Source organism: Elephas maximus, chromosome 1 (assembly GCF_024166365.1).
Source record: "Elephas maximus indicus isolate mEleMax1 chromosome 1, mEleMax1 primary haplotype, whole genome shotgun sequence".
Classification (NCBI taxonomy): domain Eukaryota; kingdom Metazoa; phylum Chordata; class Mammalia; order Proboscidea; family Elephantidae; genus Elephas; species Elephas maximus.
Window position 1 is genome coordinate 208,910,470 of NC_064819.1, and position 142,702 is coordinate 209,053,171.

The window sequence follows — 142,702 nt, forward strand, 5'->3', positions numbered from 1 at the left end:
TTCTCATCTGTGCCCATCATTCTCACTTCGGGTATTTTAATTTGTGGAGATTTAACATCCTCAGTTGTCTGGAGTTAGTGCCAACCACATAACTGTGGAAGCCTTTTCTATCACATACATGCACGGTTCGAGAAGCCTCTCTGTGTCTGTTGAGGAAGTTAGTCATGGTATAAAGAAACCGGTATGAAGAAGCTTCTGTGTAAAGAGGCTAGAAAATGCTACTTCTGCTTTCACACCTGGCTGAATACTGAAGAAAAACATTATCTTTATAAAACTAACCATAACTAGTAAACCAATTACTGTCAAGTCAATTCTAACTCATGGCGACCCCATGTGTGTCAGAATAGAACTGTGTTCCATTGGGTTTTCTATGGCTGTGATTTTTCGAAAATAGACCTCTACGACTTTACTTGTAAGGTGCCTCTGGGTGGACTTGAACCACCAATCTTTTGGTTAATAGCCAAGCTCTTAACCATTTTCGCTACCCATGGACTCCATAAACTAACCACAGGAACGTACTAAATTCTTTTTTTTTTTTCCCACTTCATGACAAATCTTGTTATCCCTATTTACTGAATGGACTAAAAATCTAAGGTGTTTTCTTTGACACCTGATATGTGAGTTATTTTATGTTTAGAGTTTCCTTTTCTTTGTTTACTCTTTATTTTTCTATTACTAGGTAGAAATTTAACTCTTGGCCATATCACTTTTTAAAATGCACTCCTACATGGAAACAGCTCTAGTCACAAAAGGACACCTATTGTTCTGTGGTCTTGAGTTGTCAGGGGACTACCTTAAACTCTGTATAACTCCAAACCATGTTATCAAAATACTTTGGGCATCCACCCATCAGGTGGGTAGAATATATTTTCGTATCTTATTATTTGTTGTATTAAAGGTGGATCAAGATATGTAAAGTGCAAAGAAAATGTGAATCTTTCAATTAAAGGTGTATTTTGATTATTTTTTTAATGTAATGTTTGCTATGATGAGAAAGCCTTTTGAATACAATATTCCACCTAAAATAAAAATTTGGGTTCTAAGGCACTGGGTTGGGTGTAAGGAAGTTAGGTATTTGAAACAAAACATTCGTATTTCTTTTGGAAATTGAATAGAAGTTCCCAGGACCTTACCTTGGTGATTTTTTTTTCCAATCTTGAATAATGAAACTCCAACTGCGTTCCCTCCGTTCTCCCACTGCACTTTATATGTATTTCTATTACTGTAATTATCACATTATAATGAAATTATCTGCTTAGGTGAACCCCTGTAAAATTGCTTTTACTGAACTGGACTTTGCTGATAAGCCATCAACATATACTGTGAGATGCTGTAAGAAATAGCCCTGCTACTTTTGCAGTAAGGATATTATTGAGTATATTCTTCATTACATTACATAACAGTGCCTTTGCAGGATAATTGAAGGAGTTTTTTATTTACTTATTTTAGGGGGGGAGCAGCTTATATCAGGAATAGTTATGTTTTTCCTATGCAATTTGTCTGTTCTTATCTGGTGGAACCTGTGGATTATTTAACTGGTCATGTTTCTCTCTTTACAGAGATTGCTAAAAAGCTTAGAACCAAATTCTAGGTAGATCCTTAGCAAATACACATAGGTCTTCATTGTATTTATTTTGTGTATTAGCTGGCTTTTATTGTATGACTCCATCATTGCTTTTCCTTTGCCTTATCTTTCTCATTTGCTTCTAATGTACTCTATTTTCCTGTGTTGTAGATCTCTTTGTTCCCCTTTGTAAGTCCTTTTGAAGAGAGGCAGGAAAATAAATAAAGACAAATCTGCAGAGCTCACAAACCAGCCTGTGAGCTCTTTGAGAGTGGGCTGGGATTCTTTCTTCATCATTTTGCACTTGGATCTGGCACTGAGCTTCATTATATGCTCAACAAATATTTTTGAAGGTAAACTAAAGGAAGTTGCCAATATAAAATAGAAAGGAGTATCTGTATATTTGAACAATGCCAGTTTTCTTTTCCATGGTAAGACAAAGGGAAAAGACTGAATCAAACCTACACGCAAGAAAGTGGAAGACATTCTTTTCATGAGGAACCTAGCCTAGGACACAGTAGAACTGCATCATAGGGTTTCCAAGACTGTGAATCTTTACAGAAGCAGACTGCCACACCTTTCTCCCAGAGTGGCTGGTGGGTTCGAACCACTAACCTTTTGGTTAGCAGCTAAGCGCTTGAACCGCTGGGCTACCTGGGCTCCCACAAGGATACTTAGGTGGACTAAATACAACCCCACCCCTTTTTTTAACCTGTTGATGTGTGATCACTTCACTTTCATTGCTTATAAAGCAAGGAAAATGACAGATGCTTCTTATCCATCCGTCACAGGACCTTGAACATAATCGGTACTAGATATATACACATTGAATTAAATCTAGGTGTAGTAGTTAAGAGCTATGACTGTTAACCAAAAACGCTGGCAGTTTGAATCCACCAGGTGTTCCTTGGAAACATTATGGGGCAATTATACGTGGTCCTATAGGGTTGCTGTGAGTCGGAAGCCACTCGACGGCAACAGGTTTTTGTTGTTGTGTTGTTTTGTTTTCCTACCTCTCTAGATAACCAAAACCAAACCAAACCCAGTGCCATCCAGTCGATTCCAACTCATAGTGACCCTATATACTAGGTAGGAAAACGGAGTCATCTAGAGTGTTTTGTAGGAAATGACTGGCACTTCTTTCTTCTTAGACTAAAGCCTAAAAAAATCTAGAGAAACCACAGAACTCAGGATTGCTGACTTAATCCAGTTGTTGCAGTTGTTGCTGGGTGCCATTGAGTCATTTCCAACTCATAGCGACCCTACGCACAACAGAAGGAAATACTGCCCAGTCCTGCACCATCCTTACTATCATTGCTATGCTTGAGCCCATTGTTGCAGCCACTGTGTCAATCTCCCTCGTTGAGGGTCTTCCTCTTTTGCGTTGACCCTGTATTTTGCTACGCATGATGTCCTTCTCCAGGGACTGATCCCTCCTGCCATGTCCAAAGTATGTAAGACACAGTTTCGCCATCCTTGCTTCTAAGGAGTACTCTGGTTGCACTTCTTCCAAGACAGATTTTTTCGTTCTTTTGGCAGTCAATGGTATAGTCAATATTCTTCGCCAACACCACAATTCAAAGGTGTCAATTCTTTGGTCTTCCTTATTCATTGTCCAGCTTTCACATACATATGATGTGATTGAAAATACCATGGCTTGGGTCGGGCGCACCTTAGTCTTCAAGATGACATATTCCCTTTTAATACTTTAAAGAGGTCTGTCTTCTGCAGCAGATTTACCCAATGCAATGTGGCATTCTATTTCTTGACGCTACTTCCATGGCTGTTGATTGTGGGTCCAAGTAAAACAAAATCCTTGACAACTTCACTCTTATCTTTGTTTATCGTGATGTTGCTTATTGGTCCAGTTGTGAGGATTTTTGTTTTCTTTATGTTAAGGTGCAATCCAGTTGAGGTGTCAGTTTGTCATACTGTGGGGGTTTGTGTGTTGTTGTGATGCTGGAAGTTATGCCACTGGTATTCAGATACCAGCAGGGTCACCCATGGAGGACAGGTTTCAGCTGAGCTTCCAGACTAAGACAGACTAGGAAGAAGGACCCGGCAGTCTACTTCTGAAAAGCATTAGCCAGTGAAAACCTTATGAATAGCAGCAGAACATTGTCTGATATAGTGCTGGAAGATGAGCCCCCCAGGTTGGAAGGCATTCAAAACATGACTGGGGAAGAGCTGCTTCCTCAAAGTAGAGTCGACCTTGATGACATGGACGATGTAAAGCTTTTGGGAACTTCAATTGCTGATGTGGCACAACATAAATGAGAAGAAACAGTTGCAAACATCCATTAATAATCGGAACTTGGAATGTACGAAGTATGAATCTAGGAAAAATGGAAATCGTCAAAAATGAAATGGAATGCATAAACATCGATATCCTAGGCATTAGTGAGCTGAAATGGACTGGTATTGGCCATTCTGAATCAGAAAATCATGTAGCCTACTATGCTGGGAATGACAACTTGAAGAGGAATGGTGTTGCATTCATCATCAAAAAGAACATTTCAAGATCTATCCTGATGTACAGCGCTGTCAGTGGTAGGATAACATCCATACGCCTACAAGGAAGACCAGTTAATACGACTATTATTCAAATTTACGCACCAACCACTAAGGCCAAAGATGAAGAAAAAGAAGATTTTTATCAGCGGCTGCAGTCTGAAATTGATAGAATGTGCATGCAGGATGCATTGATAATTACTGGTGATTGGAATGCGAAAGTTGGAAACAAAGAAGGATCAGTACTTGGAAAATATGGCCCTGGAGATCGAATGATAGAATTTTGCAAGGCCAATGACTTCTTCATTACAAATACCTTCTTTCACTAACATAAACGGTGACTATACACATGGACTTCTCCAGATGGAACATACAGGAATCAGATTGACTACATCTATGGAAAGAGACAATGGAAATCTCAATATCATCAGTCAGAACAAGGCCGGGGCTGACTGTGGAACAGACCATCAATTGCTCATATGCAAGTTCAAGCTGAAACTGAAGAAAATCAAAGCAACCCCACAAGAGACAAAATATAACCCTGAATGTATCCCACCTGAATTTAGAGACCATCTCAAGAATAGATTTGACACATTGAGCACTGGTGACCAAAGACCAGACTAGTTGTGGAATGACATCAAGGACACCACACATGAAGAAAACAAGAGGTCATTGAAAAGACAGGAAAGAAAGAAAAGACCAAGATGAATGTGAGAGGAGACTCTGAAACTTGCTCACAAACGTCTAGCAGCTAACGCAAAAGGAAGAATTGATAAAGTAAAAGAACTGAACAGAAGATTTCCAAAGGGCGGCTCGAGAAGACAAAGTAAAGTATTATAATGACATGTGCAAAGAGCTGGAGATAGAAAACCAAAAGGGAAGAACATGCTTGGCATTTCTCAAGTTGAGAGAACTGAGGAAAAAATTCAAGCCTCAAGTTACAATAGTGAAGGATTCTATGGGGAAAATATTAAAGGACGCAAGAAGCATCAAAAGAAGATGGAAGGAATACACAGAGTCATTATACCAAAAAGCATTAGTCGATGTTCAACCATTTCAAGAGGTAGCATATGATCAGGAACCAATGGTACTAAAGAAAGAAGTCCAAGCTGCACTGAAGGCATTGGTGAAAAGTAAAGCTCCAGGAATTGACGGAATATCAATTGAGATGTTTCAACAAACAGATGCAGCGCTAGAGGTGCTCACTTGTCTATGCCAAGAAATATGGAAGACAGCTTCCTGGCCAACTGACTGGAAGAGATTTACGCCTATTCCCAAGAAAGGTGACCAACCAAATGCGGAAATTATAGCACAATACCATTAATATCACATGCAAGCAAAATTTTGCTGAAGATCATTCAAAAATGTCAATAGGGAACTTCCAGAAATTCAGGCTCGTTTCAGAAGAGGACGTGGAACCAGGGATATCATTGCTGATGTCAGATGGATCCTGGCTGAAGGCAGAGAATACCAGAAGGATGTTTACCTGTGTTTTATTGACTACGCAAAGGCATTTGACTGTGTGGATCATAACAAATTATTGACAACATTGTGAAGAATGGGAATTCCAGAACACTTAATTGTGCTTTTGAGGAAACTTTACATAGATTAAGAGGCATTTGTTCAGACAGAACAAGGGGATAGTGATTGGTTTAAAGTCAGGAGAGGTGTGCGTCAGGGTTGTATCCTTTCCCCATACCTATTCAGTCTGTATGCTGAGCAAATAATCCAAGAAGCTGGACTATATGAAGAAGAATGGGGAATCAGGATTGGAGGAAGACTCCTTAACAACTTGCGTTAAGCAAAGGACACAACCTTGCGTGCTGAAAGTGGATAGGACTTGAATCACTTACTGATGAAGATCAGAGACCACAGCTTTCAGTATGGATTGTACAACGACTTAATCTAGAGTTAGTACAAAAGACATCTTGCTCAGAGGGCAAAGCCTCTTAATGACAAAAGGCCTGATTTCACCTCTAACTTTCACGTAGCTAATTAATTAATAACAGGCTAATTTTGTTCTTTAAAACCAGCACAGCAAATATATATATATATATATATATATATATACTTTTTTTTTTTTTTACCATTTTGGGCTTTACTAGACTGGAAAATGTTAACAAATTATTCTTGAGTGTTAAAATTTATGGAACCTGTCAAAACTGATAAGATGTTAATGGGATCACCTTTTCTTAAGATCAAAGATTTTTGTCTTAAGTCCTAACATTTCTTCCTTCAAAATGTTTGCCATATTCATCCTTTTCTTAGCTCCCCCGTCACTTCCCTAATCCCAAACTCCCACTATCTGTCCCAGGAATGGTACAGTAGGTTTTTAGTTGGTTTCCCTGTCACCAATCTTTCTACCAAATTCATCCTGAATTCCATTGTCAGATCATTCTTCCAAAAATTATATTTTTATTATATGTAATAACTTAACAATAACTTCTTATATCTGTACAAATCAACTTCAAACTCTTGGGCAAAGCATCTCCTCCCATTTTGGCTCCCAGCTGTGTACACCAGAGTGTGCTCTGTTGTAATGTTAGCATCCTGCGGCTATCCCTGGTTTGTTGTTACATGTTGTCGAGTTGGTTCCAACTCATAACAAGCCTATGCACAACAGAATGAAACATTGCTCAGTCCTGCACCATCCTCACAGTTGCTATGTTTGAGCCCATTGTAGCAGCCACTGTGTCAAGCCACCTCATTGAGGGTCTTCCTATCTTTTGCTGATCCTCTGCTCTAAACAAGCATGATGTCCTTCAACAGGGAGTGCTCCCTCCTGGTAATATACCCAAAAGTACATGAGATGAAGTCTCACCGTCCTCGCTTCTAAGGAGCATTCTGGCTACACTTCTTCCAAGACAGATTTGCTCATTCCTCTGGCCAGACCAAAACCCACTGCCATTGAGTCAATTCCAACGCATAGCGATGCTACAATTCTTCTGGCAGTCGACAGTATATTCAATATTCTTCAGCAACACCATAATTCAAAGACATCAATTCTTCTTTGGTCTTCCTTATTGACTCTTCAGCTTTTGTATGCATATGAGGCAATTGAAAATACTATGGCTTGGCCTGTGAGCAGCCATTTAGGATACTCCACTGGTCTCACCCCTTCTGGAGCAAGGAAGAATGGAGAAAACTAAAGATATAAGGGAAAGATTAGTTCAAAGGACTAATGGACTACATCTACCAAGGCCTCCACCAGACTGAGTCCAGTAAAACTAGATGGTGCCCGGTTAGCACCACTGAATGCTCTGATAGGGATCACAATACAGGGTATAAGACGGAGATGGATAAAAATGTAGAACAAAATTCTAACTCAAAAAGAAAGACCAGACTTGCTGGCTTGACAGAAACTAAGGAAATCCTGAGAGTATGGACCTTGGACACCCTTTCAGCTCAGTAATGAGGTCACTCCTGAGGTTTGCCCTTCAGCCAAAGATTGAACAGGCCCATGGAACAAACAAAACTAAAGGGGTGCACCAACCCTGGGGCAGGGACTGGAAGGCAGGAGGGAAGAACAGGAAAGCTGGTAATAGGGAACCCAGGGTTGAGAAGGGAGAATGTTGACATGTTGTGAGGTTGTTAACTAATGTCATAGAACAATGTGTACTAACTGATAAGAATCTAGTTTGTTGTGTAAAGTTCCATCTAAAGTACAATAAAAAGAAAAAAAAAATACCATGGCTTGGGTCAGGCACACGTAAGTCCTTAATGTGACATTTTTGCTTTGTAACATTTTAAAGAGGTCTTTTGTAGCAGTTTTGCCAAAGCAGTATGTCATTTGATTTCATGGGTCTTGATTGTGGATCTGAGTAAAATGAAATCCTTGACAATATCAATATTTCCTCCATTTATCATGATGTTGCTTACGGTCCAGTTGTGAGGATTTTTGTTTTCTTTATGTTGAGGTGTAATCCATACAGAAGGCTGTAGTCTTTGATCTTCATCAGTAAGTGCTTCAAGTCCTCTTTGCCTTCCGTGGTTTAGACTGGTTTAGAGTGTCCCTTTGAGGTATCTGTATTTGCATGCCCAGGAAGTAGGATGTGGTTTTTACTTGGATGTGACCAAAGTTTTATGCAGAAAACAGTTTATGCTTGACCTAGAACTGCTACTCCAAGCATCACTTTTGGAAAAATACCTGTTTACAGTTAAAAAAAAAAAAAAATGAAATTTAAGTAACAACAGGCAGTGAATATAAACTTGAAATGCTCCTGGTTATAATAATGACTACTATTTAATGACAGCTTACAATGTGCTAGGTGTTACAGAAATATTATCTATCTTAACTCTGAAATAGATACTGTTATTATCCTTATTTCACAAATATCTTGCCCAAAGTCACACAGCTAGTATGCCAAGACTGAAACCCAAGAAACGTGGCTCCACAAGTGGGTTCCTAACCACATGACTACAATAATTCTTCATAGACTCTAGATCCAGTGTCCACCATGAAATCTGAGACATGGGTGCTCTAGGAAATAACAAAGAAAGTTTTGGGTACATGTGCTAGAATTCTCTCTATCCTCAAGAAAAACATCAACAAAATTTTTTTCTCAACAAAATCTCCAATGTGACACAGCTGGAACTCTCACCGCCCCTGCTTCTACTATAGACCAGCTTCTTCAGCTATTGTTCAGATGTTTCATTTCACAAAGAAAACCCATATTTTAGCGGGGGCAATGTTTCATCTCAAATCAGATCATTCGCCTCAATATTACAAATTTGAGATTGCTGCGGGATTACTTAGTAGATCTGGTGGCCCAGTGGTTAAAGCACTTGGCTACTAAACAAAAGGTCACTATGGTTCGAACCTACCAGCTGATCCAAGGAAGGAAGATGTAGTAGTCTGCTTCCTTAAAGATTACAGCTTTGGAAACCTTATGGGGCAGTTCTACTTTGTCTTATAGGATCACAGCGAGTCAGAATTGACTTGGTGGCACTGGGTTTTGGTGGGATTATTTAGGAACGGCATCCGTGCTGTGGTCCTCTGTGGGAACCTCTTGACTAGACCAAATTTGATAATTTTAATGGTGCAAGAAATGGCCCAAGCCAGAGAGACCTGCAGAATCAGCATCTCAGCATTTAAAGGAAAAGTTTCCAACAAATATGTTCCCACAATATGCAAGTAGAAAGTCTCACTAGATAGTCAACAGAACCTAGGAAATGCCCATACCCGGAATTTCATACCTAGAAAGACACTGTACACTGGGTGCTGCTTCAGTTACTTACTGCAGAGTAACCAACTCCTACTGGTTTATGAGAGCCTATGGTGTGCACCTCTTTCTGACTTTGATTTCAGTGACATTGTGTTAGTAGCCTGAATGGCCCATGATAGAGGCATTTATACCAGGGGCCTGCACAAATGCTATGAATCAGAGCTTTCCCCACACCCTCTGTAGCTGGTTTAACAACAGCACAACACTGACACTATCCCCAAACTTAGTGGCTTAAGGCAGCAACTATTCACTATTTCTTACCACTCTGTAGGTTGCCTGGGCTCATCTGGGCAATCTGCTTCATGTTCTGAAGCTATGGTGATTCATGCAGCTTCATTCAGCTAGGACAGGACTTCTCAACCTTGGCATTGTTAATTCAGGGTTGGATAGTTCTTTGTAGTGGAAGGCTGTTCCGTGCATTGTAGGATGCTTAAGCAGCATCTTTAACCTATACCCACTAGATGCCAGTAGTGACAACAAAAAATGTCTTCAGACACTGCCAAATATCCCTTGGGGACAAAATTGCCCCAGATTGAGAATCACTGAACTGAAATTGGAATTTCCAAGATGACCTCTTATCCTCTAGGTATCCAGCACCGTTTCCCACATAGCCTCTCATCATTCCACGGTCTAGCTCAAGTTTCTTTACAGCACGGCAGTTGGCTTTTAAGAGAGCAGATGCAAAAGCTAGGGCTTGAATGGGAACAGCATTCTTTTTGCTGCACTTTAATTGGTTAAAGCAAGTACAAGACCAGATCAGATTCAAGGGCATGGAAAATAGACTCTATCTCTTGAAGAGAGAAGTAGCAAATTTGTGGCCATCATTAATCCATCACAGACGCATTCAAGGACTCAGAATGAATATTCTGCAGGAGGAAGGGAAATTTGGAGAGAGGATTCTATTCAAGATCAATCAAAATTAACTCCAGAAACAGGCATAACCAGTAAGCAGTTGCTGTCTAGTGGATTCTAACTCATGGTAATTCCATGTGTGTCAGAGTGGAGCTGTGCTCCACAGTATTTTCAATAGCTGATTTTTGAGAAGTAGATCTCCCAGCCTTTCTTTCAAGCCACTTCTGGTTGGACTTGATTCTCCAACCTTTCGCTTAGCAGATGAGAACATTACTTGCACTACCAAGGGGCTCCAGAAACAGGCATAGCAATCTTTGTTAGTGGACTAAAGGTGAAATTCATCATTCAGGCAAGAACTGTATCATATTCACAGAGAAGACAAATATTTCTAGATTCTATAGTATTTATTATATCAAAGTTCATGAACAAAAATTGGAAGTTGATTCTGGTTGTGATATTGATAAAGATGTCTTTTAGTTGTAATATTGGTAAAGATATCTTTCCATTTTTAAAAAAGTATTCCTTGCTAAATTGTTGAGGCTAATGTGTGTTCTTCAACATAACAATGACAGCACAATTGAAGTTTCTGAAGATGCGAGCAGTATCATGAATGTGCAGCTGTTTTACATCATTTAGAATTAGTACTTAACACATTTATATCATTATAACAATTGAAGTTAACAGAGTTTTAAAGATATTTCCCATGATGGTTTCTAAGGGACTGGCTGTTTATAAGAGGGACCCAATATCTGTCTTTCACTTGCATTTTCCCCACTGCATAAACTCACTTGATGCTAGAAGTAGGTATTGCTTGCTCTAAGGCACTGTTTTTTAAAAAAGTATTTAGCAAATCCAGAGTTCCACGGGATGTTAATGGGTATTACATGTAAAGGGATTTATAGGTTGTATAGATTTGGGGAATTCTGAGTTGTGAGTAAGCTGGAATTCTTAGGGCCTTTAATATCCTAGTGTGTATTGTGACTCACAAAGTATACAGTGTTTTCTAGACCTATTTGACTGCAAAAATTAGAGACACATCTTATATACCATATTTTTTATGCAAATAATGCACACCTTCTATGTTTGTTCCTTGGCCACGCCCTCCTTTCCCACACACAAGGCGCCCTCACAAGCACTGCCATGCCAATCCTCTTCCACGTGTTGCTGTAAAAAAAAAAAAAAAAAAAAGTGACATAGCTGTCTTAGTCATCTAGTGCTGCTATAACAGAAATACCACAAGTGGATGGCTTTTACAAAGAGAAATCTATTCTCTCACTGTCTAGTAGGTGTCAAGTTCAAATTCAGGGTGTCAGCTCCGGGGGAAGGCTTTCTCTCTCTGTTGGCTCTGGAGGAAGGTCCTTGTCATCAGTCTTCCCTGGGTCTGGGAACTTCTCAGCACAGGGACCTCAGGTCCAAAGGATGTGCTCTCCTCCCGGTACTCCCTTCTTGGTTGTATGAGGTCCCCAACTCTCTGCTAGCTTTCCTTTCCTTTAATCTCTTGAGATAAAAAGTGGTACAAGCCGCACCCCAGGGAAACTCTCTTTACGTTGATTAGGGACGTGACCTGGGTAAGGGTGGTGTTACTATCCCACCCTAATCCTCTTTAACATAAAATTACAATTGCAAAATGGAGGACCATTGTTTTAGTCATCTAGTGCTGATATAACAGCAATACCACAAGTGGATGGCTTTAACAAAGAGAAAGTTATTTCCTCACAGTAAAGTAGGCTAGCAGTCCAAATTCAGGGCGTCAGCTCCAGGGGAAGGCTTTCTCTCTGTGTGTGCTCTGGAGGAAGTTTCCTTGTCATCAATCTTCCGCTGGCAGAGGAGCTTCTCAGGCACAGGGATCCCAGGTCCAAACGACGTGTTCCGCTCCCCGTGCTGCTTTCTTGGTGGTATGAGGTCCCCCTGTCTCTCTGCTCACTTCTCTGTTTTATATCTCAAGAGATTGCCTCAAGACACAATCCAAACTTGTAGGTTGAGTCCTGCCTCACTAACACAACTGCCACTCATCCTCCCTCATTAACATCATAGAGGCAGGATTTACAACATACAGAAGATCACACAATACCGGGAATCATAGCCCAGCCAAATTGATAAACACAGTTTTGGGGGAGCATAATTCAAACCATGACAACCACCACAGAATACTAGGAATTGCGGCCTAACCAAGTTGACACATATTTTTGGGAGGACATAATTTAATCCACGACAATAGTGCATTTATGAAAATACCAGTGTTTCTCAGAATAATCTTGGTAGAACTTGCTGTAAGGGGGAAAAAGAAGGAAAGGAATCTTTTTTTTTAATTTAATTTTTTGCATTTTTTTATTGTGTGTGCTTCTGTGTTCTGTATGAATGTGTCCTCATAGAAATCTCTGTGCCAGGCTTCAGAGGTGAACATTATGTTAATGAGTTGGACATTGAGTCAGAGAAAGGAGAGAGACGTGACCAGCCATGGACCCTATCTCTGGTCCAGCTGCCGTGGTGATTGCTGTGATATTTTCCCAGGGTGGTTCTTGGATTGATGTCATCCCTCTCTGGGGCTGTCAAATTCCTGAACGTCCTTACTCTAGCCAGCTTGCCTTCTTTTGTATTAACTGGGATTCGAGGGAGAGGTGGTGAAAAACGTCAGTCTATGGAGGAGTCTAAGTTCTATGTTGCCAATATTTACCCCTGAACCAGTAGGAAAAGGAATCTTGAAAGAGAATTCTATTTAAGAACAATCAAAATCGATTCCAGAAGCAGCAATAGCAAGAGCTTAATCTCTTAAAGAAGATAGGTATCCTTGAGGGAGACCCTGAGATCTAAGGTGCTGCCCTGACCGTGCTCATTCTAAAAGTCAAAGACGTTTTAAATACAGACGACTGAAACAGTGTGAATGAAGATTGTTTTGCAAAACTTATTTTAAATTCATGAAATGTAATCATCAAAGACCATCATTACTAAACTGTAATTTAGAAGGGAAGAACCAGAATAAGTTATCTTTTTTCTTGCCTTACAAACTAACCTTGAAGCCCATGAGAATTAGAATTTGTGTCTTAGTTTCCTAGGATTGCCATAACAAAATTCCACAAACTGTGTGGCTTTAAAGAACGGAAATGTATTGTATCACACTTCTGGAGGCTAGAGCTCTGAATTCAGGGTGATGGCAGGTTACGCCCTCTGTCAGCTCTAGGGGAGGATCCTTCCTTTTCTCTTTCAGCTTGTGTCAGCCCTGTGTGTTTCTTGGCATTCCTTGGTTTTTAGAGGGGTCCTCAGATGCTGTCTTCCCCCTGTGTATGACTCTCCTCCCATGTCAGTTTGTCTCTTTTAAAAGAGACATGCAGGAGGGATTAGTATTAGGACCCATCCTACTCTGGTATGACTTCGGTAACTGATAATATTTGCAAAGAAAAACCCTATTTCCTCAAAGAAGGTCACATTCACAGGTGGAGGGATTAAGACTTCAACATATCTTTTTTGGGGGACACAATTCAATCCATAACAGATTGCAAGTAGTATGTTAATGTATTTGTGGTGGACAGCTTCTAAGATGATTCTCAAAGACCCTTTGCCTCCTGGTATTCATGCCCTTATGTAATCCCCTCCCCTTGAGTATGGACTGAACCCAGTGACTTGCTTCTAATATAGGTGGTATGTGTTACTTTGGAAACCCTCATTGCATAGTGGTTAAGTGCTACGGCTGCTAACCAAAAGGCTGGCAGTTTGAATCCACCAGGCATTCCTTGGAAACTCTATGGGGCAGTTCTACTCTGTCCTGTAGGGTTGCTATGAGTCGGAATTGACTTGATGGCAACAGGTTTGATTTTCTGGTTTTTCGTGTTATTTTTGAGATTGATTAAAAAAAGACTAGCCTCTGCCTCCCTTACTGTCTCCTACTTTCTTACTTGGACACACCAATGAAGCCAGCTGCCATGTTGTGACTGCCACATGAGGAAGCTCACGTGGCAAGGAAGAGTCCTGCCAACAACTATGCAAGTAATCTTGGAAGTGAATCTTCCCTTAGTCAAGATTTGAGATGACTACACCCTGGGACCTCGGTTGCAGCCTTGTGAGAGATTCTGAAGCCAGAGGACCCAGCTAAGCCATGCCTAGATTCCGGATTCACAGAAACTGGAATATAATTAATGTATATTTTATGAGGCTGCTAAATTCTGGGATAATTTGTTAGGCAGCAATATATAACTAATACAGTATTAAAAAGAGACATTTAGAGAAGGGCACTGCTATATTATCTAAGTCCAACATTCAAGACACTGTGACTAATGCATTGCTAGCTAAATCATGCTTTTGAATGGCAGCATAGAAAAATATTGATTAAATTGGAAGAAACAGGGGATCTTGAAGATGAAATCTAGGTGATAAAATCTTTGAATTTTCAGTGTCCCTTCCAGAGAAGACACCAGAAATACAAGACATAGAAATTGATAATTCTGTGACCACCGCAACTACTAAAGGAGATACTGCTCCTAGTCACATAAAGTAAACCTGGAATTGAGCAACCTCCTACTGGTTTAAACATTATGCTAGCAAATGGAGGGAGGGTGTTATGTCTGCCAAGAACACAGTCATGTAGCCTCAGAAGGCTCCTTTTCTTCCTGAGGTTTAGATTGGATTATTCTTTTTACGTGTTTCTCTATGTGTTCCTCTATTGCACAAATACGTATCGAGCCAGGCATATATGCCAGACACTGCTCTAGGCATTGAGAATTCAAAAGAAAAATATTTACCCTCTTGAAATTTACATTCTAGTGGGAAAAACAGACAATAAACAAAATAAATAACCATAAAAATAAAATACATAGTATAGTAATAAAAATAAAATGTATAGTATAGTAATTAAGAACTATCAGGAAAAAATAATGCAAGAAAGGGAAATAGGGAGAGTGTGTTGAATTCTAACTTTCCTTGCTGGTTATCAAGGTTTGGGCTACAACCAGCTCTGGGTCCACTGTTTCATTAGACCCACTGAGATTTGATCGTATCCACCTCTACCCAACAAACACCAAAGACTCTATGGCTTCCCCTCTCTTCTCTGTGTGCTCCATACTTATTCTTGCTGTCATGTCTTTTTAAAAGGCTGGCCTTTATGACTACAAGACATCTTTCTTGGGAAGCCTGCTTTCCCAATTCAAAGGAGAAGGAAACAAGACAAAACAAGATACAACCAACCCATCTCCCCCTTATCCCCTTTATTTTCAGGTTAGTAGTTGATTTTGATTTGTTTTACTTGTGTTTTGTTTTGTTACCCCAATGAGATATCAAGGTCTTTGAGTTTCATTTGTTTGTTTTTGCGTATCTTAGGAGTCCATGGGTGGTATAAAAAGTTAAGCAGTGGACCACTAGCTTAAAAGTTGGCCGTTTGAACTCACCCAGAGGTACCTCAGATGACAGGCCTGGCAAAAGGTCACAGCCTTAAAAATCCTATGGAGCAGTTCTACTCTGCACACATGGGGTCACCATGAGTTATAATTGACTTGATGGCGTTTCGCAATAACATGGAGTCCTGGTGGCAAAGTGGTTAAAGCACTTGGCTGCTAACCAAAAGGTCGGCAGTTCAAACCCACCAGCTGCTCTATGGGAGAAAGATGTGGCAGTTGTTTCCTTAAAGATTTACGGCCCTGGAAATCCTATGGGGGCAGTTCTACTCTGTTCTGTAGGGTTGCTAGGAGTCGGAATTGACTTGACAGCAATGGGTTATGTATATACATAGTTAGTCACAAAATAAACTGCATTTGTCATTGTGAATGAAAGCCACCCCCCCAAAAAATCTGAAAGCCACTTGCTGAATCATACTATCAAGTATTTGGTTACATATAGGATGTCTTTCCACTGTCCTGTCACCTCAGGGAGAACATTCTACTTCCCCAAATACATTTTAAGTTCTCCAACTGTCATCTTTTATATTTCTTCCCATCAACCCACCATTCAAGAGTGCTCTGTTTACAAGTTCCATGCTGTTGTCGTAGGGCAGAACTGCCCCACAGAGTTTCCAAGGTAGATTTGAACTGTTGACCTTTTTGGTTAGCAGCTGTATCTCTCTATATAAATAGAGAGAGAGAGAGTGAGCCCTGGTGGTGCAGTAGTTAAGAGCTCAGCTGCTAAGAAAAGGTCAGCAATTTGAATTCACTGGCCATTCCTTGAAAACCTGTGGAGCAGTTCTACTCTGTCTTGTAGGGTTGCTGTGAGTCAGAATCAACTCGACAGCAATGGGTTTGGTTTGGGTTGTATACTTATATGTATATTTATATATATGTTTGTATATATATATATTTTTTATATTTATATGTGTTTGTATATATCCTAATTTTTACAAGTCAATACTTACAGTTTACAAAACAAAATTTACTTTCTATATACAACGCACTCTGATATTTTCTATTCTATTTGTTTTCAAAATGCTAATAGAAACCCTATTAACTGATTCCACAAACCCCCAGGTAGAGGTGACCCACAGTCTGGAAAACATTGGTGTAGCCAGTTGGCAAGAACAGGAAGATATAAAGTAAGAGAATGTAGGCTGGGATAACTATGGTGATGTCTGTCATGGAAAAGATATTAAACTAGTTCCTGAAGAAAGAGTCCTGTTTAGATTAGTGGGGTCCAGAACAGTGTTGACTTTGTGTTGGGACAATAGAATGAGTAAAGAAGGCACAGAGATTGGAAAGCAGCAAGTATAAGGATCATTGAGAACAGAATTCTGGATCTTTTTTATACAACTCATTTTATACACAATAGAATTAATGTATGTCTTAACTAGAGGCCTGCAAAGAGGTTTTTGAGGGCAAATATTTGAAAAAATATTAATATTAAAAACTGGGAACAGTTTAATGGGAGAGCAGATCTATGGCATTTAATATCCACAATACTATTTGCATTAATATTTCATTTTTTGTTAAAGTTCTTTAAAATCACAAGTCATTTTCTCAGTGTAAACCTGTGGGCATGTTTTTGTTAGGTGCTGTTGAGCTGGTTCCAACTCATAGTGACCCTATGTACAACAGAATGAAACGTAGCCTGGTCCTGTGTCATCTTCGAAATTGTTGTTATATTTCAGCCCATTATTGCAGCCACTGTGTCAATCCAACTCATTGACAGTCTTCCTCTTTTTATCTGACCCTCTACTTTACCAAGCATGATGTCCTTCTCCAGGATAACGTAACCAAAGTAAATGAGATGAAGTCTCACCATTCTCGCTTTTAAGGAACATTCTGGCTATACTTCTTCCAAGACAGATTTGTTCATTTTTTTGGCTATCAATGGTATATTCAATATTCCTCTTAAACACCATAATTCAAATGGATCAATTTTTCCTCTGTCTTCCTTATTTATTCCACGCATGGAAACCCTGGTGGCATAGTGGTTAAGTGCTACGGCTGCTAACCAAAGGGTTGGCAGTTCGAATCCACCAGGCGTTCCTTGGAAACTCTATGGGGCGGTTCTACTCTGTCCTATAGGGTCGCTATGAGTCGGAATCGACTCGACGGCACTGGGTTCAGTTCAGTTTTCGGTTTCCATGCATATAAGGTGACTGAAAATACCATGGCTTGGATCAGGCGGACTTTAGTCCTCAACGTGACATCTTTGCTTTTTAACACTTTAAAGAGGTCTTTTGTAGTGGATTTGCCCAACATAATATGTCGTTTGATTTCTTGACTGCTATTTTTTTTTTACTTTCACGGGCATTGACTGAGGATGGAAGTAAAATGAAACCCTTGACAAATTCAGTCTTTTCTCAGTTTATCATGATGCTGCTTATTGGTCCAGTTGCGAGGATTTTTGTTTTCTTTATATTGAGGTGCAATCCATACTGAAGGCTGTAGTCTTTGATCTTCATCAGTGTTTCAAGTGCTCTTCTCTTTAGCAAGCAAAGTTGTGTCATCTCCGTGCGTATCGCAGGTTGTTGGTGAGTCTTTCTCCAATCCTGATCCTGAGTTCTTCATACAGTCCAGCTTCTTGGATTATTTGCTCAGCATACAGGTTGAGTAAGTATGGTGAAAGGATGCAACCCTGACACACTTCTTTCCTCATTTTAAACTATGCAATATTCCCTTGTTCTTTTCCAACAACTGCCTCTTGGCTCATTCTGCATGAGCACAATTAAGTGTTCTGGAACTTCTGTTCTTCACAATGTTATCCATAATTTGTTATGAGCCACACAGTCGAATGCCTTTGCATAGTCAATAAGACACAGGTAAACATCCTTTTGGTATTCTCTGCTTTCACCCAGGATCCATCTGACATCAGCAATGATATTACTTGTTCCATGTCCTCTTCTGAATCTGGCTTGAATTTCTGGCATAGGAGAGGATAATTCCGGAAGAAGAGATAATGTATATTATTTACTTGAAGTAACTTCTTAGCAGATTGGGCTTTAACACTTTTTAGTTTATGTTTCAGTTGAGGGACATACTCTTGAGTGCATTACTGTGTTATTTCTGGAATTCCTTGTGTGATTTTTCAATCAGTGGTATTTTACTATTGGTTTTCTGACTTCCTGTTTATTGTTTTCAAGTATCTTTAACACATATGACATATAGTATGTACCCTAATTGTTACAAATTGAATTATGTCCCCCAAAATATGTTATAAATCCTACTATACCTGTGGTTATAATCCCATTTGGGAATAAGGTTTTCTTTGTTATGTTAACAGACTGTATTAATGTAGGATGTATCGTAAATCAATCTCTTTAGAGATATAAAAGAGCAGATTAAGCAAGCAGCCAAAAAAGCACGGATGGGGGAAGACGGATGCCACGCTACATGAGACCTCCAAGGAACCAAGAAACAGAAACCGAAAAGAGACAAGGACCTTCCCCCAGAACCAACATTGAGAGAAAGCCTTCCCCTAGAGCCGGCGCCCTAGATTCAGAATTCTAGCCTCCTAAACTGTGAGAAAACTGTGAAAAAATAAATTTCTGTTTGTTAAAGCCACCCACTTGCGGTGTTTCTGTTATAGCAGCACTGGATAAACACTAGATAAAACACAAACCCTAGCCAAAATGATTTCGTTGACTCCAAGAGATCAGGCGATGGTTACAAAATTTCCAACAAACAAACAAAACTAGAGGATTGAAACAATGGGTACTTACTCCAATCCAGCCCTATGGATTGAGAAAATGTTCTTTTTCTCAAGGAAGTAAATTGTTTACCTTTTATGACCTTGATTTGTTACTGTGAGTTGAATTTATTCTGTTTTTGCAGAGAACTGGGGGATGGAGCAGATGAAGTAAGGGGGAAGGAAACTGTCATGGATGGAATTGTGTCCCCCCAAAATATGTGTCACCTTCGTTAGGCCATGATTCCCAGTACTATGTGGTTGTCTTCCATTTTGTGATCGTAATTTTATGTTAAAGGGTATTAGGGTGGGATTGTAACACCCTTATCCAGGTTACATCCCTGATCTAATGTAAAGGGAATTTCCCGAGGTGTGTCTCGCACTGCCTTTTATCTCTCAAGAGATAAAAAGGAAAGGGAAGCGAGCAGAGATGGGGGACCTCATACCACCAAGAAAGCTGTGTTGGGAGCAGAGTGCATCCTTTGGACCCAGGGTTTCTGCATGGAGAAGCTCCTAGTCTGGGGGAAGATTGATGAGAAGGCTGACAGAGAGAGAAAGCCTTCCCCTGGAGCCGACGCCCTGAATTTGGACTTTTAGCCTACTTTACTGTGAAGAAATACATTTCTCTTTGTTAAAGCCATCCACTTGTGTTATTTTGTTCTACTAGATGACTAAGAAACCTTGGATAGAGGTATAATTTTTTTTTTTTTTAAGTTTATTTCAGAGCATATATGAGCACAGCGGCTTGCAGTTTCTCAAAGCTCTTTATATTTCCTCCTGGAAATCTCTGGGAGTCCCCTGTGCTGCAAATGGTTAAGCACTCAACTAATAATTGAAAAGTTAGCACTTTGGACCTAACAAGAGGTACCTGGGAAATAAAGGCCTGGTGATCTGCAGCTGGAAGATCACAGCCTTGACAACCTTTTGGAGCACAGTTCTATTCTGCAACACATGTAGCTGCCATGAGTCGGAGTTGAGGGCACCTGGTTTGGTTTTGGTTTGGAAGCCCCGAGAGGAGGGCTCTCTCTCTCCACCCACCATCTTTTGATCCTTGTAGCGGGTTCTCTGTCTCTCCCTTGCTTGCGAACCTTAAAAAATGGTGGGGAAAAGAGAAAGATGAAAAAGTTAGAACAGCAGGATTCCCATGACATTCCATACTTGTTAGAGGGGAAGGAAGTCCTTTAACTGCACCTAAATTTTGTTTCTGACGTCTTGATTTGAGTATATTGTCTTTGTAGCAAGAGAAACGGAAGTATGGCCCCTGCTTCAAATTTGACTAAGACTAAAAATAGGTTATCAAGGTTGAGCATGGAAGAAGTGGCCCAGCTTCTTCTTCCTCCCTTTTCATTTTGTTTTAGATTGAATGAGGAGGTGGCTCACACAATTAGTAAAAACAGCAACTGGCTGGATGTCTGTGTGCATTGAACCAATTATATTTTTGTGGGAAAGTTTCCAATTCTTAAGTCTCAGTGATATAGAGGTGGGAGGCACGTGGTGTGAATGTCTGCAGGGTACATGCCCATTGACTCAGATCCAATATGGCATGACAGCAATATGGTAGTCAAGAAAAAAACTACCTCAATTTTCTTGTACTCTAACCTAACACTTCTTTCCCCTTGCTGCTTTAAAACACACACACATGGAAAAAAAAAAAAAGCCAAAGCCAAGATCACCAAAATGTTTAGAGATCTGTCAACCATCTCGAGTAAGGCATTACTGATACAGTAATGAAATTAAGCTAAGTCTGAATAGGCCACACAAAACTACCTTTCTCCACAACTGCAGTGCCCTCCATTTAATTAACAATTAGTTTTTCTGTCTTTAAAAGTTCTTGATGTCACCCTCTCCTACTTCCCTCATGCCCAAGTGGCCATCAAATCCTGTTGCTCCAAAGTATCTGTTTATTTATTCATCTATTTATCATGTATTTATTAAGTACCTAATATGGGCCAGGCACTGTGTTAAGCACTAAGGATACAATGATGAATAACATAGACAAAATTTTCACCATCAGAGCGCTCGTACTCTAGCAGGGACCCAGACAAATAAATAAGTGTTTTCAGCACTGTGCATTCAAGTTGTTGTGGTAGAAAAGGTACAGAGAGCACGTGGGAGTATGCCTAGCTTTGGGTTGTCAGGGGAGGCTTCTCAGAGTATTGATGATTTCACTGAGACGTTAAGGTCAGAAAAATGTAGCCAGAAGAAAAATGCCTTAGGCATCCTTCATTCAATGAATATTTATTGGACACTTACTCTGAGTCAGGCTTCATGCTAGGCTCTGCAGAGTTAGGTAGAAAGATAGATACAATCCCTGCTCTCCTCTTGCTTAGAGGAGGTTGGGGAAAGGGAGAAACAGACTTGAAAAGGTGGACACTAAATATGTAGGTAATGTACGTATCGATGTGGCCCTTTAAAGGGTCACTTGCTTATAATATAAATGGGGAGATTAAAAGGTTCATCTTTTTTCCTACTAAAAAGTCCAGCCAGTAATTATTCCAGAGTATCCAGGCCTTCTCCCTGCTGTGCTAAGGTGTCCTCTGGGCTTTGGGACTGGTAGTTGTCCCAGAGCTCCCAACTATAATCCCCCTACTAGGTGAGTATGGAAATCCTGGTGGCGTAGCGGCTAAGAGGGTACAGTTCTAATCCACCAGGCGCTCCTTGGAAACCACATGGGGCAGTTGTACTCTGTCCTATAGAGTTGCTATGAGTTGGAATCAACTGGATGGGAACAGGTTTGGTTTGGTTTGGTTTTTGGTTTCGGTCAGTGTGGGGAGGGTACTGCCTCTTGATGCTTCACAACACAGCCACAGAGCCCTTCACTGAAGAGCTAGGTTAATTAAAGAAGATTACACTAAAGGAGGGGAAAACTAAAACTGTTTTAAAGCTAAAATAGGTCTTTCCTCCATAGTTCATGGGAAAAGAACTCAATTTATACATTTAACAAATACACGCTAGGTCTTCCCTGAAGTGCCCAAGACAGATACTATCTCTTACGTTTAGAGCTTTCATTTGAATGAGGGGGAGACAGACAAGAAATAAGTAAACATACCCATTGTTATGAGTCCATTCTGATTCATGACCCCAGATGACAGAGTAGAACTTTACCAGACTGTCACATCTTTCTCCCAGAGCAGTGGTGGGTTCGAACCACTGACCTTTCTGTTTGCAGCCAAGCTCCTAACCACTGTACCACCAGAGCTCCTTTAAGTAAACATATACAGGGCCAGATAATTAGACATGGCTATAAGTGCTATGGAAACCCTGGTGGCTAGTGGTTAAGTGCTATCCAAAAGGTCAGCAGTTCAAATCCACCAGGTGCTCCTTGGAAACTCTATGGGGCAGTTCTATTCTGTCCTATAGGGTTACTTTGAGTCAGAAACGACTTGTGGGCAACCGGAAATAAACAGGAAGATACTTCTGATAGCACTTCCAGGAAAGTGTCTCTGAAGGAAGTGATATATTTGAGCTGAAAGCTGAGGGACAGGAAGGAGCTGGCCTGTGAAAACGCAAAATGAAATTGCACAGAAACTCTTCCCAGGGGTTCCCTGTCCTCAGGTCGTTGCTTCTCTTCACAGATGTCACCTTCTATTCTCCACCTGTTCACAACTTGGCCACCTCTATTTCAGGACAATTCTGTCCTTCTCACAGAGATTGATTTTTTTCCCCCAAGGCAGGGCCAGCCTTGAATAGTCCTCCCTGTTTGAATGAACTGTTTTCACCACTGGACTACGAGCGTTTTCACCACTGGACTACGAGCCTAGCCATAAAGGGGGACTGCTGTCCATCACGGTGTAAAGAACTCCACCCTGTATCTTTAATTACGGAATCTAAAACTATATGGTAAAGCCTTTTGATGGATTTCTACCTCAAATCCTTGTTTTCCATTCCTGAATTAAGGAACCCTGGTGGCACAGTGGTTAAGCGCTCAGCTGCTAACTGGGCTGTTAATTGAAAGGTTGGCAGTTCAAACTCACCAGCTGCTCCAGGGAAGAAGGATGTGGCAGTCTGCTTCCATAAGGATTTATAGCTTTGGAAGTCCTACAGGGCAGTTCTAGTCTGTCCTACAGGGTTGCTATGACTCCAGATTAAGTCCATGATGGCAGTGGGTTTGGTTTTAATCATCTGCCTGGAGCCCTGCTGGAGGAGCGGTTAAGAGCTCAGCTACTAACCAAAAAGTCTGCAGTTGGAATCCACCAGTGGCTGCTTGGAAACCCTATGGGGCATTTCTGCTCTGTCCTATAGTGTCACTGTGAGTCGAAATCCACTCCACTGCACCAGGTTTGGTTTTTTAGGTAAACATCTGCCTATTTTTCTGGACTATATTATTTTAACTCCTCAATAACATTAAGGTCAGCAGGCCACTGAATAGCTTCAGATGCCACTAGATTGGCGTTTTGGGGACCTGTCAGGAAAGGAGTGTTGGAAGACGTCCGGGACCAAGGAGGCAGGCTCGCGAAGAGCCCCAGGATGACGTCACTCCAAGGTAGGTCGGCCCAGCGCAAGGGCGTGACGTCACACGGGCGGGCCCGTCCGCCATGAGGTCACCTGGTGGGAGCGGCCAGGCCGAATCCCCAGTGTCGTCACGGACGGGGCGGGGCCGGAGCGTGTCAGCGAAGCCGAATCAAAACAAGCCGGAGACCCGCCTTTTCCCTCCGGTTCGGGAGCGGCTCGTTCGCGCCCCGAGCCCGCGGCGCCCCGAGCTCGGGTGGCCGCGCGCCGGCTCCAGGAAGCCGGGCAGGGCGCGGGGGCCGGGATGGCGCGGCGCGGGCCGCGCGGTTAGACGGGCGCCGAGGAGCCGCCGGCCCGCGCCCACCGTTCTCTCTCGGTGCCGGGACCGCGGGGGGCATGAGCTGCCGCCCCGCGGGGAGCCGCCTTCGCTGACTCGGGGCACCTGGACGCTCACGAGATGCCTAACCCCAAAAACAGCAAAGGCGGCCGCAAAAACAAGCGCGCCAACAGCAGCGGGGACGAGCAGGAAAATGGAGCCGGGGCCCTGGCAGCGGCGGGCGCGGCGGGCGCGGTGGCCGGGGGGGCCCTGGCGGCGGCGGCCGGCTGCGGAGCGGCGGCGGCGGGCGCGCCGGGCACCGGGGGCGCAACGGGCGCGGGAGGCGCGGGAGCTGGCGCTGCGAACGCCTTGGCCACCGCGGGGGCTGCGGCCGCGGGCGACGCCAAGAACGGTAAGACGGGGCTGGCGGGGCGAGCGCCAACTTCCTCCCCGACGGGGACCGCGCGGTGGCGGGGCCCTGGGTGGCGCGGGCGGTGCGTGGACAATGCGAGAGTCAGGAAGTGCTCACCCCGCCCCTCCGCCCCGCGGTGGGTGCCCCTTCCCGGTCCCCACGCCCGGCCGCGGGGGTGGCTGTGCGGCCCCTGGGTCCGTGCCGGACACCGGCCGCGCGCCCCGGGCAGCCAGCGGCCAGACTTCGAGGGCGACTGGGGTGACTGGCTGAGACAGCGCTACCCTCCGGCCCGGGCCACGATGCCCGCGCTGGCAAAGCTCGGTGTGTGCCCCAGGCCAGGCCGAAGGAAAGACGGAAGGAAAGAGCTGCCCAACTTGAGAAAAATGATCCGATTGAAAACTTAGGCACCAGTTCCTTCGGCCCTGTGCTGCCCACCCACCCGCTTTAGCCCCGAGCAGAGGAAAGAGCCTTAATTCCCAGCAGATCCAGGCTTGCTAGGCTGACTGCCACAGGTGAAGAGGCCCTGAGACTTTTTTACTGCAGGGCGTGAGTGTGTGTGTGGGGGGTGCTCTTCAATTCTCTTGCTTGCTTGAGGAAGGAAGAGAATCTCAACTTAACTTCCGTTCCCAGCCGGGAGTTGAAAAAATTCATCCTCTAGATAATTGTTTCACGTTTTAAGAAGGAAGCCTAATAATCTTAGGTAGTGCCTGAAGTCTTCTTTTGAGGGGCATTTAGGAAATAGCTAAGATGTGATGGGACTCAGTTCTTACTACTCAGACAAGATTTTAGTTCTAGTGTGCTGGCCAAACACTTTTTACTTATTTGGACAGTTCTTTGAATTCCTTTGGTCAGATAGGCTTTCGGGAAGGAACTGTAGGTATATTTTAATGAAGGGAGGTTAGGGTCCTTATGTCTCGCTTTGAACTTGTAGTTTTCAATTTAGGAAGCTGTTCTTTATGTAGATCAGTCACTTTTTTAAACAGGGTACCTGTTCTTAGAAGAATCCCACAGTGCTGTGAATATAGGAGACTGAAGTGTAGCTTGTTAACAACAAGCGTAAACTCCATTGGCTGTATGTCTGCTGTATTGAAATGGCACTAGGACGTTCACAGACTTACTCGTTTGTGAATTGTTTGATCATACAACTTTTGGCCAGACTATGCTCTCCAGTTTTTTGTCTTTTTGTAGCTCTAAACTTCATTTTGGTATTGATCTGGCAGAGGGGAAGCTGCCCAGACTCTAAAAAAAAAAAAAAAAAAAGACTCTAGGTAAGACAAATTGCTGGCTCAGCCATTTAAGCTTTGCCATCTGAAGCTCAGCTTCCTATCTGTAAAATGGAAACAAAACAAAACCTGTGAAAGCCAGAACCTATGTGATGTGGAAACCTGTCAGAGAAGGAAAACTCAAATATTTTCCACTAAAAGAGAGTGATAGAAAAGTGGTAAAATTGCACCCTGCACCCTGGCAAAGGCAGAAAATTTGTGAGACCTGGTAAAACAAGGCAGTCCTGCCGAGATCCACCTTTTACAAGTTTCACTCTAATCCGGGTCCCCAGATGCCCTTTCCCTATGTCCTCACCAGTCCCCTGTTTTTGTTATGTACGTAACAAGCTTAGGAAAGTTCGTCACTGTAGTAAGTGATCAGTAAATGATAGCCGTGGAAACCCTGATGGCTTAGTGGTTAAGAGCTTTGGCTGCTAACCAAAAGGTCAGCAGTTCGAATCCACCAGGCACTCCTTGGAAACTCTATGGGGCAGTTCTACTCCATCCTGTAGGGTCGCTCTGAGTTGGAATCGACTCCACAGCAACAAGTTTGATTTGGTTTTGGTATCATTCATTTGGCAACCCTGGTGGTATAGTGGCTAAGGGCTATAGCTGCTAACCAAAAGGTCGATAGGTCAAATCCACCAAGCACTCCTTGGAAACCCTCTGGGGCAGCTCTCCTCTGTCCTACGGGGTCGCTGTGAGTTGGAATCTACTCGACGGCAGTGGGTATCATTCATTTATTCATTCAGAAACTATTAAGCACCTACAGTGTTATAGGTGCTGTGCTAAAGGGACAGTGGTAGTTCGGATAGAGACCATCCTGCTTCTCATGGAGCTTGTGTTCCCATTCTGGTGGTGGATCTGGTTTACCCTGCTATCTTCTGCTTGACTACGTGGAAGCTTTCCTTTTTTTTGTTGCTCCAAAAGATTAGATAACTTTAAGGCGGTGCGAGAAATTTTTTTCTTAGACTCGTGGTATCCCCAGTTTCATAAACGTTGAACTGGTGATGTTGTATCTCATTGTATTGGTTCCGATTCACAGCTACCCTGTAGGACTGAGTAGAACCACCCCATAAGGTTTTCTAGGCTGTAATCTTTGTGGGAACAGATTGCCAGGTCTTTCTCCTGAGGACCTAGTGGCTGGGAAGTGGTCATGGGGCCTGTAATTACTTTCTTCAGAAGTGGCAGACTCAGGGATAATTTAACAGTGAGCCCTGGTGGTGTAGTGCTTAAGAGCCACGGCTGCTAACCAAAAGGTCGGCAGTTCCAATCTACCAGGTGCTCCTTGGAAATCCTATGGGACAGTTCTATTCTGTCCTGTAGGGTCGCTATGAGTTGGAATCGACTCGACGGCAACGGGTTTGGTTTTGGTTTGGTTGGCAAAATTGATTAATCAGGAAATTACAAATGCTTTTTTTTTGTGTGTGTGTGTGCTGTTTGAGGCTGTGCTTTACAAAGTAGTGGCATGAGAAGTGGCATTCGTGAATTTTTAAAGGAAGAGTCGAAACTTGTCAGACTCAACTGAAACAACCCAATTATTTTTAAATTTTAAAATGGCATTAATTGGACTATTTTAGTATTTTAAAATGTATGTCAATTTTTTAGTTAACTGACATTAGAGTTTTAAAAAATAATCATGATATGTAAAATACGTGTGAAAGACTGTGACATTAGATTTTGTGATTACGAATATTAAGAATTAAAACAATTATTTGAAGGAAATAGTAAATCTACAATCATGTTAAAGCTTCAAATGGTTTGTTCTTGTTGTTGAAGTCAGTTTTTACCTCCATTTGCAAGCATACAAGCTTAATGTGTTAACTTAAAATTAATAGTTTTTTTTTTTGCAGTTGTTTAGAGTTTAAAGAATGGTTTTATGTTTTGTAGCTCTTGGGCAGCGTGGCCACCAGGGAAGGGTAATATTACTCTTAGTGGTTCAGTGTTTGTCAGGAGGTATAAATAACCACTTATTCTATAAAAGAAGATTGCTGGCTATGGCAAGCTTGGGGAAGCTGTGGTGTGGTTGTAGATGAAGAAGTTGTACATCTTGGGTAAGCTGAATTTTAATTATAAGAGTGTTGTACCCCTGATAAGAAATTTATTGGTCATACATTTTTAAGTACTATGTTATGTAGCTTCTTATAGGGATTGGAGTTGTCATAAAAGATGAGGAAGAATGAGGAAGCACTACTCCATGGTAAACATCTGCCTGCACATATTGTAGTATTTTGTTTGTAGGTGGACAAGATTTGCCAACCATTATTTTTAGGATCTAGTAATCATGCAGAAGTTTATAACTATGTAGTTTCACTGTGAAATTCTGGTTCCATTAAGCCTCTGCTTTTTTGCTTCAGGCATAAGAATATCTGAAGCCTTAATTGTGGTATGTAGTTTCTGATAGGCCTGGATTCCAAGTATTTTTGTAAATTCCCGTTTTAGGGATGACCATTGTTCACCACTCCACTTATTCCTGACTGCAGGGAACCTGGGCTGCCTGTAGTTGTTGTGTGCCATTGAGTCGATTCTGACTCATAGTGAACCTATAGGACAGGGTAGAGCTGCCTCATAGGGTTTCCAAGGAGCAGCTGGTGGATTCGAACTGCTGACCTTTTGGTTAGCAGCCTGAGCTCTTAACCACTATGCCACCAGGGCGCCCTGGGTTGGGTTGCCTAGTTGGCCTTAATTCATTCAACACTTCTTTGTAGCAGATAGAGTTAGTTTATGTAGTGATTGTCTTTGGAGTCTGTAGTCAAATCCTGGCTCTCTAATTACTTGCCATAGGACCTTGGGCAAGCCATTTCACTTCTGAGCTTCAGTGTCTGCATGTGTAAAATGGAATTATATTCTATGTATCTGTCGATCTATCATCTATCTGTTTTCATTTATCTATCTAGTAAAATGTGCGGTAAGTGTTTTTGGTATCATTACTAGTGAGGGAGCAATGCAAGCAGGGTTGGGCAGAGGGAGTAGTTGAACTATGATGCAGTTAGAACAGAGACCTTAGCCGATTCTCCCAGTAGGGAGCTCTGGGGCTGGGATGGCACTTCTGAGTTATCTTACCTTGAGGCAAGAGGGCAGGGCCTTTATTCCCTGCACCCCCTCCACTGACTAATCATTTGGGCATGGCCTGCCCCTAGGAAGAGGGTATGATCAGCAGTAGGCGGGAAGGGGGGCGTGGGGGGGTGTTCTCTTCAGCTGGAGAGCTGTTCTGGAGATGGACTCAGCCGAGAGCCTTTGGCACTCAAGTAGTGAGGGAGGGATCTGGGCGGCACACCACAGTATCCACTACAGTGTTGTTATTATCAGAGTCCTTTGGGTGCAGATCCTTGGTTATGTTTCTTATTCCCCTACTGTTACTGATTTCTTCACTTAGACCACCAGTACCATTCACATAAAGCACAAGTGTGGGATAAATATTTCTCACTAATGACTAAATTCTACAGCACTTAACAACAATGACTAAATAGGCTTTGTGAACAATGCTGGGAGTTAACCACCATAACGTATAGCATTGTTTGGATGGGGAAATGTGTTCTTAATTCCATACATCTGTTTTGTAATAGATTTTTGGAACAGCTCCTGTTCTTATGAACAAGATGTGTATTTTGCTGCATACGTAGTCCGCCATACATACTTTTATAACCTCAGGTTTGTAGTATGTTTTGAATAGTTTCACTTTTTAGATGTTTAATTTCTACTACATTTAAATTGCCTGTTCCATCAGAAGGAAAATGGAGAGTGGTTGCTGTTTATATTCTAATTATGGTAAATTTATTGAGAGTCTAAAGTAAGTAGAGCACCATTGTGACTTCGGAAGACATTTCTTTGCCTTATCTAGAAGTCAGTTGTGTCAAGTTTTTAAAAATATCTGCTACTTTTGAATGTTGTCTTTTGAAATCCTTCTTTGTAAGGGGGGTTAGAAGAAAACATTACCTCACCCATCACATTCTTCCTCTGCACTTCGTATATAAGAGTGAAGACCTGTTCTGTGCTCTGCTAATGGTATTTTGTGCACAGTCCTATTCTTTCTCTATTCCCTTACTTGTTAGAGGGCCTGTGCTTAAGTTCTAGAAACTAAACCTTCAGTGTCAGCTTTCCTACAAATGCAAGAAGATGTATCCTTCTACAGAGAACTGAAAACAGGAGATGAAATTGGGAAACCTCTTGCAGCTTGATTTTCCTCTCAGTTTACTCTAGGCTCCTGGATGTGAGCAGTTTAAACAAGTTTAAGGTATCAGAGTGTGTTCTTTGTCTTCTCGAGCCACCCCTTGAAATCTTTTGTTCAGCTCTTTTACTTCATCGGAAGAATGAAGATCGAACAGAAGATTTCAAAGGGCTGCTTGAGAAGACAAAGTAAAGTGTATGATGACATGTGCAAAGAGCTGGAGATAGAAAACCAAAAGAGAAGAACACACTCAGCATTTCTCAAACTGAAAGAACTGAAGAAAAAATTCAAGCCTAGAGTTGCAATAATGAAGGATCCTATGGGGAAAATATTAAATGACACAGGAAGCATCAAAAGAAGATGGAAGGAATACACAGAGTCACTATACCAAAAAGAATTGGTCGATGTTCAACCATTTCAAGAGGTAGCATATGATCAGGAACCGATGGTACTGAAAGAAGAAGTCTAAGTTGCTCTGAAGGCTTTGGTGAAGAACAAGTCTTCAGGGGTTGATGGAATACCCGTTGAGATATTTCAGCAAACGGATGCATTGCTGGAAGTGCTTACTTGTCTATGCCAAGAAATTTGGATGACAGCTACCTGGCCAACCGACTGGAAGAGATCCATATTTATGTATATTTCCAAGAAAGGTGATCCAACCAAATGTGTAAATGGTTGAATAATATCATTAATATCACACACAAGTAAAATATTGCTGAAGATAATTCAAAAGCAGCTGCATCAGTATATCAACAGGGAACTGCCAGAAATTCAAGCCAGATTGAGATGAGGATGTGGAACCAGGGGTATTATTGCTGATGTCAGATGTATTCTGGCTAAAAGCAGAGAATACCAGAAAGGTGTTTACCTGTGTTTTATTGACTGTGCAAAGGCATTCAACTGTGGATCATAACAGATTATGGATAACATTGACAAGAATGGGAATTCCAGAGCACTTAATTGTGCTTATGAGATACCTGTACATGGATCAAGAGGCAGACGTTCGAATAGAACAAGGGGATACTGCATGGTTTAAAGTCAGAAAAAGTGTGAGTTAGGGTTGTATGTGTTCACCATGCCTATTCAATCTGTATGCTGAGCAAATAATTGGAGAAGCTGGACTCTATGAAGAAGAACGGGGCATCAAGATTAGAGGAAGACTCATTAACAACCTGCATTATGCAGATGACACAACCTTTCTGACTGAAAGGGAAGAGGACTTGAAGCACTTACTGATGAAGATAAAAGACCACGGCCTTCAGTATGGATTACACCTCAACATAAAACAAAAATCCTCACAACTGGACCAAGAAGCAACGTCATGATAAACACAGAAAAGATTGAAGTTGTCAAGGATTTTATTTTACTTGGATCCACAATCAACACCCATGGAAGCAGCAATCAAGAAATCAAAAGACGCATTGCATTGAGCAAATCTGCTGCAAAAAACCTCTTTAAAGTGTTGAAAAGTGGTGGTGTCATCTTGAAGACTAAGGTGTACCTAACCCAAGTTGTGTTTTCAGTCACCTCATATGCATGCAAAAGCTTGACGATGAATGAGGAAGACTGCAGAAGAATTGACACCTTTAAATTGTGGTGTTGATGAAGAATATTGAATATACCAGGGACTGCTGAAAGAGCTAACACACCTGCCTTGAAAGAAATACAGCCAGAATGTTCCTTGGAAGCAAGGATGGCAAGACTACATCTTACATATTTTGGACATGTTATCAGAAGGGATCAGTCCCTGGAGAAGAACATCATACTTGGTAAAGTAGAGGGTAAGCGAAAAAGAGGAAGACCCTTATAAGATGGATTGACACAGTGGCTGCAACAATGGGCTCAAACATAACAACGATTGTGAGGATGGCACAGGACCGGGCAGTGTTTCTTTCTGTCGTACATACAAACTTAACAACAGGGTATCAGAAAGGAGACTTTAGAGGGAAAAAAATTTGTGCTTAATGGTTTTTATTACCAACTTTTTGGCATTTTTCAGGGATTTAGTTAATTTAAAATGTTTTGCTGTTATTTTGCCAGTAATAAAATGGTTGTTGTAGAAAATCTACAAAAAAAAAAAAGATAAGCAAAGTTCTCTGATTTTGTACTCGGGCCCTTATAATCCCACCACTTAGAGATCCACCGTGGTTAACATTTTTGATGTATATTCTCGCAGCTTTTTAAACATTTTTCTTATAGACTTTTTAAAGTATATAGTACAGTTTTTGCAAAAAGAGGATCATTTATATACTTTATAATCTCTTTTTCCCACTTATAATTTTAGCAGTGCAGTAAATATTCAGGTGTATCACCATTTTTAAGGCTTTTACAATAAGTCATCGAATGTCTGTACCTTGGGTAATTTGATCATTCCTCTATTGTTTGACCTTTCTAGTCCTTATACCTTCATATCTGGGCATTCAGCCAGTTACTTTTTTAGAATACATTCTTACTTTCGACTCGCTCAGCCAAAGGATATGTATATTTTTATGACTTTTAATACATACTGACAGATGGCCCCATAGAAAGGTCGTACCATTTTGACACCACTGTGGTCAGAGTGCCCTTTTTCCATAGCGTCACCAGTCCCCGGTTCTTATTGTTTTAAAGACATGCTGGAGAATTGGTGAGACCCTGAAATGTCTCAGCAACAGAAGTGTCCTGTTTGCATCAAGAACCTGGAGTAGGTGCTGCCACACTTAGGAAGATTTTCTAAGGCTGGATTTATTCCTACTGGGAATTCTGTGGTCTTCAGTGGTTTGGTGGCTAAAAAGAATTGAATAAAATGTCTAATAATGGTGAATGATAGAGTTAGTGAAGATGACAACACAGGCCTTTGAAATTCTGTCTGTAACTGGACAGTGTTTGACACCGTTATTCTAATCTTATGAACAAGGCCTAGAGTTTTGAGGTTTCAGTCAAGAAGCATGGGGTTTGAACATACCTGGGTTTTAGTCTAGGCACCACAACTTACTAGCCTAGTGACTTCGGAGCCAGTTATTTAATCTTTCTCAGTCTCCATTTTCTAAATGCAACTCTGCAGTGTTATATGAAGATTAAGAAAAATAACATATGTGAAAGATCTTGGCACAGGGCCTGGCAGATATGAGCATTATCAGCGATAGCTTTCTAAGTTTTGTGGTTTGTTCAGTCTTATCCAGTTAAAAACTTGCTAAGCCATTATGCTATTGAGAAAGGGTACTGGGAGATAATAAGATAGTGGTAAAGGGCCTGTGATTATTAATGTAGAAAAAGACAGTGGTATCATACATGCTTTTAGGTAAGCACTGATTTGACTATAAATGATCTTCTGTTCTTCTCCCATCATTTCTCTCTCTGATCATAGTTTACCTGGAAAAAAAATCAGATGATTTAGCAAGAAAAAGAAAAAAGTGTGAAAATGGTCCTCCTTCCCACTTACTCCCTTCCTTCCCTCCCTTTACCTACCCTTTCATCCATCCATCCAACCATCCACCGATCCACCCATCCACACCCATCCACCCATCCACCCACCCATCCATCCATCCATCCATCTCCTATGTATTATCTGCTATTTGTCAGACATTGTGCTAGTTTCTAGGATTACAGAGACAAAAGACCTGGGCTCTAGGGGCTAATGATCAAGTTGGGAACCTTTATGGAAATACATACAAATAGGTTATTATGTGTACTATGCAAGCACAGCTATGAAATAAAAACCAGGGCTTCTCATAAGGGGTTAAAGTATGGGATTGGATTTGAAGATATGGAAAAGTGAAATGAGCATGTGAAGCTGGTGAGTGGCTGAGAGGACATGAGGAGCCCAGCATGTTCTTTGGGGATCAGCCAGGGCTTAATACTACTGAGAATTAAACAGAAGACCCTCCCCTGTCTTCAGGCAACAACTAGAGAGCTCACTGTTAGGTCATTTGTTCATTGCTTTGTTCATCTGTGTACTCATCCATTGGTTAAACATTTATTATGTGCCTACTGTCTTCTAGGACTGGAAGTATAGTGTTGAATTATACTCGGGGGCATCAGAATTCATACACTTAAGGTCTCATAGTGAAGCTTGGAGAGAGGCATGTAAAACTGGGAGCCATGATAATGTATTGTAGCTGCTCAATGGAAAAAATGGTTTCTTGGAGGAGACGTTTGAGCTGAGTCTTACAGGAAGAGAAGCAGTTGGTTCTGAAAGCAAAGGATGTCCCAAGCAGAGGGAGATGAGAAAGGGCCCTGAGTTCTGGTTGCTGAAGGAGTTCGATGTGGCTGGGTGAGAGTGCAGTGACAGGAGGCGAGGGTGGTAAGGGAGTGGGGCCAGACAGCCAAGTCTCAGTGCTTTGTAGCCAGTGGAGAACCATTATTAGGGACATGGTCAACTTTATTTGCAAAAGGGGGTAATCATAGGTTGTTGTTAATCTTGTAAAGTTATTAAATATTTTAACAGAATGGGTATCTTTTGACGTTTTTTCTTTTGATACAGTTAAGTCAGGGATCGGGAGTCCCTGGGTGGTGCATGGTTAAGTGCTTGACTACTAGCTGAAAGGTTGGTGGTTTGAACCCACCCAGAGGTGCCTCAGATGATCTGCTCCTGAAAGGTCAAACCAAAAAAAACCAAACCTGTTGCTGTTGAGTGGATTCCGACTCATAGTCCCAGCCGTTGAAAACCCTATGGAGCAGCTCTGCTCTGCACACATGGGGTTGCCATGAGTCAGAATCGACTCGATGGCAACTGGCAACAAGAAGTCAGGGATCAGAGGTTGAACCTGCTGCTGGCCCTTGATTGTGAGTTTCCAGTTAAAGCTGTGGGTGCACTGCAGGATGCTAATGTCACAGCACCCACCCGAGGATGCCTGTGGAAGGCCTGTCTTAATTGTGGGTCCCAGTATCCCCATGCTTTCCCAGCCCTGGTAGCTTAGCTAATTGAGGTTAGCTTCTGAGAACTAAATGCCAAGGGAAGGGGTTGAGGCCATCTGAGCAGAAAGGGTTTTTTTCTGGAGTCAGGGGGTGCTAACCCTATGCTTTATTTTTCATGCCTGGGTAGAAAGTGTATAGACTGCCAGGTTGGACTAATCATCTTGGTTTGCCATTTTATTTTTATCATTGTTTAATCAGTTTTAAAACAATAAACTCTGGTGAGGAGGGATGTCATTGTTTTATACAAAATGTCTGGATGTGTGTGTAATTGTGTATGTTTCAGAAAGCTCCCAATTCTCAATGGTTGTTTAAATAGTAACTGGCTTTGTTTAATCAACAGGATGTTTTAACTTGATTGTACTTGAGAGAGGAGCCCTGGTGGTGCAGTGGTTAAAACACTTGGCCGCTAATTGAAAGGGTGGCAGTTCAAAACCACCAGTTGCTCCGTGCGAGAAAGGTGAGGCAGTCAGTTCTGCCCCATCCCACAGGGTGGCCATGAGTCGGAATCAACTCGACGGCAGTGGGTTTGGTTTTGGTACTTGAGAGGTTTTTTATAAACTGGAAAAAGTGAATAGTGTTTCTAATACTTAAAAAATCATGCTTTCTGATTGATCAGAAATAAAAAGGGAAAACAAATTGTCTCTGGTAAATTGCATTCATGAGGCTAATATTTGAAAACAGTTTAAAAGTTAAAAGCAAGAAAGATATTAACAAGTTTAAAGAAAAGTGAGGAAAGAGGAAGACTTCAGGAAAAAGTGTTAAATGTTAATCATATAGTTGCTTAGACTGCAGTTAATAAGAAAGTTACCATGGTTCTCATATCTACTTATAATACAGTGTATCTTGTAGATTTAAATATACTGCAGCTCAAATCATATCACCCCAAAAAGAGCAATTACAGATATAGCCAGATAGCAAAAGATGGCCCAGATATCATAATTCAGAATACTGTTTGTATCAGTTTATTGGAAATTTATTAGAAATAGACTGCCTTAAGGTATATGCCTTTATAAAACTGATAAAGAGGGTAGATTTAGGCGAATATTAGCAGGGTATCACATTGCTCATAAAAGTTAGGGAAATGTTCCCCAAATTTAAAATGCATACTTTTCCCTAGGGGTAAACATAAGTTTGATGACTCTTTAGATCATGTCCTTTCAAGTTATAAAACATCCCAGGAGAGCCTTTCAACACTAATTCTAAAACAATCGCAAGCTCTGTTTTAGGTTTCTGAATGTGCACTCCTGAACATGACCATTTCAGTATAATATTTAGTGGAACCATGTTCTAACACAACTTCTTATTAAAGAGGCACACTCCTTGTTATGCCCCAAACAGTCCAGTATCTGGGCAGAAATGGAAGCTGGGGGGAATGTGTAGAGTCAGTTCTCGCTATTTTTGATTGGCGGCAGATGCAGTCTGTAGTAGTCTGATGGGCAGAGCTTGGGGTGGTTGGTGATGGGTGTTAATAAGTAGGCATGAGAGCCCAGATCAGTGCCTTCGGAAGCCACGGAGCGAGCCTGGTATTGACAAACAGCAGAAATGTGTGTCTCTAACACAGGAGGCATGCCGCTCAAAGAATTCTTCCAACTGGTTTCCAGCTCCTCAGATCTTTTCTTACACTGCAACGTTTACAGGTTGCAGGAACTTTGTTATTGTTGGTGTTGTGTGCAGTGGAGTTGATTCTTACTCGTAGCTCATAGCGACCCTATAGGACAGAGTAGAACTGCCCTATAATGTTTCCTAGGCTATAATCTTTGGGGAGCAGGTTGCCAGGTCTTTTTTCCAGCAGGGCAGCTGGTGAGTTCGAACTGCCGAACTCTGGGTTAGCAGCCAAGCGTGTAACCATTGTGTCACCAGGGCTCCTGCAGTAACTGTAACCCATTGCTGAGTTGAGTCTGACTGATAGAGACTTTTTCAGACAGAGTAGAATTGCCCTACGGGGTCTCCAAGGCTGTAATCTTTATGGAAGCAGACTGACACATCTTTCTCCCATGGAGTGGCTGGTGGGTTCGAACTACCAGCCTTTCAGTTAGTAGCCGAATGCTTAACTACTGTGCCACCAGGGCTCCTCTGCAGTGACTTTAGCCCTGTAATAATATGGTTCCACCAGGCTTAGGAGTGAAGATGGTGTGTTACAGTACAAAAGGATATCAGGTAAAATCCCTGAATGGTAGGTGTGCTGGGGCTGCAGAACCTACAGAACCCACAGAAAGGAGAAGTGTGCATTCCTGGCAATAGGGGCGAGGATGATAGTACAACTATCCATTATTATTTACTGGGAGGTGGGTAGGACACCAGCATTCCTTTAGTTAACATTGGAGGATGAGGACACCAAGCTTCAGAAACAGCCTCCTTCCCTTTTTTAGAAAAGGCATGTTTGGGCATAGGGAAATGTGCCCAACCCAGATGCCACAGTTGAATCCTCGTGACTAACACGTAAGCATGTGTGCAAATAATGAACAACTATATGAAGGCTTTTAAGTAGAGGACTTAAATTCAGTGTTAAAACTGCAAGGAAGCAATAAAAAAGCCAGTGGCTGTCGGGTTGATTCTAACGCATGACACCCCATGTGTCAGAATAGAACTGTGCTCCATAGGGTTTTCAAGTGGCTGACTTTTTGGAAGTAGATTGCTAGGACTTTCTTCCGATGCATCTGAGTGGACTTGAACCATCAACCTTTTGGTTAGTAGCCAGCATGGAATAGGGCCTTTTAAATTATTTTTTAAAAAAGGCCGCATGTGTATCATTCTGGTACTCGACCTGAAATTAAATTTGTAAAACAAGAGAATAACACTTAACCAAGGAAGCACTTTACTTTCACACGTTGTGTATTTATGTTGATCTGATTCCTTTCATTAGGAGAGAAGGATTTCCTGGTCTTCGCATTTTGGAGATTGTGAACACTCAAAATGATACTTCCTATTCTTAATGGGTTAAAATAAATTAATAAATAAATGGGTTAGAGTTCATAAATAGGATATGACTATCCTCTGTAGGGTAAATTCCTAGAAGTGGGATCACTGGTCACAAGATAATGTGGTTTTGAAAGGCTTTGGATAAATATTGCCAAATGCTCTCTAGAGAGGCGTTCCTTGTTTATACCACTGACAGTGCCTGGAGTGCTCGTTTCTTCCCATTCCTCAACATGGATTTTGATAACCATTTTAATCTTTGCCAGTCAGAGAGATGAAAAATCACATCTTTTTGTTATACAGTGAAAATGGTGAGAGCCAGAGCTCAATGGGACTGTCTTGTTTGTCCGGGTTTCGCAAGTTTTCGGCTTCTGACAGAGTGCAGTCTTAAGACTTTTCTGATACTCTCTCCACTCCTACCCGGAAAGTCAGCAGTTTGAATCCACTAGTCGCTCCTTGGAAACCCTATGGGGCAATTCTACTCTGGCTGTGAGTTGGAATCAACTCGATGGAACAGGTTTTTTGTTTTGTTTTATATTATTGGAAAATATTTGAGTTTTCCTTCTGTGACAGGTTTCTGCCTTACGTAGGTTCCAGCTTTCGTAGGTTTTACTGTATTTATAGGCAGTTCTAAAAAAAAAAAAAAAAAATTTTTTTTTTCCTCAGGTTACACATGTCCGACTTATGTATAACCCGTAATTACGAATCGTCATAAAGCCTATTACATTGTATACAATGGTTCGTAATAACAAACGGGCACTACTTTGTGATGTGCACCAAAACATTATTATTATTATTACTGTATTATGTTAAAGATATTTTAGGGCATCTGGAGGTGTTTCTTTAATGTCTTTTATGCATAGAAAGGTATACTGTATGCTATAATCTAAGACAAACATTTGACTGACGTTAAATATGAACCACACTTAGTTGTTCCAACTTGGGTACAAACTCAGCTTAGGGGTAGATTTAAAAACGGAACTTGTTCTTAATCCAGTGACTGCTTTTATTTGCATTTCTTGTGTCATCAGTGAGAAAATATCTTATACGTGTACTGGTCCTTTGTATTTTTTTTTTCCTATTTGTGCCATTTGCCCATTTTAATAATTGGGTATCCATGTTCTTGTTACTGATTGGCACGAAGACTGTACATTCAGAAAACTTTTTGACATATATTTTCCCTAGTTTATCACGTGTCTTTCATCCTTGTTTAAGGTAGTTCTTGTTGGTTAGAAAGGCTGCATTTTTGTATGATGACATAACACCCACATACAGCTAGAACCTCAAGAGAAAGGTGGGAGAGACTGGGGAGAGTTGTCTATGAAATTGCTTGTAGGAAAAGTGGTTTGGGCATGGGATAAGGCTGGTGACTTTGAGGTAATTTGGACACCAGCGTCCAGTAATGCTGTTCACATTTGTCAGGTTCTCTTTACTTTGGTATTTAATTTGGGAGGCTGTTACACAGGTTTGGTTTCAGCTGCTGCTGCCCTCTCTTATCTCCTTCCTGACCTCTCGCTTCCCTGCCCAGTACTCTTCAGTTGAGCCCCAGTGCCCAACACTTGTCACTTCTTGAACATTTCTAAAACCCCTGCAGTTTTTATTCCAGCTGTGTAGGACTTTGAAACATGTGAGATAAAGGTCCATTTTTTACTTGTTTATCTCCTCTTCTCAGGAACCAAGCTGCACACTGAGGCCTCTTAAGGCTAAATTGCCCATAGCTTGCTTGTGATAACAAACTTAAATGCTGAGTCATTTAAAAAAAAGAAAAAAAGTTTTCATTTCAGAAAGTTCATGTTTTTCTCATTCTGGCACTTGAAATTAAATTGTATGTCAATAAAAGGAGAACATAGTACTCAGTTGAACCAAGAATTTATCCACACCATGGATCATGCTGATTCAACCAGCTCTTTGCACCGTCTCCAATTCAGAAAGATTCCCAAACTCATTCTTGTTCTAAAGAGTATGAGGTTAGAGAGACAAGTCATAGCGTGAGAATTGGCTCTGCCATTTTTTTAGGGCCCTTGAACCTTTCTGAGCCTGAGTTTTCCGATCTGTAGAAAGTGAGGATAAGATGATACTGTTGGTGACGAATTCTTTGCATGCAAACTGTAGAGCTGTTTGAGAAGCAAGTAGCTGTGTCATGATTCGGAGTTTTTAGTGTTTTGTAGTTGTGGAGCTTCCTTCCATTCACTATTTGGGTTTTGGTTCTGAATCTCTGATGCGGTGGTGTGGCTGCCTCCCAGCTGGTGATGAATGTACACTCTGACTTGTTGGAAGAACCCAGGCAGACCTTGGCTTCCCACCAGGGAGTTTCCAGTAAATGCTAAACACCCAAAATCTGTATTTAGCTTCTTTGGAAGAGCCTTAGTTTCTCTGCAAATGTGCATCCAGGAGTTCCTGCTATATGGGTTTCCCCCCAGAGACTCTATAGTGGTGGCCTGCTGGCCTTGGGGCAAGCCCAGCAGCTCTTTGAGTGAGCCCTTTTGGAGTTGAGAGTGGATTCTACTTTTCTGACCCTGGTGGGGCAGGACTGATGGCTAAAGCTTTAGAGGAGGGTTCTTTAACCAGTGTGAGTTTAGGTAACTTGGGGGTTGTTTTGTGATCTGTGAATCATCCTTCCCCTAGGCTTTCCTGGATTCCTTGTAACAGCCAGATTTCCACTTTGATTCTAACCATTTGTTTTAACAGAGCCAGTTTTTGGCCTGTTGCACTGCGTGGTTTACTTGTGTGTGCCTGCATTTGTAATTACGCTGCACATAGTTTGCATCTTGATTCACTTCAGGCCTTTCTGCTTTCTGCTCTGTACTTACCTCTAGGGTTGTATGAAGTGGGAATTTAAGACAGCATTGGTGTCAAACCACTGGCGTGCTACTTTCATTTGTTTCTTTATCTCCCCTTTACATTTTGCATTTTAAGTTAAGTTATAAAATTGTGACTTTACTGAACTATATTATGAATTTCATCAAAACAATTTCCACGGACATGTGATACTTGGCATGGTGATATGTGTATTGAATCCTTGTTTTTTTCTCCTGGGAGTCAGCTGATTAAAAACCATTCGTAAGCTTCAGAGATATTTGAAAATTTTGACTTTGGAATAAGTCGGTTTTACTCATAACTTATTTTTTAATGTTCCATGAGATAGGTGGTGTAAAGATGACTTGGAAGAACTTTTAATGAATTAATTTGAAATGTATTTCTTTTGATGAATTTGAATGTACTATTTAGAATTCATTTGAAATGCAGGAAAATGTTTATATATTTACGTAATATTTTAGTATAATTATATTTAATATGACAAATTCTTTTATGACAAAAGAAGTTTCCAGATTTTTTTAAAAACTCTTTTACAAGTGACTTCTTTTTCCTCTGAGTTTTGGAGAGCGGTCACACTATAAAATTACATCTGTATTCCACAAAAGTTAGTAACTGGAAAAGGAATGAATGTCTAGTTACAATGACATCATTGGCTTAAAATATCAATGGGGTTTATAACTTTGACTTTCCTTAGCAGTGAGAAATTTCTCCTTTGAGAAATTTTTTGAGAGAGAAAATACTCTCTTGAAAACTACTTTCTTGAAAAGCAAGCTGAGTGTGCATGCGATAGGTGGTGAATACTGGGGCCAGGATGTAGTCATGACTGATTCTTGAGTCTAGGTTTCATTTTACTGAGGCATGTGTAAGACTTAGGCACACCCTCTCCTTTGACAAGCCTTTCCTTGTTGCAACAGATTCTGTAACTTGCTTGTTGGTTGCTGATGCAGCATTTCAGAAGTTGACTGTGCAGTGTGGCCCCCAGGTGAAAGCTTCGTCTTTTCTCCCCAGATCCCAGCAGAATGACTATCAGGGTGGGAGGCATCAGTACAAAGCAGTTTACCAGGTTTGTTTTGAAGGGATGGCAGGGGAAAGAAAGGGTGCATTTTTCAGAGAATTTAGCAGGGCAGAAAATGCACGTGGAGAACAAAGGAGTATAAGGATTTTGTTTAGTTTAGGGGATGGATAGGGCAGAGAATGCATTTAACTGCATTGTACTGGGATTTTGTTTATTTAAATACAGTTCAGTCTTCAGAACATCTTGGGAGTTAATATGTTGACCCAATCCATTGACCCAAGGCTAGCGGAGTTTGCTTCTCAATGTCAATGCTTTGTCTGCTGCCTAATCCAATAGTCTCCACACCGATAGTAGGGTGTTTCTCTACGTTTTCTTTCCAAGGAAATTGCTTCATTCTCATTGAATGACAAGAAGTGGCCTTTTGCTCATGCTTTTTTTTTTTTTTTTTCAGTTTAGCAGTTGTGCAGGTTTACTTCATTGTCTGTAGCTGTTTGCCTTTGTTTTTAAAGAGTGCAAAGATTTGGAATCAGGAAACCTTTGTAATTGAGTTTAAGAACTTGCTTTTTGCTTCTTTAACTAGGTTTACTTCATACATAATTTGTAAATCTAAGGATTAATCTGAATAATGAACATTTTGAGTAAGACACTGCCTTAGTTATTTAGTGCTAATATAACAGGTGGGTGGCTTTAACAAACAAATTTACTTTCTCACAGTTTAGGAGGCTTGAAGTCCAAATTCAGGGTGCTGGCTTAAGGGGAAGGCTTTCTCTCTTTTGGCTCTGGAGAGAGGTCCTTGTCTCTTCAACTTCTGCTTCTTGGTTCCTTGGAGATCTCCATGTGTCTTGGCATTTGTCTTACCCCATCAATCCTCTGCTTGCTTGTTTAATCTCTTTTATATTGCAAAAGAGATTGTCTCAAGGTACACCCTCTACTAATCCTGCCTTGGAGCCCTGGTGGCTCAGTGGTTAAGAGCTTGGTTGCTGCCCTCCTTGGAAGCCTTCCTTGGAAACCCTATGGGGCAGCTCTACTCTGTCTTATAGGGTCGCTATGAGTCAGAATCAACTCAACACCAGCAGGTTTTGGTTAATCCTGCCTCTTTTTTTTTTTTTTTTTAAGAGTGGGGCTGCTACCTAATAGGTCAGCAGTCTGAATCTACCAGCCACTCCTTGGAAACCCTGTGGGGCAGTCCTACTCTGCTATAGGGTCGCTATGAGTCTGAATCACCTCCATGGCAACAAGTTTGGTTTGTGTTTTTGGAATCCTGCTTCATTAATATCACAAAGACAACCCATTCCCAAATGGGATTATAACCACAGGTTTAAGGTTTACCACACATATTTTTTGAGGACACAATTCAATCCATAACAGACAATATTCTAAATTAGAAAAAGAAAAAGCAAAACCAAAGCCATTGCCATCAAGTTGATTTAGACTCATGGCAACCTCACGTGTTAGAAAGAAGAGCTGCACTATGGGGTTTTCTTGGTTGTAATCATTACAGAAGCAGATTGCCAGGCCTTTCTTCTGCAGTGTCACTAAATAGGTTCTAACTGCCAACCTTTAGGTTAGTAGACAAGTGCAAACTCTTCGTGCCACCCAGCAACCACATTCTAAAGTATAGAACTGCTTATTGTGGTCTAGTCTACAAACCTAGTGGTCCTTGCCTCTTCTTATAGGCCGGCTCTGCTCTCTATTGATCTGTGTGCAGCACTGTTGGGACTGGAAAAGGGAAGGCCCCTTGCTGCCTGAGTGACATTGGGCAGATCACTAGAGAAGCCTCAGTGTACTCAGGAAGTGTTTGTAGAATCTGAACCAAGGAATTGTCCTATTTCAGTTCCATGGAACTTTGGTATTTTAAAGCGAAACATTGAGAAAAAACTATGAAATCGTTATTTTCATCCTTATATCCAGCCTAACCAAGCATATTTTTGGTCTTTGTCATTTTGGGTCTTGACATGGCCATTGTTAGTCAAGGAGAATATGAAATTCCTACTTTATAGTCATTATTGATGTGGCCTTCTTACTGATACCAGAGTGTCTGAACCAGAATGGAAATAAATAGGTAAAATAGAAGCCTACAGCTTTCCACTTAGTTTGAACTTGAGGCTAGGTAAGCTTGTAGATTTTAACTGAAAATAAGAACAGAGTGGGTCTTGGAGAATAACTTGAATATACTGAGAGAATGTTAAAAATCCAAGTTGTTAAATATAGTTGAAGAACTTTTTTTTTTTTGGTATGTGGAGCATCCGTGTTTATTTGGATAGAGTGGTTTGCCTGTGTAAAAGCCTTGTGTTTAAACCCTACTCTAAGCATAAAAACATGTTTAACTGAATGTAATTGCCATGTACTCAATTTGCTGTCCATTTTGGAACAGTCTCATAACACTAAAATAACATAAGAGGGTTTAAATGAAATCAGAGGTTAAGACAGATATGCTTAAATGCCTTATTGTAGCCTCTGTAATGATTAAAACAGGTTGACAAAATATTTTTGTAAGTATTAGCTTCCCTTTACATACGGGGTTTAGTAGTCTATTTTTATTTTTAGTAGAGAAAAGGTCTCAAACATATTTGAGAAAGTTTTTATTAAAAGCCTTTTAGTTTTTGTTTTTTAAAAGAAAATTCACCAGTTAATCAAGAAATGATTCTTAAATGCATAGTGAACTTGAGATCTGGGGCATCAGTGGTCTGCAGTTCGCCTCCTAAATGGTCTTATTGTGTCCACTCAGCTCCTTTCAATCTGATTTTCCAGCCACAGGGAGAGGTCAAGGTTAAGGCAGAGGCTCTGCATGTGGGCCTGGTGGATGATCAAGTGGGAAGGTCATGCTGGGGCCTGATTGTGGAGTGCCTTGAACATATGCTAAGGACTTTAGTCTGTGAGTTTCTGAATCTGTTTGTGACATGATCATAGTATAGTTTTCAGAAGGCTGATATGAAGGTGATGTTCAAACTTTTGCCTGTGTATCCCCATCTTAGTCATCTAGAGCCGCTACAACAGAAATACTGCAAGTGGATGGCTTTAACTAAGAGAAGTTTATTTCTTCACAGTAAAGTAGGCTAAAAGTCCAAATTCAGGGCATCTGCTCCAGGGGAAGGCTTTCTCTGTCGGTTTTCTTATCACTCTTCCCCCAGACTAGGAGATTCTCTGTGCAGGAACCCTGGGTCCAAAGGACACACTCTGCTCCCAGCACTGCTTTCTTGGTGGTATGAGGTCCCTCACTCTCTGCTTGCTTCCCTTTAGTTTTATATTTTCTAAGATAAAAGGTGGTGCAGGCCACACCCCAGGGAAACTCCCTTTACATTGGATAGGGATGTGACCTTAGTAAGGGTGTTACAATCCCATCCTAATCCTCTTTCCCATAAAGTAACAATCACAAAATGGAGGACAACCACACAATACTGGGAATCATGGCCCGGCCAACTTAATGCACACATTTTTGGGGGAACATAATTCAATCCATGACAATCTCCTAAAAGAATTTGAAAAAACAATCCTGCTTGCACATTTTATATTTGTCGTACACAGTTTTTAAGGTTGAAATAGATGCAGTCTAGTTTCTAGCTTAATTGTAAGCGTTGTTCCTTTACGTGTATTCAGAGTTCAAATATCATAGGGATTTGATAGCCATTTATTATACATTTTCAAAATGAAATAGATGTTTTACACATTTTCCAATGTTTTATGTTGTAGTTGTTGTTGTTGAGAATATACACAGCAGAACATACACCAGTTCAACAATTTCTACACATATAATTCAGTGACATCGATTGCATTCTTCAAATTGTACAACCATTCTCACTTCTCTTTCCCACATTGCTCCTCTCCATTAACAGAAACTCGCTGCCACCTAAGTTTCATATCTGAACTTTAAAGTTGCTGTTGTCAGTTTGCTCCCATATAGATAATTCTTAAAAGAGCACAGTGCTCAAGGCAGACATTCTCTACTACTTAAGGTAAACTATTTTTTTTTTTTCACTGTGCTTTAGATGAAGGTTTACAGAGCAAATTAGTTTCTCGTTAAACAATACACATATGGTTTTGTGACATTGGTTGCCAGCCTCATGACATGTCAACATTCTCCACTTCTCGACCTTGGGTTCCTTATTATCAACTTTCCTGTCCCCTCCTACCTTGTCTTCCTTGCCCCTGGCCTGGTGTGCCCATTTAGTCTCGTCTTGTTTTATGGGCCTGTTTAATCTTTTGACTGAAGGGCGAACCTTAGGAGTGACTTCAGTACTGAGTTAAAAGGCTGTTTGGGGGCCACACTCTTGGAGTTTCTCCAGTCTCTGTCAGACTAGTAGGCCTAGTCTTTTTTGTGAGTTAGAATTTTTTTCTACATTTTTCTCCAGTTTTGTCCAGAACCCTCTATTGTGATCCTTGTCAGAGCAGTTGGCGGTGGTAGCTGGGCACCATCTAATTGTGCTGGACTCAGTCTGGAGGCAGTGGTAGTTGTGGCCCATTAGTCCTATGCTAAAATATTGTTTGGCTTCAAGACAACTTCAGGGAATATTTTTGGTTGAAGGCTTAAAGATAATCTCAGGGCAGTAGTTTCAGGGGTTATCCAGCCTCTGTGGCTCCAAAAAATCTGGTTTCCATGAGAATTTGAAATTCTGTTCTGAATTTCCTTTTTTTTGATCAGGATTCTTATATAGAATATTAGATCAAAATGTTCAGAAATGAAGCCAGGCACTATCCAGTTCTTCTGGACTCATGGCAAAGAAGGTAGTTGTTTATGTTCATGGAGGCAATTAGCCACACATTCCATTTCTTCCTCCTTTTCCTGACTCTTCTTCTTCCTCTGTTGCTCCAGGTGAATGGAAACCAATTGTTGTACCATGGGTGACCACTTGCAAGCTTTTAAGACCCCAGGCACTGTGCAATGAACTAAGAGACAGAAACAGAAGCACTAAACATGTTACTAATCCAGTTAACTGGGATGTCCCACGACCACAACCCTAAACCCTCCAAACCCAGAAACCAAATCCCATGAGGTATTTGGTTGTACAAGAGCCAGGGTACTTGTTCTTTTTTTTTTTTTGTAAGTGTATCTGTCACACAATTTTTGCCTATTCAACTTTTGACAGGTGTACAACTTATGGACAGCAGTCACATTAATCGGCTGTGCAACCCTTCTCTTAATGCGACTTTTCTATCAGCGTAAACTTTTTTCTTTTTTTGCATTTCATTCTTACCCAGAATTTGATCCTAAGACAGTGTATTGTCCTGCTTGAAAGACTTTTTTTTTAATTGAAAAAATTTTTTTTATTGTACTTTAGATGAAGGCTTACAGAACAAGTTTCTCATTAAATAATTAGTACACATACTGTTTAATGACATTGGTTAACAACCCCAGGACATGTCAACACTCTCCCTTCTCAACCTTGAGTTCCCTGTTACCAGCTTTCATGTCCCCTCCCGACTTCTCTTCCTTGCCCCTGGCCTGGTGTGCCTGTTTAGTCTCATTTTGTTTTTGGGCCTGTCCAGTCTTTGGCTGAAGGGTGACTTCGTTACTGAGCTGAAAGGGTGTCCAGTGACCATACTATCAGGGTTTCTCTAGTCTATGTCAGGCCGGCAAGTCTGGTCTTGAACTACTTGTTGATCATTCTATCATATATATATATATTTTTTATAACAAAATCTGTACATAAACTTAAGTTTTTGTTAAGAGGCACTTCTGGAATGGCAGAATAAGGACCTCTAGAAATCTGCTTCTCCATAAAAGTAATGAGCACACAGACAAAAATGATCAAAACCAACTTTTTAGAATTCTGGAAATCCTGGGAGTGTTTACTCAAGAAAAATGGCTGAATTTCAGTAAGAACAGCAGGCTTCGTGATGTTTTAATTTGTTTTATTCTCACCCCTTCTCCGTATCTCCATGGTAGCATTGAAAACCAGCAGCATAGCAGTCACTGGAAAGGGAAGAACATATTTATCACTGCCCCAAAAGCCCCAACTCCAGAGAATTGTCACTATTTGACCTGTCCAGAAGCTCCTCGGAAAACCTTCATTCATAGGGTTTGTCTTTATTTGACCTGATGCAGAAGGTTGCCCATTGCAAAAAGACCTATTCCTAGGGTGTTTGTCAAAAACAACTAGTGACAATTGTTTGACATTATAGCTGCCTGAGGCAATGATAACCAGTTGGGACAAATGAGGTAGGCCAAAAAACTTAAAAAAGAAAACACTGGAAATGAGATGTCCACAGGGGGCTTTGAAAAGCTTTAACATATTACTGGGGCTGTAGAAGACTGTGTGGAGCCCTGGTGGTGCAGTGGTTAAGAGCTCGGCTGTTAACCAAAAGATTGGCACTTTGAATCCACTAGCCACTCTTTGGAAACCCTATGGGTCAGTTCTACTCTGTCTTGTAGGGTTGGTATGAGTCGGAATTGACTCAGTGATAACGGGTTTGGTTTTGGAAGACCATGTGCATGGACAGGGCCTTGCATACGCCCAGAGAAGACCTGGAACGCTCTAATTCTCACTGTGGCTGACATGAGGCTCTGCATAAGCAGAAAGTGAAGGCTAAAGTAAGGTTGTTAACTACCATAGTGCATTGAAGGTGTGCTCTGGTGTACACACATAGAGCTCCTTGGCAAAGGGTGAGAGACTCACTCTTTTAAGGCATTTAAAGAAATATGTCTGGTTATTAGCTGACCACTAAGCTAACTGAGCAGAGACTTCAGTGGCTGCCCACAACAAAAAATACAGACTTTACAGAATTAATTGGAAAATCATGAAACAAACCAAAAGCAATAACAAGAAACAGCAACAACAGAAAATTCTTTGGTGGGAAGTGAATCTGTTTTTCAGAGTTACCACACTATATTATTTAAAATGTCCAGCTTCCAACAAAAAATTATAAGTCATACAAAGAAATAGAGAAGTATGGCCCATACACAAAAAAAAAATGCAGTCAATGGAGACTGTCCTTGAAAAGCCCAGATGTTGAATTTATTAGACAAGACCTTTAAATCAGCCATTATAAATATGTTCAAAGAACTAAAGGAAATCATATCCAGTAAATTAAAGAGAGGAGCAGAATTTGTGGTAGGCATCTTGAGTTTTGGTGAGGGTGAAGGGTGGGCATCCCATAGGCATTGGAAGTGTAATTCTGGATTGAGCTTGTGGTAGAGATTTTCTAGTCTTCACATAGGAAGGAGTATAGCAATTGCAGAAAACTCTGGGGTGAAAGAATACAGAGAGAATAGAGCCAAAAATGTTATTTTCTTTTGAAAGAATATTCCACTTTTCCAAAAGAGACATTTAAAACCATTTAAATAAAACCTGGGACAGTCTTTAAAAATCCATTTGGGCCTTTTAAAGGCTATTTAGAAAGAACAATGAGAGCCATGTTTATTTTACTGTAGCAATATATTTACTGTTCTTTAGAAGAAAATTGATTTCCTAGTGAGACATAACATCCTTAAAACACAGGGATATAAGTTACAATTCAGAATAAGTTTTATCTAGATGCTAAGTCAGCCATTGGCTGTGTAAACAATAAGTTTACTTTAAATAATCACTAATTTTGTATATTATGTCTGCTATACCAGATAAATATAAGGTCCATATTATATCAAATATTTTTAATTAACAATTTATTGTAATTAGATAATTAGGATCCCTCAAGTATTCCTTGTAAAGTTTGTTTTGTTTTCTGAAACCACACTAAGAGTTTTGTAAAGTGACATTTACAATATGAGAAGTGACTAAAATAATGTTCCTGTGTTCATAACCCACATATAATCCATTGTGGTGGAGGGAGCTTGGGGGAGAATCCCTGCCTCACCTCCAGGCCTTTGCACGTACCATGCCTCCTGCGTCCCCTTCACTTGGTGCACTCCTATTTTTCCTGCTACCTGCTCTGGGAAGCCTTCCCTGGCTTTTTTAAATCTGAGCTAAGCACAGCTTCTATGTGTGCCTCTAACAACTAACCAATGAAAACAGCAAATGTAGTGACTACACTCAAGGGCCAAGGAATGCCACCAATGGCTTAAAATTGTAAACACCCACTATGGAGTCCTTCAACAGGAATTCCAGCTCTGTGAATGACAGGGGAGCACAGTGGACAGGAAACAGGCTTTGGAGTTAAAAGACAGTTTTCAGTTTTGGCTCTGTCACTTTCTGGTTTGTGATCTTGGGCAAATCACTTCATGTTTCTAAGCTCCCGCTTTCTTACTTTACAAGTAGGAATAATAACACCTGTGTCATAGGTGAGGCCTAAATGATAGGGTGTGTTTTCAGATGCTTAGTGCCATATCAGGCAAGTAGTGTCTGATAAATGTCTACCAGGCACTCCTGGGAAACCATATGAGGCAGTTCTACTCTGTCCTATAAGGTCGCTATGAGTTGGAATCGATTCGATGGCAGAGGGTTTGGTTCACCTAAGTGAAAGTTTACAGATCAAGTTAGTCACTCATACAGAAAGTTATACCCACCTTGCTATGTACTCCTAGCTGCTCTCTCCCTAATGAGACAGCACATTCCACATCTCTACCCTGTAGTCCCGTGTCCACTCAACCAGCTCCTGTTCCCCCCTTCCTTCCCATTTCGCCTCCAGGCAGGAGTTGCCCACATAGTCTCATGTGTCTACATGAGCCAAGAAGCTCACTCCTCATCAGTGTCATTATCTGTCTTATAGTCCAGTCCAATCCCTGTCTGAAGAGTTGGCTTCGGGAATGGTTCCAGTCTTGGCCTAACAAAGAGTCTGGGGACCATGACCTCCAGGGTCCCTCTCCTTTTTTAGAATTATAGCTGTTTTATCTGTACAGTTAGTTGTCTCTTTCCCTCAGTGGACTATGGGTTCCACCAGGGCAGGAGACCACCATCTCTCTGTTACTCACCTTTTGCATTCTCTACACTAAACTCAGCACTGGGCACATAATAGGTGTTCAGAAACATCGGTTGAATCGACGATTGATTGATTGGCAGTTGGTCGTAATTGGCTTATTTTCAGAGACCTATATATTTTCTTTCTTATGCAGTAAGTGTTTAACCCTAAGGCGAACTCTGGGGCCTTTACTGTATTTCTTAGAACAGAGCCCTTATCAAATGATAGCTATAAAAATAAATCATACATCTGCCCAAAATGATTGGTTATTAGTCACCTCGAAATTTGAAAGCTCTTTCTGCTAAGAAAACTGACTTATTCAGAGACTGGAACACTTTGAAATGGTTTTCTATATGAAGTTTATCTTTATGGCTTCAGTTTTTAAAGTATTTTTGGAATATAACTATAATACTTTTGGCAGGTGTTGATACACAGTCAAGTACCCAGATTATCCTATATTTGAGTTCTTAATTGTATTGATTTCAGAGGGATTTTGTGTGTCAGACCTAGTAAATTGGTGTTGTCCACTTATCATCCCATGCTGATAAAAAAAAATTTGGCCTCAGATCTACAATATTTCCAGGTAACTAACTTTTATCGTTTTTATTATCATTTGTTATGATGGAAGAAATTCAGGGTTGTTGTGTCCTGTATTGATGCTTCCTGATTCATTCTAGAAGCAGAAAAGGGGAAACTAGAAATGCTGATGTCATCACATGTGTGCACAGAGTATTACCAATTTTTTTTGTTTCCAAATATTCATATATATATATATATTTCTATCGTTTTCTTTTGCTTCACTGTCTGATATGAAAAAGATGAAGTACACCTACTAGAGTGGCAAACTGTAAAATCTGGTTTTATACCAAAGGAGAAGGTACTCATTGAATTTGTCTTGATGCCAAGTAAGGAGGCAAGGAATGATTAGTATCTTAGAGACTGTGGCCAGAATTCAAAATGGTGGTGACAGATTCCTGCGTGGCCAACACTCAACTGGCTGACATTCAAAGAGTGACATGAGAAAGAACCAACCCAACCAACAAAGGAAAGCTGCATGGGAATAACACACGTTGGACAGAGCTGGCCATTTTTGAACAGACAAAAACAAGTGGGGTTCACAATGGACCATGAGGTTAAAATGTAACTGCTCAGAGAATTTGGCTAGCAGAACTGTAACTCCCATTCAAGTACTAGCTTGGGTTTATAATAAACTGAAGGCCCTTGTCTTTTCTACTTTTTGTTTTCATAGCTTTCTGTTTGCAAAAAATATATATAAGACTGTAACAATCAGTTTTCGTATTAAAGAGTATTTTGGGTTTTCTCCACTAGAGCAAGTGAAATTAAAACAGAAGAGTTTTGAAGAGCATTTTTGTTATTATTCTTCACTGTGGAAATAATACTTCATCTTGATAGACCTGTGTGTGCTCATACACACCTATATATGTCAGTTTGATAGAAAACCATAAGGGAAGAGCACACTGGGCATTCCTCAAGCTAAAAGAACTGAAGAAATAAGCCTCAAGTTGCAATAGAGAAAGATTCTCTGGGGAAAATACTAAATGATGCAGGAAGCATCAAAAGAAGATGGAAGGAATATACAGAATCATCATACCAAAAAGAATTGGTAGACGTTCAACCATTTCAAGAGGTAGAATATGATCAGGAATCGATGGTATTGAAGGAAGAAGTCCAAGCTGCACTGAGGGCATTGGTGAAAAACAAGGCTTCAGGCATTGATGGAATTGAGATGTTTCAGCAAATGGATGCAGTGCTGGAAGTGCTCACTCGTCTATGCCAAGAAATCTGGAAGACAGCTACCTGGCCAACTGACTGGAAGAGATCCATATATATGCCTATTCCCAAGAAAGGTGATCCAGCCGAATATAGAAATTATCAAACAATGTCATTAATATCACGTGTAAGCAAAATTTTGCTGAAGACCATTCAAAAGCCGGTGCAGCAGTGTATCGACAGGGAACTGCCAGAAATTCAGGCTGGAGTTAGAAGAGGACGTGGAACCAGGTATATATCATTGCTGGTGTTAGATGGATTCTGGCTGAAAGCAGAGAATATCAGAAAGATGTTTACCTGTGTTTTATTGACTATACTAAGGCATTAGACTGTGTGGATCACAATAAATTATAGATAAAATTGCGAAAAATGGATATTCCAGAACACGTAATTGTGCTTGTGAGGAACCTGTAAATAGATCAAGAGGCAGTTGTTCTACAGAACAAGGGGATACTGATTGGTTTAAAGTCAGGAAAGGTGTGCATCAGGATTGTATCCTTTCGCCGTACCTATTCAATCTGTCTGCTGAGCAGATAATCCAGGAAGCTGTACTATGTGAAGAACGGGACATCAGGATTGGAGGAAAAGTCATTAACAACCTGCATTATGCAGATGACACAACCTTGCTTGGTGAAAGTGAAGAGGACTTGAATCACTTACTGATGAAGATCAAAGACAACAGCCTTCAGTATGGATTACACCTCAACATGAAGAAAACAAAAATCATCACAACTGGACCAATGAACAACATCGTGATAAACGGAGAAAAGATTGAATTTGAAAAGGATTTCGTTTTAGTTGGATCCATAATCCACACCCATGGAAGCAGCAGTCAAGAAATCAAAAGACCCATTGCATTGGACAAATTTGCTGTAAAGGACCTCTTTAAAGTGTTGCAAAGCAAAGATGGCACCTTGAAGACTAAGATACGCCTGACCTAAGCCATGGTATTTTCAATCACATCATATGCGTACAAAAACTGGACAATGAATAAGGAAGACCGAAGAAGAATTGACGCATTTGAATTGTGGTGTTGGCGAAGAATATTGAATATACCATGGACTGCCGAAAGAACGAACAGATCTGCCTTGGAAGAAGTACAGCCAGAATGCTCCTTAGAAGCAAAGATGGCAGGACTGCATCTTACATACTTTGGACATGTTGTCAGGAGGATCAGTCCCTGGAGAATGATATCATGTTTGGTAAAGTACAGGGTCAATGGAAAAGAGGAAGATCCTCAATGAGATGGATTGACACAGTGGCTGCAACAGTGGGCTCAAGTATAACAATGATTGTGAGCATGATGCAGGACCCGGGCAGTGTTTCATTCTGTGGTACATAGGGTTGCTATAGGTTGGAACAGACTGGACAGCACCTGACGACAACAGCGTGTGCACATGTACATATGTATCCAATTACATGGATAAGGGTGTATTTATAGTTATTTATAGATAAGCTCATATACATGGATGTGTGTGTACCTTATTTCAATTGGTGCCTGTTATAAACTTATTTATTCTTTTAATTTACATAAAAGTACATGTATATGTACTGAATTGAATATGATTTTTTCTTATTAAAACAAGTTAACATTAAGATTGTTAGTGCCATTGATAAAGGCTATAAATATAACCTGTTGTTCTCATTATTAAATTATTACATTGATACTTTTTCGTTAGCCATCCTAAGAAGGTCGAATTGGACTCTGTAAATGTGAATGGTAATGTTATCTAGGAGTCAGTTTGGATTACATGGCCACATCTTTATTATTTGTCATTTCTTAGTTCCTTTCTGCTTTCTCTTTTCCCCATAGGTAAGGTCTCTGAGGCAACTATGGGACTCTTCATGTTTGTCAGAAATGAATTCCAAGGTTGATACATGAGGGAGGAGAAAGAGAGAAGGGGGCAGGAAGAGGGCGTTGCTGCGAAAAGCCAAGTGGAGACAAGACTGGGCCCACACGAGGATGACAGACCCTTAGAAGAGTCTAGACGTCGTGAGCTAGAGCCAAGGAGAGAGGATCCCTCAGAAGACAAGGCAGGGCAGAGTTGAAAGGAATCAGGGCCTACTCTAATGTGTTTGGGTTTCATCAGTGAGGTGGGGGAGGGGAGAGGGTGATCTTGGGGGGGCAGGAGACGTGCATGGACAGATGGAGGAAGGAAGACTGAGGAGGTTGGGTTGGTTGAGTGACAGGAGCCAGCCAAAAATATGTCTTGAGAGAATAACAGAGAGAGAAACCAGGAATGATGGGAATAGGCAGAGGCCATGTTATAACAGAAGGATGAATAGCAAATTCTGGAGCTGAGGTAGCTGAGACAGGGAAGGTGGAAGAGAAATGTGAAATGGGTAGAGTGAGCTGGCTTCAAGAACTGAGAGCCCTTGCTGCTTGTGCCTCTGAATACTTCTGTAAGGGGTGGAGCACAGGGTATGGTCTGGAGGGCAGCTGCTCCTGGAAGGTACTGAGCCTGTAGGGTTCCCAGGGTCGGTAGATCAGCACTCCCCTTACCTCTCACCTCCAGCCCATCTTTCCCAGACTTTGGAAAATGAAGAGGGAGGGAACCACTTTGACACCCATGGCATACAGACTTTAACGCATGTTGGGCAAAACTGATTTGAAAATTACCAGGTGGTAAATGAGTCTTTGTTTTGATTATTTATACCCTCCTTGTTTCAAAAATAATTTAAAGTGGCTTTCCAAATGACACGTAATACTATAAGATAAATAATAAATAAGTGAGGATATTAGTGATAGGGAAAATACTATTAGGAAAAAAAATCATGCATGTCTTGAGTCATGTACAAGAGGTAGATCACAAATTGGTCCTTCACATTTCTAGTATATATTGTGCTCTACAGTGTCCATCAGATCAAAACAAGCCAGTTGCTTAGCTATTTATAGACATTTTAAAATACTGAACAATGTCCACGACAATATCTTTTCATAGATAAAACAAATTTATGAGGCCTTCTGACGTCATTGAAAGCAATCTGTCCAGGGACTGAAACAATGTGATCAGGTATTCAGCTCACTGATGGTCTGGTTTAATTGAGGGATAGATTTTATCTAGCACAGGAGTCACACACCCACATGCCTACAGGACATAAGTGTATGAATGGGCCTGGGGTGAAGGTGTGGCTGCTAGGAGAGCGCATGCTACAGCTAAGCGGCATTCAGATTCACATTTCATAACACAAACCTTGTACTGACTTCATAGGACACAGTACAGGCCAAACTGCCCCGTTAAAATTCTGGTCTAGAGGAATGTGTAGATAGCATATCATCTAGGAGATCTTAAAAACTTTTTCTCACTTGAGCTTTTGGAAGATAATGAATAGCAGTGAGTTATGGGTTGTATTTTTTTGACAAGTACCTGGTCCGTAGATGCCCCACGCTGAGGTAAAATCATCAGATCGTTGAGATTGCAGAGATAAGGGGAGGTGGTCAACTCCAATATGGCCTTGGGCCTCCAGGCCCCATTTTGGGGTCCACCAGAAGAGAAGAAACAGGTCCAACGTTTTGGGACACCATGTTGTAACGTAGATGGTAAATGGAAATCACATATATAAAATGTGATTAAGAAGTTTTGATTATGGGCAGATTTTGAATATGTGTCCTCGCAAAGGAGGACATTGATGAGGATAATCAAAATTAAGCTCTATAGTGTTTTAGAGTAGTGGTGAGGTAGTTAAGGTCAGCAGTTTGAATCCACCAGGCGCTCCTTGGAAACTCTGGGGGGCAGTTCTATTCTGTCCTATAGGGTTGCTATGAGTCGAAATAGACTCGACGGCAGCTTTGGTTTTTGGATTTTCAGTGTTTTAGAAGAAGACCATTTCCTATCAAAAGATGATATCAGGTCTTCTCTGGAGCCTTAAATGGAATAGTTTTCTAGTTATTTATGTGCACACACCCATCATTCCATACATCCCTTCATCCATCCACACACACACATGCACAGATGCATGCATGCATATATAAAAACACCATATACTTAATCTGGAGTCCTGTTTCCATCTTGTGATATTATGATATTTGGTTCTAAGCATTCTGGAGCTTTCCTTCAGATTATGTAGCTGTCGTATGTGTAGATGCTAGGATATAGTGTAGTTTTCAGTGATCCAGCACCTCCAAGCAGGAGAAAAGGCAGCTTGCTAATTAATTTTCTAATACAGTGTGATCCTATTATATGCAAATTGAATTATGCAAATTCTAACTAATGAGACATAAAAAAAAAAATGAGACATAAGTAATATTAATAAAAGCCTCACAGTATATACGGAACTTCAAAGGACACGTTCCCCCAAATTATGCAGCAAGTCATCTCAGATTTTCAAAGCTGCCAGGCCAGTGGAATTGTAAAACTGCTTGGTTACCCAGCGGCACCACCTTTTATTATAAACAGAAATGTCTTCTACTAATCTTTGGCAATTTTACATGAACTCTGTGTAATGAACTTCTTCAAGGATTTTGGTGACATTTGTGTTTTTATTTTAGCTTCCTATAATTTAAAACCTTTATTATATCTTTCAAAATGTCACCCAGGTATGCTATTAAAAAAAAACAAAACCAAAACCAAACCCATTGCTGTTGAGTCGATTCCGACCCATAGCAACCCACAGGACAGGGTAGAACTGCCCCATACAGTTTCCAGGGAGCACCTGGTAGATTCGAACTGCCAGCCTTTTGGTTAGCAGCTGTACCACTTAATCACTGTGCCACCGGGGTTTCCAAGTATTTATAGCAGTGCTGAAAATCAGGAACTTTGAAACGGAAATTAGGCATGATAAAATACTATGATATGCCATGCCGTTATTTTATGAGGTAAGCTCAGAAATATGAGATGATGCCAGTAAAGTTAAAAAGAACCAGGAAAGCAAAAATATAACACCATGCCTACAGATTTATGTGTTCGGAAAGTGCACTCCCCACACTATCCCCCCCAGACTGTGGGAAGATTGGTCTTGAATTATGTCAGTTTTTCACGAATGCATCGCATGCGTAAAATGGAACCAGCTTTTGTGAGTCCCTGTTACCTAGGCTTGGCTAAGATGGCTTAGGTTGAAAAATACATAGAACAAGGTACTTATGTGTCTGACATTGAGGAGAAGAGAATCTGGAAGGTCACCTTTTCTTCTCCTTAAAACTAAAAAAAACTAGTCGGCATATATTTAATGAATTATATACGCCACGCTGCATTGCTTGTTGTGGGGGAGGAAGTACATTTCTTGTCCTCAATAAGTTTAAAGTCCACATAAGACATCACGATTGGCAAAAGTAAAAGTTCAGAGAGCAAGCCAGACATTAGACCTAAGATGATTTAACACACATACTCAGTGCTGTCAAGATGGTCTGGCAGGCATTCCCAGGTCAGAGGGGCAGGCAGCACATCTGAGCCCGGAGCGCGTTGATGGGATTTGCGGCTGGATGAAGATCAGCTCCAGGAGAGGCAGGAGGTGAGAGGAGGGTGTGCACCTGTGTGTGGTGAAGGGCTAGATGAGAAGGGTTTAATTTAACACGGTCTAAAGTGCCCAACTTCTGGTGGAATCCAGGTAAGCCTTCCTTGCACTTGATTTACATTTGGGGAAAGGAAGCTGGTCACCTCCCGGTTGTAACCACCATCTAAACACGTTCAGAGTCCCTTATTTTTACATCAAGTAATATAAAGTGATGGAGCTCTGGTGGCGCAGTGGTTAAGAGCTCAGGCTGCTAACCAAAAGATCTGCACTTCAGATCCTCCAGCCACTCATTGGAAACCCTATGGGGCAGTTCTGCTCTGTCCTGCAGGGTCACTAGGAGTCGAAATCGACTCGGTGACAATGGGTTACAGGTTAATATAAAATGATACGGCCTTTAATAATAACTGCTTATATTTAAATGGTGCTTACCGTGTGCCAGGCGCTGTTTGAACGACTTTGGTAACTTCTTTAATCCTCACAGCAGCCTTTTGAGGTAGCTGCTATTATTTCCTCCGTTTTACAGGTGAGGAAACAGAGGCACAGGGAGGTTAAATGACTTACCAAAGGTCTTAAAACTAATATGTGGCAGACCTGAGGGCCAGATTCAGGCAGGCTGGCTCCAGAGTCTGCTCCTCCAGCACCACGTTCTGTGTCCTCTCTCCGGAGCACCACGTTCTGTGTCCTCTCTCCGGAAGCTGGAGACAGGACCCACACTCTTGTCAGAAACTTCCTGCCTAGAGGAGAATGTGTTTCTAGATAAGAAAAATTACTGTATGAAAAAAAAAATCAGCAATATTTTATTAAGTAAATGTTCAGAAAATATTAAGTTAGATGCAGGAGGAGGGTAGAATAGATGTTGTTAAATCTGAGGAAGTGAAGGTGAGGGCCAGGCTCTGTGCTGGCAGAGAAGGCTTGGAGGAGCTTAATGTCTAGAAGACCTGACTAGGGGCAGTCTCCAGCAGTCATACTGACTCACCCCAAGGGTTCACCCCTTCCCTTCCTCCCTTCTCCGTCCTCCAGCCCCTCAGTCCCCAGGAGAGTACTGAATCTGATCAGGACATACTTTCCTTCAACAAAAACACTTATTAAACACCTAGTATGATTTTGAAAAGGAGTCTTGGTGGTGTGGCGGTTTGCACTCAGCTGCTATCCAAAAGGGTGGTGGTTTGGACTCACCAGCGGTTCCATGGGAGGAAGACCTGGCAATTGGCTTCCATAAAGATCACAGCCTAGAAAACTCTATGGGGGCAGTTCTACTCTGTCAGCATAGGGTTCCTATATGAGTCGAAATCCACTTGATGGCACCTAACAACAACATGATTTTGAAAGTACTGGGTTCACGAGGATGAATATGACCAAGTTCCTACCTTAGATTTTGTTTAGAAAGCCTCGTATGAATTCAGAAAATTCTGTGTTTCGCCTGACTCTCAGAACCCTCCTCCTACTTGTGAGTGAGGTTTGCACCTATTTGAAGAGGGGCGGAAATGTAATTTTACAGTTAAAAAGCTGTAAATGGCCATGCCTGTGGTTCTCCTCAGTCAGTATGAATGAATTTGTGAAGAGGTCAGAGTCTTCTGTCAGGCAGCCAAGTATAAATGGCTGCTGTCAGATTCCTCCCTTTTAGTAGTTGGGGAGGCAGAGACCCGAGACCAGCGTGGGAGGAGGGATACCAGTGAGAGGGCTGAGGAGAGAAGACAAACTTTGCTCAAGTGTCCTCAGCCTAGTTATCTGTTGTCCAGACTTGAAAATACTTGAGAGTTTTGCCCAGAGTGAGATGACCCCTGTTTATTTTCACCTGGGTAGGGAGAAATGGAAGCAGGGCACTGAGTATTGAATGATGAAGCTATAAAAACAGGCATTGGGATTTACATACCTGTTTTTGAACAGTGCTTTCCCATATTGCTTGTTCATTACCACAGCTCGTGCTGATGCCCCAAGGGAGGTGCCTGACACAAGTCCTCTCTGAATGTAGGTTTCCTCCCCTCGTCTGCCTTAAAGGGTTAGTTGTATCAGATGAATCTGTATTACATTTATTATACTTTTGTGGGACTGCTGTTCGTAAAGGAACTAGGGATTTTGTAGTTTTAGGTATCTCTTTCACAAAGCAGTCAAATGGGCTTCTGTAATATTGCTAATTTGCTATAGGTCTGAATTTAAATGCCACCAGTGCTGTTTTGAAGAGCTTTGAAATCGTTTCCTGTTTATTTTGGTTAATTATAAGGCTTGGGGAGTTGAAAAAGAGGCCTGGCATTATTCATATATTTACTTAATACCTAAACATTTACTGGGTGTCTGAAACATTAGATAGAAAATGCAGGAAATGGATCAGTTTGCATCCCAATGGGGAGCCAGATACACAGGTGAACAGTTATGGTAGAATAGTTATGAAGCAGCATAAAAGAGTAAACATTTTTATGGAACTTTACAAAGTGCTTCCACATGTATTTGAGGTGAGTGGGGCAGCATTCTGTCCTTGTTTTACAGGTGAGGAAACTCCTCAGCGTCAACTCTTAGTCCATGGCAGAAGTGGCCACGTAGCCCTCTCATTATTCCCAGCCGTCATCCCAGGGTGGACAATGGAAGGGTGAGGCTAGGAAGGGAGATGAGTTTGAGCTAAGCCTTGAAAGAAAAAATGTTCATGAGGTAGAGGCTGGCTTCCACCTGCTTCATCAGAAGGCTGTGTGAGATGTAAAAGCATTGTCAGAAGTCCTCAGACTGTTCCCAAGGCTCACCCTGTTCTGAATTGCCTACTTCCCTCTTAGGCTCTCTCTTGAGGTTGTAATGGGGTGAGGTATTTGATGCACATATTACTTGATATTAAACAACCTGTTGGCTTAGTATTTCTCTCTGAATCCTGGCCACACCAGCCACATCAAAGTGGCTGACATGTAAACAAGCAGGGCTGGCAAGCGGATCTGGGGCTCTTCCTTGTAGAGTCCTTGAAGGCAGCAAAGCAGGTGAGATTGGCTATGATGACTACAAACAACACTACAGAAACAGGGATGTGGGCAGAGCAGTGGGACCTCCTCCATGTTCCATGTACGTGTTCTGGTAGAGCTTTCAGCACGATTTGCTAGTCTTTCATCTCCAAAGACCTGGTACGTGGGAAGTGCTCAGCATTGGCTGAATGATACTTTTTCAACCTTTGTGCATAGATAAGTTGTTAGGTACTGTTGAGTCGGTTCCAACTCATAGCAACCCCATGTACAGCAGAATAAAATACTGCCTGGTCCTGCACCATCCTCACAATTGTTGATACGCTTAATGTAGCCACTGTGTCAGTCCATCTCTTTGAGAGCTTTACGATGTCCTTCTCTGGGGCCTGGTCCCTCCTGATAACGTGTCCAAAATATGTAAGACGAAGTTCCCCATCCTCCCTTCCCCTTCTAGCCTTCCTTTCTTTAATGTGAAAATACTTCGTAAAGAAATATCAAATTAGTCTCAGCATTAAAAAAATTTTTAATTTTGTATATTGTGACTATAAAAGTATAGTTATGTCATCCCTTGATTTGATTTCATTAGCCCTGGGTTAATATCATTTTGGTTACTGCCACTACATTCCAGAGACATTCCCTTCAAGGCTATTATTCCTCTGAAGGACTGAGGATAAAAGCAGCTGAACTTTAATTGACTAATTAACATTTTAAAGGACACAAAAGGTCACAGCACTGGGGACTGCGGTTAATTTACTCAGAGTTTACAAGCCATTCTTCCACTTCATTTCAGCACACTGCAGTACACTTAGGTCTTCCTGTCCGGGGCTACAGCTCTCTCGCTTCCTTCTGCTCTGCCTGTCCTGTGTGGGTTTGATCTGCTGGTGTGTTTTTGTTGCAGTTCTGTTCATTACCAGGTTTGTGTAAGGCCTGGGGCCTGTGGTGCCAGGAACACAAAGATGAGTGAGAGGTGTGCTCTCCTGAGCCAGGGAAGTACGATGAGGGACTTAACCCTTTGGGGGTTTGTGGGTCATATAATATTCCAACCACTTTTTATGCCTCTGGAGTTTTTTGGGAAAGAGGTAACCTGATTTTAACGTGTTTAGCCTCCATGTGGGAGCCTTTTGAAATGTGTGAAACTGAAAAATCCTGAATGGGAGCTTCATTTTTGTGTAGATTGAGTATTGTATTAGGTAAATGCCTCCCTAATGTGTGAATTTTCTAAACTTTTGACCGGTTTGCCTTTCTCCTCACTGTGTTTCCCAATTGCTATGTTCTCATGAGAATGTACTTATCACAAGAATAAACTCTTGCCAGTCTTCGTTTGTAGTAGCCATTTTCTGCTTTATGCCATTCATTGTTTCCAAGTGTTGCTGACATCCTCCTTTCTAGCTTCTGAATGGTAAATAATGCCTTTCCAATAAGAAATAATGCATTGCAGTGGTACTTTTCAAGAGACTCAAACTCTCACAAGTTATTTTTGCCATGCATTCATTGACTCATATCAGTAGGGCTTACTGTGTTTTGGCATCTGCTGGGGCGTATGTGATCCTAGACAATGGGGATCATGGAGTCCTCTGGAACATACGGAACTCCAGATAGTGTCAAAATCTATAACTCATAACAAAAATTCTGAAGTGGTTGTTTAATCAGCATACCTTTCGTTATTGAAAACACATGGGATCAACAAAAAATTCAAAGAAGAAAATAAGCGGGTCACTAAAGGATTTTAAGTCAGATTCAGACCTGACCGTGCTGAGGAGACTCAGGATAGAGGGAAACTGGAGTCCTGGAGAAATGGGTGTTTTTAGAGTTGGGCTTTAAAAGAGCAGGAGAGGAGGGAGAGGTTTACTAAGTGCTAGGCCTTGTTTTAAGGGCTACAAGTATATCAGGTACATTCTGCTACTATCTGCATTTCAAACTGAGGAAACTGCTGCAAAGAGAAGTAATTGTTCAAGAGGACACAGCTGAGAATTGGTGCTTCTGGGATCCTAATGCAGGCAGCAGAGTTCCGGAGTCTGTACTGTGAACTGCTACATACACTGAATGGGATTTTGATAAAAGAAGATTAATGATTGTGGACCGCCGGGGGTGGATGAGGAAGCTACAGTGATCAGGTGGTGATGACCAAATACATGGAAGTCGGAAAGTTGGCTTAGGGCCATTTTGCTACAGCCCTGGGATCCTACACTGAAGTGGATAATGGTAACATAGCCATAACTATGGATCACAAGAGAATATTGTCCAATATAGTGCTGAAAGATGAGCCCCCTGCATTGGAAGGCAGTACTCAATAGCTGCAAGAGTGGGCTCAAACATACCAATGATCATGAAGATGGTGCAGGACCTAGCAATGCTTTGAGTTGGAGACAACTCAGTGGCAAGTAACAACAAACACAGCCATAACCTATGCTTGTATAGGCTGTGTGGGTGCTATCACCTGTGCTCTCTCATTTGGTGGAATGTTGTATTTGTAATTCAGTGGGCAGTGGTGAGGTTGTAAAGTTTTTTGAGTAGGGGAATCATAATTTGTACCCTCTTCTGTATCTTTGAGGGGCAGTGGTAGGTAATTCAGTGGTAGAATTCTTGCCTTCCATGTGGGAGACCTGTGGACCTGTGTTCCACTCCCAGCCAACGGACCTTATGCACTGCTGCTACTCATCTGTTCTTGGAGGCTTGCGTGTTGCTGTGATGTTGAACAGGTTTCAGTGGTGCTTCTAGAATAAGACAGACTAGGAAGAAAGGCCTGGCGATCTATTTCCGAAAATCTGGCGATAAAAACTCTGTGGATCACAACAGTCTGATCCTATAGTGCGTAGGGTTGTCATGAGCCTGGGCCCGATTCTACTGCAGCTAACAATGACAACCTATCTCTTCAGCCTATCTTTTTTTTGGCCCAGTTGATCTCAGACCTTGTTGCCTTCTGTGCTGTGCCCTTTCTCTTCCTTCTCTCTACAGTTATATTTCCAGAAAGAGTTTTCCGAGGTGCCCTCTGTACTCACTGTTCCTGCTTCTTCACCTCCCCACTCATTCGTCACTGTCCACTGTGACCCCGAGCTCCATCATTCCACTGGACTGGCTCTCACAGGGATGTCACTGCTCATTCTGTTGAGGACATCTCAGTCTCTGTCTTATCCAGTGGTCATCACCTAGGAGAGATTTTGCCCCCAGAAGACACTTGGCAACGTCTGTAGACATTTTGGAGACTTAAAAGGTCCCCCCTGATAACTTTGAGAGAATTCTCTTTTTTGTCTTCACCGCCTGGTGGCATAATTCTCTAGACCAACATCTCTGCCATCCACCACCTATTGCCTTCGAGTCTGTTCCGACTCATAGTGACCTTACAGGACAGAGTAGAACTGCTTCGTAGGGTTTCCAAGGCTGTAATCTTTACGGGTGCAGACTGCCACATCTTTCTCCCACGGAACAGCTGGTAGGTTTGAACTGCCGACCTTTTGGTTAGCAGCTGAGCTCTTAAACCACTGCACCACGAGAGCTCCTTTCTTTGCTGTTAAAAAACAGAAAAACACATAAACCTGTTGCTGTCAAGCCGATTCCGACTCATAATTACCCTACCTTTAGGAATGAGAATTAGGGATGAGGTGAGGCTGTTTTCTAGCTTCTCTATAATATTCAGGACAAAATAAATACCCCAGCTAGTATTCTACTGGCATCTAGTGGATAGAGGCTAGGGTTGCTGCTAAATGTTTTACAATGCATAGTCGGTTCCCACAACAAAGAATTATCCAGCCCCAAATGTCAGTAGTTCTGAGGTTGAGAAACTGATCTTCGCTGTCACTCTACCACATTTCACACTCCTCCGTTCTTAAAACTCTTCCGAGTCCCTTGACATGATTCTTTCCTGACTTGTCCAGTAAATTCTCAGTTGATTGCTAATCAGTCTCCGTGGTTAACTCTTCTCATCCAGCCTTTTAATGTTGCTTCTTAGAATTTTTTTCCCAGTCCCTCATCTCTGCCCACTCCTCACAGTCTTCTCAGGCTGGCTCGCTCTCACCAGTTCCAGGCATTTAACCTCCATCTCTGGGTTAGTGACTCTACACCTGTATTCACAAATCTAGCTCTTTTTTTTTTTTTCCTTTTACCATTTTAAATGTACAATTCAGTGACATTAAGTACATCCATCCTATTGTACAACCATTACCACTATATATTTCTACAATGTTTATATCACCCCAAACAGAAACTCAGTACTCCTTCAACAATAACTCCCATTCCCTCCTCCTTCCACCACCTGTTGTTGTTGTTAGGTGCGGTTCCGACTCATAGCGATCCTATGTACAACAGAACAAAACACTGCCAGTCCTGCACTATCCTCACAATTGTTATGCTTTAGCCCATTGTTGCAGCCACCGTGGCAGTCTGTCTCGTTGAGGGTCTTTTTCTTTTTCACTGACTCGCTACTTTACCAAGCATGATGTTCTTCCCAGGGACTGGTCCCTCCTGATAACATATCCAAAGTATGTGAGAGAAGGTCTTGGCATCCTTGCTTCTAAGGAGCATTCTGGCTGTACTTCTTCCAAGACAGATTTATTTGTTCTTCTGTTAGTCCATGGTATATTCAGTATTCTTTGCTAACACCATAACTCAAAGGCATCAGTTCTTCCTCACTTTTCCTTATTCATTGGCCAGCTTTTGCATGCATCTCAGGAGATTGAAAATACCATGGCTTGGGTCAGGTGCACCTTAGTCCTCAAAGTGACATCATTGCCTTTTAACACTTTAAAGAAGTCTCTTGCAGCAGATTTGCCCCTGCAACATGTCGTTTGATTTCTCGGCTGCTGCTTCCATTGGCGTTGATTGTGCATCCAAGTAAAATGAAATCCTTGACAACTTCAGTCTTTTCTCTGTTTATCACGTGTTTCTTATTGGTCAGGTTGTGAGGATTTTTGTTTTCTTTATGTTGAGGTGTAATCCATACTGAAGGCTGTAGTCCTTGATCTTCATCAGTAAGTACTTCAAGTCCTCTTTGCTTTCAGCAAGCAAGGTTGTGTCATCTGCATACCGCAGGTTGTTAATAAGTCTTCCTTCAATCCCGATGCTTTGTTCTTCTTCATATAATCCAGCTTCTTGGATTATTTGCACAGCATATAGATTGAATAAGTATGGTGAAAGGATACAGCCTTGACGCACACCTTTCCTAATTTTAAACCACGTGGTATCCCGCTGTTCTTTCTGTTCAAATGACCCCCTCTTGGTCTGTGTACAGGCTCCTCATGAGCACAATTGAGTGTTCTGGAATTCCTATTCTTTGCAGTGTTAGTCCATAATTTGTTATGGTCTACACAATCAGATGCCTTTGCACAGTCAGTGAAACGTAGGTGAACATCTTTCTGGTATTCTCTGCTTTCAGCCAAGATCCATATCACATCAGCAATGATATCCCTCATTCCATGTCTTCTGAATCCAGCCTGAATTCCTGCTACAACAGCTTTTGAATAATCTTCAGCAAAAGCTTTCTTATGTGTGATATTAATGATACCCAGCCCCTAGTAACCACTAATCTACTTTGGTCTTTATGCATTTGCCTATTCTAAATATTTCATATACGTGGGATCACACAATGTTTGTCCTTTTGTGTCTGACATTATGATGATATTAGCATGATGTTTTCAAGGTTCATTCATGTTGTATCATGTATCAGTTTCTTTTGTCTTCATGGCTTCATAATATCCCATTGTATACATACACCACATTTTCTTTATTCATCTGTTTGCTTGGTAAAATAGAGGGTCAGCAGAAAAGAGGAAGACCCTCAATGAGATGGATTGACACAGTGGCTGCAACAATCGGCTCAGGCGTAGCAACAATTGTGAGGGTGGTGCAGGACTGGGCAGTGTTTCATTCTGTTGTGCATAGGGTCACTGAATCGGAACTATACTCGACAGCACCTAACAACAGCATTCATCTATTGATGAACACTTGGGTTGTTTCTGTCTTTGAGTATTGTGAATAATGCTGCAGTGAACATTGATGTATGCATATGTGTTTGAGTCTCTGCTTTCAAGTCTTTTGAGTATGTACTCAGGATTGGAATTGCTAGATCATATGGTAATTCTATGCTGAACTTTTTGAGGAAACCCCAAACTCTTCCATAGTGGCTGTACCATTTTATATTCCCACCACATCCTACCTCACTTGTTCGATAATAGTAGGTGTGAAGTAATATTTAATTGTGGTTTTGATTTGCATTTCCTTAATGACTAATGGCCTTGGCATCTGGGCTTATTGGCAATTTATGCATCTTCTTTGTGGAAATGTCTGTTTAAATCCTTTGCCCATTTTTTAATTGGGTTGTTTGTCTTTTTGTTGTAGGAATAGCTCTAGCTCTTTTTAGCTCCAGTTGTGTCTTTTTCCAACTTGGTGTTAGATAAATACTTGCAACTCAGCAGGTCCAAAACAGGGCCAGCTCAAAGTGTTCTTTCCTTCCAACCTGCCCCTCCTGTTATCAGCATTTATTTCGAGGAAACTTTAGTCACCTCACATTGCTTCAAAAGTTCAGTCGCTCATAATTTCTCACCTGTGTGATTACAGCTTCCTCTGCTTCATCCCCCAGCAGCCTCCAGTCTCATACCCCACTGCCACTAGGGTGAGCTTTCTGAAATAGAAGTCTCGACTTCAGGAGCCTACAGCTCAGTGTTCTCCTGTAGCTTCTTGTCTATAACATATAATGTCTAAACTCCTGAGTATGGCATATAGAACCTTCTTGATTAAGCCTAATGGTTCTCTACTGGGAGTAGCACTGTTCTCTAAAAGTGTGTGGGGGGAGGTGCTTGAAAACATACAAGCAATTGGAGCTACCACAGCGGGGAAGGTAGAGCAGGTGGGGAGCTACAGATATTTAGTGCCCAGGGTCCAGTGATGCTAAATTTCCTAAAATGCACTGGACTCTTGCACCCCACAAAGAATTGTCCAGATGTCAGTAATGCCCCCATTAAGAAATACTAAATTTAATTTTTAGCTCCTGCCTTGAGAAATAAAAGAGGGAAATGCTAAAGATCTAGCCCTGGGAAGTACTTATTTTGGGGAATGGAAGGTAAAAGAGGAGCCGGAGAAAAAGCTGGAAAAAAAAAGGATGATAATAATAAAATAACAGTGAAATGAAAGAGGAACTTTAAAGGAAATGGTCAGTTTTATTGAAAATTGTAGAAAAGCACAGAAGATACCAACTGCAGAAGGCGGTTAGTGGTGTTGCTCTTTGTGCTCCTCTCATCCCAGACCTGTTGGTTACACTGAACCCCCACTCCACACAACTGGTACCATGAGCTTGGGTCTCTGGCATTGCCTCGGATCTCCTTCCCTGGCTCTGTTCTATTGCTTTACTGCCTGCCTTTCAGTCTTCCAGTTCTGACCCCACCTTTGGTTCTTGGACTAGATCGGTTTTTCCATCTCTGATCTGGACCCACAATCACCTCATTACACAGTTTCTTTTACAAATGAAGATGTTCCAGGCTGTATTATAAAGTTTCAACTAACGAGAAGGATAACAGCTACAACGTTATTGTGCTGTGCTAGACTCAACAAACTTTTCTTATTTAATCCTCACAAAAATCTCTGTAAGGTAGCTACTATGATTATGTCCATTTTGCCATTGAGGAAATTGGAGATTAAATAAATAAAATAGCTTCTCCACTGTTAAACAGCTAGTGTTGCATGGGGCTAGGACTTAACCTTTTCGTTACCATTGACCTAACCCATCTGCGAGCCACTTTTTATGCCTCCGGACGCTAGGGGAAAGGCGTTATTTCAATTCTAATGTGTTTAGCGTCAGGGTGGGTCCCTTTTGAAATGAGTGAAGCTCAGCTGACCAGAATCGGAGGCTTGTTGTTGTATAGGTTGAGTATTCTATTAGGTGATGCTTCCTGGATATATTAGTTTTGTAAACTTTTGCCTTTTTTCCCCTTTATTTTGGTGAGATAAGGCTTGCAAGCATAATTGTGGCTTTCCTGGGTAATAGGGAGACCTGATGGGTTTATTTTAGTTTTTCTGTGTCATATTTGGAAAACCAGAGGTTCCTCATGTAACCTAATGGAAAGGCGCCAGGAGTAAATTACCTACCTAGTTCTCAGTAGCATACTGTCATGCCCAAGATTGGTGGCACCAAGGTGCCGCTCACCTCATTGATGATTGTATGGCCAGATCATATTTGTCAAATCCGTATTACCAGTCAAAAATTTAAACACCCTTAATTAGTAAGCGTGCATTCCAATACTAAAAACACATCCCATCAAAAAAAAAAAATTGTATTGAAAGGGTTTTTAACACATACCTGTTTGACAGATTTGTTCGTAAGTTTAAGCTTAGATGGTGAATCCCTGGTGGCATTGTGGTTAAGAGCTTGGCTGCTAACCAAGGTCAGCAGTTAGAATCCACCAGCTGCTCCTTGGAAAACCCTAGAAGGGAATTCTGCTCTATCCTATAGGGTTGTTATGAGTCAGAATCAACTTAGTGGCAATGAGTTAGTTAGGTTAAGCTCAGAAATTCAGTTGCCATTGAGAAGTTACAGGGACCCAGATTTACTTCTTAAGAAATGGGTTCTCCTTGTGTCACCATGCTTTCCTTTCCTTTCTGGGAACCTATGTGGCTGTTTGGACCCCTTGTGGGACATATGTTTGAGATAGGGTAGAAAGATCTCAGTGTTGCTGCTTTCTGTCCTGACGGTTTTGGGAGACTTCTTTTTTTTCTTCACAACCTAGCATATAATTCTGTGTGAACCAAAAGTTAATTTGATCTATCCCTGCCATCAGGTATCAAATAACTGTAGAAGAGAATTAGAGATGAGGCTGGCCTATTTTCTAGCCTCTGTGTGATATTTGGAAATCCTGGTGGTATAGTGGTTAAGAGCTATGGCTGCTAGCCAAAAGGTCAGCAACTCGAAATCCACCAGGTGCTCCTTGGAAACTCTATGTGAAGTTCTACTCTGACATACAGGGTTGGTATGAGTTGGAACCAACTCGACAGCAATGGGTTTAGTTTTTTTATTCGTTTTGTTTTATGTGATATTTAGCCATTGCTGTCGAGTCGATTCCGACTTACAGCGACCCTATAGGACAGAGTAGAACTTCCAAGGGTTCCCAAGGAGTGCCTGGTGGATTCGAACTGCCAGCCTTTTGGTTAGCAGCCACAGCACTTAGTTAACCACTACGCCACAAAGGTTTCCATATGGTATTTAGGACAACCTAAACCCTATGATATAGGGCTCTTTTGGAGATACCACCAGAATTGGTTGGTTAAGTAGCTTCATCATATTATTTTCTAGTTCACTGGAGTGACTCATTTCAGGGAGCCCTAGAACTGCCTGTCATTACACCCACATCTTAGGAAAACGTCATGGTATATCGTTGGAAGTACTGACACAGAGCTAAAGGTACTATGAAAGATTTGGACTTTTTGAAGCTCATTGGTATGTTTTTCAGCATTTAACAAATATCAGAAAATAAATGTCCTTGGCACAACATCGTAGCAGAAGAAAATGGTAAATATTTTCTCGCCCTGTCTGTGGTGGTAATGCCAGTGGTAGAACTCTTGACACCAGAAAGATTAGACTTTTGGCTTGATTGGGCTACTTTGGGATGATAGTCTTGATCTCTGATGTCACCTGGCCTCCCAATGTTCTGTATACTGAAGTTCTTTCTCCTTTTTTGTTCCTCCCCAGAAGCCCCTTGTGCCACACCCCTGATCTGCAGCTTCGGGCGGCCAGTTGACCTAGAGAAGGACGACTACCAGAAGGTGGTGTGTAACAACGAGCACTGCCCCTACAGCACCTGGATGCACCTGCAGTGTTTCTACGAGTGGGAGAGCAGCATCCTGGTCCAGTTCAACTGCATCGGCCGGGCGCGCAGCTGGAATGAGAAGCAGTGCCGCCAGAACATGTGGACAAAGAAGGGCTATGATCTGGCCTTCCGCTTCTGCTCCTGCCGCTGTGGACAAGGCCACTTAAAGAAGGACACAGACTGGTACCAGGTGAAGCGGATGCAGGACGAGAAAAAGAAAAAATCTGGGTTGGAGAAGAACACAGGGAAGCCCCCGAGTGAGGCTGTGGAGGAGGCAAAGAAGTGCAGGCCACAGAACAAGCCCCAAAAAGGCCTGAACCATGATCTCCCCCGACGCCATTCTATGGACCGGCAGAACTCCCAGGAAAAAGCAGTCAGTGCTGTGCCCTACGGTGCCCGCTCCCCCTGCGCCTCCCCTGGCCAGTCCCCACCCACAGGCTACTCCATCCTCTCCCCTGCCCACTTCAGCGGTCCCCGCTCCTCGAGATACCTTGGGGAATTCCTAAAGAATGCCATACATCTTGAGCCTCATAAAAAGGCCGTGGCGGGGGGCCACGTGTTCAGAAATGCCCACTTTGATTACAGTCCAGCCGGGTTATCGGTTCACAGGGGGGGACACTTTGATGCTCCCGTGCAGTTCCTGCGGCGGCTCGATCTCTCCGAGCTGCTCACGCACATCCCCCGGCATAAGTTGAACACTTTCCACGTGCGCATGGAAGACGATGCCCAAGTGGGCCAGGGCGAGGATCTGCGGAAGTTCATCCTCGCGGCCCTCAGTGCCAGCCATAGAAATGTTGTAAACTGTGCTCTGTGCCACCGAGCGCTCCCGGTGTTCGAACAGTTCCCACTGGTGGACGGAACTCTGTTCCTAAGCCCATCGAGACACGATGAGATTGAATATGATGTTCCTTGTCACCTTCAAGGTATAGGTGTTCATTCACCTTGCCTGCTTTTCGTTTGTTAGAAACCTAAAAGCAAACATGATGGAATCACTTTCCTCTGGCTTAATTTTAGCTGCTACTGCTGCTTTGTTCTAGGCACGTGCTAGGTAACCATTGCATATTTCAGAGTTACCAGTGATGGGGTGGCGGTACTGTTTTTTTTTTTTTTTTTAATCTGATGTCATTGTGCCAAGCACAGCTATCCTAGTGGGTAATTTTATGTTTTTGTTTTGCCATAATTTGAAGAGAGGATTGCTGGTGTGTAGTTTTTCATAACTGGGAGTATATTTAGAGAACAAATTGTACAGTTATGTCACTTGCTATAAAACAGTTGCCTTTGAAACTTAAAGTGTGCAGAAAGCTATGTGCCCTTTTGATCCAAGTAAACATAACAGAGTGGGAAGGAAAGTAGGGGTTAGAGAGGGCCATCATGTTTTTAGATGAGTAGAATTAATTTTGAAAGTTACAGATAATGAGACTCTATTGATAGCAGCAAAAGAAAATGGAGGGTTACTGAAAGCTGAGAAACTACCCTGCTGGTGGCGGGTGTGAGGCGGGGCAGGGTTCAGTGCTGCTTGCTAGTCCTCTGGATGATAAGCAAGGACTTCGGTTCATTTCAGCCATAAATTGAATGACAGGGAGTTGGTTAGGTAAGTGAAAAATCTGTCAATTCATATAAAACTATTGAGCTTACGTAAAGATGGGGTGCATGACATGTAGCATGTTGATACCCTTAAAAGTTAAATAGTGCTAACAAAAAGTCTGTAATAAAAATAATAGACCCCCCACTATTTTCTTCCTATTACCCCCTGTTGTCTGTCTCCAAATCCAAAGGGACTTTCAAATCTTAGTTGAGTTTTCAGATTTTTACTGTGATCGTTTAAGATACTGCTATCTTCATTCTCCAATTTTAGATACTATCTATTAATTTACTTTTAGGATGGATGACTGTGTAAGCTTTTTTTTTTTTTAACATCTTCCTCCTCTCTCCCAGGATAATATATCACAATTCTTGGTTAAATCCTTAAAGCTTTTAATATTATGAGTAAATAAATATTTAGTGCTGATCCAAGAAGTATAGGTGGATTTCCTGTAAGAAGTACTATATTTCCGTTCTAGGACAGCTTTTGTTTTTATTGGATCTAATAATTGCATCACATTTTCATTTGCTTTGCCTTCTTTGAAACTTTGGCTAATTGTTTTCACTCTTTGGCAGCTCTTCAACCCATCTCTCAAAAAACATTTCCACATACTTGTCATTTTTTTGTTTTTTTTTTTTTGTGTGTGTGTGCTTTAGGTGAAAATTTACATGGCAAATTAATCTCTCACACAACAATACATATATTGTTGTATGACATTGGTTGTCAACCCCGCCACCTGTCTACACTCTCCTTTTCTCGACCTTGGGTTCCCCATTTCCATCTGTCTAGCTTTCCTGTCCCCTCCTGCCTTCTTGTCCTTGCCCCTGGGCTGGTGTGCCCATTTAGTCTCGTATACATAATTGAACTACATGTGTTACTGTTTTTTAGGCCTGTCTAATCTTTGACTGAAGGGTAAACCTCAGGAGTGACTTCAGTACTCAGTTAAAAGGGTGTTGGGGTCCCTGTCAGACATTTTCTGAAATTTTTTCCCCTGAAATTTCTCTCGTAGAGACTTTCATCTTACTCTTGCCTATCCTGGTGCACTCATGACCTGCTATGCTACATGGTTGTCTTTCTAGGAATTTCTTCATTTATTTCCTTTTTTAAAATCTTCTGTTTCCTGGATCCCATGTTTTCTTTTTTCTTGAATTATTCTCTCAATTTGTTTGAGAGCATCCTCCAGGGGCTTTCTGAGAAAGGGTACATGGGAATAGATGTTTTGAGACTTTGAAAGTCTGAGAATATCTTGATTATATCTTCACACTTGATTGCCATTGCCTGGTACAGTCTTCCAAGTTAAATATTATTCCTGTGGAATTTTGAAGGCATTTCTTTCCTGTCTTCTGCTTCTGGTGTTGCTGTTGAGAATTCTAATATTATTCTTATACCTGATTCTTTAATTCTTCTTCTTCTCCTTACCTTGAAAGGTTTTAGTATCATTTCTTTATCCCGGTTATCCTAAAGTTTCACAGATACATATAAAGTCAGGAAAGGTATGCGTCAAGGTTGCATTCTTTCACCATACCTATTTAATCTGTATGCTGAACAAATAATACGAGAAGCTGGACTATATGAAGAAGAATGGGGCATCAGGATTGGAGGAAGACGAATTAACAACCTGCATTACGCAGGTGACGCAACCTTGCTTGCTGAAAGTGAAGAGGACTTGAAGCACTTACTAATGAAGATCAAAGACCACAGCCTTCAGTATGGGTTACACCTCAACATAAAGAAAGTAAAAATCCTCACAACTGGACCAATGAGCAACATCATGATAAACGGAGAATAGATTGAAGTTGTCAAGGATTTCATTTTACTTTGATCCACAATCAACAGCCATGGAAGCAGCAGTCAAGAAATGAAAAGACTCATTGCATTGGGCAAATCCGCTGCAAAGGACCTCTTCAAAGTGTTGAAGAGCAAAGACGTCACCCTGAAGACTAAGGTGCGCCTGATCCAAGCCATGGTATTTTCAATCGCATCATACGCATGTGCAAGCTGGACAATGAATAAGGAAGACCGAAGAATTGACGCCTTTGAATTGTGTTGGCGAAGAATATTGAATATACCATGGACTGCCAAAAGAACGAACAAATCTGTCTTAGAAGAAGTACAACCAGAATGCTCCTTAGAGGCAAGGATGGCGAGACTGTGTCTTACATACTTTGGACATGTTGTTAGGAGGGATCAGTCCCTGGAGAAGGGCATCATGCTTGACAGTACAGGGTCAGTGGAAAAGAGGAAGACCCTCAACTAGGTGGATTGACACAGTGGCTGCAACAATAAGCTCAAGCTTAACAACAATTGTTAAGGATGGCTCAGGATCAGGCACTGTTTCTTTCTGTTGTGCATAGGGTCGCTATGAGTCAGAACCGAATCGACGGCACCTAAGAACAACAACAACAAATATATATATATATATATATTTTTTTTTTCCACCTGTTCATTGTGCCAGACACTCTCTTGGTTCGTTGACTTTGTAAACTTATGTTCTTCAGTTTGGGGGAATTTTCTTTTGTATTATTTCCTTGATAGTCCCCTCCTCTCTATTTCCACCACGTGCCCCCCCCCCCCAACAACTCCTGTTAATCAGATATTGGACCTTGTAGTGTGATCCTTTTTGGAGGATCATTTTTAACATATGTTTTTAGCCCTGTTGTTCATATCTTTGTTCTGCTTTCTGAAAATTTCCTTGACTTTATTTTCCAGTATATTCAGTGAGTTTAAATTTTCTGTTTTCACATTTTTGATTTCTAAGGGTTCTTTTTAATATCCTATTTTTGTTTCATGGTACAATTTCTTGTTTTATCATTTTGAGTGGTGGAAGGGAGCTGGAGTTTCGGGGAGTAGTTTCATTATACATTTTGTAAAACTTAATCCCCTGTATCTAAAGCCTCTGTGATAAAGCAAACCACTCTAAAATTTAGTGGCTTAGTACAGTAGTGATTTCTCACAATTTTATGGGTTGGTTGTGTGATTCTTCTGACCCAGGCCATCACACCTGAGGCTGGACAGTTAGAATGGCCTTACACATGGCAAGCAGATGGCAGACTCGTTGTTAGGGGGCCTCAGTTGAAATGGCTTAGCTCTGCTCCGTATTATCTTTCATCTTCCAATAAACTAGCTCTGGCTCTTTCACACAGTGTTCTCAGGCCAGCATTCAGGAGGGTTAAAGTGGAAATTGCAAAGTCTCTAGAACCTTAAATGGGGAACTGCTAACATCACTTCTGTCACATTCTATTCATCAAAGTGAGCCCCAAGGCTAATCTGGACTCCAGACTCTGCTTCTTGATGGGAAGAGTTGCATAGAACTTATGGTTTTTGTAATTTATAGCACCTCACTGTTTCCCTTTTAGCCCCTCACCCTACTCTTCTCTGTGCTTATTGTCCAGTTTCAGATCTAAGCCATTACCATTCTTCCATGCACTTTCAGACCTCATGTATCTTGGTTCAGGGTTGTAGGTTCCTGATAAGTTCATGGAAGATGGAGTTTGTGTTTCTGTTTCTTGTTCTTCATGCTGCTTAAGGCAGGAGGAGTGGATAGTTTTGGAGAGAAAAAGTGGGTGGATGCACCTTTACTATCTTAAAACTGAATATTCTTTATGAAGATGAATGAGGGTACATGAGTACAGGGTACGTGGCAGTAATGTCCTTTTTCTTTTCATGATGGACAAATTACTTTTCATTTAACCCATCTACCCATCAAACTACACATGGACCTTGCCACATGGAATACACGGTAACCAAATCGACTACATCTGTGGAAAGAGACGATGGAAAACCTCGGTATCGTCAGTCAGAACAGGGTCAGGGGCAGACTGGAACAGGCCATCAGCTGCTCATCTGCAAGTTTGAGCTGAAACCGAAGAAAATCAGAGCAAGTCCACGGAGCCAAAATACAACCTTGAGTATATCCCACCTAAATTTAGAGACCATCACAAGAGTAGATTTGACCTGTTGAACACTAATGACCGAAGATCAGATGAGTTGTGGAATGACATCAAGAACATCATATATGAAGAAAGCAAGAGGTCACTGAAAAGACAGGAAAGAAAGAAAAGACCAAGATGGATGTCAGAGGAGACTCTGAAACTTGCTCTGGAATGTCGAGCAGCTAAAGCAAAAGGAAGAAATGATTAAGTAAAAGAACTGAACAGAAGATTTCAAAGGGTGCCTCGAGAAGACAAAGTAAAGTATTATAATGACATGTGCAAAGAGCTGGAGATGGAAAACCAAAAGGGAACAACATGCTCCGTGTTTCCCAAGCTCGAAAGAACTGAAGAAAAAATTGAAGCCTCAAGTTGCAATATCGAAGGATTCTATGGGGAAAATATTAAAGGACGCAGGAAGCATCAAAAGAAGATGGAAGGAATACACAGAGTCGTTATACCAAAAAGAATTAGTCCACGTTCAGCCATTTCAAGAGGTAGCACATGATCAGGAACCAATGGTACTGAAGGAAGAAGTCCAAGCTGCACTGAGGGCATTGGTGAAAAACAAGGCTCCAGAAATTGATGGACTATCAATTGAGATGTTTCAACGAACAGATGCAGCAGTGGAAGTGGTCACTCATTTATGCCAAGAAATTTGGAAGACAGCTTTCTGGCCAACTGACTGGAAGAGATCCATATTTATGCCTATTCCCAAGAAAGGTGATCCAACCAAATGGGGAAATTATAGGACAATATCATTAATATCACATGAAAGCAAAATTTTTCTGAAAATCTTTCAAAAGCGGCTGCAGCAGTGTATTGACAGGAAATTGCCAGAAATTCAGGCCAGATTCAGAAGAGGATGTGGAACCAGGGATATCATTGCTGGTGTCAGATGGATCCTGGCTAAAAGCAGAGAATACCAGAAGGATGCTTACGTGTGTTTTATTGACTATGCAAAGGCATTTGACTGTGTGGATCATAACAAATTATGGACAACATTGCGAAGAATGGGAATTCCAGAACACTTAATTGTGCTCATGAGGAACCTGTACACAGATCAAGATGCAGTTGTTTGGACAAAACAGGGGATACTGCTTGGTTTAAAGTCAGGAAAGGTGTGCATCAGGGTTGTATTCTTTTACCATACCTGTTTAATATGTATGCTGAGCAAATAACCCGAGAAGCTGGACAATATGAAGAAGCACAGGACATCAGGATTGGGGGAAGACTCATTAACAGCCTGTGTTATGCGGATGACACAACCTTGCTGAAAGTGAAGAAGACTTGAAGTACTTACTGTTGAAGATCAAAGGCCACAGCCTTCAGTATTGATTTCACCTCAGCATAAAACAAAAGTCCTCACAACTGGACCAATAAGCCACATCATGATAAACAGAAAAGATTGAAGTTGTCAGAGATTTCATTTTACTTCGATCCACAATTAACAGCCATGGAAGCAGCAGCCAAGAAATCAAAAGATGGATTGCATTGGGCAAATCTGCTGCAAAGGACCTTTTTAAAGTTTTGAAAAGCAAAGATGTCACCTTGAAGACTAAGGTGCGCCTGACCCAATTCATCGTATTTTCAGTTGCATCATAGGCATGTGAAAGATGGACAATGAATAAGGAAGACCGAAGAAGAATTGACACCTTCGAGTTGTGGTGTTGGTGAAGAATATTGAACATACCACGGACTGCCAAAAGAATGGAAGAAGTACAACCAGAATGCTCCTTAGAAGCAAGGATGGCGAGACTGCATCTTACATACTTTCGACATGTTAGCAGAAGAGATCAGTCCCTGGAAAAGGACATCATGCTTAGTAAAGTTAGAGGGACAGCGAAAAAAAGGAAGACCCTCAACGAAGTGGATTGACACACAGTGGCTGTAACAGTGTGGGCTCAAGCATAAGAGGAATTGTAAGGATGGCTCAGGACTGGGCACTGTTTTGTTCTGTGGTACATACAGTCGTTATGAGTCACAACTGACTCGATGGCACCTAACAATGGCACCATCAATATCCATCAAACAGTACTTAGGAATTTCCTGTGCTAGGTATTCTAGAGCTCATAGCAAGAAAAGGGTCAGTCTTTACTTTTCATTTATAGGCTTAGGATATAAAATACTTTTATATAAATGTAACTAACTGTACCAGGCTTCAGGAATTAGTACCATATACAGAACTAGTACCACGTGGATATTATGTATATCCTGTACTTTCCAAGAAGCAAGGGGCCACCTTGGCCTGGAGTATTCAAAGGAGGCAGATTTGATAGGCAGAGGGGTTAAGTCATGTCAGATGTCTGTTGATGAGAGGAGAGAGCAGCATGAGCAAAGGATTGGTGGCCAGAAAGGCCAGGTTGGGATCAGAAGACAGCAAGTGAACTGGCAAGAACTGCTGGGTGAGAGTGGGAAATGAGTCAGACAGGTGGGAGACAGATTGCGGGGGCCTTTCAAGCTGGAATAAAGAGCTTTTTCCCTGTCTTTTTTGAAGTGAAGGGTTTTAAAATTGTTTTTTTTTATGTACAACTTTTAATTTTAATTTTGGTGAAAATATACACAGCGAACATACACTCATTCGTCAATTTCTACATGTGTAATTCAATAACATTGGTTACATACTTCACATTGTGTCGCCATTTTTACTCTCTCTACCCATATTTTTTCACCACCGTTGATTTAGACTCACTGGCCCCCGAACTTCTCATGTTTGCTTTAGAGTCACTATTGACAATTTGGTCTCATATTGATAGTTCTTTAAAAGAATGCAGTTCTCATAGGAAACATCGTTTACTAATTTAGCTAAATAGTTTTTTAGTTTAGACAAGATTTCAGAGAATAATTTCAGTTCGTGGTGTGAAGATTTTCTCAAAGGAGTAGATATGGGGGTTCCTTCTGTTTCAATAGGTCCAGTAAATCTGGATTCTGTAAGAATTTGAAATTCTGTTTCACAATTTTTCTATTTTAATCAGGATTAATCTATTGAGTCCTTTGTCAAAACATTCAGTAATGGTAACCAGGCACCATCCAGCTCTGGTCTCATGGCTGAAGAGGTTGTTGCTCATGGAGGCAGTTAGAGCTGCAGTCTAGTTTCTTCTCAGGTTTCTGGGTCTCCTTCTTGCTCTGCTGCTTCAGGCGAATAGAGACCGATTGTTACATCTTGGATGGCAGCTGGTAAGCTTATAAATCTCCAGGCACTACTCACCAAACTAGGGAGTGGAGCATTAACTTTAAAAACAGTATTGGGGCAATTGATTGGATAGTCCCACGAAACCAGGACCCTGAACCTTCAGACCAATAGAACTAATCCTATGAAGTGCTTGGATGTGGTTAAGTAGAATCAGCAATTTAGCCTTTCTTTTTGGGGGAGGGGGTTGCTGCTCTTGTAAAATTATACATAACACAGTATTTGCCATTTTGCCCTTTTTCTGCTGTACAACTTAGTGGTATCAGTTACACTCATCAAGTTGTGCAACTATTAAAATTGTTTTTAAAGCAGAGGATCAAAATAGCTTGAAAGGGATGGACTCTAGAGACAGAGTTGAAACTTATTACTCTAGATGTGAGGAGATAAGAGACTGTTGGGGTGGTGACAGTGGGAATTGAGAGGGCAGGATATCTGCCAAATACTGTTTTAAAAGGAAAACTCTGGCTTTGGGGACAACTTCTGTGAAGGATGAAGAGTCATCATTGGCTCACTTTGGTTCTAGAGCAGATAAATGGTACTGTCACAGACGGGAGTAGAGAAAGCTGGGAAAGGGATTTTAGGATAAAGAAGATGGAGGGACTTCGTGTGTACACCTACTCCTCACTTATTAGCTGTCTTATTATCCGATATTTCACATTTATGACAATAATAATAATCCACTATCCAACTATTTTGCACATTAATGATGTACATCTGGCAGTAATGAATGCTGAGTTGTGAGGGAAGAGTAATGCTGGCTTTGATGGTTAAGGTTATGTGTCAACTTGCCTGAGCCGTGATTCTCAGTGGCTTGGCAGTTATGTAATGATATAATTTGGTAGTTATGTAATGATGTAGTTAGCCTCTATTTTGTGATCTGGTGTGATCATTCTCCATTTTCACATAATGCCAATTTTTGCATAATGACCTGGTCTTTGGAACCTAACCATGTTGATAAATGAGGAGTGGGTATATTGGGTTTTAAGTGATGATCTGACTTTCATATGGAGATGTCTACTGAGCACTATTAGAAATAAGCTTTTGAGATGAATGCCAAGGAGTAGTGAATGGAGATAGAACGAGAAAGAAAAAGAAGATTATGTGACAGAGCCCAAGACTAAATCTTGATGGCACCTATCAGTCAGGGTAGTGGATGGAGAAAGAGATGAAAAATAAATCATCTTGAGTTTGTGTGTGTGTGTGTGTGTGTGTGTGTGTGTATACATGTACATGAACACATACATATATAATGGGGGTGTGTTAGTGAGCTACAAGGATATTGAGAAGTTTAACTATTAATTATAAAATCTCCTGAAGATCAGGATGTCTTATCAGTATCAGAGAAATCATCAGTGCTACAGTTGAGGCCTTGACCACGTCTCTGTTCTTATTGCCATATCTCGGAACAGTCCCGTGTAATTTTATTTATAACAAGCTAGTGTAAAACAGGATTCCACAGTCTGCAGCTGCTTCTGTGTTGCTGAAATAACCTTGAATTTCCAGTGGTGGATTGTGTGGACCGTTGCTCCCTTGCTCTGCCGTTCACCCTCACTGCCCTTCCCTTTAACTCCAGCCTCAGTTCTCTGACTCTTCCTCTAAGAATGTATCCTTGTTTGGTCTTAATAATTTATTAAGACTGATCTAATTAGGAAGTTCTCATTAGACTTCAGTACTTTGAACCACATGTGATTGTTTTTTCTGGAATCTGCATTTGTATTTGAACTCAAAATTCTAGCATTTAGAAATGTTAAGTTCTCCATACTTATGACACTGTATGATAGAAACTGAAATAAATCTAGAGACTCAGTTAGGGCAGGAGGTCTCATGAGTTTGCCTGGAAGCTTAGAGCCAGAGAAACATGGGTGTAAGTCTGGGCTTTGCCACTTACTATTTCTGTGAACTTGGACGAGGTACTTAAACTCTCTACGTTCAGTTCCTCCTGTCTGAAGTAGGAATAACAATCGTACCTACTTCATAGGGTTGTTGTAAGGGTTAAGTGAAATGATTCGTGTAGGGCTTGTAGCACAGTGCCAGACCTTCAGCAAGCACTCAGTAAGTTACCTGTCATCATCATCATCATCATCATCATTGTTGTCAACACCTGACTTTGGTGGGTGCCTCTGCCCCCACTGTTCCTAGCAGCAACCTGTGTCTCTTTTGAATGTTTGAAAATTGCAGTGAGTTAAGTTTAGGAGGAGACCAGACCCAGAGTACCCCAGAGCAGGGGTGGGCAGTATTACCAAGAAGCTCCTCTCACTCTTCCCATTTTTGGCATAGAGGCCCCCAGGTTGTAATGTCTTCGGTTGTTAACAAGCCCCATCCATTCATCTAGTGTACTCTTACGGAGTGCTTTCTGCGTTCTAAATATTGTGCTAGACACTGAGGCTACAGGGGTGACCAAGACATGGCTCCATCCCTCAAGGAGAGAGAGTCATGTAAGCAAATGCAAGAAAAGGTTGCCCTGTAAGTTTCACATTTCCATTTCTCACAGGTGAAGGTCAGACTAATCCTTGCCACTGACAGGTGAAGATCTATAGCCTGACTGATGGCACTGAGCCACACAACCTGAATCAAGTCACTTAGGAGTGTGTGTTCTCCTGACACCAGACTTCAGTACAGCACAGCTCTCTGGTCCCCAAATAGCAGCATTGTTGCTGTTACACATCACCCAGGCCGGTCCTGGACAATCTGACTCTTCTCTGACCATTTGAACCCTGATTCTTCCATATAAGTGATATCTTTCCTTTACAAGCATTAAGATGTTGATAAATAATGGAGGAATGGGGTTGAGCCACTTTGTGACTCGAGAGCCCAGTAAATAGCAAGACATTGTACTTATTTTAAAAAACCACTTTACAAGTAAGATATAATTCTGGTTCCTAAATTAGATGTGGTGGTGGCTGAGCAATTTTGGGGACAAGGGCAGTTAACGTAGTAATTTTGGCTGTGGTATAATTCTGGGCTGTTGATACCAAGAGAGACTTCTGGCTTTTTTATGATGGGACCTGTCAGAATAGAGCTTAGAGTTTAAGTCCCTCCTCCTTCCTGCTGAGCTTAGCTCTCCGGTTGTTAATGGAACCTTCTGTCCACCATACTTCCCTGTATGTTCATCTGAGAGCCTGTGACTAAAGGCCAGTGTTACTAGTTCAGACTCTGTATGCTGCACATAGACATCTGAGCAGAAAGTCCCTCGTCATTACAGTCTGGTTTTGAACATACGTGGCTTGGTCATTTGAATTTGTATGCTCATATTGTAAACCTAGCTGCACTTTCACGAAAAGTGAATTGAAGTAGGTATTTAATAACCTTGAATTGAAAATATATGTCCCAGTTGACAATAGCAATTCATCATTATCCTAAAAGGATAACTTGGGGATATGTGACAAATACCTGTTTTGATTTTTATACTCATCCAAATGATAAAACATTTGCTTGTAATTGATCGAGAGGGCATTTTCTATCCCATTTGGAGACAAACCATGGTTTCCATAATGGCCACTCTCAGCTTTGTGTCTTCTGTGCACAGGGAGACTCATGCACCTGTATGCAGTGTGTGTGGACTGCCTGGAGGGGGTGCACAAGATCATCTGCATCAAGTGTAAGTCCCGGTGGGATGGCAGCTGGCACCAGCTGGGCACCATGTACACCTACGACATCCTGGCCGCCTCGCCTTGCTGTCAGGTTGGTATTGACCCTTCAGAGGGAGCAGTAGGTAATAGCAGGGGTTTGACCCAAGTGAATCGAGAGAGTGAGAGGCTGTATTGTGTTACTTTGGGGGAGGCGTGAGGGTATGGAGAAGATGCTTCAGGAAGTAAAGGAGAAATTCTGCTTACAATAGTGAACAGCCACAAACTTCCCCGAAGTCCCACAGTGCTGGCTGATTTAACACACTGTGATGCAGCCATTTTGTGGAATACGAAAACTGGTTGCCGTTGAGTCAGTTCTGACTCATAGCAACCCTGTGTGTTTCAGAGCAGAACTGTGCCCCCCAAGGTTTTCACTGGCTGTGAAAGGCCTAGATACTAGGCCTTTCTTCTGAGGCACCTCTGGGTGGATTCAAACTGCCAACCTTTTAGTTAGTAGTCGAGCACTTAACCCTTTGCACCATCCAGGGACTGTTATGTAGTGATTAAAGGGGATATTAGAGAATAACATATAAATTATACAGAAAATACTCTCAGTATATTAAGTGAAAAAATTAGGTTAGAAAATGGCATTACAGCATGCGTCCATTTTTAAAACAGTGAGGGTGAAGGCATATGTGAGCCTGTTACCACAGGTAGTCTCTGGATGGTGGGATGCTGAGTGATTAGTTTTCCCCTGCTTACTTATATTTTCTAATATTTTGTATAATAGCTATATACTAAGTTTCTAATAAGCAAACAGTTGTTTCAAAGGAAGTAGAAAGTTTCACTTTCTTTAGCAGGCAGAATTGTCTGTTTGCCTCTCTGAGGGATAGCACAGTTTATTACACTGGGACCGCCTGCCTTGCAAGGTGTTTAAGGTTGGCACGAAACATTTGTAATCCTTAAATCACTGCTAACGGGAGGCATTTTCTGATGCCACCAAGAGCATCTGAAATTTAGCTGTCCTCAGAGAAGGAGGAGAATACTAACATATAAAAACATATTACGTAAGCCCATAGAAACACAGGGAACTAAATCCTTGGAAATATCTTGGGTTATTTTTGAGTGCTTGGGGAAAGAAGCACGTGTTAAAATTCCTTGATACTCACGGGTAGGAGAGGAATTGACTTTGCTCTTCAGTGTCAAAGTCTGGCTTTTAGTTTAAATAACTGATTAACACTTTATTAGTTACTACATGGAGTCCCCTGGGGGTGCAAACGGTTAAGCACTCGACTAGTAGCTGAAAGGTTGGCGGTTAGAACCCACCCAGAGGTGTCTTAGAAGAAAGGCCTGGCAGTCACAGGCCTTGAAAACCCTATGGAGCATTTCCACACTCCAAACATGAGATCACCATGAGTGGGAATCAACTTGACGGCAACTAGCGACAACAGTTACTACCTAGTTCAGTATCTTCTGCGTAGAGTTTGACTTTTGAAAAGAGAATATCCTTACTATTATCACTTTATTCAGAAGATAAAACATGTCTTTTGAATGAAAAATGTGATACTTTAGCTATACTTTACAGTAATGCTTCTTAGAAAAGTAATATGGTCGTAAGGGACCTAAATAGCCATTCATAGCGTGTCCTTTTCATTCCAGATTGGATTGGTTACTTTTACACTGTTCTAATACATTGAGCACATTTCTGTCTTTAAACTTTTCTTGGAATTGAGATATTACATTCTTTCAGTTATGCACAAGCATTTCAGAATAGTCACCATGGCTTCATGCCAGCTCATAAAATGAGAGAAACCATAGGAGTGGCTCTCCTTCTCCACATACATACCCCACAGAGGCTTATGTTTTGAAGAATCAAGGAAGTGAAAGAATGTTTGGACCTGGTAACTCACAGAATGTTAGAGGTGGAAACGGCCTAAGAGATCTAGTCCTGCCTCCTGATTTTACACATATCACAGAGGCCTAAAGGATCTGAATGTTTTCCCCAAGTGTACGGTTTGTGTCACAGCCAGGACTAAAGCCTAATTCCCGGCCTGGCCTTCTGTCTCCTGCCCCACTGGAAAGCAGTGGGATTATTGCTAAATCTTCAGGGAGAAAAAAGAATGGCATCCTGCCACACACAGCGAATTGGTACTCACTATGGGTTTCTTCCTTAAAACAATCAAAGCCCAGGTCTGTGTTTTCTGGCCCCTAACTGAAATGGAAAATATGTTTGACCACTGTTTGTTTTTATGAAAAAAATCAGTTATATTCACTGTAAATAAACATTATACACTGCTAAGGTATCAAGGGAAGTCTTCCAATAAAACTTTAACCAAAAATAAGCAATATTCATTACTAGAAAGGAATAACAGGTTAAAGGGAGTAGATAAAGGGAGGGGCTTGTCAGAACCTGACTTTTAGCATTTTTCAGTGAAATTGGACAGTTAAAAGGACATTTAGCCTCCAGTTACAGAGAGACAGTCTATACAAGGCTAAGAGTTTGGGTTCTGAAGCCAGGCTACTTTGGTTTAAGTCCCAGTTCTTCTACTTCCTGCCTCTGTGATCTTAGACATGTTTCTTAATTGCTGTGTGCCTCATTTCATTATCTAAAATTCAGGTGGTTAAGTGCTACAGCTGCTAACCAAAGGGTCGGCAGTTCGAATCCACCAGGCGCTCCTTGGAAACTCTATGGGGCAGTTCTACTCTGTCCTATAGGGCACTGGGTTTTTACTGGGTTTTTAAAAAAATTCAGGTAATAGTACCTACCTCATAGAAGTTGTACGAGGACAAAATGAGGTTATACTTTTCTGATTATTTTTAGAGTGAATCTAGATTGAGAGTCTGCCATATTTTAGTTTCTGGGTATTGAAAGCCTTGAGTATTGTGCTGTTCAGTGGAGGCTTGGGCATGAATGAGGATACAGCATGCTAGTGGGTTCCAGATGCCCCAGGATAAACTTGGCACTTCTTCCTGGGTTGCTAATTTTTCTGAAGTATTTCGGGGAGATTTTATTTTTACATCAAAGAAAACAGAAATATAGTATGGGGTAAAATGAAAAATGTATATTATTTTTAAAAATAAACCCAGAATCTTCAAAGAAGTTTCATGCAGGATTGGAGAGGGAAGTTAGCTTCATTCACTCCCTAAAGCCCAGTGTCATATGGGTTTCCTATTATTAGGGAAACTTTGGTGGAGAAGTTTGGGCAGTATGAGATTAGAATTTTCTTCTTATTAGTATGTGCAGCTACTAGCAGAGCTGCGTATCAGGAGACAAATAATTGTTATTAGGCGCCTGTTCTGACTCATGGCGACCTTGTGTACAACAGAATGAAACACTTCCTTGCCCTGTGCCATCCTCACAGTCGTTGCTGTGATTGAGCCCATTGTTGGAGCCACTGTGCCCATTTCATTGAGGGTCTTCCTCTTTTTCACTGACCCTCTACTTTACCTAGCGTGCTGTCCTCCAGTGACTGGTCCCACCGGATAATGTGTCCAAAATATGTAAGACGAAGTCTCACCATCCTCCCTTCTAAGGAGCATTCTGGCCATACTTTTTCCAAGACAGATTTGTTTGTTTTTCTGAAAGTCCATGTTATATTCAATATTCTTTGCCAATGCCATAATTCAAAGGCAGCAATTCTTTGATCTTCCTTACACATTGTTCAGCTTTCGCGTGCATACGAGGCAATTGAAAATACCATGGCTTGGATCAGATGCACCTTAGTCCTCAAAGTGACATTTTTGCTTTTTAATACTTAAAAGAGATCTTTTGCAGCAGATATGCCCAATGCAATAAGTTGTCAGATTTCTTGACTGCTGCTTCCATGGATGTTGATTGTGGCTCCAAGTAAAATGAAATCCTTGGCAACTTCAGTCTTTTCTCTGTTTGTCATGATGTGGCTTATTGGTCCAGCTGTGAGGATTTTTGTTTTCTTTATGCTGCAGTGTAATCCATACTGAAGGCTGTGGTCATCCGCATATCATAGGTTGGTAATGAATCTTTTTCCAGTCCTGATCAGGAGATTGTTGTTGTTGTTGTTGTTAGGTGCCATAGAATTGGTTTCAACTCATAACAACCCTACATACAACAGAACAAAACACTGCCCCATTCCTGTGCCATCCTCATAATCATTGTTATGCTTGAGCCAATTGTTGTAGCCATCACGTCAGTCCATCTCATTGAGGGTCTTCCTCTTTTTCAGTGACTCTCTACCAAGCATGATGTCCTTCTCCAGGAACTAATCCCTCCTGATAACATGTCCTAAGTATGTGAGACACAGTCTCACCATCTTTACTTCTAAGGAGCATTCTGGTTGTACTTCTTCCAAGACAGATTTGTTCGTTCTTTTAGCAGCCCATGGTGTATTCAGTATTCTTTGCCAGCACCATAATTCAAAGTCATCAGTTCTTCTTTGGTCTTCCCTATTCGTTGTCCAGGTTTTGCATGCATGTGAGGCGATAGATCCATGGCTTGGGTCAGGCACACCTTAATCTTCAAGGTGGCATCTTTGCTTTTTAACACTTTAAAGAAATCTTTTGCAGCAGATTTGCCCAATGCAGTGTGTCAATTCAGAGATTAGGAGTTGTTAAATCTATCACATTAAGGCTTCTACCACCTGTCTGTCAGTTTGTCACACTGTGGTGACTTGCATGTTGCTGTGATGCTGGAACCTATGCCATTGGTATTTAAAATAGCAGGGTCACCCATGTTGGATAGGTTTCAGCAGAGCTTCCAGACTAAGACTAGGAAGAAAGGCCTAGTGATCTACTCCCCAAAATTAGCCAGTGAGAACTCTGCGGATCACGACAGACTATTGCCCAGTGTAGTGCTGGGAGACGAGCCCCCTAGGCTGGAAACCACTCAGTACATAGTGGCCACAACAGCGGACTGAAGCATATTAGGGATTGTGAAGATGGCACAGGACTGGGTGATGTTTCCTTCTGTCACACATGAGGTCAGCATGAGTTGGGGCTGACTCAGTGACAGCTAACCACATCAACGATCTTACGCTTTGTAATACCCACTTTTTGATTTTACCAAAGGGACGTTTTACTAAACTCGTGATCAGTTTCCCATCTAACGGTGTCGCGTTTTTGTCAGGATGGTTTCTTCGAGGGGAGAAGCAGAGGATGTCTTAGTTTACACTGTCTGTGTTTCCGCCAGGCTCGCCTGAACTGTAAGCACTGCGGGAAGCCGGTGATCGACGTGAGGATTGGGATGCAGTACTTCTCCGAGTACAGCAACGTCCAGCAGTGTCCGCACTGTGGGAACCTGGACTACCACTTTGTGAAGCCATTCTCCTCCTTCAAAGTCCTCGAAGCTTATTGATGAAAGCTTTGCTTTCGTAATAGCTATTTTATTGATATTCTTACTTTGTTACATATCTTTTATAGGGAAACATTCTGTGACATTAATTTCTTTTCTAATTTTGAGGAGAGCTACTTTGTATATGTGTGCCACTACAATGGGGGCCACCCCTTGCGCTTTCTGATTCCTGAGTGTTTGTCTGTGGTCATGACCAGAGCCCGAATGGGTAATCCTGTGAGTTTGGGATAGTGGTTCACCATTGTGAAGAGTCTTTGATGCAGCTTTAAGGTGGTGGGGAGGATGAGGAGAATTTAGGAAAGGGATTATGTGGTTACAAGCTAAAAGCATGGTAGGAGTTGGGAGGAAACTCTCACTAAAGTGTTAACTGTCTAAAGACTGACTTGTAGCTCTTCCCTGGGCCCTGGGAAGAATTTGTGACAAGTGAATGTAAGTCTGTCCCTGGAGAGCTGAGTGTATTAGTCTCTTGGCTTAGTGTTCTGCAGCACACATTGACATGAAATTCACCCTCACTGACAGAGTGCTTGAAAGTGGACCTGAGTGCTGTATCCATCACTGTTGTAATTTAACCGTCAGTTTTCCATACTAAAAACAATGTCCAAATTAGAAGACATAGGAGAGCTATTTATGTGACAAATATTTTTAGCTAAGCTGACCTATAGCAGGATTTATCAAAGAAATCCAGAAATGACGCACACTGATTTGAGAGGACAGAAATCCATAAATGTGCCATTTAATTATGTCTTTGAGGTTGGTCAAAATAGCCCTTGAAGGAGATGCATAAATAGCACGATTTGGGCGGTAACGATCTGTACAGTCGCTCTGTCGGTGTACCATTGATGTCAGATTCTTCTCACAGGTAAACCTCACAGCCACAGAACGTAACTGGTGAGTTTCAGAACCAGTCATTGCCACTCATTATCTTCTTCAAAATTGCTTATGGCCACCCTTTTACCCATTTAATGCTGAGTTTCCAGAATCGAAGATTTGACCCAAGAAGGGAGAGGAAATATTTTTGGAGAGGATGGTAAGGAAATTAATAGTTTTAATATTTGTAGTTAAGTGTATTTCACTTTGGAAAAACACTGGTAGTAATGCGTGACCTGTAACCCATTGCCACTGAGTCGATGCTGACTCTTAGCAACCCAATAGGACAGAGTAGAGCTGCCCCATAGGGTTTCCAAGGAGCAGCTAGTAGATTCGAGCTGCCGACCTTTTGGTTAGCAGCCAGACTCTTAACCATCATGCCACCAGGGCTGCATAATGCATAACAATATATTTAAAAAATACATCATTATAAAGATCCCCATTATACCTTAAACAGTTGCCACTGAATCGATTCCAACTCATGGCGACCCCGTGTGTGTTAGAGTAGAACTGTTCTCCATAGGGTTTTCAATGGCTAATTTTTTGAGGGTGATTGCCAGGCCTTTCTTCTGAGGCACCTCTGAGTGGAATTGAACTTCCAGCCTTTCAGTTAGCAGGTAAACACATTAACCCCATTATACCTTACCATAGGTGAAAAAAGATGTTAATACAAAGGGCTTGATCAGTTAGATCATTGGGCTTTCCAGAATTCAGCCTTCTTGTGATTTAAATGAACTCATATCCCATACATTTATAGAACTGGAACTGGAATATGACTTCTCAAAAATGTATCTGATGATTTCAAGTGTGATATGCGTACATACTAAGAGTATGCTGAAAATATCATCATGTTTTATGGATAGCCAAATTGAGACATTTTTTATTACTCATTTGGCTTATACCATTTTTTTCTTAGTGAAACTGTGGTTTTTCCCTGCAGAAGTGTTTTAGGCATTACTGTGACTTTCAGTTCTACTACATGAAATATTTGATGTTTTTGAAACAGCGCAGCCTTAAAGATGCATTGACTAATATTCTTCATCTCTCAGTTTGGATGCTTGTCACTTGGTTTGCTGCATCTGGCTTGGTGCTTGATGAGCTGAAAAATATTTCCCAGTAGGGGAAAAGCTCAAAATGCCTGTGAGAAAAAGCATCATCACTGGTCTGCTAGTGTCTGACATAACTAAAAGAGGTACACAGGACAGAGCCCTCGCAAACTTGTCTTTAATGCGCAAAGCTGTAATTGTGAATTAGCTCTTGCCTTACTGACTCTCTCATGTACCCAAATATAAAAACTGGTAAGTTTCCCTTGTCTTTAGAATACTATTTGGCATTTATTTCTGAATTTAAAATGAATAGTAAAATACTTGTAACGCTGTTCTTTAACCCAGCTAAACTTTTATAGTGAAACCTACTTATGTTGTCCTGAAGCTTAGTTTTCCTGAAAGATTGCGTTCAGCAAATTCTTTGGTCTAAAACCTCTGTGGGTATAGTGTTTGCTCCAGTTTAATGTTTTCTCCTTATCTTGTTTTTCACTCCTTAAAAAATAAGTTGTGATAACGTTTCACTGTAACTGGGTAAGATTTTCTTGAGACCTTTATTTTGATGATAAAATTAGGAGTCTGTGGATGCTGCCGTTATGTAAAAAGAGGGGCAGAGGTGTCACACTTGAGCATTTATTTTTTGCCTTTAAGGTGTTAACATTCTTGTTTAAAAGGGAAAAAAAATTGGCTGCCTCGCAAATAAAATAAAACCGAATCTGCAACGCTGTGAAGATAAATCTTATTTTGGAAATCTGCTGACTTTGGTATTTTCCCAAAGTCTTCTCAAAATACTTTGCTCTGAGTACCTTGATGGGAATTGGAATATGTCAGAAAAGATGATTATTTTTGTAGTGGCTAGGATATTAAAGGATGTTAGTCACCCAAGAGACCCAATTTCTGCATTTCTGATGTTCAGTTCAATAGTATGAACCACTCTTAATAATTTCAAATTGATTTTGCAGCTACTCTAACATTTCCTTTTTTTTTTTTCTTTTTTTATCATTTTAAGAATTATATACCCTGAGCAAATAAAATTGTCTACTCAATTAACTAAAATTGTTTACTGAGAAGACAATTCCTGATGTCTGACCATTTTCTTTTCAAGCCGCCTCAGCTCTCTGTTCTGTTCTGGTTGCATCTGAAGCAGCTGATGTGCTGGGTTTGCACCTTAAAAGATACCCTTTGTGCTGTGAAATCGGGGAACAAGTTACCCCGTCTTTATTAAGGAAGAGTTTTCCCCAGACATCCTTTAATTTCTAGTATTTGTTAAAAGAGATTCATTTTCTGAATTAAAGATATTTTCGTACCTGTTTGGAAAAATTAACTCATCAAGTGGGAATAATAGGTGTTGAACCTTAAAACTAACAGGTATACTGATGTGTTAACAGAATAAACCACCAGAACTAACTTGCTGAAATCTTTTGTTTAGTCCTGCAAGAACAGTGCTTAACCTGCAGTCTCTGCTCCTGTGTGCAGGTCAGTAACTCCAGTCTGCTTTTCTTTTAGCCCCAGGTAGCAGCCCTTGAGTACTTTTTGATGGAAGTTGGGGACGAAGTGGGGAGAAAGTGCTCCTGTTCATTGTTGTGAGTCCTACAGTAGGATATTGCCTGACCCAGTTCATCTCTATGTACCCTTGGCTTTATTATCATTCCAGGTAACTGAAAGACGGACACCATTGAAACCAGCTCAAAAATACATTCTTGTCAGTAAAGATTTCTTGTCAAGATGTCTTGGATTGCACTTTTGTTGAGGGAAGACGCTGTAAATAGTTAAAGAATGTTGATGAAGCTGAAACATTTGGTTATGGAATTGTGTGTGGTGTTAGAGGGTTTCTGTTTGTGAAATGTATGTATTAAAAATAATAAAATTGCAGAAGCTAACATTGTACTCTGTCTTTAGTGTGCCACTTTGTTGTTGAGATTATCTCGTCAAGAAAGATAGTAGAGATGTTTTCTGAGGTGTTTTATCACTATTCAGGTAACCATTTCAAACTTAACTACTACAGCTAATAAAAAATATGAACTTTTGTGCTGTTTGAAAGTGGTGTATCACATGTAAACTCCTGTATAACAAATTACACATTCTATATAAAGACGTTAATTCCATATGAAATAATCCAAACTTACTGTTTTGGTTATAGGGGATTCTATTGAATAGATAATCCTGTCCTATAAATGTTTTCTTCAGTTCCTAGACCTGTAACAATTAATGAAAGGATTTGACTGTATGCTTGTTCATTATAAACAAAGAAAACTGAGTCACAATTTAACTTCTTGCTGATTTTATGCACTGTGATAAAGTATAGTTTATCCTTCAAATCTCGTTGGCCACTTCATTTCAGGTATCATTCTAAGCCAGTGGATTGAAATCCACAAAAACGTTAGAACACAGGATAAGATATGGAAACTCGGGTGAAGAAGGAATCTTTCATACTCTGCTAGTGGATTCAAAACCTGCCTTACCATTAATTTATTACAGACGTCTGAGGTGTAAATTTTATTTTATTTATTTTTAGGGGTTCGGAATATTGTGATTTCTACCCGTGTAGTCTACGTGAGCAAGACTCCATTGCAATTGCAAGGAAAGTACAGGTCTTTCTGCAAAAAAGCCAAACCTGTTGCCATAGAGTCCCTTCTAACTCAGCTACCTTATAGGACAGAGTGGAACTGCCCCATAGGGTTTCCAAGTAGTGGCTGGTGGATTTGAACTGCCAACCTTTTGGTAAGCAGCCAAGCTCTTACCAAAGTTAAATCCCACTGCCAAACCTTAAGTTTAATGGAAGAAAAGTCTTCTTTATTCTTAGTAGTTTGCATTTCTTTAAATCTTGGTTATATTGTTTTGACTTAAATTTGGCAGCTATTAGATTGTTAATCATTTAGGCTATTTCTCTAGTAAGGTGTTAGATTTTGGAAGGAAAAAAAAAGCATGTCTTCAGCTTGTGCTCTTCTGTGCTGTATGTAGGATAAATTTTGGGTAAAGAATGTGAAATCCCTTTGGAGACAATAAAGTGTTGTATAGATGTAATATTTGAAATAATATAGTTTAAGGCAGATTCTTCTAGTGGCAGCTTTGAGCATTGTGGTTTTTATATAAGCTTGATCTTGCATTGCTAATCTTCAGAGACAGCAACAATAAAATAAAGCACTTTTTTGTCTCATGGAGATCAGCAGAACAAGACTGATTACATTTTATCAGTGTTTAAATGGAGTTGGCCACCATAGCACCATTTCCTGGTGATGGACACCATGTCAAGTGGGTTCTGGGACATTTGATTAAAAATACCATATTTCAAAATCAAGTTTATAGCTATCTAATTACATTCCTGGTAAACCAAATTACTCTAAAAGTAGCAAAGTCATAGCCATAGCAGTCACAGAGATGCCAGAATTCAGAGTAAAGGCTATGGTTTTTATTTACTTAGTAAATATTTGTTAAATTGCTTTGGCTACCATTCATTGTACTCATTTTATAGATAAAAAAACAGAGACCGAGAACACTTAAATCTAGTAAGTTCATATAATCAGTAGCTAAGAATTAAATGTGGATTCTCTTACACAGTTCTCAAAATGGGGTTTAGGTAAATACTCAAACATGGCTTAGAGGTGGAATATTCATTAATTTTCTTTAATTCTCCCTTCTGCTCTCTGTCAACATTTTCATAAAGGTCAACTTTATTTGGCATGTTAATTACTCCCAGATTTAGAAATTAGGTACCTGAACAGACCCCCGTTACTAGCCCATGTTATTTGAGAAACCTTTTAGTGTAAACCTTACCTAGATCCTAATTTTACTTTTTTTTAATTGTGCTTTAAGTGAAAACTTACAGCTCAAGTTAGTTTCTCATACAAAAAACTATATGCACATTGTTTTGTGACCATAGTTGCTATCCCTATAATATTTCAGCACACTCCTCTTTTCCACTCCGGATTTCCTGTGTCCATTCAACCAGCTCCTGTCCTTTTCTGCCTTCTCATCTTGCCTCCAGACAGGAGCTGCCCATTTAGCCTCATGTCTACTTGAACTAAGAAGCACACTGTTCATGAGTATCATTTTATGTTTTCTAGTCCAGTCAAATCTTTGTCTGAAGAGCTGGCTTTGGGAATGTTTTTAGCTCTGAGCTAACAGAAACTCTGGGGGCCATGTCTTCCGGTGTCCTTCCAGTCTCAGTCGGACTATTATGTCCAGTCGTTTTACTAGAATTTGAGCTCTGCACCCCACTTTTTTCCTGCTCTGTCAGGGACTCTCTGTTGTGTTCCGTCAGGGCGGTCATTGCTGGTAGCTGGGCACTGTCTAATTTTTCTGATCTCAGGCTAATTGGGGTCTCTAGTTTATGTGGCTAATTTTTCTTTTTGTTGTCTTGATTTTGTGTCTGCTGATTTCTTTTGCCTTCAGTTCATCTTTTTTTCACTTTCTCATGCTAAGGGGGCCTACGTGAATGGCAGTTGTATTCGCTGAAAAGGAAAGAAAATGTCAACTAAAGGCACATACATATTCACCAAATATGTAAATAGGAGGACATCTGTTTAACTTGTTTCAAATGTGGGTGGGTGTAACATGAAAACGTATATAAATGTCGGGACTCTATGGAACAGAGTCACCAAGAAGTAAGTGAGAGGAGCCTGTGGGTGCAGGGGTGGATGGATGGCCTCACAGGAAAGGACTGTGGGGTTCTCTGAACAGGGACCATCATTTACCCAAGGACAGCTAGCCAAAATAAAGGCATGGTGCCAGGGGACTTTGTTTTTATAGTGCTGCTCAAAGCCCTGTGCTTCTTAAACTGGGGATCAAAGGGTAAACCATTCAAGGAGTTTCTGAAGCCACAAGATAAATATGGTGTATCTTGCTAGAGAGCTAATTTTAGTCTATGATATATAACATTATATGAAAATAAGCAACAATATGTCTTAGGAAGTAGACTGAAAAACTTATGATTGTAGGGTACTGGAAGATTGAGATCTCACCATTGAATCTCTGGATCTATACACCCCCTCTCCTCTGCTGTGGAACCATTTAAAAAACATTACAGGCTGTCCCCAGATTATGAATGAATTCTGTTCCTGTCTGTCTTTAAGTCAAATTTGTACGAAGTCGGAACAGTTAGGTACAGTTAGTATCTGCATCAGTTAGTCAAATATTTTTCTTGGTGTAGCTTTCTATGTATAAAAACATTAAACACTTCCAGAAGCACTAAAGCACCTTTAACATAATACAGCAAGGAGGTGGGGCCAAGATGGCGGAGTATTCAGATGCTTTCTGTGGTCCCTTTTACAAAAAAAGACCAGAAAAAACAAGTGAATCGATTATGTATATGGCAAGCTAGGAGCCCTGAACATCAAAGGCAAAGTTAAGAAATTGGACTGAGCGGCAGGGGAGGGAGGCAGTTCAGAAGCAGTGAGGAGTTGCTGGACCTGACTTGGTGCCCCTCAGCTCTGATCTCCTAGCGTGACCATGGTGGGGCTGATGGTAGCATTTTGGACACAGTTTCCTTAGGCAGAGTCTACTCACGCCTCCAGGATCAGCGAAAATCAGTCTCTTGGCGTAAGTGATTGCGTCTAATTTACCATGTGGATCTAATGGCTCCCCTTTTGAAATAACTCTCTCCCATTTATCTGATCCCTCCTCCCTGTGCCCTGAGCCAGCTTCAGTGACGGTTGATTTCCCTGGGCCTGAGTTGGGTCCTGCTGCACACCCCGAGCCATTCTACCAGCCTTGGATAAGGAACAAATTAACAAACGGGGGAAAATAATCTGCCATCTCCCCAAAATGGGACTTTAGGGCAGAAGTGGCTCCTGTCCAGGCACAAGTGGTCCACAGACTTTGAATGGCTTTCACCCCTGCATGGATCCATGTGGCCCCATTTCAGCAGCTAGATCCTTGTTACATTGCAAGGGTGTATGTGCCTGAGGTCTGACTTTAACTGTTTCAGCTGTGCAGTGGAGAGGCGGCTTTTTGAGGTTTGATGCCACTCTGCCTATTAAGCAGGGTCCTTGCCTACCCACATCAGGGGCCTGAGGACTGATGGCTCCACCTATGCCACCTAGCCACATGCGACAGGGGTCCAAGGATAAGTGGTACCTCCCAGTCCTTACAGTTGAAAGCATTGGGTGCCTACAGTATAAATGCAGAGCCCAACCACCTCTTTGCTCTAGAGAACAGGAAAGCTCCTTCCTCACAGACACTTAAGGGAAGGTTGTCAGCCCTCTGCCTTGCTCAGAGCGTGACCCCACCACAACCAGAAACCTGTACATAGACCAATCATTACTGCTCCTCTAAGATAGTAGGTGAGAGCCCGGACCACACACTTTGTGACCAACTACCTGGACACCTCAGCTGAATTCATACAAGAAAAGTGAATGGACTCCTAGGTTCGTATACCGGTAACAGCTCTAGCCATCTGGTGACAGGACATTAGAGCTTTAAAGGCTCCAATAATCAAGTTAGCTTACTTGAGCAGCCTATTTGGGCATATCAAAACAAAACAAAGCAAGAAACTAGGACACAATAAACAAACAAATTAATACGATAACTTATAGATGGCTCAGAGACAAGAGTTAGTATCACAAAGAAGCAGACCATGATCACTTCAATAATCTCCCAAAACAAAGAACTGAGGAACTTTTCGGATGAAGGGGTGTTCCTGGAACTACCAGAGGCAGAATACAAAAGATAAATATACAGAACTCTTCAAAAGATTGGGAAGGAGATCAGGCAAAACACAGAATAAGCCAAGGAACACACAGATAAAACAGTTGAGGAAATTAACGTTATTCAAGAATATAATGAAAAATTTAATAGGCAGCAAGGATCCATAGGGAGACAGCAATCAGAAATTCAGAAGATTAATAAAATTACAGAATTAGATAACTCAATAGAAAGAGGAGCAGAATTGAGGAAATAAAAGTCAAATTAGTGAGTCTGAGGATAAAACACTTGGCACCAATATATTTGAAGAAAAATTAGATAAAAGAATTAAAAAAAAAAAAGTGAAGAAACCCTAAGAATCATGTGGGACTCTATGAAGAGAAATAACGTATGAGTGATTGGAATATCAGTACAGGGAGGGAAAACAGAAAATACACAATTTTTGAAGATCTGTTGGCAGAAAACTTCCCTGATATCATGAAAGATGAGAAGATATCTATCCAAGATGCTCATCAAACCCCATACAAGGTAGATCCCAAAGAAAGTCACCAAGACGTATTATAATCAAACTTGCCAAAACCAAGGATAAAGAGAGAATTTTAAGAGTGGCCAGGGATAAACGAAAAGTCACCTACAAAGGAGAGTCAATAAGAATAAACTTGGACAGGCAAGAAGGCAATGGGATGACATGTATAAAGCCTTGAAGGAAAAAAATTGCCAGCCAAGAATCACATATCCAGCAAAAATATCTCTCAAATATGAAGGTGAAATTAGGACATTTCCAGATAAACAGAAGTTTAGGGAATTCATAAAAACCAAACAAAACTATAAGAAATACTAAAGGGAGTCCTCTGGTTAGAAAATCAATAACATCAGATAACAACCCAAGACTAGAACACAGGACAGAGAAACCAGATATCAACCCAGATAGGGAAATCACAGAAATAAATCAAGATTAAAAATCCCCAAAACAGGAAAACAGAGAAATCATTATTTAAAAGATGACAACATTAAATCAATAAAGAGGGACTAAAAATTGTAGTTACAGATCTTTCATATGGAGAGGAGTCAAGGTGATATAGAGAGATAAAATTTGGTTTAAACTTAGAAAAATAGGGGTAAACAATAAGGTAACCACAAAGGAGACTAATAATCCTACACATCAAAATAAAATACAAGAAAAACATAAAGACACAGCAAAAACAAAATCAATAACAATGAAAAAGAGGAAAATACTATTTTTAAAGAAAAACTACTCAGCACAAAACAATGAAGTGGAAAAAAGAAACTGTCAACAACACACAAAAAAAGACATCAAAATGACAGCACTAAACTCATACCTATCCATTTATCCATGCTGAATGTAAATGGACTAAATGCACCAATACAGTGGCAAAATGGACAAAAAAAAAACACAATCTGTATATATGCTGCCTTCAAAAGACACACATTAGACTTAAAGACACAAACTAAAACTCAAAGGAGAGAAAAAAATATATCAAGCAAACAACAATCAAAAAGAGGAAGAGTGGCAATATTAATTTCTGACAAAATAGACTTTAAAGTTAAATCCATCACAAAGGATAAGGAAGGACACTATATAATCATTAAAAGGACACTATACCAAGAGGATATTACCATGTTAAATTTTTACACACCCAATGACAGGGCTTTAAGATACATAAAACAAACTCTAACAACATTGAAAAGTGAAGTAGACAGCTCCACGATAATAGGAGATTTCTACACACCACTTTTAGTGAAGGACAGGATATTCAGAAAGAAGCTCAAAAAAAAAAAAAAAGATCTAAATGTCACAACCAACCAACTCGACCTCATAGGCATATACAGAACACTCCACCCAATAGCAGCCAAGTATACTCTGTTTTCCAATGCACATGGAACATTTTCAAGAATAGACCACATATTATGTCATAAAGCAAGCCTTAGCAGAATCCAAAACATCAAAATATTACAAAGCATCTTCTGTGACCATCAAGCCATAAAAGAAATCAATAACAGAAAAACCAGAGAAAAGAAATTAAATGCATGGAAACTGAACAACATCTTCCTCAAAAACCACTGGAGTATAGATGAAATTGAGGATAGAATAAATTCATAGACTCAAATGAGAATGAAAACACTTTCTATCAGAATCTTTGGAATACAGTGAAAGCAGTCCTCAGAGGCCAATTTATACCAATAAATGCACACATACAAAAAGAAGAAAGGGCTAAAATCAAAGAATTATCCCTACAACTTCAACAAATAGAAAGAGAGCAACAAAAGAAACCCTCAGGCACCAGAAGAAAGCAAATAATAAAAATTAGAGCAGAGTTAAATGAAATAGAGAACAGAAAAACAATTGAAAGAATTAACAAGACCAAAAGCTGGTTCTTTGAAAAGATTAACAAAATTGATAAACCATTGGCCAGACTAACAGGAGAGGAAGCAAATAACTCAAATAACAAATGAAATGGGTGATATCACAGCAGACCCAACTGAAATTAAAGGAATCATATCAGATTACTATGAAAAATTGTGCTCTAATAAATTTGAAAACCTAGAAGAAATGGACAAATTTCTAGAAACACGCTACCTACCTAAACTAACGCAAACAGAGGTAGAACAATTAAATAAACCCATAACAAATGGAGAGATTGAAAAAGTAAAAAAAAAAAAAAAAAACTCCCAAGAAAAAAAAGCCCTGGCCCTGATGGCTTTACTGGAGAATTCAACCAAATATTTACAGAAATGTTAAGACCACCACTACTAAAGGTTATTTCAGAGCACAGAAAAGGAAGGAATACTCCCGAACTCATTCTATGAAGCCAGCATTTCCCTGATACCAAAACCAGGTAAAAAGATACCACAAAAAAAGAAAATTACAGACCTATAACTTAGGTCTCATGAACTTAGATGCAAAAATCCTCAACAAAATTCTAGCCAATAGAATTCAACAACATATCGAAAAAAAAATTCACCATGACCAAGTGGGATTCATACCAGGTGTTCAGGGATGGTTCAACATTAGAAAAACAATTAATGTAATCCACCACATAAATAAAACAAAAGACAAGAATCACGTGATTTTATCATTGAGGCAGAAAAGGCATTTGACAAAGTTCAACACCCATTCATGATAAAAACTCTCAGAAAAATAGGAATAGAAGGAAAATTCCTCAACATAATAAAGGGCATTTATACAAAGCCAACAGCCAACATCACCCTAAATGGAGAGAGCCTGAAAACATTCCCATTGAGATCGGGAACCAGGCAAGGATGCCCTTTATCACCGCTCTTATTCAACATTGTGCTGGAGGTCCTAGCCAGAGCAATTAGGCTAGATAAAGAAATAAAGGGCATCCAAATAGGCAAAGAAGAAGTAAAACTATATTTGTAGATGCCATGATCTTATACACAGAAAACCATAAGGAATCCTGAAGAAAACTACTGAAACTAATAGAAGAGTTCATCAGAGCATCAGGATACAAGATAAACATACAAAAATCAGTTGAACTGGGTTTTTTTTTTTTTTTTTTTAACACCAACAAAGAGAACATCAATGAGGATATCACCGAATCAATACCATTTACAATAGCACCCAAGAAGATAAAATACCTAGGAATTAATCTAACCAGAGTTGTAAAAGACTTTTACAAAGAAAACTACAAGACACTACTGTTAAGAGGCCAAAAGAGACCTACATGAGTGGAAAAACATATGTTGCTCAGGGATAGGAAGACTTAACATTGTAAAAATGTCTATTCTACCAAAAGTGATATACAGATACAATGCAATTCTGATTTAAATTCCAATGACATTTTTTAATGAGATGGAGAAAGAAATCACTGACTTCATATGGAAGGGAAAGAGGCCCCAGATAAGTAAAGCATTACTGAAAAAGAAGAACAAAGTGGGAGACCTCACTCTACCTGATTTTAGAACCTATTGCACTGCCACAGTAGTTAAAACAGCCTGGTACTTGTACAACAACACGTGCATAGACCAATGGAACAGAATTGAGAGCCTAGACATAAATCCATCCACATATGAGCAGCTGATATTTGACAAAGTCCCAAAGTTTACAAAATGGGGAAAAGACAGTCTCTTTAACAAATGGTGCTGGCATAGTGGATATCCATCTGCAAAAAAATGAAACAATACCCATACCTCACAGCACGCACAAAAATGAGCTCAAAATGGATCAAAGACCTAATATAAAATCTAAAACCATAATGATCATGGAATTAAAAATAGAGACAATGCTAGGAGTCCTAATAGCTGGCATAAACAGTATACGGAACATTACTAACAAGGCACAAACACCAGAAGAGAAACTAGATAACTAGGAGCTACTAAAAATCAAACACCTATGCTCGTCTAAAGACTTCACCAAAAGAGTAAAAGACTACCTACAGACTTGGAAAAAGTTTTTGGCTACAATTCCAGTCAGCGCCTGATCTCTAAAATCTGCATGATACTGCAAAAACTCAACAACAAAAAGACAAATAACCCAATTAAAAAATGGGCAAAAGGTATGAACAAGCACTTCACCAAAAAAACATTCAAGAGGCTAACAGATACATGAGGAAATACTCAGGATCATTAGCCATTAAATAAAAACTACAATGAGATACCATCTCACCCCAACAAGGCTGGCATTAATCCAAAAAGCACAAAATAATAAATGTTGGAGACTTTGTGGAGAGACTGCAACACTTATACACTGCTGGTGGGAATGTAAAATGGTACAACCACTTTGGAAATTGATTTAGTGCTTCCTTTTTTTTAAAAAAAAAGCTAGAAATAGAACTACCATACAATCCAGCAGCCCTACTCCTTGGGATAGATACTAGAGAAATAAGAGCCTTCACACAAACAGATATATGCACACTCATGTTCATTGCAGAACTGTTCACAATAACAAAAAGATGGAAGCAACCAAGGTGCCCATCAACAGATGAATGGATAAACAAACTATGGTATATTCACATAATGGAATCCCATGCAACGATTAAGAATGGCGAATCCGTGATACATCTCATAACATGGAGGAATCTGAAAGGCATTATGCTGAGTGAAATTAGTCAGTTGCAAAAGGACAAATATTATATGAGACTACTATTATAAGAACTCAAGAAAAAGTTTAAACACAGAAGAAAATATTCTTTGATGGTTATGAGGGTGGGGAGGGAGGGAGAGGGGTAAAAAAAAATTAAATAGTAGAGAGGAACTATTTTAGGTGAAGGGAAAGACACAATACAGGAGAGATCAGCACATCTGGCCTAAACCAAAAGCAAAGAAGTTTCCTAAATACAATGGAATGCTTCGAAGGCCAGAGTAGCAGGCATGGGGGTGTGGGGACTAGGTTTCAGGGGACATGTAGGTCAATCGGCATAACAAAATGTGTTAAGAAAACATTCTGCATCCCACTGTGGTAAGAGGTGTCTTGTGTCTTAAACACTAGGAAGAAGCCATCTAAGATGCGTCAATTGGTCTCAGCCCACCTGGAGCAAAGGAGAATGAAGAACACCAAAGACAAATGGTAAAGATGAGCCCAAGAGACAGGGCCCAAACCGGAGACTACTCAGCCAGAGCTTGGAAGATCTAGATGGTACCTGGCTACCACTGATCACTGCTCTGACAGGAAACACAACAGATTATCCCTGATGTAGCAGGAGAACATCGGGATGCAGATCTCAGACTCTCATAAAAAGACCAGACTTAATGGTCTGACTGAGACTAGAGGAACTCTGGAGGTCCTGGTCCCCGGACTCTTTGTTAGCCCAAGACTGGAACCATTCCTGATGCCAACATTTCAGATAGGGATTGGGCTGGAGTATAAGAGAAAATGGTACTGGTGAGGAGTGAGTTTCTTGCCTCAAGTAGACACCTGAGACTATGTGGGCAACTCCTGTCTGGAGGTGAGATGAGCAGGCAGAGAGGGACAAGAGCATGTTGAATGGACAGGGGGAATATAGGGTGCAGAGGAGGAGTGTGCTGTCTCACTAGGGGGAGAGCAGCTAGGAGTACATAGCAAGGTGTGTGTAACTTTTTGTGTGAGAGACTGGATTTGTAAGCTTTCACTTAAAGCACAGTAAATTTAAAAAGAAAAAAAATATGGCAATAATAATGTTTTCATGCGTGTCAGAAAGTAGTGCCTGTTTTTTTTATTCTGAACCATTGAATGTGCCTTGAATTTTTAAGATCATAGGCTTTCCAGGGGTTGGATGATAAGTATGGGTTGCATGTAAGGTGGGCGTTCATAACCCGGGATTGCCTGTATTTGGATAACAGCTTTACTCCCCCTAGCCAGGGAAGGCTTTTTACGGGTGTCATATCTCACAAGCAAATATTCTGGCTTCTGGTCTATTTTTTGAGTACTATATGTTATTATTGACCCATCTACTACTTTAATAAATATTACTTGTAATAGTGATTTTTGAAGGCTTTCTTCATTAATGCATCGTTTATAAAATGTTTTTAATTGAGTATAAGAAAAATAACTTCTAAAATGTGTTAGGTATGAAGACTAACAAAACCATAGACATACATGGACTCACTTCCCAGTTTAGAAAATGGATTTTTCCTCTATGTCCAAGCATTTAATTTTTCTTTGTCCTGGGCTCAAGTAAGTGTCTAGAATTAAATCATATAAGTTTGATTCAATTTATGAGGAATAGAGTTAGGCCAATTTTCAAAAATTTGCTTGCTGTGTAGTGAGGGGCCAGTACTTTGCACTGGTTTTCTAGCTCAATGAAGCAGCAATATCTCAGCTCATTTTCTACTTATTAGCATGGTTAGTGGGTGAGGAGGTTACTAACACATTTTTAATATGTATCAGTGGATGGGCACTTTGTGTTCAGTTAAGGGATAATTTTGGGTATGGATTAACAAGGCAGTAGATTTAAAAGGTACAGTACCCTTGCTTCAGCAGCATACACACTAAAATAGTACTTCTGAGGCCTAGCCTGGCCCCCGGTATTGGGGTGACAAGCATGTTTGCAAGCATCCCATAGTTTTAGAAAAACTAAAAGGGAAGAATAATACTTGAAATCAACCATTGTGCCTTTTACCTCATTTTTCAGGCATTACTTTGTTGACATCTGTACCCTTTTGTTAAAATAGATCATTGTTTGAGGAGAACTGTGTCTGTGTGACATTTTAACAGTCTACACTAAGAATCCATCATCGTATTCACTTTGGAGTCTGACTTGGAGATATATTTAGATTTAAGCATGTCAAGCTGTCGGATTTGATTGCACTGATCTACCCAAATTGGGCAGGGTTTTTCTTTTTAACTCACTTTTCAAACAGTCTGTCTCGGTGTGTTTCAGTTTCAATTTCTCAGTATCTTGCCTATAGCTCTGGTATCCCAGACTTTTTGAACTTACTGAACCTGATTGGGGTTTGAATTCTATACAGCCTTGGGGGAAAAAGTGCTGGTTCCATGTTTCTTGGAGAGAATTGAAATTTTTCATGGTTTTGGGTCCATTCCTTGAACTAATTAGTGATAAACCAAATTATTGCAAAACCGTGGTTTGGCAGTCAAGGCCTTACGCTTTCTTCTTATTTTCATCGCTCATAAATCACATCTTTTTCTACAGCTCTGATGGCACAGCAGGTGATTGAGGAGGGAAGTAAAGCCAGGTGAAGCCCCAAGGCTAGTGGCTCTCTCTGGCTTCCAGACCCCATAGATCTAAAACCAGTGACAGGGTGGAATGGTGGGAGTCCCAGGGGCTATTCTGAATATTTCAAGAAGCTTAATGTAGCTCATAAAGTTACTCACCACAAGACTGCACAGGATATCTAAAATGTCACTTTATTTTTGGCAGGAGTTGTATCAACCTTGGTTATCTCATACTGCTCAGAAACACTGGCAGTAGCATATGCCTTTGATGAATAAAACATGAGAACACAAATGAGTTATTACCTAAAGCTGTTTAATTTATAGGCATAGACTTTCAAAGCATAGGATAGAGTCATATTGGGTGGGCAGTTGTCTTTGGTGATGGCAAACAGTTTTCAATGTTCTCCACATTTTCTAACCCTTTTCCTTTTACCTGGAGCAGTACCTTTGCTTTATTTTTTTCCCTTCCTGCCCAGCTCTCTCTCTTTTACCTTGTCCTTTCTCCTGCTTTTCCTGTTTTATTAAATGTTTACTGTGTTGAAGTACAGTAAAAGACCCCTGGCAAAACCAGACATGAGTTGGTCAATAAATTTTAAAAAGTTTTAAGAAAATATTTACAGTTAGCATAAGGGTGGACAGGTGAGTCAGTGGAAAATAGTCCAAAAATAGACTTACACATTCATATATAGTTGGTTTTCAACACAGGTGTAAAGATAATTCAGTGGAGAAAAAATAATGTTTTCAACAGATGGTGCTGGAACAATTTGATACCCACATCTCTTGTCCCCCCTCCGCCACAATAAAATCAACTTGGGTCCATATTGTTGTTTGGTGCTGTGGAGTTGGTTCCTACTCGTAATAATCATATGTGCAACAGAACACCGTCCTCACAATTGTTGCTGTGATTGAGCTCATCGTTGGAGCCACTGTGTCAATCCATCTCATTGAGGGTCTTCCTTTTTTTTTTCTGCTGACCCTCTACTTTACCAAGCGTGATGTCCTTCCCCAGGAACTGGTCCTCCTGGTAACTTGTCCAAAGTGAGATGAAGTCTCATCATCCTTGCTTCTAAGGAGCATTCTGGCTGTACTTCTTCCAAGACAGTTCTAGTTGTTCTTCTGGCAGTCCATGGTACGGTCAATATTCTTTGCCAACACCACAATGCAAAGGCATCATTTCTTCTTTGGTCTTCCTTATTCATTGTCCAGCTTTTATATGAACATGAGGTGATTGAAAATACCATGGCTTGAGTCAGGCACACTTTAATCCTCAAAGTGACATCTTTGCTTTTTAACACTTTAAAGGGGTCTTTGGCAGTAGATTTGCCTTTGTCCATACCTTGCGCCATATTAGAAAAAAAAAAATTAACTTAAAAAGGATCATAGAGCTAAATGTAAAATCTAAAAATGGATAAATTGGATCTTATTAAAATTAAGAATGAACTCTTCAGAAGACATTGTTAAGAGAATTAAAAGGTAAGCCAAGGACTAGAAGAAAGGACTTGTATCCAGAATGTATAAAGAACTCTCAAAAATGTAGTAATGAGAAACCACCCAATAAAAAATGCAGATGTGCAAAAGATTTGAACAGATACTTTGCCAAAGAAAATGTAGAAATGGCGTGTAAAAAAATAATAAAATACTCTATATCATTAGTCATCAGGGAATGTACACTAAAACTACAATTAGCTGTGCCATTACACAACCACGGGGATGGGTAAAATAAAGACAATACCAAGTGCTGACAAAGATGTGAAGTCACTGGAAATGTGATGTACTGCTGGTGGGAAACAGTTTGGCAGTTTCTTAAAAAGTTAAACATATGCCTATTCTAAGTCACAACCATTCCACTCCTATGTATTTACTCAAGAGGAATGAAAGCCTATGTCCATGTAAAGACTTGTTCCTGAATGTTTATAGCAGTTTTATTTGTAATAGCCCCAAACTGGAAACAACCTGAATGTCCATCGACAGGATAATGTATAAACAAAATATTGTACATCCATACAGTGGGTTACTACTCAGTGATGAAAAGGGACAAACGATTGATACATGGAACAAAATGGATGAATCTCAGAATAATTTTACCGGCATGAAACTAGAGGGAAAGAATTACATACTTCATGATTCCACTTATGGAAAAACTCAAGAAAATGCAAAGAAATCTGTAAGGACAGCTGATTAGTGGCTGCCTGGGGGTGAGGGAAGTGGTATCAATAAGGAGGAATGAGAGAAAATGATTACAAGGGGCACAAAGAAACTTTTCGAGGGAATGAAATGTTTATAATCTTGGTTGTGGTGATGGTTTCACGGTTATACATGTTTGTCAAAACGTATTAAATTGTACACTAAATATGCGTAGTTCCTTGTATGTCAATTATGCTTTTATAAAGGAGAAAAAAATACTCTTCAAAGAAACTACTTGCATACCATAAGCTTTTTATTTAAATTTAAATCAGAAATGCATATTTATTTGCTAAATTAGGTTTTTTTCTTGTTGTTTTAATGTACCTTCAATTTCAGATCCATATTGCCTTTCTTGCAAAATTTCCATAAAAATGCTTTCTGAGATAACATAAATGATCATAGAGAAATTTCTAACATTTACTACATTAGGCCAGGGACAAGCCTGCATTCTCTAAGATTATTTCCAGTTCGGTTCTCTTAAAGATGGAATAAAAATGTAAAGACACATGTGGAACGATATAAGAAAAGAATCCTAGGCTTTTAGGATTTCTGTCCTCCAATCTTATACCGTTTTCTCACCCCACATTTAATTCAACAACATTTTTTTGTGTGTGTGTATGATTTGCCTTACCTTTCCAAAGCATCCAACTGAAACAGCAATTTTCTTCTTATTATACTTCATTGGTTCATGTACTTATTAAATTATCTCATTGCCATGACAAGTATAACTGGCACAAACAAGTTTGGAAACAAACACGTCTAACTTTGGTAAGTGCATGACTTTCCTGGGGAAAACTGAATGCAGACCCTGCCTAATAGAGAGAAGGATGCCAGCCACCAGCATTCACAGGGCATTTTCACAGTGCAATTTTACAAAATGAATTACAGTCAGTTAATTTCCTGGGTTGGTTAAGTAAAGGTCAGTGGAGAGAGATTGTACTCCCCTAACTCTCCAATCCTCACTTTCCTCGTCTGTAAATGTTAAGAGCCCCTACCTGGTCCCTGAGAAAAGGTCTGCACCGGGGTTGTACCCTTTCACCACACTTATTCAATCTGTATGCTGAGCAAATAATCCGAGGAGCTGGGCTATATGAAGAAGAACCAGGGGTCAGGGCTGGAGGAAAGCTCATTAACAACCTGTGATATGCAGATGACACAACCTTGCTTGCTGAAGGCAAAGAGGACTTGAAGCTTTTACAGCCTTCAGCATGGATTATACCTTAACACAGAACAAAAATCTTCACAAGTGGATCAATAAACAACGTGATGAACAGAAAAGATTAATGTTGTCAAGGATTTCATTTTACTTGGATCCACAATCAACACCCATGGAAGCAGCAGTCAAGAAAGCATTGCATTGAGCAAATCTGCTGCAAAAGTCCTCTTTAAAGTGTTAAAAAAGAAAGATGTCACTTTGAGGACCAAGGTGTGCCTGACCTAAGCAGTGGTATTTTCAATTGTCTCATATGCATATGAAAGCTGAAAAATGAATAAGGAAGACCAAAGAAGAATTGATGCCTTTGCATTATGGTGTTTGCAAAGACTATTGAGTATACATGGACTGCCAAAAGAATGAACAAATCTGTGTTGCAAGAAGTACAGCCAGAATGCTCCTTAGAAAAAGGTAGTGAGACTTCATCTCAGATACTTTGGACATGTTATCAAGAAGGACCAGTCCCTGGAGAATGACATCATGTTTGGTAGAGGGTGACCAAAAAAGAGGAAGACGCTCAATGAGACAGATTGGTGTAGTGGTTGCAACACTGGGCTCAAACATAGCAATGATTGTGACAATGGCACAGGACCAGGCAGAGTTTTGTTCTGTTGTACGTCAGGTCACTCTGAGTAGGAATCGACTCCATGGCACTGAACAACATCACCACCACCTGGTCTCTAGGGGTAGGAGTATTATTAGGGGTTAAATGAAATAACGTAAATAAAGTTATTAGCCCTATCCCTGGCCTAACGTAGTAAATGCTTGAAATGTTCCTTATTATGATCATTTATGTTACTTCTGAAAGCATTTTTATGTTAAGGCAAGAAGGACATTAGAAATTGCTTGATTCAGCTCTTTATTTTATGGTTGAGGAAAATTTCTCAGTAACAAACATAGCAGCATGTAGAGTGAAAGGCTCCTTGCATGTCACCTACAAGGTGGTAATTCCTGAGGAACCTTCCCAGGGTGCTTCTTACTCAGGGGCTCCTTATGACCTGAAGAGTTTTCTAATCCTAATGGAGGACTCACAGACTCGTAAAGGAGCTTCCTTGGAGAGCAGCTTTGCTTTATGTCTCTCAAGTCAATGAGTGCGTTTGGAGGGGTAAGACTAGGCCTCAATGAGGCAGAAGGCTGTAGGACTAGTAGACAGATGAGATCCGGCTTAGTGAGGTGGCTTAGAAATTTTGTGACAATGACTTTTGCTTTTCCACACTTGGGTTTAGCTTCAAACTAAGGCCTACACTGCAAAAGTACCCATTTCTTTCCCTTGATGGTGAAAACGGAAAAAGCTGCTCATCAGTTATAGTGATTGTTTTTTCATCTGCAGTATGCCCATAAAGGATGGCATCCATGCTCCTGACTTAGTGAAGTGAGTATCACTTGCAAACATCTTCTCTTGGAATGTGATGGAAGCTGGTTATGATCCCTCAGTGCTGGCTGGGATAATGCCCTTCAGCATTGGTGCTTACCTCCACTGACCTGGTCTAGGTTGCAGAGTGCACGTGATGAAGTGCTTCAGATTCGTTAGACCCTCACAAGCATGTGAACTCACTCAGCCTAGTAGGGCCAGTGTAGTGGCAGAAACAATGCTGGCCTCAGAGTCAGGAAGCCTGGGTTTAAATTGTGCTCATACACATAGGCAGAGCACTTCATCATTCGCATCATACTTTCCATTATGAGAATACAAATACAAACTTTCTAACAGTGAGAATCTTTATAGCGATAAATAATGAACCCATAGGCTAAAATAATTTATAAACATGTCAATGACGAATGGACATGAGGAGTACTATGTAAGTGAACAAGTCATTCATGGGTCCATTTCTTTCTCTTTTTAAAAAATAACATCTCTCCACAATGCCTTTGATCTTTGGCTCTGAACAGCTGTGGCTGTCTCACTAAAATTAGCCTTTCCACATGTTGTGTTTGACATGCTGAAATGCTATTCAATTCAGCATTTATTGAACACATGCTATATGGATAGTGCAGTGGTAGGAGCTAAAAGGACTGCTTTTCCAGAAGGCTGATCATCTTCTGTAGCTGTGAACATCTTTTAAAAACTTTTGCTGAATTCCATTTTGGAAGTGGTGGCAAACCACAGGAGGTGACAAGACTCCCAAGGTATATACTCCTAAAATAGGTCTTGCTGAGAATTGCTGTGTGCATCTGTGATCTCCTAACCGAACACTGAAATGTTAAATCTAGATCCTTTTTACAAAATGACTTAAAATTCTAACAAAGCATTTGACTTACAAGGTTTGCATATTTAGATTCAGAAGAATTTTATTAAATTGAAAAAATCCTGAAAGAGAAACTCCACTCCTGGCATGCCTTTCACTTACATTTTTGTCAGCTTTATTAATGTATGTGTAGCACATGGTGAGCAGGGGAGCAAGAGCTTCTGGAAGAATTGTGCTGGAATCTCAATCGTTGTACAGATGTCTTTAATCTGGTGTTCTGTGTAAGCGGGATACTGGCTCAAGTTCTTATTCTTTTGAAATGGGGGTTTTAATACTTGCATATAATGCTTAGTGTGAGAAGTACTAATGCTTTATTATAACTTTCAGAGTAAAAACGTTGCAAAGGAGACAACAGGCATCTTCTGTTTTCATTGCTAAAATCTTTATGATTTCTTTTCAAGCTGGTGCTTTTCATGTTGCATATTTGGATTTGCACTAGTTGAAAGTTTTAAGAAAATATCTCCAGCAAATCATCTAAGCTACATAAAAGGAAGCTTGTTCAAAATTGTCAGGCTTTCAAATTCAAAGAGATGATTTTATCTAAAGAGAATAAAGTTTAAAATAGTCAAGTTGAATTTCTCGTTATAGAGCTGTTTCTTTTTTGAGGATGGAACAAGTACACTGGCACCTGTGGGTTTTTATTTATTTATTTATTTTTGATTTACACAAATTTTAACTAACAACATATTAATTATGAGGCTGAAAATTTCAAAAATTTATTACTAAATCCCAAAGAAAGAAAATTCAAAAGCTCTTGAAGTAAACAGAGTTCTCAGCCCGTGGAGATGTGCTCTTTTTGAAAGTGTACAATTCCAGGATATATTTCTAATATGGGCCAAAGAAGTAAGCTTTCAGCTCTTCAAAGATGTAATGTCTTTGCAAGGTGTGTGTGTAGGGGCGAGTGGGGCGGGGGGGCCAGAGCCAGATGAAAACAGAGCTTTATTGGTTTGGGAAGTGTCAGCATTTAGCAAGGATAACTTTGTGGGAAGGAGCCCCAGTGGTACAGTGGTTAAAGCACTTGGCTGTGAACCAAAAGTGGCTTGAACCCACCAACTATTCCTCAGAAGAAAGATGTGGCAGTCTGCTTACTTAAAAATTACAGCCTTGGAAACTCTATTGGGCAGTTCTACTCTGTCCTATAGGTCGCTTGGAGTCTGAATCAACTTAGTGGCAAGGTTTTTTATTTTATTTTATTTTTTTAATCTTGTTGAATGTGTAGTTGTTCAGATTAGGGTATTTAGAGGTTGCTAAATTTGTTCTCTGGAGCCATGTGATGGGATTCCACATAAATATTACTCTGATTTTGGCTCCCTGCATTGGTGGTTCAGTGGTAGAATTCTTACCTCTCACGTGGGAGAAGAGACCCAGATTAAATTCCCAGGCAATGCCTCTGAAGCACAGCCACCAACTGTCTGTAAGTGGAGGCTTGTATGTTTTATGATGCTAAATAGGTTTCAGCAGAACTTCCAGGCTAAGATGGTCTGGGAAGAAAGGCCTGGTTATCTACTTTCAAATATCAGCCAATTAAAACTCTATGGATCACAATTGTCTGATCCCCAGCTAGTCATGCAGGTGGCTCAGGACAGGGCAGCATTTTGTTGTGTTGTGGATGGGGTCACCGTGAGTCAGGGGCCAACTCTCTGGCAGGTAACAATAACAACATGGCTCTTCTTGTGGGCAGGGACTGTCTTCTACATCCTTGAATTCTTAATGCCCAGTACAGGGTCTTCCCATAAACTGTCTGTTAAGTGAACAAGCGAATTCACTGGCAGCTCTATGTGTCAGAGACACAAATGAGTTGGTCGTGGAAGAATTCAGACAATCTTTGTTTTCACCTGTTACACCATGGTATAATTTATATGGTTTCCTGGTTTTACATTTTTGCTGCCTGCTCCTTTGTGATTTCCTTTCAGAATATCAGTGGTCAAAATAATTAAAAATAAAGAAAAAAGTGGATCATAAGAATTGACCTCTATTCTGGGCCACTAGGAAAATTGCTTCATCTTTCGGATGTTTAGAATAAAGATGATGGTGTTTAAGATTATGGAAGTAGTTAAGATTGAAGAATTAGAGAATGTCAGAAATAGAAAAAAAAGGGACCTTAAAAATCCTCTTTCTCTATCCCCTTGCTCTATAGAAAGCGGAAAAGACACAAGGGCTGCCTAGAATTGGGGCTCTAGAGATGTACCATCCAGTACAGTAGCCACTACATGTGGCTATTTAAATTAAACTAGCATTTTTAAAAAGTTAAAAATTTAGTTCCTTAGTTGCACTAGCCACATTTCAAATTTTCAGTAGTCACATGTGGCTGTTGTTAGGTGTCCTCGAGTTGATTTTGACTCATCACAACCCTTATGTGACAAAGTAGAACTTCCCCACAGGGTTTTTTAGGTACAGTGGTTAAGTGCTCTTTTGCTGATACGTCGGTGGTTTGAACCCACCAGCTGCTTGCTCTGTGGGAGAAAGATACAGTGTCTGCTTCTGTGAAGATTTACAGCCTTGGAAACTGTATGGGGCAGTTCTACGGTGTTTTATAGAGCTGCTATGAGTCAGAATGCACTTGATGGCAATGGGTTTTTTGGTTTTCACAGGAGCAGATTGTCAGGTCTTTCTCCTGCAGAGCCACTAAGTGGATTTGAACCACCAGCCTTTCAGTTAGTGGCTTAGTGGTTAACCGTTGTGTCTCCAGGACTCCTCCACATGTGGCTAGTGGCTACCGTATTGGACAACACCAATAATAAAACATTTTCATCCTTGGAGAAAGTCTGTTGGACAGCACTGGACTAGACTTTTCCCCTAAAGCCCTTTCCTCTCCACTGTGAAAGACTTAATGAATGAGTTCTTGATGACCGACCCATAACAGTATATCATATAATTCAGTAAAAGATTTAGAGTTGAAAACAAGGTGTGAAATGATTTTAAGTTACTTACTTTTGGTTATCTTAGGAGGGTGGTGTGCCCAGGGGACTCATGGAGTGTGTGTAGTTCGTTAATACATCAACAGCCCTAAGTGAGTAACTACAAGGTCATATCCCTGAGACAGAATGATAAAGGGCCTATTTGCCCTTGACTGCCTCTTGTGAAATGCCAAGGTCAATTTCAGGTCTGCGTCAAGTCAAAGTAACTTCCGAAAGCTGGAATTCTCAACAGCCCTGCTCAATTCAGCTTCTTCTATAAACAACTAAGCATATACTCTATTCAGTTTTTAACAACCTCATATTAATGGCTTTCTATTTGAGCCAATAATCACTTATGAACCTTCATCAGACTTAATCCAAGATGATCGGCCTTGTTGAGTGGTTCTGATAGATCACAGTACTAACTGAATTATTCTAAACAGAATAGCTAAATAAGTGGAGGTCAAATCTTGGTTTTATTCCTGGTTTATTCATTCTACTAATTGTTAGCATTTCAGGAAGCCTCTAGAATATAGATCTTGCAGGTATAGTTGATTACTTAATGCCTGCTGAGGGTTGTAAATGGGAGGCATTGAAGAAAATAAAATCCTGGAGTATAGGATTGGGTCAGGGAGCCAGATACCTGTTTAAAGCTATTAGGTAAATGCCATCTTCTTTATGATGACACTTACTCTGACCTCTTTATTTCAATTGCAACTCTTCCTGCATCCTGATTCCCTCTTCCTGTACTATTTTTTTTTAAAATAGCACTTACCACCTTTTCTATAAATAGCAATGATTGTGAGGGTGGCAGAGGACCGGGTGGTGTTTTGTTCTGAACCGACTCAATGACACCTAACAACAACAACATTTTATTACTCATTTATTATGCTTACTTTTTATTATGTGTGTCTCTCCAGTTAAAGAACCTTAAGGGCACTGATTTTTTTGGGGGGGGAGGTGTCAAGTGTCTAGAATAGTGCTTATCAAGTAGTAGACACTCAAGAAAGCATTGCTGAATGAATGAACAAATGAATACGATCACAAAGGGTGATTGTTTTCATTTGATCACACCACTAAAAATGCTCATGGAGGTCACCAGTGACGTCTATATTTTAAATCTAGTGGTCATTTCTTAGTCCTCGTCATACTTAAATTATTAATAGCACTTAATATAGTGATTATGCCCTCTTCCAGGACACCACATGTTTTCCTCCTGCCTCACTGGCTAAACCAGTTGCCCTTGAGTCCACCCTGACTCATAGCAACCCCATGTGTGTCTGAATATACCTATGCTCCATATGGTTTCAGTGGCTGATGTTTTTGGAAATAGATTGCAAGGCTTTTCTTCTGAAGCACTTCTGGGTATACATGGGTGGACTTGAACCTCTAACCTTTTGGTAAATCTCTAACTCCAACAAGTTGCCATCAAGTTGATTCTGACTCTTAGCAATCCCTTGTATGTCAGAGTAGAATTGTGCTCCGTAAGGTTTTTACTGGATGGTTTTTTTGGAAGTAGGTGTCCAGCCTTTTCTTCTGAGGTGGCTCTTAGCGGACTCAAGGCTCCAAACTTTTGGTTAGCAGCTGAGCAAGCTAACAGTTTATTTACTTCAATAGGGACTCCAACTCCCAACTACAGGAAGCATAATCATCCCAGTGCCCCAGCTGCCATGCTCTGAAATCCATCACCACATTTTCCCTTAGCCTCTGTCAGTTTCTCATACTGTGGGGGCTTGTGTGTTGCTGTGATGCTGGAAGCTATGTCACTGGTATTCAGATAGGACAGATTTCAGCTGAGCTCCCACACTAAGACAGACTAGGAAGAAGGACATGGCAGTCTACTTCTGAAAACCATTAGCCAGTGAAAACCTTATGAATAGCAGTGGAACATTGTCTGATACAGTGCCAGAAGATGAGCCCCCCAGGTTGGAAGGCACTCAAAAGACGACTGGGGAAGAGCTGCCTCCTCAAAGTAGAGTCGACCTTAATGAAGTGGGGACCATCATTTCCTTTCGGGTCCTTCATTTGCTGATGTGGCATGACTCAAAATGAGAAGAAAGAGCTGCAAACATCTATTAAAATCAGAACCTGGAATGTACGAAGTATGAATCTGGGAAAATTGGGAATTTTCAAAAATGAAGTGGAACGCATCAACATTGATATCCTAGGCATTAGTGAGCTGAAATGGGCTGGCATTGGCCATTTCAAATTGGACAATCATAGACTCTACTACACTGGGCATGACAACTTGAAGAGGAATGGTGCTGATTCATTGTCAAAAAGACCATTTCAAGATCAATCCTGAAGTGCAACGCTGATAGTGATAGGATACTATCCATAGGCCTACAAGGAAGACTAGCTAATACAACTATTATTCAAATTTATGAACCAACTACTAAGGCCAAAGGCGAAGAAATTGAAGATTTTTATCAGCTGCTGCAGTCTGAAATTGATCTAACATGCAATCAAGATGCATTGATAATTACTGGTGATTGGAATGCAAAAGTTGGAAACAAAGAAAGATTGGTAGTTGGAAAATATGGCCTTGGTGATAGAAACAATGCCGGAGAGCGAATGTTAGAATTTTGCAAGACCAATGACTTCTTCATTGCAAATACCTTCTTTTACCAAGACAAACGGTGACTATACACATGGATTTCTCCAGATGGAACACACAGGAATCAAACTGACTACATCTGTGGAAAGAGACGATGGAAAAGCTCAATATCATCAGTCAGAACAAGGCCAGGGGCCAACTGTGGAACAGATCATCAACTGCTCATATGCATTCAAGCTGAAACTGCAGAAGATCAGAGCAAGTCCACGAGAGCCAAAATACGACCTTGAGTATATCCCACGTGAATTTAGAGACCATCTGAAGAATAGATCTGACGCACTGAACACCAGTGACCGAAGACCAGAAGAACTGTGGAATGACATCAAGGACATCATACATGAAGAAAGTGAGAGGTAATTGAAAAAACAGGAAAGAAAGAAAAGACCAAGATGAATGTGAGAGGAGACTCTGAAACTTGCTCTGGACATTGAGCACCTAAAGCAAAAGGAAGAATTGATGAAGTAAAAGAACTGAACAGAAGATTTCAAAGGGCATCTCGAGAAGACAAAGTAAAGTATTATAATGACATGTACAAACAGCTGGAGATAGAAAACCAAAAGGAAAGAACATGCTCAGCGTTTCTCATGTTGAAAGAACTGAAGAAAAAATTCAAGCCTTGAGTTACAATAGTGAAGGATTCTATGGGGAAAATATTAAACGATGCAGGAAGCATCAAAAGAAGATGGAAGGAATACACAGAGTCATTATACCAAAAACAATTAGTCGACATTCAACCATTTCAAGAGGTAGCACATGATCAGGAACCAATGATACTGAAGAAAGAAATCCAAGCTGCACTGAAGGCATTGGCGAAAAACAGGTCTCCAGGAATTGAAAGAATATCAGTTGAGATGTTTCAACAAACAGATGCAGCTCTGGAGGCGCTCGCTCATCTATGCCAAGAAATATGGAAGACAACTTCCTGGCCAACTGACTGGAAAAGATCCATATTTATGCCTATTCCCAAGAAAGATGATCCAACCGAATGCAGAAATTGCAGAACAATATCATTAATATCACACACAAGCAAAATTTTGCTGAAGATCATTCAAAAACTACTGCAGCAGTATACCAACAGTGAAACTGCCAGAAATTCAGGCAGGTTTTAGAAGAGGATGTGGAACCAGGGATCTCATTGCTGATGTCAGATGGATCCTGGCTGAAAGCAGAGCATACCAGAAGGATGTTTACCTGTGTTTTACTGACTATGCAAAGGCATTCAACCGTGTGGATCATAACAAATTATGGATAACATTGCAAAGAATGGGAATTCCAAAACACTTAATTGTGCTCATGAGGAAACTTTACATAGATCAAGAAGCAGTTGTTTGGACAGAACAAGGGGATATTCATTAGTTTAAAGTCAGGAAAGGTGTGCATCAGGGTTGTATCCTTTCACCATACCTATTCAATCTGTATGATGAGCAAATAATCTGAGAAGCTGGACTATATGAAGAAAAGCAGGGCATCAGGATTGGGGGAAGACTCATTTACAACCTGCATTATGCAGATGACACAACCTTGCTTACTGAAAGTGAAAAGGACTTGAAGCACTTACTAAAGAACATCAAAGACCACAGCCTTCAGTATGAATCGCACCTCAACATAAAGAAAACAAAAATCCTCACAACTGGACCAATGAGCAACATCATGATAAACGGAGAAAAGATTGAAGTTGTCAAGGATTTCTTTTTACTTGGATCCACAATCAACAGCCATGGAAGCAGCAGTCAAGAAATCAAACAATGCATTGCACTGGGCAGATCTGCTGCAAAGGACCCTTGAAAGTGTTGAAAAGCAAAGATGTCGCCTTGAAGACTAAGGTGTGTCTGACCCAAGCCATGGTATTTTCAATCACATCAAATGCACGTGAAAGCTGGACAATCAATAAGGAAGACCGAAGAAGAGTTGACACCTTTGAATTGTGGCGTTGGCAAAGAATATTGAATATACCATGGACTGCCAAAAGAATGAACAAATCTGCCCTGGAAGTACAAACAGAATGCTCCTTAGAAACAAGGATGGCGAGACTGCGCCTTACATACTTTGGACATTTCGTCAGGAGGGATCAGTCCCTGGAGAAGGATATTGTGTTTGGCAAAATACAGGGTCAGTGAAAAGACGAAGCTCCTCAACAAGGTGGATTGACACAGTGGCTGCAACAATGAGCTCAAGCATAAGGATTGTAAGAATGGTGCAGGACAAGGCAGTGTTTCGCTCTGTTGTGCATAGGGTCGCTGTGAGTCGGAACCGACTAGATAGTACCTGACAACAACAGCAACAACAGCACTTGCACAGGTTGCTGTCACCCAGTGATGAGTGCAACTAGGTTCTCAAGGCAAGCCTATTCCTGGTAGACCCAAGACTACTCTGCAGGACACCTTAAGCTCAAACACTCCCTTTCGCTTTGCCAAGCTTTCCTTATACTGCAGGGCAGTTCAGGATGCTTCCAGCCAACCTTCCTTCCCCTCCCTTTACTGGGGCTCAGACTTGCATGGAGGTCCGACAGCTCTCCCAGCCTCCTCTGGAGCCCCCCCAGTTTCTCTCACAGGCATTTCCTGTGGTGTTTCCTTGTGTGTTTAGGTCTGTCTTGGTGTCTAGGATCTAAACAATAAGGTTGCAGAGGGACATTTACTAACTGGACCATGTCAGATTAGAGGACATGTAGGATGAGGGAAATAAATCACCATGTCATATGGGGCATGGTTGAAGGACTTTCCGTTTAGCTAAGACCCTGCCTAATGCACCACTTGAGGATTTTGAAGAGGGAAAGCACATGAGCTTAGGTATTTAAGAAGAAAATTCTGGCTACTCTGAACAATGGTGGATGTGGGGATTTGAGTTAGGAGATTATGGATGCTGGTGACCACGTGGTGAAGTGGAAGTGGAAAGAATTGGACAGAATGGAGAGATACTTAGGATGCAAACTCCATAGGGGTTGATGATTAGATTTGGTGGGAAGAGAGATAATGATTAAGTTTCTAGTTTTCTTTCATTTCTGTGTTAACAAGGAATTACTGAGTGACTTGTACTGCAGTCTAGGCTAGAATTTACGACCCAGTGCTTCAATCCCTGTCTTGCCAATATTCCCAACTCCTTGTAACTTGGCTGGGAAAATCCCAGCCCTATACCCATCAGTCTTTCCACTTATCTTAGCCTATCCACAGCTTGGCTGCTCCTGGAAAACACCACACACCGATGCATCTGGGGTCCTTTCACCCTCATGGTCTCTATCCAGTCTCAACCAGTCTACAATTTTGTGCTCGTCTAGTCAGTTTTCTTCTTCCATGCTCCACAGCAGGTTTTATTTTTTAAAAATCTCTTCCCTATTCTTTTTTAAACCTAACCCATCACCCACTCCCCCACCTCCTCATTCATAGGAGGCAATCTTGCCTTTTACATCACGTTGAAATTATAGTAAAAAATGAATAAATCCTTCAACTTTTGGTACTCATAGTATCTGTAACTTTATTCCTTCTCTCATCTTTGAAGAGTTGGCCGCTTTCCCCTCTAGTGTGAATAACCAAACAAAATCAAACCGGTTGCTATCGAGTCAATCATGATGATGCCAGGTGTGCCTGAGTAGAACTGTATTCCATACTTTTTTTTTTTTAATTTTTATTATCCTTTAAGTGAAAGTTTACAAATCAAGTCAGCCTCTCACACAAAAAATTATATACACCTTGCTACATACTCCCAATTGCTCTCCCCCTAATGAAACAGCCTGCTTCCTCCCTCCACTCTCTCTTTTTGTGTCCATTTCGCCAGCTTCCACCCCCCTCCGCCTTCTCATCTCCCCTCCAGGGAGGAGATGCCAGCATAGTCTCAAGTGTCCACCTGATCCAAGAAGCTCACTCCTCACCAGCATCCCTCTCCAAACCATTGTCCAGTCCAATCCCCGTCTGAACAGTTGGCTTTGGGAATGGTTCCTGTACTGGGCCAACAGAAGGCCTGGGAGCCATGACCCCCAGGGTCCTTCTAGTCTCAGTCAGACCATAAGTCTGGTCTTTTTATGAGAATTTGGGGTCTGCATCACACTGCTTTCCTGGCTCCCTCAGGGGTTCTCTGTCGTGTTCCCTGTCAGGGCAGTCGTTGGTTGCAGCCAGTCACCATCTAGCTCTTCTGGTCTCAGGCTGATGTAGTCTCTGGTTCATGTGGCCCTTTCTGTCTCTTGGGCTCATAATTACCTTGTGTCCTTGGTGTTCTTCATTCTCCTTTGATCCGGGGGGTTGAGACCAATTAAGGCATCTTAGATGGCTGCTTGCTAGCATTTAAGACCCCAGATGCCTCTCTCCAAAGTGGGTTGCAGAATGTTTTCTTAATCGATTTTATTATGCGAATTGATTGACTTAGATGTTCCCTGAAACCATGGTCCCCAACCCCCTGTCCCTGCTATGTTGGCCTTCAAAGCATCCAGTTTATTCTGAAAACTTCTTTGCTTTTGGTTTATTCCTGTTGTGCTGACCTTGCCTGTATTGTGTGTTGTCTTTCCCTTCACCTAAAGTAGTTCTTATCTACAATCTAATTAGTGAATACCTCTCTCACCCTCTCTCCCTCCCCGCCTCATAACCATCAAAGAATATTTCTTCCCTGTTTAAACTATTTCTTGAGTTCTTATAATAGTGGTCTTATACAATATTTGTCCTTTTGCAACTGACTAATTTCATTCGGCATAGTGCCTTCCAGAATTCCCCCATGTTATGAAATGTTTCACAGATTCCTCACTGTTCTTTATCTATGCATGGTATTCCACTGTGTCAATATACCATAATTTATTTATCCATTCATCCATTGATGGGCACCTTGGTTCCTTCCATCTTTTTGATATTGTAAACAGTGCTGCAGTAAACATGGGCGTGCATATATCTGTTCGTGTAAAGGCTCTTATTTCTCTAGGATATATTCCAAGGAGTGGGATTGCTGAATCATGGTAGTTCTATTTCTAGCTTTTTAAGGAAGCGCCAAATCAGTTTCCAAAGTGGTTGTACCATTTTACATTCCCACCAGCAGTGTATAAGGGTTCCAATCTCTCCACAACCTCTCCAACATTTATTGTTTTGTGTTTTCTGGATTAATGCCAGCCTTGTTGGAGTGAGATGAAATCTCATTGTAGTTTTGATTTGCATTTCTCTAATGGCTAATGATCGTGAACATTTCCCCATATATCTGTTAGCTACCTGAATGTCTTTGTTAGTGAAGTGTCTGTTCATATCTTTTGCCCATTTTTTAATTGGGCTATTTGTCTTTTTGCAGTTGAGTTTTTGCAGTATCATGTAGATTTTAAAGATCAGGTGCTGATCGGAAATGTCATAGCTGAAAACTTTTTTCAGTCTGTAGGTAATCTTTCTGCTCTTTTGGTGAAGTCTTTGGATGAGCATAGGTGTTTGATTTTTAGGAGCTCCCAGTTATCTAGTTTTTCTTCTCCATTGTTAGTAATGTTTTATATACTGTGTATGCCATGTATAAGGGCTCTTAACGTTGTCCCTGTTTTTTCTTCCATGATCTTTATTGTTTTAGATTTTATATTTAGGTCTCTGATCCATTTTGAGCTTGTTTTTGTGCATGGAGTGAAGCATGGGTCTTGCTTCATTTTTTTGCAGATGGATATCCAGTTATGCCAGCACCATTTGTTAAAAAGACTGTCTTTTCCCCAATTAACTGACACTGGGCCTTTGTCAAATATCAACTGCTCATATGTGGATGGATTTATGTCCGGATTCTCAATTCTGTCCATTGGTCCATGTATCTGTTGCTGTACCAGCACCAGGCTGTTATGACTACTGTGGCGGTATAATAGGTTCTAAAATCAGGTAGTGTAAGGCCTCCCACTTTGTTCTTCTTTTTCAGTAATGCTTTACTTATTCGGGGCCTCTTTTCCTTCCATATGAAGTTGGTGATTTGTTTCTCCATCTCATCGAAGAATGTTGTTGGAATTTGGATCGGAATTGCATTAAATATATAGATCGCTTTTGGTAAAATAGACATTTTTATAATGCTAAGTCTTCCTATCCACGAGCAAGGTATGTTTTTCCACTTATGTAGGTCTCTTTTGGTTTCTTGCAGAAATGTATTGTAGTTTTCTTTGTATAAGTCTTTTACATCTCTGGTAAGATTTATTCCTAAGTATTTAATCTTCTTTGGGGCTACTGGAAATGGCATTGATTTGGTGATTTCCTCTTCGATGTTCTTTTTGTTGGTGTAGAGGAATCCAACTGATTTTTGTAGGTTTATCTTGTATCCTGATACTCTGCTGAACTCTTCTATTAGTTTTAGTAGTTTTCTTGAGGAGTCCTTAGGGTTTTCTGTGTATAAGATCATGTCATCTGCAAATAGAGGTAATTTTACTTCTTCCCTGCCAATCTGGATGCCCCTTATTTCTTTATGTAGCCTAACTGCTCTGGCTAGGACTTCCAGCACAATGTTGAATAAGAGTGGTGAAAAAAGGGATCCTTGTCTGGTTCCCAATCTCAAGGGAAATGCTTTCAGGCTCTCTCCATTTAGGATGATGTTGGCTGTTGGCTTTGTATAAATGTCCTTTAATATGCTGAGGAATTTTCCTTCTTTTCCTATTTTGCCGAGAGTTTTAATCATGAATGGGTGTTGAACTTTGTCAAATGCCTTTTCTGCATTAATTGATAAAATCATGTGGTTCTCGTCTTTTATGTATGTGGTGGATTACATTAATTGTTTTTCTAATGTTGAACCATCCCTGCTTACCTGGTATGAATCCCACTTGGTCATGATGAATTATTTTTTGATATGCGGTTGAATTCTATTGGTTAGAATTTTGTTGAGGATTTTTGTCTCTACTTTCATGAGGAGCATAGGTCTATAATTTTCTTTTCTTGTGGTGTCTTTCCCTGGTTTTGGTATCAGGGATATGGTGGCTTCATAGAATGAGTTTGGTAGTATTCTGTCCTTTTCTATGCTCTGAAATAGCTTTAGTAGTAGTGGTGTTAACTCTTCTCTGAGAGTTTGGTAGAACTCTGCAGTGAAGCCATCCGGGCCAGGTTTTTTTTTTTTTTTATTGGGAGTTTTTTGATTCCCTTTTCAGTCTCTTCTTTTGTTATGGGTCTATTTAGTTGTTCTACCTCTGTTTGCGTTAGTTTAGGTAGGTAGTGAGTTTCTAGGAATTCATCTATTTCTTCTAGGTTTTCAAATTTGTTAGAGTACAATTTTTCATAGTAATCTGATGTGATTCTTTTAATTTCAGTTGGGTCTGTTGTAATATCACCCATCTCATTTCTTATTTGGGTTATTTGCTTCCTCTCCTGTTTTTCTTTTGTCAGTTTGGCCAATGGTTTGTCAATTTTGTTGATTTTTTCAAAGAACCAGCTTTTGGTCTTGTTAATTCTTTCAATTGTTTTTCTGTTTTCCATTTCATTTAATTCTACTCTAACTTTTGTTATTTGTTTTCTTCTGGTGCCTGTAGGTTTCTTTTGTTTTTCTCTTTCTATTTTTCTAGTCGTAGCAATAATTCTTTGATTCTGGCTCTTTCTTCTTTTTGTATGTGTGCATTTATTGATATAACTGGACCTCTGAGCAGTGCTTTTGCTGTGTCCCAAAGGTTCTGATAGGAAATTCTCATTGGAGTCTATGAATTTCTTTATTCCATCCTTAATGTCTTCTATAATCCAGTCTTTTTTGAGCAGCGTATTATTCAGTTTCCAAGTGTTTGATTTCTTTTTCCTGCTTTTCCTGTTATTGATTTCCACTTTTATGGCCTTATGGTCAGAGAAGATGCTTTGTAATATTTTAATGTTTTGGATTTTGCTAAGGCTTGCTTTATGACCTGATATGTGGTCTATTCTAGAGAATGTTCCATGTGTACTAGAAAAGAAAGTATAGTTGGTTGCAGTTGGTTGCTGTTGGGTGTAGTGTTCTGTATATGTCTATGAGGTCAAGTTGGTTGATTGTGGCATTTAGATCTTCTGTGTCTTTATTGAGCTTCTTTCTGGCTGTCCTGTCCTTCACCAAAAGTGGTGTGTTAAAATCTCCTACTATTATTGTGGAGCTATCTATCTCATTTTTCAATGCTGATAGAGTTTGTTTTAAGTATCTTGCAGCCCTGTCATTGGGTGCATTATTATTTAATATGGTTATATCTTCTCGGTGTATTGTCCCTTTAATCATTATATTGTGTCCTTCCTTATCCTTTCTGATGGATTTAACTTTAAAGTCTATTTTGTCAGAAATTAATATTGCCACTCCTGATCTTTTTTGATTGTTGTTTGCTTGATATATTTTTTCAATCCTTTGAGTTTTAGTTTGTTTGTGTCTCTAAGTGTAAGGTGTGTCTCTAAGTGTAAGGTGTGTCTCTTGTAGGCAGCATATAGATGGGTCGTGTTTTTTAATCCATTCTGCCACTCTCTGTCTCTGTATTGGTGCATTTAGTCCATTTAAATTCAGTGCAGTTATGGATAAGTACGAACTTAGTGCTATCATTTTGATTTTTGTGTGTGTGTTGTTGACAGTTTCTTTTTCCTACTTAATTTTATATGCTGAGTAGATTATGTTTATATATTGCCCTTTCCTCTTATTTGTTGTTAATTTTGTTTCTGCTGAGTCTCTATTTTTTTCTTGTATTTTATTTTCATGAGGAGGATAGTTTGTCTCCTTTGTGGTTGCCTTATTATTTACCCTATTTTTGTAAATTTAAACCTAACTTTTATGTCTTTATATCACCATATCTTCCTCTCCAAATGGAAGGTCTATGATTACATTTCTTAGTCTCTATTTATTGTTTTAATGTTGTCTTCTTTTATATAATAACATTGCTGTTACTCTGTTTTGAGCTTTTTTTTTCCTTTTCTTTTTAAAATCTTGCTTTGTTTTTTTTTTATTTCCCTTTCTGGGTTGACTTCTGATTGCTCTGCCCAGTGTTCTAGTCTTGGGTTGATACCTGATAGTATTGATTTTCTAACCAAAGGACTCCCTTTAGTATTTCTTGTAGTTTTGGTTTGGTTTTTATGAATTCCCTAAACTTCTGTTTATCTGGAAATGTCCTAATTTCACCTTCATATGTAAGAGATGGTTTTGCTGGATAAATGATTCTTGGCTGGTGATTTTTTTCCTTCAATTTTTTAAATATGTCATCCCATTGCCTTCTTGCCTGCATGGTTTTTGCCGAGTAGTCCAAGCTTATTCTTATTGGCTCTCCCTTGTACGTGACTTTTCATTTATCCCTCTCTGCTCTTAAAATTCTCTCTTCATCTTTGGTTTTGGTAAGTTTGATTATAATATGTCTTGGTGACTTTCTTTCAACATCTACCTTATGTGGAGTTCGATGAGCATCTTGGATAGATATCTTCACATCTTCCATGATATCAGGGAAGTTTTCTGCCAACAAATCTTCAACAATTCTCTCTATGTTTTCTGTTATCCTTCCCTGTTCTGATACTCCAATCACTCATAAGTTATTTCTCTTGATAGAGTCCCACATGATTCTTAAGGTTTCTTCATTTTTTTTTTATTTCTTTTACCTGATTTTTCTTCAAATGTATTAGTGCCAAGTGATTTATCTTCAAGTTCAGAAATTCTGTCTTCTACTTGCTCAATTCTGCTCCTTTGACTTTCTATTGAGTTGTTTAAGTCTGTAATTTTATTGTTAATCTTCTGAATTTCTGATTGCTGTCTGTCTTCATAGGGTTTTCAATGGCTGATTTTCTTTAGAAGTTGATAACCAGGCTTTTCTTCCAAGGTGCCTCTGTGTAGATTCGAACCACCAAACTTTTGGTTAGCAGTCAAGCACTTTAACTGTTTGTGCCACCCAGGGACATCCTAATGTGAATACATTTTACCTATTCTGTCATCTCAGGGATTCTATCAGTCCTGATCTTCAACATTTTCCTTTCTACCCACTCCTGTCCATGATGTTTGAGTCTTTAAATTCCTCTCTGGACTAAACATTTACCCCCAGTTACCCGTCTTTATCTCCCTCTCACAGCCTGATTGAGAGAATTGTCTACATTTTCTGTCATTAGCACTTCACCTATGCAGTCTCACTTCCACCCTTACCTTTCAGTGGAAATCACTCTAATCAAGGCTGCCAATGCCCCGTTATTGCTAAATACAATAACTGCTTTTCATTTCTTAGCTCTCAGCAGCACTTGACAAAGCTGCCCACTCCCTTTTTCTTGAAACACTTTCGCCCTTTGGTTTCCATGACGATGTACTCTCCTGGTTTTCTTTTTACCTCTTGGGATGCTTTTCAGTATTTCTCTTCCCATCTCTTCAGTCTTCCCACACACCACACCGTCTCATGGAGAGAGAGATTGTACAGCAGTCTGTGAATCTCTTCAAAGAAATCCCCACCCACCAATGTTTCCTTTTCCATTACTCAAATTTTCTACAAATATAGACTAAAGGTAGTTGACAGACTGATGCAGCACTGGTTTGAGACTACGTCCTAAGAAAGAGACAGTCTAGCTCCACTCTTGAGAATGTGAAGGTACCTTCCACTTATTATACTCAGTCTTGGGACTTTAACTGAAATTGGAAAAATAGGAAGAAAAAAAAAAACTCATTTAATGTCCTATTGTACATATGTATCTTTAAAAAAAAATTGTGGTAAAAATGTAGAACAATTTTTACATGTATAATTCTGACATTGATTATGTCCTTCATGTTGTACAACCATTACCACCATATTTTCCAAATTATTCCACCACCATTAACAGAACACATGTGTCTTTTTTTAATGTTCTTATTTGAAGCCTTGCTTTTTATTTCAAACTGTTCTTTGCTCTGAACTTTAAATGCATCTCTCCACCCTGCTTGACAAGTTTTCAAAATGTCTTAGGTGTTACGTCCTTCTTGGTGGACATGGGACTATGCCCTTGACCTAAAGGAGAAGAATGAGTATTAAATATTTTGAAGAGTCAGAATAACTTCAAGAACAAATCATAGTAGACTAATGTCATTATACTTCTTACAAAGTTGTTAGACAGATGGTTTAGGAAAGTGCTTATGGCCATTCTGAATCTGAGCTTCAACAGAAGATGTGACAAGGCTTCTCACAAATGCTTATGAACATAGAGTCTTGGAGTCAAGGACTATTGTGAGGGTGATAACTGGCTGAATGATGGTGTGTTAGTTTCCCAGGGCTACCATAACAAATTACCACAAACTTGGTGGTTTACAACAGCAGAAATTTATCCTCTCGCAGTTCTGGGAGCCAGAAGTCTGAGATCAAGGTCTCAGCATGGCTGCACTCCCTTTTCATTTCATTTTCTATGGGAGAATCCTTCCTTGCCTTTTCCAGCTTCTGGTGGCTCCAGGCTTTCCTGGGCTCGTGGTTGCATCGCTTCAATCTCTACTTGTTTTCACATGGCCTTCTCCTCTGTCTCCGCCTGATGTCTCTCCTCTGGTATGTCTCTTGTCAGGACACTTATCATTGCATTTAGGGCCCACCTGGATAATCCAGATGATCACATTTGCAAAGACTCTTTTCCCAAATAAGTTCACATTCTGGGGGTTAGGACTAGAATATATCTTTTCGGGGGTCACCATTCAGCCCCCTACAGATGGTATGCAGAAATTTAGGTTAAGAACATTTCTAGTGCTACTCAACATTTGTGTGTGTGTGTATGTGTGTTTATTTCCTCAGGATGTAAAGCAGTTCAGGATGGAAAACAGTGTGGGCTATGGAGCCAGGTGGTCTTGGGTTCAAATGAGGAGATGTATAGATAGTGTTGGGGTTGATAACACAGCTCCTGGCTCTTAATAAGCACTTGGTAAAGGTTAGCTACATTTGTTAATAACACATCAGTAGCTGTACTCTGTGAAGATATAGCAAATACGCTTAGTCCATTTGCAGATAACACAAAGCAGGAGAGATCCTAATTACATCAGATGATAGAAACAGATTGGGAAAGATCTTGATAGATTGGAATGATAATAAGGTAAGATAAATGTAAAATCTACACCAGGGGAGTCTCCAAAGATAACTGCATATTATTGGATGGTGGAGACATATTTACTAAGAACGTTCAGGTCAATATGAATTGGGATATGATGTAGAACTGTAGAATCTTGAACTTCACTCTTTAATACAGAAGCCACTTCTGACACATGGCTATGTAAAACTAAATTAAAATTTGTTAGATAAAATTAAATTTAAGGTTTATTTCCTCAGGTGCAATAACCACATCTCAAACGCTGAATAGCCAAGTATGACTAGTGACTACTGAGTAGGATAGTGCAGGTATAAAATATTTCCATCATCACAAGAAGTTGTATTGGGCAGTGCTGGGCTAGAATGCAGGAGCCCTTGTGGTACAGTGGTTAAGTGCTAGGCTACTAATCAAAAGGTCGACAGTTTGAACCTGCCAGCTGCTCCACAGCAGAACAATGTGCCAGTCTGCTTTTATAAAGATTACAGCCTAGGAAGCCCTATGGGGCAGTTCTACTCTGTCCTATAGGGTTGCTATGAGCCAGAACCTACTCGATAGCAACAGGTATCAGGGATAGAACCCAGGCAGTGACAATGTCTTTCTATACTGCATCGGTCAAATCGCATCCTGACTATGGTTATGTTAGGATCTGGGCAACACCCTTCCAGAGGCGCAGAGGCCAATGGGAGTGTGTCAGATGGGAGGGCCTGGAGGTTGAACAAAATAAAAAACCATGTCATATGAGATGCGTTGCTTGAAGAACCTGGGAGGAGAGGCAACACCTATTCTTTGTTAAGTACCAAGACTATCCTGTGGAAAAGAATTAGATTTCCTTATGGCCCAGGGGGTAGCCCAAGGACCAATTAGTGGAAATTATAAGGAGCGGGAATAGAAATATTTTCAAACGACTTTGCACAGAAGCTTGCAAAAAAAGGGGATAAGAATGGATGGAATGGTTGAATATTTATGAATGAAAATAGGAGTTAACATAAACACTTAGATTATTGTCCACCTGGGCTGTATTCAATAGTAAAATACTGTGGGTCAACATCTACCTCATCCTGCCTCACATGTAATTCTCACAGTAGTAGCTTCAGAAAATTCAGTTTTGTTTGTGCGTATTGCACTCTGCCTTCAATCTATAGATCTTATATTCAAAGTGAAACTTCCTTGGCCATTTCCTATCATTTGTATTTACCTGGCTTCCTCTTGGAGGAGGAGAGTCACACATGTACCACCTATTTATGCTTGGCTGGTGACAGTGCATGGTGGCTGCAGCACTGGGATCTCTCAGGTGGGAAGGGTCCCCCTTGGGGTGGCCCAGCTGCAAAGGTGTGACCCAATCAGTGTGTGTTGTGTTCTTGATTTAATAGGGTGTTTTTTTTTTTTTTTTACCTTTACTTAACTAACCTATGGAAGTACGTATATATGTAGCAACCTAAGGTTTTCCCATGTTGTTAGATGTTCAAAACATTTAAAAATGTGTTGTATTGACCACTATCAGAAATATGCTATTTGCACATACATAAAAGTTTGTGAATACGGGGAAAGCATTTGGCTCTCTGAGAGTTGTCCTAGTAAGATTTTCTAAGAAATAGGCCAAGCATCTGCAAGGTAGGCATTTTGAGAACAAAATCCCGAATTATTTGATAATTGACGATTTAAAAGAAGCACTGAGAAAGTCATCGAGGCTTCTTAATCTAACCTTGGTGGCAGGAGGGACAGAACCCAGGGAAAAATAGAAAATCCAATTCCATACTTGAAATATTCACCCCGTGGAGTGAACTATAGCTGAGTTTGTTCAATATACTTTGTCAGCTGTAAGATACAGAAATAGGTTTTTCGTCTTTCTATTGTTTCCCTAGTAGCCTCTGGGTGGTGCAAATGTGCTTGTATGCAAAGGGTTGGAGGTTCGAGTCCACCTAGAGGGACCTTAGAAGAAAGTCTGGGCGATCTACTTCAGAAGAATCAGTCATTGAAAGCCTATGGATCACAGTGCTACTTTGACACACATGGGGTCGTCATGAGTCAGAGTCGACTTGGTGGCAACTGATTTTATTGTTTCTCCAGTGTATTTTTTAGTGTAGATCCTTGACATTATACCCCTAGTGCCTCCCAGTGTCTGGCACTGGCTAAGGACTTAGTCAGTGCATTCTGTGTTACGCTCTGCATTTGCTGGCCTGTCCAATTCTCACTGAAGTGGTGGGTAACCTGGATCCCAACTGCAATTTGGTTTCATTTGTTCAGAGCAGAATAAACATCCTTGAACTTTTTCCAGTAAACAGTGGTAAATAATCACTACAGTTGACAGAAGAGGAGGCCTACTTAGTCTTTGTACAAAGGTGGTTTTCAGGCCCATTGCTGGTTGCAGCACTCTTGCCAGCTTTCCTGAGTAGCAGGCCTGGGCTGGCCAAATGCTGGCTACATCTCCACTGGTTCGGTAGGTGGCACTCCTGTTCTCTCTGTGCTGAAGCTGGCGGCAATGCTGAAGCTCCAGGTCTGGGCAGGCAGGAATGCAAATGACTAGCTCAAAGCAGCCTTTGTGGGCGGCACAAACCCATTATCAGCGTGGCAGCTGCTGCTGTCCGTCCCTGCTTGCAGGCAGTTTCTGAGCTCAGGAAGGGCCTCTGGAATCTGTGAGACTGGAGACGTCAAGAAGCTAAGCCACTGGTCTAAAATAAGCAGGTTAGGAGTCAGTTATCAGGTTGCCTGCAGACGCCTCGTGGAGCAGCTTGGAGGCAGAGACAGCAGGCAGGACCTTCCTAACTCTGCTCCAGAAAATCTTATTGAAACGGCTCACTCTCTAAAGCCCCGTCTTGGAACCAAGTTAATGAAAATCTAAAATATTTTAAACCTGTGACACAACTGTAGTTGTTACACCTATGTGCTGGCTTCTCCTGGTCAGTTCTGATATCTAATATTCTGTGTTATTGCTGATATAAGAATGTTAGGCCTTGTCAGATAGTGCCTCTATTTGGGGTACAGGAAGTATGATCACCATAATTACCCTTTGTTTCCTGACAACTCAGTCTCAACTAACAACGTAGCCTCTCTATCTAATGCAAACTTATCAAATGCTTATACAAAATGATGGGAAACCATAAGCCATTAGGATTTTTTTTCTTCCCATTTTTAAATGTACAATTAAGTGGCATTAATTTTATTCACAATCTTGTGCAACTATCACCACTATTTATTTCCAAAACTGTTCCATCATCCTAAACAGAAACTCAATATCCACTAAGCATGTCTCCCTTTCCCTATCTCTTGGTATCCACTATCTGTCTTTTGTTTCTATGTATTTGCCTGTTTTAGATATTTCACATAAGTTGAGTTATACAATATTTGTTCTTTTGTGACTGACTTCTCTCACTTAGCATAATGTTTTCAAGGTTCATCCATGTTGTAGCATGTATCAGAATTTAATTTCTCTTTATGGCTGAATAATATTCCATAGCATGTATGTACCACATTTTGTTTATCCATTTATCTGTTGGTTGTTTCCACCTTTAGGCTATTGTGAATAGTACCGCAGTGAATATTGGTGTACAAGTATTTGTTTGAGTCCCTGCTTTCAAGTTTTTTGGGCATATACCTAGGAGTGAAAATTTTGAAGCCATAATATCCTGAAGAGAAGGAAAAAAGACACCAATGAAGTGGATTTTCAGACTGGTACCCCCTTGAGGCACTAGTAAACATGCAAGCTGTGGCTGGGAGACTGAGAAGCTGAGCAAAGCTTTCAGCATTTTATGGGGCATGGGGAACAGACATTTGAGTAGAGCTAGCCAATAGTGTAGGGTCATGGTAAGCACTACAGACTTTTAGTGGGACCCTCAAACAACTACACTGTAGAATATAGACAAATTTTTATAAAAACAGAAATCCAACTTTAAATCACCTCAACTTATAATTGGTTAGGGTAAGTTTTCTCACTTTCACTGCCTGCTACAAGCAAAAATAAATACTTTCTTCAGGAAGATAACACTATCCATAGTTTTAAATTAGCTCAAAAAATTTTCACAGAAAGTACCCTGCACACAAACAAAAATTATCAAGCAAACATCAAGATAAAATTACTATAAACCGGGGGAGGGGGATCTGAAGAGATTCAGATACTGCAATTATTAGGCATGGACTTCAACTGCAATTAGTATGTTCAAGAAAAAAAATGAGATGGGGAATTGTGCAAGAAAACTGGAAACAATTTTAAAAAATCAAACAGAAAGTATAAAACTGGGGAATATAAATTAAGAATCCAACGGATCTATTTAATAATGACTTAGATATAGTTGGAGAGTTCATAGACTGGAAAATGAGTCAGAAGAAAGAATTCAGACTGAAGCACTGAGTGACATGATGACAGTCAACGTCAACCCTAAAGAAAGTGGGCATTGCGTGGTAGAAAAGTATCAGGATAAATGAGGGCCCAAGGAAAGAGTCAAGAACAGAGAGTCAAGGTGAAGGAGAGAGATGCGACAGAACCAATATTTGGTGAGATAATGGTCAATAATTATTTTCTAAAAGCACCAAATGACATCAAGGCACATACTGAAGAAGTGCTATATAAACTCCAAATAGGTGCAATACAACAGACATCTAGGCACTAGCTAGAAAACTCCTGAAACTGAAGACCAAAAAATACTTCAAAGTCCCTGGAGGAAAAAAATCACAACTACCTTCAAAGGGGAGCCCTGGTGGATGGCTAAGAGCTTGGCCGCTAACCCAAAGGGCTGCAGTGTGAATCCACCAGCTGCTTCTTGTAAACACTATGGGGCAGTTCTTTGTCCTATAGAGTCGCTGTGAATTGGAATCAACTTGGTGGCAATGGGTACCTTCAAAGGAGACAAGAAGACTCAAAACTGGCTTCTCAACAGAAACAATGGAAGCCAGAAAGTAATGGAATAGCATCTTCAAAGCACTGAAAGAGAATAATTTCCAACCTAGAATTCTCTACCCAGCAAAAAAAAAATTCAGATATGAAGGTGAAATAAAGACATTTTCATAGAAACAAAAAGCTAAAGAATTTATCATCAGCAGATTCGTACCAAAGGAAATGCTAAAAGGAAATCTTCAGACAGAAGGAAAATGATCCCTGATAGAAGAATTGAGATACAAAAAGGAATGAAGAACAATGAAAAGGTTAAATATGAGAATAATTACAAATAAATGTTGAATGTATGAAACCATAAGGATGATGTCTTTTGGTGTTTAAAATATGTGTAAAATTAAAATATATGAAAACAGTGAGACAGAAAGTAGAAAGGGATTAGGTAGAATTGAAATGTTCTAAGGCCTGGCTTTGGCCGGGAAGTGGTAAAAGTAATGATATTCTTTACACTTGAATAAGTCAAGGATGAATGTTGAAATCTCTGTGATAACCACTAAAAGAATAATGGAAGACTGTATAACTAAAAATTGGCAGAGAAGGAAACTGAATAATCAAAATAATGAAAATTCACAGTCCAAAGAAGATAAAAAAAAAAAATTTTTATAAGAAAGGAAAAAAAAGAAATATAAAAAAAATAGCAAGGTGGTGTGTTTAATTTTATATACACCAGTCATGACATTAAAAGTAAATGAATCTAAAACTCTAATTTAAAGACAAAAATTATCAGACTGGATGAAAAGAACAAGTTTTGTTGCAAATTATAAGAATTCGGGAAAGTTGAAAGTAAAAGAATGGAAAAAGAAGAGCTCGTGTATCTATTCTAGTATCAAGCAAAGTAGACTTTACGGCAATCAGCATTATTAAAGATAAAAAGATATTTCATAATAATAAAATGGACATCCCAACATGAAGATATATATATTTATATAGTATATAAAGGAGCCCTGGTGGTGCAACAGTTAAGCACTTGGCTGCTACCCAAAAGGTTGATGGTTCAAACTCACCAGCAGTTGGGTGGGAGAAAGACCTGACAATCTGCTCCCGTAAAGATTAAAAAAAAAAAAAAGATTACAGCCTAGAAAACCCTATGGAGCAGTTCTACTCTGTCACATAGAACTGGTATGAGTTGGAATTGACATGATGGCGTCTAACAACAATAATATATAAGGCAATAATGATACAACATAATAGAGAAATATAAAAATCCACCATTAGAGTAGGAGATTTTAACTCACCTCTTGCAGTAAGTGATAGAACCAGCAACTAAAAAAAAAAAAAATCAGTAAGGATAATGAACAACGTGATTACCAGACTTGACCTGATTGCTATAGAGCTGATTCTCATTACTCACAGACTCTGTATTTGTGACCCTAAATCAATACTCACAGTGCTTCGTTCCTGGACACGTGTCGTACAGAACGGTGGAAAACTTGAGTTGCCTAATGCACACGTTCCCAACTGAGGTTGAACAAGGCTAGATTGGTATTCATTTAATTTAGTGTTCATGGTGACTACCACGAAGCATCAACTGTACATACAACACTGCACTCAACAAATACACGTGGAACATTTGTGAAAATTGACCGTATGCTGGCCTATAAAGTCTCAACAAATTTCACATGACTGACATTATACTGAGTGTTGTCCATGATCATAGCAGAATTAAGCTATTAATTAAAAGCTGGAGAATAAACAGAAAATTTTTAAGTGTTTAGAAATTAATCAATATACTTTTAAACTTTTAGCAAAGTAGAAATCACAATGAAAATTAAAAGAAAGTATTTTAAATGAACGACAATAAATATAATAGGTCAACACTTGTGGGATGCAGTTAATGCCATTCTTAGTCTTAAATGCATATATTAGAAAAGAAGAAAGGAAGAAGATAAATTATTTTAGTGTCCATTTCAGACTTAAAAAAAAAAAACCCAGCAAATTAAACATCAAAGAATTAACACAAATTAATGAAATATAAAACAGATGTACAATAGAGAAAATTAAATCATTCCATGAACAATGTAATGTAATTGATAAACTGCATATACGACTAATAAAAATAGGGATAAAAGGTATAAGTAACCATTGTTAGTAGTGAAAAACATAAATATTACAGGATTAAAAATGTTTTAAGAGGTTATCAACAAGGTTGTCTGAATAAACTTGAAAATTTAGATACCATGGATTAATTTCTTAAAGAATATAGCATATAAAAAATGAAAAATCTATTAAAGAAAATGACACAAGAAAAAACGCAAACTTTATTAAAGAAAATGAAATCCATTATTTAAATCGTCCCCACAAAGAAAAGTCCAGGCCCAAATAGCTTAACCAAAGGATTCTTCCAAACACTGGGAAAAGTGAATACTTATCATAAACAAACTCTTTTAAAGAATAGAAAAATAAACATTTCCCAACTCATAATGACAAGAACATTATAAGAAAAAAAAAATTACAGGCAATCTGTCTCATGAGCATAGATGCTAAATTCCTAAATAAAATATTAGCAAACCAAATCTAATAATGTAGAAAAGGTATTACTTTTTGACCAAGTTAGGTTTATTGAAAAAATGTAAAGTTAGCTTAAAGTTTGAAAATAAATCAATGGAATCCACCACTTTAACAGAAGAAATAGTTATGACTGGCTCAATAAATAAAAAAAATTTTTTTCATAAAATTCACATCTATTCATAATTTTTTTTTTTTATCCTTCGTGAACTAGGACTAGAAGGAAACTTCCTTAATTTGATAGAAACCATCTGCAACAGTCCTGCAGCAAACATCATTTTTAATGGTGAAATATTATAATTTTTACCCTGAACTAAGCAAAGAAAGTATCACCACATATGTTCAAATTCTATCAGAAGTTCTTACCAGTACAATAATGCAAGAAAAATAGATGAAAAATAGATAAAAAATATACATAATGAGAGGAAAGGGAGAAATAAACATCGTTATCTGTAGATCAAATAATTGTATGCTCACAAAATCCAAAAGCATCTACAGATAACTTATTAGGGTTAATTAGTGAATTTGATAAGCTTGCTGGCTATAAGGTTGATATATTAAAAAAAAATTATATTTCTATATACTAGCAACAAACAACTGGAAAATGAAGCTTAAATAATGATGCCATTTTCAACAGCATCACGGAACACCAAATACCTAGGATTAAATCTAATGAAAAATGAGCAAGCATATCCAATTTTATTATTGTGAAATATTCTTTTGTCTTTAATAATGTTTATTGCCATACAGTCTGCTTGGCCTGATATTAGATTAGGTACATGAGCTTTGCTTTTTCCATCCATTTACTTTCAACTTTCCTGAATTCTTATAATTTGCAACATGCATTATGTGCAACAAAACTTGTTCTGTTTAATCCAGTCTGATAATTTTTGTATTTTAATTAGGCTGGTGGTTCGAAGCCACCCAGTGACTCCACAGGAGAAAGACCTGGCGATCGGCTTCCATGAAGATTACAGCCAAGAAACCCCAAGGGGGCAGTTCTACTCTATCACATGACTCAACAGAACCCATCAGCCACATAGACCATGCACCACGCCCCACCCCATCACCTGCACCTGAAGGTACTGTTCCCACTGCCCAGCCGCCCCTGGCTGACCCACTGCTTCTGCCCATTTTCTTTCTGAGTTGTTTTTTTCTTATCGCTTTGTATGATTTCTCTTCATATCCTGGATGCTAATGCTTTGTTATATTTATTGTGACTACCTTTCTGTTGCTTGTCTTTTAATTTTATTTACGTTGAGTTGTTCTCTCCGCTTTAACTTTTGAAGATCATCAGTTCACTTGTATGGCAGGCAATTAATGTTCTAAAAATCTCTCACCATTAAACCTAACTCACTTACTCTCCTTCCTTTCGGTGTTGCTTTAAATTATTCCCAGACCAAATTGGAGGACTTCCTGATCCGTTTTCTAATAATGGGCAAGAGAGCAGCCAGATGGCCCAGCTATGACAGCACAGCTAGTCAATACTGGATATTTTGGGGAGATGAGTTGTATCACAGCAAAAACCCCCCCGCGCATGGAATGAGTCATGGACGTGACTGATTGGCTGGTAGGATCTGCAGTCAGCTCTGGCTTGCTACCTTCTGACTCACTGATTAGAGCATAAATGGATTGCCCACTATTTCTCTTTGGCTTTTAGTTTAGGGAAATTTTTTTTATTGTGGTAAAATATATATAACAAAGCATTTTAACCCTTTTTAAGTGTACAGTTCAGGGTCATTAACTGCATTCACCATGTGGTGCAACCATCACACTACCTGGGAAATATTCTTTATGTTCCCGAGCTGCGTATCTGTGTGATGATGGTTTCTCAGAGATACAGAAGGCTGCGACTCTGCCTTCAAGGATGGCACTTGTGTTAGAAATAGTGGCTGTCGAACAAGCTCTTCTCTCACTTGGAAAGATTAGAATCAAGTTTGCCTGTTTGCTACTACTTCTTGTGTTCCCTGCTCCAGCCCTGGCTGGTGTCTGTGAGGATTGGTGTTGAGAATTTTCAAGACATACCCATTGCCTTGCTGGAGGATGGGAGCTGTGAGTCAGCCGAGGCTGTTGCCTCAGGCTGGTGGTACGTGCAGTTACTTCATGAATAGCTGCAACTAGCTCTGCAGCCTCACCCACTTTCCTGTTTGTTCAGAAGGCAGATCTTTAGCCAAGAAAGAGGGAGGCCTGACATTGTAAGCACAAGAGGATTAGCTGTGCAAACAAAAGTCTGCAACAAGATGTGATCCTATGAAAAATAAAGTAGTCGTATGACTGAAATCACATCTGCAGTGTTTCAGTTTTTCAGTTCCCACCCTCAACAGACACATGCAATGAAGTTGCACACAGCTACATGTACTTACATATGTTCACATCTGTTTATTATACACAAATACAATCCTGCACAGTTACAAACACTCACATAGAACTAAGTAATATATAACACATTTGCAGAAAACTACACACATATACTGACACACATTACACACAAATATGCATGTATATCCTTCCACAGAAGTACACACTCACATAAGCGTACATTTGCACACAAATAACCACAACACACACTTTATAAAAGCCCCATTCTCTACCAAAAACCCAGACTTTCCTATTGGAGATCTGGGTATCATTTTAATAAAAATGCTTCTAGAGATCTCCTTCCTGGTTTTTAGTTGCTGAGCATTGTGTGGCATGTGAGACAGCTCAGAGTTTTCTTCCCACCTCTGGTACTAGGTTTCTAGTGCAGGGAGTGGAAGAATCCTTAGGCCTGAGTCAGATGACAAGGCTGCCTGCTCTGAGCCTGAGCAGACAGGGCCAATGTATGGATGTTGCTGAAATGGCTGGTTTAGCCTTGTAACCACTATCATCCCAGGGGCTAGGACAAAACCTCACACATAGAAAGACCTCAATATTTGTTGAATAAATCCAAGAATCTGTGATTTCCCCCTTAATATTTCCTTCACCTAATTAAAAAAAAATTTTTTTTTAATTTCTTTTTTTTATCTGAATAATTTTTCTCCTTTCCCTTGCCTAACTTTTAATAGAAGTGCCCAAGGTAACGTGCAGTCTCTTCAGATGCAACCCTACCCTCCCTGAAAAAAGCCAAACTCATTACCATTGAGTCAATTCTGACTCATAGCCACCCTGTAGGACAGAGTAGAACTGCCCCATAGGGTTTCCAAGGGGTGCCTGGTGGATTCAAACTGCTGACCTTTTGGCTAGCAGCCATAGCTCTTAACCATTACACCACCAGGGTTTCCCAGCCTTACCCAGAGAGTGGAAAATCCTACAAAATTTCATGAATCTCTTGAGGTTTTATTCAGAGACACTGGTACCCTCAGATATCATCTATTCCAAGAATCTTATTATATATATATATATACATATATATATACATACATATATATATATATATATATGAGTGAACCGAGGCCCAGAGATGTTAAGCACTTTTTCCAAAGTCACCCAGCTATTTGGCAGCAGAAGAGAGAGTAGGTACTCATTAACCTGAAACCTGGATTAGTGCTATTCTACACTTCTCACCTTGGTTAGACTTGAGTGATTTTATTCCAGGGAATAACTCTTTGATGAGACAAGAAAGCTGGACGAATGGAAACAGGGAACCTGAGGTTGAGAAGGGAAGAGGGTTGATACGTCACGGGGTTGGCAACCACTGTCACAAAACAATATATATATTAATTGCTTAACGAGAAATTAATTTGCTCTGTAAACCTTCAACCAAAGCACCATAAAAAAAAAAAAGAGATGTGAAGGAAAACAAGTGAGCTGGACATGAATTTCTTTACCCAGAGCATGGCAATAGTCTGACTGTGAGGAACTCTACTGGTTTGGGTAGAGCTATCATTATATTTCGGTAAATCTGGCCTGTAGTGTCTCACTGGTCAGTATCCCCACTGAACATAAATTTAACCTCATGACTTTAGGTATGATGAGAGACATCCTGTTGTAGTATTTCTATAAATGTGAACTCTGACTTTCAAATATTCTTAGGATATGGGACCCCTGAATAGAACGTGGCTTGTTGCATCTGCCTGGTAGCTGTATTACAGCAATCTCAGGCTCACAATGGGGTTTGCTCTAAATTGCCCTAAATTTCACAGAGATGGTAAACCTCAATCTACTAGTGCAACAAGACCACAAGCATCTCATCAATTTTGAAGAGTTTGGATTTGTTTTAGAATTTTTCTAGCCAATGCTATGACTTATGGTAGGAGCCATCTTTCTTGTCATGCATAAACAAGAGTTAGACTTTTTCTTTTGTTTTGTTTTTTACTGCATTTGAATTTCCCTAGAGTTGGTTATTTTTATTTTCCTTATTGTGCTAAGTTTAGACATCTTATTCTAGACTATGTCTGGCAGATTTACACAGAAACCAGCGTATGTGTGGTGGAATGGTGAAGTGCAATGCATGGAATAACCTCTTCAAACAACGTGTATGTGTGTTGTTTACTTGTATCTGCATAGTCACGTTTCTTCTATAAATAATTTAATATGCTTCTGTACTCATATGGCAATGAGTATAAAATTTGAATACATAATATAAACACTAAAATGGCTATTGTGCTTACTTGAACAACTGCGCCCCCCCACGAGACAAACTAACATAGTGTTAAATAAACAAGACGACTAGATTATTTAAAATATACTACGATATGGTGAATGCGGAAACCCTGGTGACAGAGTGGTTAAGCTCTTTGGCTGCTAACCAAAATGCTGGCAGTTCAACCCACCAGGCACTCCTTGGAGACTCTGTGGGGCAGTTCTACCCAGTCCTATAGGGTTGCTATGGGTTGGAATCGACTCCACAGTAACGGGGTATAGAGAGTGCTGACAGTGGTTAAATTAGAGTGATGGAATTATGGGTAACTTTTCTTTTTTCTAGATGTTTTATATTGTAATTTTATTATTTTTCTACTGAAAAGAAGGCATGGATTATTTTAAAAGAAAGATAATTGAGAAGAAAGGCAATAAAGCAACAACACTGAAAAACATGTTTGTAAGAATTTTTTTTTTTTAAGAATTCCCCAGGCAGAGCTGCGGTGTTGGAGTGTGTTAACATCTTATGGCCCTTGCCCTTTTTGCAGTCCTGCTTTCCCAGAAGGGTCAACTAATTTACGTGTCTTTTCCTCCTATTGCTGTTAGCAGTGTTAAAGTCTCCTCTTTTTATTTTTCTTCTTATGTGATGACAGATTGAAAGCTTTTCTTTTTCTCCTGCTTTCCTTCTCTTAACAGAATGTCTTCTTGCTTGGCTTCTATGGTGGCTTTTGTGTTATATGACATTAAGATGTTATCAATGGGCCGTCAGCTCTGAAATAATGAGTTTTGCACGTAGGTATGTTATAATTACGCCATGAGGTAATTGAATGTTTTTATATACCACTTTAAAAAACTTTCAAAGTTAAAGTGAGGGAGACATTGTTGTTAGTAGAAATCTTAGGCTCTAAAATTCAGCAGGAAGGACTTGTACTTGGGTTTAGCCAAGCTTGATTGGCGGTGTGATAATCACCCTCTGGCAGCTGGATGGTAAGCAGAGAAGTCTGGCTTTGCTCTCTTGTTAGCCCTGGATATTCTCTTTCCAGCTCCTCGTGTACATCCTATTCAGAGACCAAAAATTCATCCAACAACAAAGTTAAACCACAATCTTTGTTAGGCACTTGTGGAAACACCCCAAAAAATAGAGTAAAAAAACCAAACCTGTTGCCATCGAGTTGACTGAGACTCATAGAGGCCCTATATAGACAAAAGAAAAAACTCTAAGCCCATTGCCGTCAAGTTGATTCTGACACATAGTGACCCTATAGGACAGAGTAGAACTGCCCCATAGAATTTCCAAGGAGCGCCTGGTGGATTTGAACTGCTGAAATTTTGGTTAGCAGCCATAGCACTTTACCACTACACCACCAAGGTTTCCAGAGGCCCCATAGGATAGGGTAAAACTGCGCTATAGGGTTTTCAAGGAGAAGCTGGTGAATTCAAACCACTGACCTTTTGGTTAGCAGCCAAGCTCTTAACCACTGTGCCACCAGGGTACCCTCCCCACAAAAAACTCATTGCCGTGGAGTCAATTCTGACTCATAGTGACCCTACAGGACAGAGTAGAACTGCCCAATAGGGTTTCCAAGGCTGTAAATCTTTACAGAAGCAGGCTGCCATATCTTTTTCCCTCAGAGCGGCTTGTGGGTTCGAACTGCCGACCTTTCTGTTAGCAGCTGAGTGCTTAACCACCGCACCACCACATAGGAAGTGACAAAAAAGTAAAAAACAAACACTACTAGGGAATTTGTGAAGAGAAGTATCATTTTAATAGATACATAAATTATAGTTATTTAGTTTAGAAAACACCAATGACTATAGTGTTTCTGAAAAGCAGACTTGGCATCTCTAGACATAGTTATGTGAACTGGATAAAGGATAGAAATTCCTTCTTCATTCAGACCTTGAGAGTTATTGTTATCATTCATAAAGTCAAATTCTAACACAAAGGACTGTAATCAAACATGCTTTGAATATTAAACGAATTCTCCAAAAGTCTATATTAAGCTTTGCAAATTCCAGGCAAGTTATTGTATCTGAAACTGCTTAAGATATAGATGGTAGTGAACAATGTGTTGCTATGGAAGTCTTTGGCTGAAACAAATGAGTTTTGGGTGTTAGAATATTCAATTTACTGGATTTTGGCTCCTCTCCTACCAGTTTCTCTTGCTAAACACTCAGACTGAGACTTTACCAGGGTTATATAACTGTTCTTGGAAATTCAGATTCTGTAAATAGTGGGAAAGGAGACCCTCATGGATTGTTGTGGTGAATATTTGGCTCTGAATGGAGTGAACGTTTAAATGTCTAAGATTTCCAGTAAGGTTGAATTTGGCTGCATACCCTGTGGTTATGATATTTTAAGCCTTTAAAATACATGGGTTCTCCAATAATGACACGCTTTTTTTCCTGATTACTTTTTCATGGCTAGCATTTTTGTCATTACCCTCACTGTCTACTTCAAACAAATTTTATGCAGTTTATAATTCTTGTAGCATATGGTTGTTGCCTACAAGCACTTTGTGTGCCTTGGCAAACAGCCATGTGCAACGGCGAAGAGTGATTTCCTGGGCGAGTGTAGAGAATCTTGCTTTTATCCATTTTCCGACTTGTGTTCAACTTTTTTTTTTAATAATTTTTATTTTCCTTTAAGTGAAAGTTTACAAATCAAGTCAGTCTCTCACACAAAAACCCATACCAACTTTTTTTAAATGTAGGGTTGGGTTAGACATTTTTCACTATTTTCTCTTTTCCTCCCTCCCTTCCTCCCTTTCTTCCTTCCTTCTTCCTTTCTCTCTTCCTTTCATTTTTATTGTTTCATTCTTCCTTTACCCTGTTGTTGTTATTTGCCGTCTAGTCAGTACTGATTTATGGTGACCCCATGTGACAGAGCAGAACTGCCTCATAGGGTTTTCTTGGCTGTAATCTTTACAGGAGCATATCATTAGGTCTTTCTCCCGTGCAGCCACTAAGTGGGTTCAAACCATCGACCTTTTGGTTAGCAGCCAGGAGCTTAACCATTGTGCAACCAGGGCTAGGGTAATTTATCCCATCAGTATTATCAGAGATCTTGTTAAGCAGTAATAAGGTAACAGTCAGGTAGAAAACACCACATGTTTCTAGCTTTCACCTTCTCCTGAATCCTCACCTACTTTTCAAATCATTTTGAGTAGGGACCCATTTGTTCTTTGCTTTGTACTTCTGGCCTACAGAGACTTCCTCAAAGAAGAAAATGTGCCTCATCATTCACATTGAGGCCTTCTGTGGATTCTGTTTTGGAGAAGTAATAGCTTTTATTCAGTGTTTATTGAGATGAGAGATGGGTGTAATTTCTTGCTGCAAAGAAGGGGGTTTGCAAAGAACGAACAGATGTTTGAGAATATAGCCTGGGGCAGTGGTAGCAAGAGGTGGTGGGGAACCCTCTGGAGAGAGCTGCAGAGGAAAGGAAGGCAGTAAACTGAGGAGTTGGCAGGTGAATAGTCTGTCTCGAGACAGCTGTAGCACAGAGGCAGGAGTCCAGTGCACAGCCTCTTCTCAGTCTGAGGTTCCTCAACCCTCAATCCTTAGCTCTCTTTTCTGCTCCCAACCCTTTCTTTGTAGGCAGTCTATACCTGCACTATTCCCCTTTCTTGTTGATGGTCTCTTGGCCATCTCTGTGTCCAGGC

General features: G+C 40.3%; 1 protein-coding gene across 4 annotated transcripts; it reads left to right on the forward strand.

Moving 5' to 3' along the window:
* The first annotated feature begins 24,026 nt into the window (after positions 1-24,026).
* Positions 24,027-91,654, forward strand: HECA (hdc homolog, cell cycle regulator). 4 transcript variants are annotated; one of them, XR_007519420.1, is made up of 6 exons: positions 24,027-24,392; positions 70,147-71,187; positions 82,492-82,646; positions 87,696-88,884; positions 91,197-91,243; positions 91,422-91,654. XR_007519420.1 is itself a non-coding variant. In XM_049902336.1 (4 exons), the coding sequence occupies exons 1-4, from the start codon at positions 24,122-24,124 to the stop codon at positions 87,858-87,860; spliced, it is 1,632 nt and encodes a 543-aa protein (XP_049758293.1). In that variant the 5' UTR covers positions 24,027-24,121; the 3' UTR covers positions 87,861-91,654. The 4 variants fall into 4 exon arrangements, 1 of the variants encoding a protein (XP_049758293.1); XR_007519418.1 differs by having other exon boundaries at positions 87,696-91,243; XR_007519419.1 differs by having other exon boundaries at positions 91,197-91,654.
* The last annotated feature ends 51,048 nt before the right edge of the window (positions 91,655-142,702 follow it).

Bases quoted from the DNA above. Each gene is read 5' to 3' on its own strand.
- HECA (XM_049902336.1), top strand. From the start codon at position 24,122: ATGCCTAACCCCAAAAACAGCAAAGGCGGCCGCAAAAACAAGCGCGCC. The intron at 24,393-70,146 runs GTAAGACGGGGC...GTTCCTCCCCAG, and splicing joins CGCGGGCGACGCCAAGAACG to AAGCCCCTTGTGCCACACCC. The intron at 82,647-87,695 runs GTTGGTATTGAC...TGTTTCCGCCAG, and splicing joins CCGCCTCGCCTTGCTGTCAG to GCTCGCCTGAACTGTAAGCA.